General features: G+C 32.3%; 9 protein-coding genes across 9 annotated transcripts in view; 2 read left to right on the top strand and 7 right to left on the bottom strand.

The window, feature by feature from the left end:
* The window catches only part of LOC125065127 (aminopeptidase N-like), a 24,862-nt gene extending 20,728 nt beyond the window's left edge, over positions 1-4,134 (top strand). The window contains exons 11-16 of the mRNA XM_047672575.1: positions 876-1,010; positions 1,573-1,753; positions 2,092-2,266; positions 2,602-2,748; positions 3,129-3,207; positions 3,747-4,134. Of these exons, the coding sequence (XP_047528531.1) occupies positions 876-1,010; positions 1,573-1,753; positions 2,092-2,266; positions 2,602-2,748; positions 3,129-3,207; positions 3,747-3,968 (939 nt within the window). The 3' untranslated portion in view covers positions 3,969-4,134. The remainder of the gene's footprint in view (positions 1-875; positions 1,011-1,572; positions 1,754-2,091; positions 2,267-2,601; positions 2,749-3,128; positions 3,208-3,746) is intronic.
* Positions 4,135-5,245: 1,111 nt separating this feature from the next.
* LOC125065418 (membrane alanyl aminopeptidase-like) lies at positions 5,246-16,647 on the top strand. Its single transcript, XM_047672997.1, has 14 exons — positions 5,246-5,823; positions 6,744-6,896; positions 7,710-7,997; positions 8,475-8,655; positions 9,202-9,473; positions 10,004-10,172; positions 10,395-10,572; positions 11,034-11,137; positions 11,325-11,498; positions 11,850-12,037; positions 12,500-12,676; positions 15,051-15,197; positions 15,723-15,801; positions 16,429-16,647. The coding sequence occupies exons 1-14, from the start codon at positions 5,246-5,248 to the stop codon at positions 16,645-16,647; spliced, it is 2,907 nt and encodes a 968-aa protein (XP_047528953.1).
* Positions 16,648-17,843: 1,196 nt separating this feature from the next.
* On the bottom strand, positions 17,844-34,998 carry LOC125065186 (aminopeptidase N-like). Its single transcript, XM_047672678.1, has 13 exons — positions 34,336-34,998; positions 31,186-31,359; positions 28,331-28,642; positions 25,973-26,162; positions 24,998-25,257; positions 24,615-24,807; positions 24,028-24,214; positions 22,545-22,642; positions 21,485-21,667; positions 21,087-21,265; positions 20,107-20,226; positions 18,874-18,967; positions 17,844-18,561 (listed from the first exon to the last, which is right to left on the bottom strand). Exons 1-13 carry the CDS (start codon positions 34,785-34,787, stop codon positions 18,457-18,459), a joined length of 2,547 nt encoding a protein of 848 aa, XP_047528634.1. The 5' UTR covers positions 34,788-34,998; the 3' UTR covers positions 17,844-18,456.
* A 405-nt stretch (positions 34,999-35,403) lies between these two features.
* On the bottom strand, positions 35,404-51,570 carry LOC125065095 (membrane alanyl aminopeptidase-like). Its single transcript, XM_047672521.1, has 15 exons — positions 51,511-51,570; positions 50,572-51,031; positions 48,824-48,982; positions 48,019-48,333; positions 46,903-47,086; positions 46,364-46,605; positions 45,494-45,683; positions 44,852-45,044; positions 44,630-44,730; positions 44,205-44,381; positions 43,789-43,973; positions 43,264-43,431; positions 42,819-42,962; positions 42,544-42,613; positions 35,404-35,898 (listed from the first exon to the last, which is right to left on the bottom strand). The coding sequence occupies exons 2-15, from the start codon at positions 51,027-51,029 to the stop codon at positions 35,689-35,691; spliced, it is 2,796 nt and encodes a 931-aa protein (XP_047528477.1). The 5' UTR covers positions 51,030-51,031; positions 51,511-51,570; the 3' UTR covers positions 35,404-35,688.
* Positions 51,571-52,681: 1,111 nt separating this feature from the next.
* Positions 52,682-66,429, bottom strand: LOC125065094 (membrane alanyl aminopeptidase-like). Its single transcript, XM_047672519.1, has 15 exons — positions 66,196-66,429; positions 65,299-65,585; positions 65,070-65,225; positions 64,089-64,406; positions 63,676-63,859; positions 62,799-63,037; positions 62,496-62,679; positions 61,911-62,097; positions 60,875-60,972; positions 59,932-60,111; positions 59,076-59,260; positions 57,960-58,127; positions 56,270-56,410; positions 55,607-55,682; positions 52,682-53,189 (listed from the first exon to the last, which is right to left on the bottom strand). The coding sequence occupies exons 1-15, from the start codon at positions 66,427-66,429 to the stop codon at positions 52,986-52,988; spliced, it is 2,841 nt and encodes a 946-aa protein (XP_047528475.1). The 3' UTR covers positions 52,682-52,985.
* Positions 66,430-69,480: 3,051 nt separating this feature from the next.
* On the bottom strand, positions 69,481-87,472 carry LOC125065416. The gene is made up of 32 exons (XM_047672996.1): positions 87,445-87,472; positions 87,107-87,327; positions 85,368-85,639; positions 84,934-85,089; positions 84,398-84,721; positions 84,128-84,311; positions 83,385-83,626; positions 82,915-83,107; positions 82,663-82,843; positions 82,487-82,584; positions 82,233-82,412; positions 81,891-82,078; positions 81,639-81,806; positions 81,413-81,556; positions 81,107-81,185; positions 80,610-80,812; positions 80,052-80,107; positions 77,945-78,198; positions 77,305-77,585; positions 76,580-76,735; positions 75,923-76,243; positions 75,417-75,600; positions 75,056-75,294; positions 74,690-74,879; positions 74,312-74,498; positions 73,702-73,799; positions 73,150-73,329; positions 72,681-72,865; positions 71,587-71,754; positions 70,974-71,114; positions 70,435-70,519; positions 69,481-69,731 (listed from the first exon to the last, which is right to left on the bottom strand). The coding sequence occupies exons 1-32, from the start codon at positions 87,446-87,448 to the stop codon at positions 69,528-69,530; spliced, it is 5,766 nt and encodes a 1,921-aa protein (XP_047528952.1). The 5' UTR covers positions 87,449-87,472; the 3' UTR covers positions 69,481-69,527.
* Positions 87,473-89,437: 1,965 nt separating this feature from the next.
* LOC125065093 (membrane alanyl aminopeptidase-like) lies at positions 89,438-95,337 on the bottom strand. The gene is made up of 14 exons (XM_047672518.1): positions 95,329-95,337; positions 94,292-94,806; positions 93,881-94,036; positions 93,490-93,807; positions 93,183-93,366; positions 92,814-93,055; positions 92,551-92,740; positions 92,155-92,344; positions 91,981-92,081; positions 91,724-91,903; positions 90,823-91,004; positions 90,212-90,526; positions 89,902-89,971; positions 89,438-89,783 (listed from the first exon to the last, which is right to left on the bottom strand). The coding sequence occupies exons 1-14, from the start codon at positions 95,329-95,331 to the stop codon at positions 89,457-89,459; spliced, it is 2,973 nt and encodes a 990-aa protein (XP_047528474.1). The 5' UTR covers positions 95,332-95,337; the 3' UTR covers positions 89,438-89,456.
* Positions 95,338-97,375: 2,038 nt separating this feature from the next.
* LOC125065092 (membrane alanyl aminopeptidase-like) lies at positions 97,376-107,399 on the bottom strand. Its single transcript, XM_047672517.1, has 15 exons — positions 107,355-107,399; positions 102,883-103,436; positions 102,639-102,803; positions 102,184-102,498; positions 101,776-101,959; positions 101,417-101,658; positions 101,148-101,337; positions 100,620-100,809; positions 100,380-100,480; positions 100,121-100,297; positions 99,762-99,946; positions 99,349-99,516; positions 98,427-98,573; positions 98,228-98,294; positions 97,376-97,719 (listed from the first exon to the last, which is right to left on the bottom strand). The coding sequence occupies exons 2-15, from the start codon at positions 103,434-103,436 to the stop codon at positions 97,405-97,407; spliced, it is 3,000 nt and encodes a 999-aa protein (XP_047528473.1). The 5' UTR covers positions 107,355-107,399; the 3' UTR covers positions 97,376-97,404.
* Positions 107,400-111,257: 3,858 nt separating this feature from the next.
* Positions 111,258-143,776, bottom strand: LOC125065090 (aminopeptidase N). Its single transcript, XM_047672516.1, has 14 exons — positions 143,630-143,776; positions 126,108-126,845; positions 124,134-124,289; positions 122,280-122,573; positions 121,100-121,283; positions 120,346-120,502; positions 119,628-119,887; positions 119,052-119,253; positions 118,551-118,831; positions 114,697-114,896; positions 114,413-114,580; positions 114,035-114,178; positions 113,471-113,549; positions 111,258-113,252 (listed from the first exon to the last, which is right to left on the bottom strand). Exons 2-14 carry the CDS (start codon positions 126,824-126,826, stop codon positions 113,091-113,093), a joined length of 3,006 nt encoding a protein of 1,001 aa, XP_047528472.1. The 5' UTR covers positions 126,827-126,845; positions 143,630-143,776; the 3' UTR covers positions 111,258-113,090.
* Between the last annotated feature and the right edge of the window lie 403 nt (positions 143,777-144,179).

Here is a 144,179-nt window from a genome sequence, read left to right as displayed (position 1 = left end):
TGATGTCAATACACTTATTTAAAATTAATTAAATAACTTTTATTAATTTTATTGTATGATAATATAATTAGCCTACAATAGCTAGTCTACAATAAACCGACGTCATTATTTGCAATAAATAGATAAACCTAATTTACCCAGTAACGATATTTACAGTCGAATAGAAGCGGTTCTCGGCACGAGCATTCGTTTGTTTTGGGAGAAGAGCTGAGCATTACATTGAGCAACGTCGCAAATTTTTAAATAAGTCGTGACACTATTATCTTTTCTTTTTGTATGTAACTAATATAATCGAATCAATACTTGGTGGTATATGATCCCTTCTTCGGTCATTAAATCAACTGACTTAACTGTACGCGAACTCAAAATCGAATCTTAAATATTTACGATACACGCACATGCTTATCAGCCGTTGAGGCAGTACGGTAACGTAAAGTGGCATTACAGACGAGTTCTCTGATGGACCATCTCAAGAAATTTCATTTAATTTAGTTTGTATAAATTTAAATAGGCAGATTAATGACTTAGTAAAATACGTAACCAACACTGCGTAGTAAAATAAAAGAAGCAGAGTTCATACGTGCTTATGATTATTTTTAATCTTGATAGGACGCTTGATAGTATCTTCTATATAGCCTTACTAATATTTTTTTAATGCGAAAGTGAGATAGTTTATTTGTTTGTTGTTATGTTATAACACATGAAACTATCGTTATGAAATTTTGCATATATACACTTAGTCTGGGACACAGAAAAGGGTTCCTAAGTATAGGTACCCTTTTAAACGCGAACAAGCCGTGGCGAGAGCTTCAACCTAGTAACGAATATCAATTAAATTTCGTTTATTAAAAATTTAATTAAAATAATTTCCACAGGACTACAGGTACGCATTCGAAGTGTCCCGGTATTTGATTAACGAAACTGATTACATCGCTTGGGGAGCGGCGAACGCGGCCTTCAGTTATCTCGACATTGTGCTGTCCGGGTCGAAGGCCTATCAACTATTCCAGGTATTGCATTATTGATTTCACACAAACTAATACCTCATAAAATATGCTCTTTCAATTAAATATTATATATTAAGGTCTGGTTCCTAAAGGTCAACGCTAGACTTACTTGTTCGACTAAATGGTCCGTAACAACTGATGACGAAATATTCTTATTAAATATTTAGTGGAAGCATCCACTTTAATTATATTGATAGCAATATATATATACTAATAACGCTCTATACCTATAAGCCCTTTTTCTTGGAACATGAAATGAACGAATGAAACTGGGAACATTAATCGAACAAACATAGTTTAAATATTAATAACATCAAAGAAGACATCATCATTTACTAAATATAGTTTTACATTTACGTATTTATTACTCTAAAAATTTTACAATATTTAAATAAAAAGTAGTACTGCCTTTAAACTTAAGCTTACATATGACGTCTCTTTGTCAGCTGACGTTATTTCGGAATACGTTAATAATAATAATTATTATTACACAAATAAAATTAATATTTTTTTAATTATTCAACTAAACTTGTCATATTTTATATTTGGTCAAATTCACAATCAGGAATACGTTCTTCATCTCACCGAACCTTTATACGAACGTCTTGGATTCGACATTGCTACTGGGGAAGAGCACGTGACTGCATTCCATAGAAATATTATCCTCAACTTGAACTGCCGTTATGGTAATGAACACTGCGTCAATAGATCGCAAGAATTGTTGCGGCAACTCAGAGACAATCCCGGTAAGTATTGTATATGTTGTAATTGTATTATAGAATCACTTATTTACGGCTTAAATAGTTTATGTAATAGCCAATGTAACTCACGTGAGATAACTATATATATAAGGTGATTTATATTTTTCAATTTAACCATCAAGTAACTATATGATACAATATTGTTGACACATCAGTTTAAAAGAAAACATGATTGTGGCTAAGGCCCAATTAAAATATTTAAAATATTAGAATTACCATTTAGACATTAGAAGGTTTTATAAGTATTTACTTAAAGTAGGTTTAAATCGTGAGCATGAAAGGGATTTAAAAAAAAAAGTTTAACATTAAATATATTTTCGTAGGCCAAACCTTGAACCCGGATATTCAGACCACAGTTTTCTGCTCCGGTCTGCGTGGAGGCAGTGCTGAAAACTTTAATTTCTTATGGGAGAGGTATCGTGCCAGCCAGGACTCTAGCGAGCAGTCTATCCTCTTAAATGCTCTTGGATGTACTTCGAATGCGACTCTTCGAGACTTGTAAGTATAACCACCTACTTGGTTTATTTGTAAGCTCATATGGAAGAGAATACCGAAGGTTCTTGGTATAAATCTGGGTTCAAAATTAATGAAAGATTCCAACTTTTGGAAGTTGGTTCACAATTTCACTGGACAATGATATTGAAAAAATAGAGAGGGACCTGTGTTTGAACTCTCTTGTGAAGTGCAATATACTCTTGCGCATATGGAATTCAGTGAGAGCGAAATTATTATTATTTAGATAATAAAAAACAGTAATAAGAAAGAAGTATGAAGATATTTTTCATTAATATGTTTTTTGTAGCTGGTAGTCTAAATTACTTTCTTATTTCCAGTTATTTAAATCAAGTTATTGATGAGAACTCCTTCGTGAGGGAGCAAGACAGACATACGATTCTTGTGTCTGTTATTAACTCGAGTCCTGAAGGCATGGAAAGGGCTTTACATTTTGTCCTAGAACACTTTGCCAGGATCCAACCAAAGTAAGTATAATAATTGTGAACATAAAAATAATTTCTTCAACATTTTAAATTTCGTATTGCAAACATCAATTTCGAAAGCATTTAGTGGACACTGGACATAACAGAATATTATATGATAATCATCGTCAAAGTCTTAAAAGTATATAATTGCCAAAAAGGTTTAGTTGTAAAAGGATATCTTAAGCGATTTCAGGATGGTTGATAAATTGCTGGTGGGATAATCTTCAAATATTCCTCTTGATAGGAGTGAGGGTCGTTATCAAACAATTCCCGCATTACTTTACTTTAATTTTATTTAATGAATGTATAAGTTTCGCCTTTATCTATTAGCTTGAATATTTATATCTATTCTTAACATAATTGTATTAAATTTTCAACAGCGTACAAGGTCTTACTGGTACAACAAACATTCTCAACGCTTTTGCACGAAGATTGACGACCAGAGAGCACTTAACAAGAGTAAGTTAACCTGTATAATACAATACAATTGGAATCAAAATATGCTATATCAGATAACTCCAAGTAATTTGAAATGTGAATGTGTGTTTGAAATGTGAATGTGTGTGTGAATATACTTTATATTCACACACACATTATGTGCAAAGTAGAGAGAATCGTTGAGATTAGCGATCTTGCTAAAAATCGATCAGGTCATATGTCAAACCGTTTGTGTTTGGTTTATTTGTGTTTTATTAGGAACGGAATAAAGGCGGATAGGCAAGTGGTCTTGACAATTCACGAGATATCACTTTCCAAAAGCATCGGTGCTGTTAGAAATATTCACCAATGCATCACCAACCTTGGGAACCAATGATGGAGGATGTAATATCCCTTGTGCCTGTAGTTACACTAGCCTGGTTTGGATCTCACTCACCCATCAAACCGCTCAAATATACTAAACATTATGATTTGGCTGTAAAATACGCCTTGCACAAAATCCTACCACCAAATAAGGTCTTATGAAATTGTAGATTGAATTATTGTTTTTTAATCCTCAGATTAACACCTTTGCAACTCGATACCAGCAATACTTCACCGCCGGAGAGAGAGCGTCAGTGGAAGCTATCACAGAGAACATCGCGGCATCGATTACCTGGAGCCAGAGAAATTACAATATGGTCAATGATTGGCTTAACGTCAACTACGGAAGCAACGCGAATATCTTAACGTCTAGCTTCCTCATAATTATTTCTATCTTCATCACCCTCTACAATTATTGAGGATTGTTATATAGTTTTTGTGATATTAAGTTATATTTATAATCCATTTGTAAAATATAAGAGAATAAATGAAATTAATAATATATTGACGTTATAATTTTATATCTCTAGTTGTAAAATTACATAGATTTCGACAGTTGCTTAACACAAAAGGCTGATTTTATTTTGCGAAGCCGTCGCGTCAGCACGGTCGTGCGAAATCGTTCGTAAAAAAGCACATGCAGACGCTTGCGCGTTTTCAGTAATAATGTATCTGTACATATTGTTGAGTATTGCTTTATTTTATTATTAAAATGAATTAGATAAAATAAACCATAATATTTTTTTTATTTATTAATTAGTATTCGTTTTGCTCTGCATTCATTTGTTTAATTTCAAACCTGTAAAAACGCTCTTAAAATGACTTGCTGAATTATTGAATGGCATCGATTTTGATTTTATACGTTATTAGTTAGAAAAGGTAAGTATAATTTGGCGTTCTAATTCATTGAATAAATATTTAATCATAGAATACATGAATATCCTGGCTAATATTTCGACAGTGATTTAACAGTCTGTAATATTAAGCATAAGAAAATAATTATTGCATCATTATATACATTATTTTTAATATGAAAAAGTGACGCAGATGTTTGATCATTTGAGATATTCTTAAATTTTCTCAAATAATAAGTACGTACCTCTGCAGATAAGATTATAAATGATAGTGTCAATCAAGAAGAGTATCTGATAGTATTGGTATGATTAATTTGTAGAAGTTTGCTTATTTTTTAGAATATAAGAATTTATCATTATGGTATTTTTATATCATTAATTTATTCTCAAGTATTCTGTTACCCAAAAAATGAACTATAGTAATTAAAAAATCTGTATCGAAATTCAATGTTCTATTTTTAAATAAATACTGTTTCAATTTTTTTTATCTTTTTCTTTCGGAAATTTCTATCGCCGTTTCTTTTCATCCAGAAATATGTTTTAATCGCATAAATAAAAAAATAACTAAATTACTTAGAAATATACACAGCCAATCAGGCAAAACGACTTACAGATTTAAACTACGTATAATAAATATACGTAATCCTTTAAAAATACTATACATGGGCTGAACAGCTATTCGGCAGTCAAATTCAATTGTTATCTCGTATCGTATCGTAGGTGACATTATCAGCATCGCTCGTCTGTAAATCGGAATCGACCTCTTTGCTATTTGGGATCATTGAGTTGTGAACTTGTGTTCGTATGGGACATTGCAGTGTGTATCAACCGGCCTTACAAAAATGGCCCGGACTAAGTTTAAGTGGCTATTAATTATTTATCTCAGTCTCATTATTTCGAATGATGCAAGGTCAATTCCGATACTACAACCATTGACTTTACAAACAACAGATAGTGTTTATCCCAATGTTATCCAAGAGACGCCCATTGAGACGATCGAAACTCTTACAAAAGACACCCAAAGCGAATTAAAAGAAGTAACAATAAACGGTACACGTGATTTGCAAAATGAATCTTTGATGAGATCTAATGTAAGGCCTGGTCAAGAAGTAAGACGGTATACCGTTGAAATCAAGAGAAATGATAATGTTCTCGAAGGAAGGGCTGTTATAGACGTTCAACTTACTGAAGCAACAAGAAATAATCCAATACTGTTTAACGCGATACAACTGACAGTCACCAATGTTCTGGTCGGTGTATTAACAAGTGCAAATGCAGTGGCAGCAAGGTTCAGACTCGTTAATCAACAATTAGAAATAACGCCAGCTCAATCAGCTACGTCCTATGTTGTGATTGTAGAATACACGATGGCGTTAAGGGATAATGGTTTTGGACTTTATATGGGAAAATATCAAGACACGTAAGATTTATTTTATTTTGAACGCATATAATCATTGTAGTCTTAATTTTAAAGCTTCAAGTATTTTAATGAAATTCAAATGCATAAAATGTATCCATATAAAAAATATATTTTGTGCACACAGAGAATTGGGATGACACGTTCGTAATTCTTGTCCTCCTTGACTCCAGATTTTAATAATTATTACTTTTTTTTACTTATGGTGTAATCTAAATAGTTATCTATACTAGTACTATAAAAGCAAAAGTAACGATCAAGCTAATTAGCTGAATTTGATGGAATTTGATATGAAGCAAGTCTGAACTCTAAGGAAGGACATATGCTACTTTTTTATGCCTCACACCTAGTGACCAATCCCTAAAACGCTAGCGAAGCCACGGGCGTTAACTATTTAGAATCACTTATACATATATATATTTTATTTTACAACCATTCTTATTTATATATTATTTAAATTCTTAGACAAAGAGATCATACCTAATTTCTGGCCACCCAAAATTTACATTTTTTTTTAAATTTATATTCGATATTAATAAGGTATATTGAATGTCATTATTTTACCCATAAGAAGCCAGGATGAGAAAACTAATAAAAAATACAATCAACAATTAAACATGTGACGGATTTCAAGATTATTAGTCGGTCTCACTAAATTTATAAAATTTCAATTATTTTCCAATGATAGAACTTTCGTTGTCATGTGTCTGAATGGAAAAGCATCCAGTGCTTAATATACAGCTAAATAACATCATTTTTAATTTTAAATGAATGCCGGCGCTTTGTTTATTTATCCATTTTCTGGTTCATATTCTTACAGTGACAATGTTACGGTGACCACCATCACAATCTCATTTAAATTAAATAAACACTCAAATACTGTATCATACTTAAAATAATTCAATACGTTTGACACCTTACAGAAATTACATAGCAATGAATCTATATCCAACGCATGCCAGGCGTGTCTTCCCTTGTATGGATGAGCCTAATCTATCTACAATTACTACATTTACGTTTGAAAATATGGGATACGAAAATATAATAACTAATGCAATGACAGCTCCAGAAAGCCAGTAAGTACAATAGTATGCAACTTTAATGTAATCTGATAAGGCAAGCTAGTTTTAATCAAATCACACGGTGTAATTATTGTAACTTTTCGACAATTATAATGGTCTATAACAAAATATAAGCACTAAGAAACTCCTACCATTCGCACTGAATAGAGCCGAGGTGGTGAATATTGTGAATACGAGCAAGCGCTACTGAATTTTCAAGTGCTTAATTTGCAGGGCCGGACCGTAAGTTAAGGGGCCCTGGGCTAACACTACTTAGGGGCCCATCTAAGACATATCTGAACGTAGACTTGAATTAAATTAATTGAATGGGTTCGATTAATTGCAGGACTCGCAGGGCTGCAAACCACACGATTAGTTTAATTTAATAAAGTAATGGATTATTTCGTATTATAGTCTATCTTTGACTTGACTTAGCTGGAGCCCCTTGAATCCACGGGGCCCTGGGCTGAAGCCAAAAAGACATATTGCAGATCCGGCATTGTTAATTTGTGTCTATAACAATTAATTTCGTAATCGGTGGCGAGGGAAAACATTTTGAAGATATCTTCACATATCTTATAAAAATCTTCCACATAAGTATCACTCAACAAGAATTGAAAAAGCGTGTTGGAGTAACCCCGAAAAGGAGGTCTTGGAGTAAAGGCCTTAATATGTCACTTTTGCTAGAGAAATAACTAAACCACACACGGTGGCATGTATTTTACCGAAAAACTGAAACAATATGAGTACTTAAGTTATATTTTTTATCTTGTTTATATAAATATAAAGAAATAAGTAACTATGTTTTAGTGAAATTTTTTTTTTTAGAACTACCTTTAGAGCATTAGAAGGACCACCTTATTTGTGGGGTATGGTAGCACATGACTTCCGAACTGTCGTTTCTCCTGCTACGAATGTTCACTTGTACGTCCGTCAAGGCGTTTCAAATCAAGAAAACCTAGCTGCTACAGCAATTCATAGTTATTATTTAGCTTTGAATGAATGGACGCAAAAACCATACACCGAAATAATAGCAAACCAAGATGGGAGAATGCACGTGCTAGCTCTACCTGACGTTTCACAAGATTGGTATGCGCTGTCGACCGTATGTATTTGGTGAGTTACATATCAGACTTGACAATATAATTAATACAAATTAACATAGAAAAGAATGAAAATATGTAGTTCTAAAATTATATTAGACCATATAAATAGTTTACACGATTATATCAGTCGCGAGAGAACATATCTAATCCTTCTGATGAACCTTTACAAATTACGTTCGTTATTTTCCGTAGATGGTGGTGAAGTTAGTACAGAAATTAATTTAGTTAAATTTTAAAAAGCCAAACGTAACTTAACCGAAAGATTATAAGCTACCGAAATTATATAGGTTTAAGTTTAATCGCCGTTCACAATCTTTCAACAATTCACAATTTGGTGAGATAGATTATAATATAGCGGTATTTACAGTTACATATATATTTTATGATGGTTTAACTATAATTTGATTTAAGATTAATTATTAATATGAATATTAATTTAGTTTCAAGTAAGTTTTCAAGAGCAATAAACATTTTGTTTTTATTTTAGGGAACCTTATGTCCTAACGGAAAATACCGGTTCGGCACTACAAAGGAAACTAGTGGTAGTAAATATCGCTGAAGCAATGTCGAAACAGTGGTTTGGATACGTATTATATCCAGAAAATTGGAGACATCAGTGGATCGTCTCTGGTCTAAGCAGTTACGCCGGTCACAGTATCGCAAAAGCCGTGAGTAAATATATTTCTGTGGTTTGGCGCTAAAAGGGCTAATGTCCATAACCCTTACTTTTAGTAATACAATATAATATACATTGGTTTTTATAAAATATTAGCTTACGTTTTAACGAAAATAAATTTGTTATTTTATAAATGATTTGGAAAATGGCATCGTGGTTAACATTTTCCACAAAAATGTACGTATGTCATTTTACCATCAGGGCACAGAATTATTTCAGAGTAGTTTATTAACCTTTTAACTAGTATTATAATATGTATTTTATTTATCTTTTATGAATAGATAAGAGACATATTTGAAATTTGTTGGTTCCACCAACAATTATTAAATTTGATATTTAATATAGTCTTATATGGCTTAAAAGAGATTTCAAGAGCCGTATTAAATAAAGTAGATATACTAAAATGTTAATTGTTTTACAATTTGGAATCCAACTTTTGTAAAATTATTAAGAACAAACCAAATACGATGCGAAGACGTCTTATTTAAGTCATGTATGCTGTACTGGAAAACGCTTAATTTATTCCAATGGTTTACAGTTCCAGACAAACCCTGAAGATACTTCATTAATCGATATGGACGCGATATTCGTAACAGATATCATCCAAGAGAGTCTCCTCCGTGATTCTTTTGAAAATTCTCAACCTCTGGAGCCAGCAGATAACATATTTGTAGAAAATCGCGTACGACTTAATATTAATGGTGTTTTAAAATACAAAGCTCCGGCGATGTTGAGAATGTTCAGATTGATTCTTGGAGATGACGAAACAGATGTTATACAACGCGCTGCTAGAGCACTTCTAACAAGCAGGTGAGATAAAGATAAGGATAAGCTATCTCATTTGTAAAGAATTACTGGTATGTGAAATAGTTTCTGATCTGTGGAATCAAAATTTATTTTTTCTTATTCGAAATATAAATATTACACTTTAAAAGAAAATACTCATAATTTTGAAACTCAGTTGTATATCAACACGACATTCTTCTTATACTTCACGGTGTGCACGATTTAAAATTTTCTGTAGTACATGATATTTATTATCTGTCATACATACACTCGAGTTGGATTAATTTAATTAATATCAGTAATTATTCTTCGGATATAATTGGGAGGGGCACTGGCAGGCTCAAATTTTACACATTAAATTGTTATCACTAAAGTTGTTTTGAATCAAATAACCGACAATTTTGGTCTTGGTTTTCGATGTCCAATCCTTACTCGCGTGGGCTAATTGATTTTTCCTTTTATTAAATAGTGGTAAAAAAAAACATAAACTATGGATGATAACAAAATAAAATTGGTATAAATTGTTGTATTCATTTAAATAACATCCATTACAGATCCTTACAACCTATAAATTTGCAAAACTTTTATGATTCTATTATAAGCGAATTACCCGGTGAAAACTTGGTTGATTCGAATATAGAATTTATGCAAAACTGGTTAACTAACAACGGATACCCTCTTATCAACGTAAGACTGCATCAAAATGGCGTGGTCTTATCACAGGTAATACTTTGATAATGATATATATATATATATATTTTGTTAAATATTATAACTACAGAAATTCTTGCCAGTTCTTTTCCACGACTACCATGACTTTTATTAACATAATCTACTGTTCATAATTTCATTTTACCTTGTTAATTGACAATACAAAAATACTTAGGAAAACGTCATTGTATGGTGTGACAATAGACAATATTTTGAAATTGACTTTATTTTCAGCAACGATTTGGACTTACCGTCGTATCACAAGTAAACTATTTAATTCCAATATCATACACTACTAGTGTTAACCCAAATTTTGATGATATCAAGCCTGAGTTTATGATGGATACTACACACGAATTAAATTTCGCTCTAGAAGATGATGACTGGGTTATATTCAACTTACAAGGTCAAGGTAGGTATTATTGCAGCCAAGTTTGTGTTTTTCCTGGTAGTAATCTACCGATACATTTCTTACGTACATAATCCAACAGACTACTACTTACATAGTTTTGTATATTCATTGTAAACTGTAATCTTGCATCGTCTTCATCGAACGAATTTCAGAATAGTTATGTAGAAGTTATTATAAAAGTATTTTTTTTTTAATTTATATTTTTAGATGATAATACATTTATTTGATAAGTGGTCACCCCCACTCAAAGACATAGTTCGAAACTTTAGAAATTAATTATTTATGTCCCTGTAATAACACTATGCCAGTAATAACACTTATCACTCACCCAAACTGAAACACCACAGTACTCAGTAATGCTGTTTGGATAGGATAACGATAACTGCATGGTTCCTACACAGACGTGCATGAAGCCCTACAAAACATTAACAATAAATTTTTTATATTTCCTTTTCTTCTAGGTTACTATCGCGTGAATTACGATGATCAATTGTGGGACAGGATTATTGCAGCGTTGGAAGATCCAGAGACCAGAGAAATAATACATCCATTTAACCGAGCTTCTGTAAGAATTAATATAACTTTATCTTAAAACCATAGTTTTTCATAATATGTTCTTAGTAAAACCACTTGATTGTTAGCATCTTGGCAACCAAACAAGCAACAATTTATTACAATATATTAAAAATGCACAGTTATTAAATTCGTTTTTGGTTTAAAAAAATACCTTGAACATTAGAAATATGTTTTAGCTACTTGATGATTCCCTTAATTTGGCTCGAGCTGGAAGACTCGACTATGACATTGCATTCCGGATTGCACTTACAATGGAACATGAATTAGATTATTCCGTCTGGCGTTCGTTCGTAAGAAATATGGACTTTTTGAGGAAAAGACTCTTCGAAATGGATGAAGAAGTATATGTCGTAAGTACCCTAATATTTTCATCATTATCTAAATTTTATAAAAAAAATGTGTAAAGCTATTTTTGCAATTACTATGTGTAAATTAACCGACCAAATTACGTACCAAAGATTTTTAGTGCCACTTTAAATTGAAACAGTTGAAAGTATCTGGTACTTTAAATAATAAATTTTCTAGTTAAAGACACTTTAAAACTAAATAATCTAACCTATCCTTATATAATTGTTTGTCAGTCAACTACTAACTACTGAGTCTAGAAAAATGAAATTTAGAAAAGAGCTTTTATTTTAACGTAACGTATTCTACGATTGTATAGTATGTACTTAGAGTATTTATACCCTTTTTTTTTAAAGAGAATGGTACGCAGAACGATCCCGTTATTTGAAGAAGAACTTGGTTTTGTACCAAGTACTGCAAATGAGCCTGCTATGGATAGACTTACGCGAGGTTTGGTGATGGACCACGCTTGTCGTTCTGGATACGACCCCTGCATTGCAGCTGCAGTGGACTTATTTTATGATCCTAATGATAATGAAGCCGTGTAAGTGTGAACCAAAAGTAAAACTGTATAAAATAAACTTAAGAATATTATTCGTGACGATTTAACTAGGAGCTGAGTCTTCGTAGTAGTTGGGTCATTAATTTAACTGAATACTAGGATTTAAGCAGGTATGCAGCGCTGTATTTTAATTGACTTAATCTGAGTTTATAATTCGACTTCAGGGGCAAAGGAAAATATCGTGAAGTATATGTATGTCGGGTGAAAATCAGGCACAATTGAATCCACTATTTCACGTTTGAACAGCGAATTTGAATAACCTTCGAACCTTTTCAAAGAGAGGAAGTATGTGGTAGAACGTTTACTGGCTGTTTCTTTTAATACTTCACTATAGTTTTAAAAAACGGTGACTACCAATATTTTCAAAGTGAGAAACGATATAGTGGTACAATTACTTTATGTGGCTTCAGTATAAAATTAAATAAATGATTTTATTTATTACAGAAATCCCAGTATACCGAGTGATATAAGGCCAGCAGTATACTGTACTATGGTGAAAGTTGGTGATGAAGGTGTAATTGATGCCTTACGCGATCGATTAGAGATCGAACCTGTATTATACGAACGTGTCGTCATATTAGAATCCCTGGGTTGTTCGGATGATGAGGAATTTATTAAAGAGTAAGTATTATTTTGAAATAACGATTGATATACTCTTCTACATTTTTATTTATATACTAGCTGACCCGGCAGACTTCGTACTGCCACAATCGATAAATAAAAAAGCTAAACTTTCGTATAAAATAAATTTTCAAACAAACAATAGGAATTCGTAATTAATAAAAAAAATGCTTGATATAAATGCGGTTTTATTATTATTATTTTTTTTTCAATTAATTACATGTGTAATTATATATTACACATGTCATTAATATATAATTTATTATTATATTTTATTTTTTTACTGTATTTGTCTTTCATGGATCACAAATTAAAAGATACGCCAAATTGCTTCGTTGCTACTTACATAGCTTACATCTGGTACTGTGATACTTCATAATTTCCATCGGTTATAGCGAAGACGGCCATATCGCTACCTTTCCTAACCTATTTACATATGTACTTTAGACTTCACAGAGTTACAATGTTCTACATTAATGTGAGTTTCAAAAGCTTTGGACAATATTGGCGAGTATGGCACAATCCAACGATTGTCTACATGAACATTTTGTCCTTTTACCCTCACAACTACCAATCGACCATTGTCCGCAACTGATCGCCGACGATACAATGAGTATCCATTTTTTCCCGTGATGGTTTCAGCAATCAGGTCTCTTGGGAATCGCTTCGAACACTTGCCGTCGACCATACAGTTGAAAACTCTGCAAGGTCTATACCTTTAGTTCGAGTTTAGATACAGATAGATACACGGGTATCATGTGTTTGGTAACTACTGCATGCAATTTTGGGTCAACTGTTTCATAGCATTTATAATTAATGTATTTTTCTGATCCAAGCTGTCTTTGGTTCAAACGGATGTAAGTCAATCGTTCAGTCTCAATTTTGACATGCATGTCAACTGCAAACTGATTGAAAAGCACCTCAGAATATGATAGTAATAAGATTTACTTCACCTTCACGGATCATGAGTCTTTATGAATAGAAATTCATAGCAATAACTTTTTGTGGGCACCTGTTTGGCATCAGCGCCTGTTACTTGTGTAACCATTTTTATATTAAAATGGTATCCATCTTCCCCCTGCCAGACGATCAAAGGAGATTGTAACACATCATAAGTCCTGTGTGTTTCAGATACACGTTTCAAATGATTATTACGACGATGAAGCACAATATCTCTAGATTGTAAATTTTCTCCTACAATGACATCATCCACTTCGTCAATGATGAGCGAATTGAACCTCCTTGTGTGTCATCGGCCTCATAGGCATCGACTCATCGGCAGGTGTTTTGTCAGCTCGAATGACTATATTATGACTTTCAGATGGCATTCGATCCAATGCTATTTTGAACATGTTTACTAAATTGTTGTTCCGATGAAGAAAATATTGTAATTCATGGACAATGGTTCTCTTCACTGTTGGATTGTGAGCACAACGCTTACCAACTTCCGCATCTGAATTGCCCATAATCATCCATCATCTTTTTTTTATTACCACTACCATCTGGTAGTGGTAATGATAATAGCGTAATTTTTAAAGATTTGTATATAATTATTTCTAATACATATTGCAATACTATTCCAACTTGAATATTATAAAAAGCGATTATAGTATAATACCTTGAAAGTGGGCATGATGTCATCTGGAAACAGCTGTTATATTGTTGAATGTTGGCCAAGAAGAAAAAGAGTATAATAATATATAGGAGGATAGAAGGATGCGGAATGCACTCTTTTTCATAAGAGGAATCAATCGACAATAGATTCGATCTATTTGTTGGTTGGTTTGTTGGTTACCATGTTGCAAAAACATGATTATAGCGTCGATAATGACATCGATACCGAGCATTGATACTCAATGTTTATTGAGCACTAAACATTGATGTTAATTGATGACATCGGTGTTTTTTTGTAAGCTTTGCGTCGTCCTAAAGGGAAGAAATTATTAAATTTGAGAAATAGATGTAACGATGTTTTAAATAAAGCAAAATCAATTTTAAAACATCTATGTTTTATTGTCTAACATCGATGATCATCAAAAATCAATAATAATCGACCATCCCTATTTCTAAGGAAAAACAAAGTTGTTTTTATTAATTTTCCTAGCATTATTATCATACTTACTTAGTTTTAGCGAGACTAACGAACAGCAATTCATTTTTATATATATAGATTTTTTTTTAATGAAATCGCACATAATAAATAATATTTAACTAAAGAAGGCTTTTACAAGAGTTAAAAATCAATTTTAAATAGTTGTATTAAATATAAAGCTACCACCAGTCCAGAATGTCAATTCTAAAAAAGGTTAAATAAGCCATTGAATATTGTTATTTTTGTTTAACATTCACAAAAATACTATTTTTTTTTTTTTAGTTTACTTCAAGAAACTGTTGCCGCTACTACTGATTACACTCCTGAGGAAAGAATGAAAATCTTTGCCGCTGTCGCCTCTTCGAGTTTTCAAAATTCATGGCTGGCATTGGAATTTTTGACTACACGAGCTGGTGCAATAAGGAATATGTAAGTTTTATCGAATTACAAAATATGTATGCACTTATTGTAGTAAACCCTCTTTGGCCGTACCTACTGTTCCTTTTCGCAACATAGAAGGAAGAATTACGGCTCGATAAGGACGAAAGAGAGAGAGAATAAGTAGAGCGGGATACAAAAATGATAAAAAATCCTAAAGTATTTACACAACTTTATTATACTCGACACTCTCTTCAGTAAACGTGACTATGCGATAGCCTTGGAAATATAGATTCGTAGCTAAATTGGTTAGGTATGGACCTAATCTACCTCCTCGTAAATAGTCGCCAACAAAACACTCCAGTACCTTTTACCTACCTTTGTCAGCCGGCTTTTTGTTTGTTTGGAAGTTATTGACGTGGTCCCAGTCCCGGTTCTGATGACACGCGATAACTATATTATATAGTAACTATATTTAATACTTATTTGTGTGTAATTAGGTTTAAATGTCACTAATCCTTATTTAAGTGGTATTGATATAATTTCTGTTTTATGCAAATGATGTGATTGTTTTAGGTATGGCGGAACAGACAAACTTGACGAGGCCATATTTATTATGGCTGATAATATCTTGAACGAAGAGATGGCAAGTGATGTAAGTAAATTTACCTTTTTTTTATGATTATGATGCCTTTAAATTCAATGTGATCGCGCAGCATTGAATGTGCCAGAAACGAATGATAGTAACTTATACTTTAATTTTACTTCGTAGTAGGGATTTGTACAAGCCCATCTGGGTAGGTAACATCCATCAGATGTTCTAACAACAAGCAGCAATACTTAGTACAATTGTGTTCTAGTTTAGTGAGTAAGCTAGTGTAACTAAAGGTACAAGGGACATAACATCTCGGTTCCCAAGGTAGGGACGTATTGGCAATGCAAGGAATGGTTAATATTTCTAACAGCGCCAATGTGTATGCGCAGTGGTGACCACTTAACATCAGATGGCTCATTTGCCAGTCCGCTTATCGATTTCACAAAAAAGGCTCATTCCACTGTGGTGGGTGAGTGGTAAGGTGACGGAATTTCATTAAACACGGGCTTCTTCACGATGTTTTCTTACATCGCTGAGCAACATATGATTTATTTACACAAATAAAGTACATAACATCCAATAGTGCGTGGACAGTTTTTAAATGCAGACCTTTTGGTTAAATAGTTCCCTAAACATTGGATCATGGAGATTCCCTACATACTTTACATGGTTAATATATATTCGCAGTTTAACGTTTGGGTAAATTCATTGGATTCGATAAGCAACCTTGGCGATTCGTCCGTCGCAGCCACAGAAGCACGGAGAATGATTGCTCAAAATATTATTTGGAATAACAATCTAAAGGAACAAGCTTACGACTGGATCAACACAAACAATGCCCCTACAATATTTATTTCAACATTTTTAGTAACTTTATCTTTATTAATAACTTTAATTAATTATTAAACAATTTATTTATTATTTTTAGTAGTAATATTTTTTGGTCTTTTTGTTTATATAAATAGTAATATTGTTGAATTAACTTGATAAATGCTAACTAAGTTTAAGGACTAATATTTTATTTTATTCAGTATGTTCTAAAAATAATGGATACTCTTTTCTATCTACTGAGATAGTAAATGTAGTTATTTTTGTAACGGTTTTTCATTTAAGATAATTATAGCTTAACATTATTTGAGCGTCACGTCTTGTTATATTTTGATTTTTAACTAGAATGTTCGACGTTTTTATTTTATTACCTAGGTCGTAAGGTTTATAATCGCATACATAACCTTATTTAATGGAACTCGTCATTATTGCACAAAGTGAATTTTAAGTAAATAATTATAAATTTATTTTTATTTTTAGTGTTTATAGTATTAATATTTTTATTGCATTTTCACTCATAAGTGTATAATACAAGGAATAGTTTATATAGAAAACATATTTAATGGCTTAATAAGTAGATAAATAAGTAATTATTTCCAAATCTTTAGCAATCGCGTCCTCTTGCTTTTGATTTGGAATAATAAAATAAAAACATTTTAAACGTAAACAAATTTATTTTTCATATAAAATATTAGGTCTTAGATAAGATTAATTAAAATGTAATGTGTATATTATAAGACAATAAATTATTATAAACATAGTAATAAGAATAATTGTTTTATTTTAATAATAAAAATCAATACAAATCATTACAATTTGACTAGAAAATACAATTAATATATTATTTACAAATAATGTTATGACAAAGATCAATGAATTAAAAAAAAAAATCAATCATTCTAAATTAACAATTTGAATAATTTTAAATTCTATTTGTTTTGTAGATAATTTAATTAGCCTTAAATTGATGAGTTTTGATCGTCGTTTCATTGAATTTGATGACGTCGGCGCCACTTTGTATATGTAAAAGCATGCAAAGCCGTTGGCGCGGTGCCTCAAACCTTTCCGGTCGCGTTAGATTTGCCGTCCCATCGGATAATGAGAGTGCACCTGTGGTTGCACACACATTTGTGCACTAATATTTGTCCTGCGTAGTTGGCCTGTCCTCCCTTGGAATTGACCGAAATCATCACGATATTATCATATGTATAGGTAATATTTCATTATAAAATTTATTATATAATTACATACTTCATTTAATGTAACTATTTTTATCAAACATATTCAAGTACTTTAAAATTTTTGTAATAGGAATGTTATAAAGTTCATGAAAAACCATTATTTAACTCGATATATCATGAATTAATCGAATCGGGACCTCTCCCATAAAGAGGGCAGTGATATCAACACTTAAAAGAAAAAATTGATAGATAATAATACGAAAACAAATATTCCGTACAATTTATGTAGACTACATTTAATTAAATAATCATATATATTCTCGACTAAACCAGACACCGGATTAACACATCTCACTGCCATCCTCTATATGAAATACCCAATAATCTCTACACAGAATAAAACAAACTTTGTACATTTGGATCTTTTATGCTACGCAACGAATTTGAATGCGGTTTTCATCGATAAAAAAGGAAACAAAAGACATATTTTTTTTCTTTTTATGTTTGGTGTTCAATCTAAACATTGTATATAAACCCTTATTGTACCTGTTTGAAGCTGGGTTGGGTAGCAAATCAAACAAAATTGGTATGATTCATAAATCCAGCAGCCAAAATAGTCGAAATCAAACAATCACTAAATAAATAAATAAGGTTAAATGCTGTATGAACCTCCCAAAAAAGATTTACACTAAAATAAGGATACTTTTTATCTAAATGTAAAAGTTATAAGTATTCCTGTAACTAATACCAAGGAGGTTTTAAGCGAAACAGTTCCTTCATTAGTTGATTCTGGTGTTGAAGTTAATGGTATCTGTAAAATAATAAATAAACATTAATTATGCTAAATTTGATACTTTTTATCAGCACATAAACCAATTTAAATTTACATACTTCTAAACCCCTGCTACTACGTCGAATCCTGTCCCCAAAAATGTCTACGGGTGGTGGTGAACCCTTACCATCATATCGATCATTTTTAAATACGCCATTCAACACTGTCAATATGCCAAGTTAAAATATTCGTCTCAATCGAGGATCACAAATAAAAAATTGTAAATGTTTTTTTTTAGTTTAAATGAAAAGAAAAAGAATGATACAAGATACAATTCTGAGAATTTCTCACCTCGGTGGGTCTCACGGTCGTTGTCGACATCATGATCGGGAGAGGTCTTGGGCTACCTATTGGGATTCTGTAGAGAAATCTATTTTCTTCACGCCTTAAAAGTAAGAAACAAAACGTTAGTATTTTTAAAAAAATATTCTTCAGATTGCGAGCGGGTTCACACAGTTCAATTTTGGGTGATGGGTGACTTAATTAATAAAGGGTGATAAAAAATTTAAACTAAACACAAATAGAAAGACAGTAATCTTGTACTGAGAATGTTCTGATCTCAGTCGATTCAGTTTGCAGTCTAAAATTTTAATTCGTGTGAGCGACTTCAATAAAATGAATATTAAATTATGGGTTTAATTAATATTTTTTAACATTATATGCCGTATAACTGTGCCGATTGACTCAGGCAATATTAATTTGTCAACAACACGTAGGATGCAGAATATCCGAAGGAGTTGTCGATCACAGACTTCATTCATTTAGAGAGATGAGAAGAGATTTGAAGTATTGGCATGGCCGAGTAATGAGGTTGGAGGTTTTATATTTTATAATTCGTGACAATTATTAATACAATGATCGTGCTGCGTTTATTTATTAAAATTAAAAATTAAAATATACACAGCACGATCAGAGCCGTGAAGGCAAAGTGATCCAAAGTTGAAATCAGGGTGATAAATTTTAATGTGCTTTATTTGTTGAGATGCACCACTAATCAGCGGTGGGATAAACATCGTTAGAAAACCTAGATAAATAAATAAATAATAAATATTGGACAACATCACATACATTACTCTGATCTCAATGTAAGTAGCTAAAGCACTTGTGTTATGGAAAATCAGAAGTAACGACGGTACCACAAACACCCAGACCCAAGACAACAAGAAACTAACTGAACTTTTTCTACATCGACTCGGCCGGGAATCGAACCCGGGACCACGAAGTGGGGTACCCATAAAAACCGATGTACACACTACTCGACCACGGAGGTCGTCAAGTCTAGATGTCCTAGACATCTTACCTGAAGCACCACACACAATTGTGTGTGGTGTCGACATAGATATATGCAAGATATTCTTACACGCGTTACTTCCATTTATTTATTGTAAAGCAGTGTATGGAATGAATTCCAAAATTTTCCTAAGAAAATGGGACACATTTGATCAGCAGCAGGACATCAATATACCTTTATAAGTGAAACGTAATATGGATATGAATAATTCAAAAAAAATTAATGCATCTTACACTTTGTGTTCTGCGATTATTTTGTCTTCTATTTCAAATCTATTTAATTTAGTTCCTATATTATCTCTACCGTCTTGGACGACTGTGTAATAACAGGCTTCACGAAAATCTGGATTGAATCTGAAATTAATACAAAAATTATATTACTATTTGAAGAATTCATAACGATCCTAATATAAGATTACTTAAAAAATCTTAACTAGTAATCCTTTATGATGTCTGTGCAATCTTTTGTGATATGTTTAAGAATAAACAAGAAATTTTATATAAGATTCAGGAGTTTCTTAATACAGAGGTATTTAATTTCTCACTTCATGAGACCTGAGAGTTCGTAATGCTAAGTATTATTAAATTCTTTAGTTAGTTATATTATAAATCAAGGAATGCTCAATACGTTTTGGGGAGATTATGGGTATTGGGTTTGTAAATGCAATGAAACTTGTCGGACCGAGACGTGATTTCACGCGTCGCTTAAAGCGTAGACTTCCCAAACATTTCGAACATTCCTCGAGTAGTAACGTGAATGGAATCCAAACAATTCTCAATAATAACTAAACGAAGGAATATTTTGGAATTTATACAATTATTAGAATTTATACAGAACATAAAATTATCGCATGTCAATAATCTTAATTTAAAACGCATAAATAGCAAAGCGCTTCTACTGTTATATACACTAAAACATTATCTAAAATGTATGTGTTTATAGTTATAAAAATGACTCCTGATCTTTCTTTTCTTTTTTAAGTATAGTAGCAGTGCTGCTTTTAAGAGATCTACTAATTTTCCTATTTACAACTCCAACTAAAAATAATCAAAAGTATAAAGCTTGTGCCTTTGACTTTTTACATCGCTAGATTCGGCCTTAAATCATTGCGCTATTGACACTATACATAAAGTACAAAATATTTAAAGTAATACTATATTAACCTAACGAAATATTAAAAATTATATATATATATATAGTCCTGTATATTTACCTCATCTTAGCGTCTATATGATCTGCATAATATCTTCTCATTTCGTTAAGGCAAGGTCTATGTTTAATTTCGCAAGCAAATTCAACGATACTGCTTCTAAACAATCTCGTGTTTGGACGTTGTTCGATGTTTGCCATCAATCTTCTGTATATCAAGGATACTTTCTTTTGCATAAATTTCTGCAAGCATTAAACCCAAGTAATGATTTACGAATTGCTAGATATTTTAGTTAACAACTCTTTCTGTGAAAAGTTTTAAGAATTTAAAGTATTGAATTCACATAAAAACTGTTAGTCTCGTAATGAACCTCTTTTATCACAAATTAACATAAATTTCTTTTCATTTTTGTCATAAGCACTAAATTGTTCGTGTTGTATGTAAAAGATTAAGTTTTATACCTGCCATTCTTCATAGGTCATCTTAGTCATCTTAACGCCCTCTATCTTGAATAATTCGAAACCGGATATAGCAGATTCCCAGACTGCTAGACTTAGTTCTTTATTAAGGTAATCTAAAACTTCTATAGCGATATCTTCACGTACGTCTCCAGCGGCGTAGAGTGCAAAAATATCATTGACAATCTGTATAATAAATTATAAATGTTAATAATAATTTTCATATAACTTATGTTGAATAGAGCCGAGATGGCCCAGTGGTTAGGACGCGTGCATCTTAACCGATAATTGCGGGTTCAAACACAGGCAGGCACCACTGAATTTTCATGTGCTTAATTTGTGTTTATAACTCATCTCGTGCTCGGTGGTGAAGGAAAACATCGTGAGGAAATCTGCATGTATCTAATTGCAACGAAATTCTGCCACATCTCTATTCCTGCAACCGGCATTGGAGCAGCGTGGTGGATGCTCCAAACCTTCTCCTCATAGGGAGAGGAGGCCTTTAGCCCAGCAGTGGAAAAATTTACAGGCTGCTAATGCTAATCATTATGTTGAATACTTTAACTAAATAAAATGTATACGTTAACCAATTAAAAGTAAGTAAAATTATAAATAGGTAAATTCTTAAAAGGATCACTTAGTTTTGTTCTAAGCTAACAAGAATAAGATGAGATAAGAAAAAGTACACAGAAAGTATTTAACGGCAATTAAAAGAAAATTTAATTAAAATTTTGGGCAGTTAAATAACGGAGTATTAAAAGAAAAAAAACTTAAACAATATTTTAGTTATTTACTACATATATGTTTAAATTTAAATATTTCGAATGAAAGATTCGATCCTGAGCCTTTGAAAATACATAGTTCCTCGTCAAAATAGTATTCCCTACTAATTTAATTTAAAAAATGAAATTATATTAGTCGAATAAAAGCGGTTAAGGTTAAAACACACTCCTGGGATATAATATGTTATTTTGTCAAACGTAAAATGTTAAATAATATAGGGATACTAGGAAATGATTTATATTAAATAAAAACCTACTTATTAAGTAACATCTCAACGTACCTGTGCTCTATTTAATTCATCGATAGCTGCGTGATTTTCTTTCAGAGTTTTCGCAATCAGTCTCCACGTTTCATCGTCGTAATTTACTCGATAATATCCTTTAAAATATTTAAATCGTTATACTGCAGCATGACACTCAGATTTATTTTATTATTATATACTTAATTCTATTAGTTAACTAATATATTATTGGAATAAAAATAAAAATCGTGATCATCAATGACGTGCTTTTTTTTAACTTTTAATTCAATATTCAAAATATAGGCAATGAAATTGTATTCGGTCTTTCCATACAACTTAAATTAATTAGAACAATATAAACCATAAGGCAGTGTTTACAAAACAGTCGAGGTGTGGAAAGATGTGTTGCAGATCTATCGATATTTTGACTATCGATAGTTGGCCTCGAAAACTATTTAGGACATGGATAGTACTATTGATAGTATTGTTTTGACCAATACTATCGATACTATCGATAGTATCGATAGGTCTCCGTGAGCAATACTATTGAAGTACCAGCGATACTTCTGATACTATCGATAGTATCGATAGTTTTGGACTATCGATAGTTAGTGAATGAATTTTGAGAAAAGGATAATGACGAAGTAAAAGTTTTCGATAATCCATGTTATTATGTAAATTTGTCGTATGTAATTATGTAAATTTTACACTTTTATATTGTCGTTACCTGGCTTACTAAATAATTTATCTTGAGAAAGTAATACTATCGATAAATAAATGGCTATCGATAATACAAAACTATCAATACTATCGATAGCGTCAATAGTATCGGTCATGGGGAGCTATCGATAGTATATACATACATACACGTGACAATACTATCGATACTATCACTAACACCTTAACTGTCGATAGACTATCGATTGTCTATCGACAGTGAACTATCGTTAAGCAACACTAGTGGGAAGTCGTGAGCGGCTCGGCGTGGGCGCGACTAAAATAGCCCGCTTATTGCGGCGCGCGCGGCCGCGGGCAAGGGCGCGCGCGCCGCCGGCTCTCAAGGTCACACACGCGGTGTCGCACAGCCTTAAGCTGAAGTCAGGCTATGACGACAAGCAGATGAAGATGATATCTATATTTGTGTTTCGAATATATTTTTCACTTCGATATTCGAAAATCAACAAAGCAAGATATAGATTAAATTTAAAATTTAAAATGGGTCAGTTGATGTTTGTATGATTTTTGTATTGATATTTGTGTGCATAATAATGATTTCTTAAAAAAAAATGCATAGTCTTCAAAAATTATTATTTACGTTGTTATTACTTGAATACGGGATAAAAATAAATATGTTCTAGAAATAGAAGCCATTCGTTAGATGCATAATGGAAGTATGACTCAACGGGATTGCTGTAACGAATTCAGTCAGTCGTGTGACCTAATTTTAGGTATTCTTCAAATGTGGTCTGTTGACGTGGCAAAGACCTTAATTTGTAAATGATATAAATTGAAAATAGCAAACCTGAAGCGTTTCTATTCAGAATGATCCAACCACCATTGAGATTTTCTCCAAACGTGTAAGTCTGCATACCGATGGTGAACCTCGGTTGGAAGCAGTTGTAACAGTTCTGATTGTTCTGAACGATGTATGAGATAGGGATCAGATAGTTTGAGTCGAATCTGTATTCTTCGGTGAAGCTGAATTTTCTCTAGAAAAAAATATCAAAATCGGTTTAACGGTTGTTGCGTTCGATACTATTATCGATTTGAACAATTTTGTTATTAAGTGCATTTTCGACCATTAAATCTTATAAAAACAGATAAGAATTCTTAATAGCTATTAAAAAAGTGATATGCTTTAATATTATTCCGTACTAAAATCCCAATATTTTTATATATAAATATTTTATATTAAATAGCATTTGGTTTGAAACTGTTGCCCTTGTTAACTTAAAAGTGAAATAACATTCAATTTTATTGTTTTTATAGTAATGAATATTTATAATTTAATTTAATATGATGGCTGCCTGTAAGCTATGCTAGAATTCAGTCCATTATAAGACATATAACTTATTCTTACACCTAAAATGGATGTAGCATTCAGATTACCTGCTTCAGCTGTATAGCATTTGGTGTTCGATCTCTCAATACTTGTACATTTATAACAGGATATCCAGCCTGATGGAACCAGGAATTGAGGACTCTTGAAGCTGTAGACCCGTTAAAGAACTGATGCAGACATTCTACAGTGTTACGGTCGAGATTTATCATGAAATCAGCTAGAGATATGTACTGTCCTCTCCTGAAATATTGACAATTATCAGCAACAATTGATAAGGAAAAATTGTAAGAAATCGTTCTTAACATGGTTTTCCAAACAATTCGTTTGACAATTTAGCTTGCAATTAAAAAAAATGAAAATAAAAATATTTATCTACCGTCAGTAAATGAAGATTTACTTAAAACTAACTGGTTATTTTTATATCTCTTACCTGCTATTTATGTATTTAACTAAAGCCTGGTGATATTTTTCTGAACCCAACCAATTTTCAACCATCCAAAGTAACGAAGCCGTTTTCATAGTCACTAGCTCTTTGTACCTCGATGGTATTTCTATTGCCATTGTCCGATTGAAAGTTGCTAAAGCTGGCGTTGTATGATGCCAATCGACTGCCATTGCTTTGTGTTTCATTTGCAAGCCATAATTTTCAATTGTTCGTCTTCGTCCTATTGACATATCGCCGTGGTTGTACTGTTATATAGATAAAACTGATTTCAACAACCATCGTGCAAATTTGTACAAATTTGGGATTTTAGAAGATGTTCAACATTTATTAATGGAGTGTGCCCAGAGTGAACAAAATAAAAAGGCATTAATGAATAAACTGAAATTAAATTATGAAGGATATGGTTCAAAGCAACACATCCTTTTCTGCATCGGGAGAGACTACTTATAACTTTGTATCAAGCAACTTAAGATAAATAGGCATTTTCATTAGTATAAGACTGGCAAATTGTTTGTAAATTAAAGCCCTTAAATAATTTAAAGAATAAAAAAAAACAACTATCGTGTGTTTACCTATTATATTATGTAAGAAATCGAGTTTTATAATAATATTCCCAGCCGCATTAGCAGTTTTAAAAAAATGATTAAAACAAATAAATCATATAACTTTGCTTAGTACATATTTCTCTAAGTATCTCATAGAAACATTGGAAATTCTAAACTGGCTGAATTTGCACTCAGCCGAATAAGCTGAGCACACAAATTGGGTGACAGTATTAAGTTCAATATCAAGTTTCTTTTTTCATACAATTCGAATGCACCATTTATACAATAATCAAAAGATGTGAATTGATTAGTGTATAATAAAATTTTACAAGGAAACATAAGTCAGACGTATAGACTCTGATATAATTTCGTACCTTGACCTACTTAAAACCAAACAAGCGTATCATTTGAATACCTGCGACAATAAATAATGAGCCATATAAGTTGCGACGCCCTCTTTGAACCATTCTTCTCTCCATCTAGTGCGCTGCGATTCCCCGGGATTGCCGAGCCAAATCCGACTCAGTTGCTGAGCAAGCTCGAACATCATACGCTCTATTTGCTTTATACTCGTGTACTCGTATATATTAGCCAATTTATTGTCACTGCAATTGTGAACTTAATGAATATGAGATATTTTAAAAATTTCGATATAAATTATTTTCTAAAACTAAAATCATATATTATACTCTGAGTTTCTTTCGCCGGTTGTTCTGAAGTGAGGGTATTTTCTTTTCCGAATCGGTGGTAGTGTTTAATTTGACAATCAATAAGTAATAATTTGACGACCTCCGAGGTCGAGTAGTGTGTACACCGGTTTTCATGGGTACGCCACTCCGAGGTCCCGGGTTCGATTCCCGGCCGAGTCGATGTAGAAAAAGTTCATTAGTTTTCTACGTTGTCTTGGGTCTGGGTGTTTGTGGTACCGTCGTTACTTCTGATTTCCATAACACAAGTGCTTTAGCTACTTACATTGGGATCAGAGTAATGTATGTGATGTTGTCCAATATTTATTTATAAAAAAAAAAATAAGTAAGTGTAATACTTCTATATTAAGTATTGATTTGATTTGATTCATAACAATTTTGTGATAAATTTGAATATGTGTCTAGAATGTCGTTCCAACGGTAAGTTTAGTTAAAACAACAGTCTTTTTCGTGATGATCAGACGTGAACGAATTCATACAAGACGATGATAAAAGTGATTATGATTTATCAATTAAATCCGACTTCACTTATATCATACGAAGTGTAGTTCAAAAATATTTTTTTATGATATCATTAGGCGGACGAGCAAATGGGCCACCTGATGGCAAATGGCCACCTCCACCCATAGACATTGGCGATGTAAGAAATATTAACCATTCCTTACATCATCAATGCGCCAATAACCTTGGGAACTAAGATGTTATGTCCCCTGTGTTGCACTGGCTCACTCACCCTTCAAACCGGAACACAATATTACTGAGTACTGCTGTTTGGCGGTAGAATATCTGATGAGTGGGTGGTACCTACCCAGACGAGCTTGCACAAAGGCTTACCACCATGTAGGTAGTAATGTGTAAGATTTAAAAAGCTTACTAAAAATATTTGTATTAATACGCAATGTGTAATGCTAGCATTGTGCACCTGTTTTATATGAATACATTTTTCATTGTAGTTTTTAATAATAAACACTTTTCGTACTCGTAAACGAATTCATGGGCAACAAAGCTTCGTATATATTCATTAATCAGCGTATTAAAAAATATACGAGTTTAAAGAAAGAATATTTAAGCGCTTTAGAATGCAATCCGTTTTCGTAGAAACTGATTTGATTTCAAGAATATGAAATTCATGATTTTTTCACAATCGTCTTAATTTGAAACGAATAAAATTGGGAAGTGAGCTACTTATAAAATAATAATATAAATTTATTTGTTTTTTTTTTAAACACACATTGTTTTTTGCTAGTAGATTTATTATGCAAATTGCTTAAGTAATTCACTTAGACGTGACAGAAAAAAACACTTCTCATATATCGTTCTAGATCATAATCTATTCCAGGACAGGCATTTTAAAGCATCCTCACAATATCTTTCTTCAGCCGAGTACGAAATACTTTTTATATTATTTAATATTAGTAAGCACGCTGGCAAACAGACCACTTTATGATAAGCAGTCACCACTACATACACATTATCAGTATAAAAATTATTCAAACTCGAATTTCTTTATTAAATATAGAAGCATTACACTTACTTATTGATAGTCAAATTAAACACTACCACCGGTTCAGAAAAGAAAATACCCTGACCTGAGAAGAACCGGCGAAAGAAACTCAGTGGGTCCTTTTTTGTCAATTTTATTATTTACATACATTGAATATGAATAGTGATAAATTAACCATCCTTTACATAGTCAATACGCCACCAACCATATATACTAAGATGTTATATCTCTTTAGGCTGTAGTTACACTGGTCACTCACCCTTTAAACCGGAACATACTAATAGAGAGAATAGTTGGTACCAACATTCAAAACCCTACCAAATAAAAATAAATAATAATAAATATTTAAGTACATGATTAAAACCTCATTGGTGCTTTGCCCTAACTTAAAACCGCAATAAGATCCAAGTATTCTATCCTTCGGTACATTTAACACTGAGTATTGATAACATAAAAATTGACGCAATACACTCTATTTGCCTCTGTCTTACACAGTAAGTTTAAAAAGGACAGAACATGAATTTCTAAAGTATGTAGTAATGCTGTTTGATGTTGCACTCACCCAATGGTAAGTAGATTCCAGCTTGCGATTTCATATCCATTAAGTATGGTTGGAACAGCAACTATATTTATTGGTCCGTATACAAGAGGCCGATCAATCAATGCATATTCATGAATCAAATTGATAAGTGTTTCTCCAAAATCCAATATAAATGTATAGTGCTTGAGATGAGACACTGGCGCCCAAACAACTAATGTGTCGTTTTTGACGGATATCTCTCGGCTACCAAAGTTTGAATGGTGAAATCCTATTTGATGGAGGCCGGCTTGCGGCGACGGTATGTACTCAATGATTGAGTAGCTGTCTTTTGAACTGAAAAATAATAACATTTGTTTTATTAAACATTACAAATAAATTGTACTTAAAATATAACAATTTTGTTCTAATAATTTATTTATAAAAAAAAACCACCCACCAACATAAATTACATTAACATTACATTAACCTTTATATATTACACCAGCCTGTAAATTTTCCACTGCTGGGATGAGGCCTCCTCTCTCTTTGAGGAGAAGGCTTGGAGCATATTCCACCACGCTGCTTCAATGCGGGTTGGTGGAATACACATGTGGCAGAATTTCGTTGAAAGTAGACACATGTAGGTTTCCTCACGATGTTTTCCTTCAACGTCGAGCACGAGATGAATTATAAACACAAATTAAGCACATGAAAATTCACAGGTGCTTGCCTGCCGAACACTACAATACTTAATATTGTTATGGTTTGGTGAGTGAGCCAGTGTAACTGCAGGCACAAGAGACGTAACATCTTATCTCCGAAGATTGATGTACATTGGTGTGATGTAAGAAATGGTTAATATTTCTTACACTGCCAAGTCTAGAGACGGTGGTCACCACTTACCATAAGGTAGCCTATTTGCCTGTCCGACTACCTATTACATAACAAAAATATGTTTCGCCGGATTTGAACCCGTAATCATCGCTTAAGATTCACGTGTTTTACCTTTTTATATTTTAATTGGTTAATTGAATTAAAAATACCGACGTTAGCTTACGTTATTTTAATTGAATGCAATATAGTACTATAAAATTTCTCTTCGTATACTAAAATGGTAATGGCTCTTGGAAATAGAAAATATCGCCAGCTTTCTGATATAATTGACTCTGTACATTAACAGTTATGGACGACGTGTTAGCGGCTTTAAATTAATCAAGAGAGTTATTAAATAAAAGACGAGAGGAAATAAATGAATCAATCGTTTGATTTAAGGTTATAAATTTGTTAGTATTTGTCAATGCTCCCTTCAATCATAGCATCTATCAAGGTACCTTGTAGTCTTAGACTTTGGTAATAAGAATTATAGATAGAACTGTTCCTTCCTTTTTTTAATTTAATTTCGATTCAACAATAAAATTAAAATCAATAAATTTATAACGTTAAATAAGACATATATATATACACTATAATTTAGACGATAATCAACCTTAACGATGGCATTCATTCATACAATATGAATAAAAATTGACTTGTCTACGATTTCATCGGGAGAGTCTTCATAAATATTATTAATTAAGTTTAATTTAAATAACGAATATTATAACGTTGAGATAGTTGATATAATGTCTGCATTTCAAAGTTTCTAAGCTATGCTAATTCAACTTGATGTCCTTTTATAAACCAAACGTAAGATATAGGCAGCAATATTTTTTTATATTTCTGAAATTACAATAGAAACTGTACAGAATATATTCAGATTATTTAAATTTGTATATTACACAAATTTTAAATAAAAGCTTTTATTATCAACGAAAGAAACGACTTAAATCAAACGACCGGTAACACAGTCGAAGTGCCTTTTAAAATTTATTATAATATGCAGTTAACTTATCATATGCATGTATTACAATAAATTTATTAATATTATAAATACAAAAAAAACACAGTCTCCAAAATTTTTCCAAATACACATTTCATATGAAACCTAATAATGTAATAATATTTTTATTCGACCACACTGGAGCTAACTAACAATCACCGAAATCTATTTATCAAACTAATACCCGAACATACATGCATACATATATGGTACATTAACTAAGAACCTTCTTCTTTGAAGTCGGTTTATAAACGCTGTCGAACGGGTTGAGCCCTCAATTCTTGCCGTATAGGGCAAACGATCGCAATTGTGGAAACTGTGTCACTCATTGTGGTTTCAACTCGTTATAGACCCACAGATCTATACTCAGCTCCCGAGCTTAATATAGAGGCTATAGAAAAACTGATTACGTCCTTAAGAAAACAACATTTATTCTATTGAGAATTTACACTATAGAAAAGTATTTTTGATGATTGTACAATTTGAACAGCTGACCTAAATATATAGGAAGGCTTGTAATAAATATAATATAACTATTTGATCTCTAACATTAATTGCAAATAATTGCTTTAAAATATATTATATTGTTAAATACAAATTAATGGGCACAGCGACCAGTTAAAGACGACGAAGACGCTATAGAAGCTGATGTGTTGCAACGCCATCTAGCGGCAAGTTATACCATAGTGTATTTGATATAGTAAAATTGTATAATAAATACCAATTAGATAGATGTCCTGAAGATTGCCCCCTACATACAAACAAACAAATTTTACCTCGTCATAATATTAGTACAGAAAATTAATGGTAATCGGTGGAATGATAAAGAAGTTGGTGTGCTGCATGCAGCGACTTACCAGAAAATTACCGTAATGACAACGTACGTTCAAGCAAATATTATAGCAATATCCATTTTATATATAAAATACAATAGATAAGAGGTAATCAATTAAATTATTGTTTATAGGTGGAAAGTGTGCCATAAATCTTATTATAATTGTGTTTTTCTTTTACTTACTTATGTTGCTTGAACTCCTTGGCGATGACCAAACTAGTGTTACAATGCTGTAGTCCTGGATGTGGCGTTGCGACGTACACTTTGAATTTGAAGACTGCTTCGAATTGTGGATTGTCGAAACATGGGAAGAAGTATTTTGCTTTGTTAGGTGATAGACGGGTCGTGTAGAGGTATCTAAAATAGATGAAAATAAGGTTATTTTTAAGGATTACTATACAATTAGAATCTCCTCATTTTTAGGGTATAATCTGGAAGTTACCGCCCCTTTTGATGCAAGTTTTCCTATTTTAGGCGTCAGAATTTTACACAGTGTATTACTGAGCTTTACAAATAAAGATTTATTCAAGAACGGTCCAAGAGTTGTTCAAAGATTGAAAATCAGGTTGAGAAAAAGACAATAATTTGGATTAAATGTACCAAATAAACGACACACACACACAAACGGAACACATGTATATTTACTACAGTGTTATTTAGCCCAATTACTACCCACGCTCTAGGAACATACACTTCATTTGCAATTTTATTGTTTACCATATTTAGATAATACCTATGAGTCTTTGTATTTAACTGCCTCGTTAGTAGAGTGGCTAGCTTATACGATCCGGCAGCCTCTCCAATCCGTGTCGAGGAACGCCATTGCAGTGGTTTAGTGAGTAAGAATCCCACATAACCCGATTTCCCCCTGAGGCTAGGTAACTTTCTGAATATTTTCATTTCGTTAAAAAAAAAACGAGTTATAAGACTACAGATGTTCAGGTTCAAGCCCAGGAACTCATAAATATAAAGCTATATAAAAATTTCATTAGTAGCTCGGAGCCTGGCAGGTGAAATCATGTACACTTTACATGTATCTACAGTCCCGTGGCACAAAAAATATTTAAAGTTATCCTGAGCTTCCCTTCGTATCGAACCTGCTGTCTCATCGGATTAGAAGGAAGGAATAAGAAAATAACTTACCTGTACCTAAGTACAATTATGCTCACGATTGTACTCTATAATACGTCCTGCACAGTTCGCTAATTTCCCTTAAGCACTGCCGTCAGATCCAAAAATGGTCAGGGGGACATCATCATCATCGTTTAGCTTAATTACTGCCCACGCTCTTGGAAATAATCTTACATAAAGATCTTTAGTAATTTTATTGAATATTATATTCAGATAATACTTACTTACGACTTTTTGTATTTAATAATCATTATTATGGTTACGGGTTAGTTAAAGTAAAATAAATTGCCTATTAAAAATCAACCCAGATTTGCGTTCGTTTACTCAGTGGATGGTAATTACTTTGGTACCATTGAATAAACAGTTATTCTGTCGGTAATATTTAGTGTGTGAATTATGATTTCCAGCCACTAAAATAACTACTTAAGGTTTATTATGTGTACTAGTCTATGATTTTACATAAAAAAAATATATTTATATATAGAAAAGTCTAAACGGCAGTCCCGTATTATTTCTTATTCCTTATTCAAAATAGTGTCAAAACTTTTTTTTTTTAATTATAATATCTAGGATACTAACACTTTAGTTCAAACTTATTAACAAATACATGTAGTTTTTAGCTTACTTAACACTGTTCAACTGTTCCACTAGATGTTTAAAAAAACGGTACCGTTTTAAACTATGTTACTGAATAAGCGATAAATCCTTAATATGTACAGATACTTTAATTTAAAAAAAATATATATTGGTTTTTATCGCCATGCTAATTTGACATAAAATAACATAATTAGTATAAAAAAATGTGTGGGTTTGACTTCTATTTGAATATAGTATGAAATTAATACGTCCTAGTTTTTCTACTTACCCTATACATCATTTTAACATATCGACTGAATATTTATTTCTATCTACTGTACTATACATATTTTTATTTGTATATAATGTATATAATACTCTATGTATGTATGCTATTAAGTATATTGATTGTTTCACGTCTATCGCTAATGTATGACCTAATCAGTGTTTATTTATTCCATACTAGTCTCCGCTCGCAGTTTCTTCTACGTGTGCAGGGGCAGGATTTTAAGTACTCATCAAACATATGCTCCGTGGGGGCAAGATTTTAAGTACTCATGTCATTATGTTGTAAGAAAAAATAGTTGAATAAAAAAAAAACTGTTCATAAATAATATTATAAATTTTGGTGTTTAACCTAGTAATTAAATACATATAAACGCAGCCTTCTGTAAATTATAATTTATTCAAACAAAACCTTGATTTATATTGTATAAGGTAAGTCTTCCGCGTGGGAACCATTCCTAGAACAGATATCGTATGAATAAAATCGCAAATTTCCATTAAAAGACGTCAATATTTTTAGTGGGTGCTTTATGATAAACTAATACTGCTGTTGTATAGAAAAAATAGTATTATTATTAAAGTTTAGCAGGCATAGGATTAAATTTTAACTAATATTGTTATTGTGAATTTAAGTTTGTTACTTAGCGGCTTATTATTTATTATTTTCTAGATAAAACTTCAAACTGTTTGTTTAAACTTAAATACATCTTACAACCTAATATTAGTTTAATAAATAATAATAAAAAAACAATATATGGAATTTTAGACATATACTATTTAACAAAAAATAAAGTAGAAGTTATATACTAACTTAAAAAAATAAAAGATAAATAAAAATCTAAATTTACGAACCTTTAAAATATATATTTTTTCCAGATATATAACTCGTGGCCATTAATTACCATTTACGCAGGAGAAGCAAAGCTATCCATGTATGCTTACGACATTTTGGTAATAAAAAATAAACCACTTATATTTATGTAACAAAAAATGTACGCGTACTGAATATTTTTCATTTTTTTCCATATGGAATGGAATGGATGGAATAGCCTGACACCTGAAGTAGGCGATGACGATGGTGGAAACCAGTGAACTATAAATTTCAATCATATAACACAACCAATTCCCTAATCGCTTTTTATCCCATACAATAGAACGAGACAGCAATATTGAGCGAAAAGCAAAAGGTTTGGTAAAAGTCGAATTCGAAAACTCAGTAATATATTTTTTTTAATTCTCTTCACAGAAATTCGATATGAAAGCAATAACGATTCTGAACGCAATTTCTATTAATATTAGGTATGTCTTTCAAAACTTTATATGGCTAATTATTTTACTCACTTTGACTTCCCATCTTCTTCATATTCCACTAGGAAAATTCCTTGGTTATCGAAACTCACTTGTTTGGTAAAGGATATCTTCACAAAATATTGAGTCCGAGCCAAACTATATTGTTTAAGTGGTTCCCTTAAATATATAAACAATTTGCCTCTTCTATTATCAAATTCGTAAGGCCGGTATTGGTTTATTAAATTTACATTTTTATCTAAAACTTGTATGGAATCACCTTTTATTTCCAAATCTCTAGCGTCTAATTCTATAACATTTACGTTTGGGGCATTCGCTATAATTGTAATCACTATATCACAATCGTAATAAGAATTACCATCTTTATATATATGAGGAACTAGAGTCAGTTCATATTGCACTGGATACACTGTGTAATTAAGGCACTCTTCCTCTAAAACATACGCTGACGACGATGCAAATAAAATTAAAAAGTAAATAAACATTTTAATTTTTAAACTGCCTATTTTTAATTTTAAAATTTCGAATGTGTAGTTTATAATCTGTCAAAAACAGCTAATACTTATTTTTTTATTCACATATTATTAGAATTTTTTTTCGATTAGAACGCGTTCGAAATTTGAAATGATATTACCGCCAAAATGTAGGACGTTAGATACGTCCAACTCCGACGCGAACTTGAATGAGTTTTGAGTGCGAACGCGGCGTAGTCTTGGCGCCGGCTGCTAACTCCATTTCGGTTTGAGCCGTAACCTATCTACCACGTGTTCATTACAATAAGGAAAGTAATACGGTTAAGTCTAATGTCACAGGTCATGGTGAACTGGACGTAGGGTTCTATTCCATTGGAAACGATTTATGTTTACACTTTTATGTGTATTACGAATACGGTGTACCACAGTATGTTATTAAAAATAAATACATTATTTATATTTTCAAAAATCTATAAATTTTACTAAAATAAAGAACTAAGAAGACATCTTATTATTTTGATTGTTAAAACAATTTTATTTTTAAATATATTTGTACATTACTACAATGTAAATTCTTACAGTTCATTGTTCAAATTAAAATTAAAAGGAGAAATAAATAAAATAAAAATTATGGAATTACTAACGTATATTTACAAATTACATTTTAGTGGACTGGGATCTCTTCACGTCTTCAAATTAAAATAATGCAACATTTACATTTAACTATAAATTAAATATATATAATTAAAATATAACGCATGTATTTTATCTTAAGCAATATACCTATTTAGTTTCATAAATATTATTTATATATATAATAATAACAAACTACTCAATGAAGAAATATAACGATTAAAGATGAATGAATGAATTGAAATAAAATAAAACAAACTAAATAGAAATCATTCCGCTCTTAAAATATATTGGTCAGAGTAATTACACTCAGAACCAGTACCATGATTGGCGCCGACAACTTCCCGGCATCGCTTCTCAAACTGCTCCATATATAGCTTCTATGATTGTCAGCCCACGTTGTTACTGCCTTGGCTTTGATCAATGCCGCTTTCGCGCTCGCCACGGCTTGTTCACCACATTCTGAACATGACGAGAGCCAGGTGTCGTACTGTTGAAAAAAAATTATAAACAAATTAATTTTGAACTACGCGGGGCATGTTTTGTGCAAGTGTAAGTGTTATAAACACAAATGCAACCTTTATCACGTTACGGTCATAAAACTATGGGAAGCCAAATAGGTCATCCTGAATTTTGCACCAGGAGCTCGTAACAGGCTATAAATGAACTCGTTTAAGAGTCGCTTGTATCTTAATGATCGAATATTGAATTCAAACGCAGAACTTGTGTTTTTTTTTAATTGATTACCCTATTACATGCGATCCATAGTACTGCTGTATTATTCACTAGAAACAATTCATGATTAATATATCCTTATTAATAATACAACACTTTTCCATTTAAATAACTACATCCACTATAATTTTACTTCCAAACTTTTGATAACCACTTCATTGTCAGTCAAAACGCTATTGTTTTTTTTTATGAATAATGTTGGCGGACGAGCAAATGGGCCACCTGGTGATGTAAGTGGTCATCTTCGCCCATTGACAATGGTGGTGTAAGAAATATCAACCATTCCTTTTATCGCCAATGCGCCACCAACCTTGGGAACTAAGATGTTATGTCCCTTGTGCCTGTAGTTACACTGACTCACTCACCCTTCAAACCGGAACACAGCAATACTGAGTACTGTTGTTTGGCGGTAGAATATCTGATGATTGGGTGGTACCTACCCAGAGGGGTTTACACAAAGCCCTACCACCGAGTAAAATGTACGAATACATAATGAATATTATAGCGTATTCAAGATCTCGACCAATGATATCGCGACAATTCGATGATATACTTGTTTATTAGTTTTTGCTCCAATTGTGGTTGGAAAAGACTATACTTAGTGTTGCTGTGCTGTAGTTTAAGCTAAGAATGAGTCGGTATTATTACTCGTGAGATAATATTTTAAATACAATGATTTGCAACAAGCAGACGGTGTAAGGGATGTATTTTTTTTTAATTGATTCTTCCACAGACTTGCGTACATGCCTTTTTGATTTCCCTTTTATATTGTATATTATAATCTTTTATAACTCCGTCTTGATGTTTATTGGTCTTTTAACATTAATTAAATACTTTAAAAAAAAAAGTTTAGTAATCGTAATTACTGACACACGTTTACGATTTTGTAATGTATAATACCAACGATGCTTAGATAAGTAAGGTGAATGTGATAAATCGTGTAGGAATGATTTATGTTTCTTATAATGAATATCTGAATGCACAAATAACCAGATGGCCTATTCACCGTCTTCCTCTCTGATATAAATAAAAAGACAGAAATAGTCGTACCCACAATAAGCGATCAAGATTACGTATCAAATACTATAACTAATAGATTATTATTTTAAACCCAGTATTACCTGCGTAAAAAAATTGCTTAAAATATTTTATTGGCAAAATTTTGTAGTAATCGTTCTACTTATATACCTAAATCGGATATATATAGGATGATAGCACAATTTTTTTTATTTTTCACACAATTTGATTTTCCAAAATTTCAAAGAACTGCCCAAACTTATACCAATATTAAAGAGAAACCACTACTGGTTTCTTCTGTTCTTCTCTATAGAAGCAAAACGGACGACAATGTTGCCACAATTAACGCACAATTTTGCAAAGGTTAGCTTAATAAAGAGTGTTTATATTTACACCAACAACAATGCCTATGTTTATAACGTACGTTAGGTTAATAGCAATTAATATTTTTACGACTCGGTGCAAAATTACATTGACCTTGCTGAATGAACCAATGTCACTTCAGCGGCTTGGCGATAGTTCAAAATTTGCATTATGCATCATGTTTACAATAATCATCACCCGTTTTCCTAATATTTCATCAGGCAACGTAATATTTTTTTGGATGAATCCGAAAGTCGAAACAGAGATGAGATAAGAAACATTATATGTATGTAAGTACCGGTGCTAAGTACATGCTGATTACACTTGGCGGTACTTGGTACTCGGCGGGCTTGCATACACCTTAAAAACAAACCTTTTAAAAAATGTTAAATATAAAATTGCACGTTTCATTATTTGTATTGTACCTAACGTTTTTTTTCCTAATTTATAAATATGATAAGTTTTATTTTCTTATCTTATAGCCCTCTTAATATTCGTCTCGCACTTGACTCTGGTGAGGCTATTAATAACAGTCTAAAAATCTTTAGACTGCCGAAAACACGACGACGAAAATGCAAAACGTTCACCAAAATGTATATTCGATTGATGAAGTAAAAATGAAATGTCAGTTCAATTTAATTTCAAACGTAAAACTTAATACAAAACAACCACTTTGATTCTGTGAACAACACTTTGCTGGCAAAATTCCAATCAGCTCACTAATATTTTTTTCCGCTTATGATTCAACTATTTCGCTAATTATATAGGTCATGATCGCTTACCGCATCTATTTTCGTAGGATATGACGATGATATTCAAAAATAAAAACTTTATTTTTATAGTAAATCAATACACTACAATATACAATACAATACTTGGTGGTACGACTTTGTGCTAGTCTGGATATGTACCACCAACTCATCGGATATTCTACAGTAACGTTGTGTTCTGGTTTGAAGGCTGAGTGAGCCAGTGTAACTACATGCACAAGGGACATGACATCTTAGTTCCCAAGTTTGGTAGAACATTGGCTATGTAAGGAATGGTTAATATTTCTCACAGCGCTATTGTCTATGGACGGTGGTGACCACTTACCATCAGGTGGCCCATTTAATCCGCCGCCCATTTGGTCCGCCTAATTATGTCATAAAAAAATTACACAGAGCCAACGTGTATAACGTGTGTGTACGTCAATTTTGTTTTTGAAAGATAATCGTGTTAAATATTCCGCAGTTGGGAAAAATTGCCCTCTCCTATTGAAGGGAAGGCTTGGAAGTGTTCCACCACACTGATATCTGGTTTGAATCTGCGAATACACAGACGATAGATCATAGGAAACGTTTCTTTTAACTTGAGATGAATTATAAACACAAATTAAACACGTGAAATTTAGTTTATTGCGTGCCCGCCAGATTGTTTCCGTGATCTTCTTTTAAAATTAGTATAAACATTTTTTTGCAATCGGTTCCTACAATAGACAATACAATACATACAAAAACTAATAATATACTTTATTAAATTTAAGTCCTAAGTTCTTAGAATAATTTTCCATTACGACTATAAAATAATCTTTAGTAGTTTCTTCATTTTCTAACCTATATGTATTAAGAATATAAGTCCATTTTGTTCATAAATATATAAATGTTCAATAACTTAACTACAGCGCCATCTATTGCCAGTACTATGAACTTTAACCATACCTGATCCGCCAGCGTCTACAGAGCTGTACAGCGCTGTGCACCATGCGTTGCAAATGGAAGATAAATTTGGTTTTACATTATTATATGAGAATTATTTTATTTGAGATAGAACAACAACAAGACAATAATTTGTTTTTTGTGTTTGATGCCAAAGGTGTTTCGAATTTCCTTAATCAACGATCCCGTGGAAACGGACCTTCTGCACTTAGATGCATAACAATAAACAATTGTTTCTTAATAATGCTTGTACTAACTAATAGTAACAATCGGAATATATAATCTAATTCGTAAAGTATAATACTAACCTTTTTAAAAGGTGTACTTGACCTTCATCATATAGGCAAAAGATAAGAATTCAACTCATCATTAATTCTAATTTAACGATCGTTAATTGAGTGACTTCATATATAACCATTCGTTGCAAGAAAATTGATCATATCATGACAAATTTATTTTAGCTACAAACATTCTTTGCATTAAGATACTAAATTAAAAAGTTTAATTATCTTTTCAATTATTAAAATATATATGAAATTAATTCATGCGATAGAGATTCCGATTCAACTACAAAAATTACTTACTAACTATTATTATTTATTTTCGTGTTTGTGTTGACATTATAAACAAACTAATGTTCAATTTAGAAAGAGAAATATTGTAAACTTTAAATGCATATATTGATAGGAAGTATCGGGTTCAAATGTTTATTTATCTAGTTCAGACACAGATATTTTTTTTAATAACCAATATTGGCAAATGCTACACGTAAAGGCTAGTATAGTACCCATATACACTGGCGACACCGTAAGAAATTTTAACCATTCCATATTCGCCAATGCACCGCCAACCTTGGGAACTAAGATGTTATATCTTTGCCTGTTGTTACACTGGCTCATGCTTCAAACCGGAATACTAATGATTGCTGTCTATTAGTCGAATATATGATGAATTTGTGGTACCTTTTGTTTTAACTGTAATTATTATTAGTCTCGTAACTAATTATACTTAGTTATAAAATAAATAGCCATTGTTATAATATTCGTTTCTTATTCAAATACTTGGGAAATACTGCTAGCATTTTTGCCACGTGGTCGTTACTTGTACAGTTATTTTTAATCTGTATATAATGAAGGCATAATGTAAAGAATTATCGTCAAATATTAGTAAGTTATACCTTCAAGCATTCATATAATTAAAAAAAAGAAGATATTTTTCAACGAAAATAGGGTCTGATATTAGGTGTGTGGTAGGAGATTAGGTGTGGCATAAGGTACCGTTCCCTGCAATAACCTTCAACACACTGGCATACCGCCCTAGCATCTATTATACCCTGTTAAAAAATTGGATTCCTGATTATCACATGCTCTATATAATACCTAACTTACCCTACATTAACCTTCTCTAATTGCTCGCCATTTCGACCTAAATGACTGTCCGTCAAACAACTCAAGTCTGAGCATACATTCATTAACGTACTTGTTTGGAAAACCGTTTCAATGGGATCGCTAATGGTAGGAAACATTCGTTAGCCTTTATTTAATACAAGATTAATTGTTCTCACCTACATATTAGTGGTTATATTTTTTTAGTTGTACCTACCACTTAAGCTAGTCCTTGGAACCTCTGGATTTATCTTTAATATTAATTCTCATCATATTAAATCTTTAATAAACATTATATTCTTTTCAAATTTAAAGTCAGAGTTAAAAAAAAATAGTCAGAAGCGTAAACTAATTAGTTATTGTTAATCAAAAATCAAACATCGGTTCGTAAATAAACACCTCGGACCTGAGAAGAACGGGCGAAGGATACTTAGCGGGATTTTTTTTTAACTATCATATTTTACAACTATTGTTTTCATGTAATAACAAAATATATATATATTCGTTATTAAAAACAGCCTGGAGGCGATCATCTCATTTAACAACTAAGAACTCATTAGATTTGCAATAAACCTTTCGCACACAAACGCTCTTTAACGATTCTTTTAAATTTTACTTATTTATTTATTTTTTAGTTTTTTTTTAATATGACGATACTTTATTCTTTGTAAGAGACCACTTAAACTAACTAAGTAAATTATTTATTCTGTAGCCTGATTTAATACATTTTTACTTTCTTTGTGCATAGAAAACTACAACGTGACCAGCCAGTTTTACTGGCATTGATCTGATTGTGGCTTGTTTAGTTGAATTAATAAATCGATATCACCTATTATTAAGATACCACTTAGTTCTTAACTGGATATGTGTCAGTACTACAATGTATTAGTATATATACATATAGTATATATAGTATGTGTTAATGAGTATTTCGTTGGTGATCTAATAAATAGATAAAAATATTTTGATGTGAACCATCTATTTCATTTTATTAACGGAACTCTATGTTTATGATTTCACTCCATATTTATTTATTGGATTTCTTTACTTAAATTTTCTTTTCAACAGTCGTTAATTTTTGAAATGAGAATATTAAAAAAAAAAATAGACACGACATTTAGCTGATTTAAGAATCATCCATTGTTCCTAATAAATAAAATAGGAATGTCAGACTTTTGTGTTGGTGATTATGTTATTAGGTGTAAATAAAACTTCTATATTGAATTGACACGAGATTTAAACACGGCCAAGTTCCAAAGAGAGGTAGGTATAGAGAGAATAGTTGAATTCCTATATTGCTATCGATTCAGACGGATACTACTGACTACTACAGCTTTGAGTTTATAAAAACACAGAAATAAATTATGCTGTCATTGAACCACTGCTGGGTTCAGACTTGTTTGAGGAGAAGGTTTGAAGGTACCATCACACTTCTCCAATAGTGGATATATGTATATGGAGATTTGTTGACTGTCTATTCGGTTTATGGCTAGATATAAGGCCGACGAACCCTGGGTTCAAACCACAAGTCAGGCTGATAGAAAGTTATCTAGAATATATAATGTTATTCTCAATAACAGCCCGGAGTCTGGAAATTAGAAGTACCCCATGCCTCAAAAAGAACCTAATGCTGTTGGTTCTGCGTCTGAACCTTTTCTCTCCGGTTAAATTTACTGTTTTAATTAACCGACGTGGCAGAAATCGGTTAGAATGACACTATATATGGAAATTATCATCCAACATGCATTTCACCTTACAATGATTTTCTTCACCGCTAAACTCAAGATATTTTTTTATAAACGCAACTTTTAAATACATGAAAATTCAGTTGTACTTGCTGGGGTTTGTACCTATATCTGCGATCAACATTCGTATGATTTAAATAATATAGCTATATATTAATCTTAATAATAAAAAAAAATATTATAATAATCTTACTTTGTTGAAATCTTCTTGAGTGTGTAGAGCAGAGGCAACAGTAGAAAGAACTGAATCCAGTGAAGGATAACTTTAAAAAAAGAACATAAAAAGATCACTGTAGTCATTGGGTCAAATGAAAATAATAAAAAGTATTTAAAAAATACATTTAAGTTTCGCAATAAATCCATTAGTAATAAAAAATAATAAAAATGTTAATTTTTTAGAATTTGAACTTCTTCAGGTGAATACATATATTTCAAATGGAAGAAAAATCTAATTAAATTTATACATACATTGATTTCCATAGAGAAATATTTGATTGTAGTCCTTCCAAAACGACATGGACGTGACTGTAGTTAGAGAGAACACTTGACAGTGGAACTGTAAGATCTTGAGTCTTTATTGGGCTGTTTTCAACAAGCATTGAAACCAGGTAACTGAAAATTTAATGCTTTTATGAACAAAATATATTTTGTGGAGATATTAGATTAAATTATATATTATAAAGCGACCTTAACTGACAAAAAACCAGGCAAGTGCGAGATGGACTCGCGCTCTGAGTGTTCCGTACCACAAGACATATAGAAAAACTGACACTGATGTTATCAAAAATAAACGGCTTTCGGTCTTTCCGTTTGTGATTAACAAAGTGATCTTATAGGATTTCTGTTTTCTATGTTTATCTAGACTATTATAATTAACGTACATTATCATAGAAACACGAATATTAGCATTTACCTGTTAAGTTTAGTTTCGTCTGAAGTACAACCCAAAACATCACCGATAATCCAAATCTCATTTGCTACATTGGTTTTAGTCATTCTGTTCCATAGGAAGTCGTAATCATCACCGTTACCTAAACGGAGGCCTGTACAGTATGCAACTGGTCTTAGACTAGGGTCAATCCTGCAAAGAAAATATTAGCAAACGTTTAAATGATTTCGTTAATATTTTTAAGAATATTTTTATTTTCAATTATAAAATATTTTACTCGAGTCAATTTCAATTTACTACTAAAGTCATGTATTTAAGGAGCTTGAGGGGACGATAAAATCGTTTATGTTACTAGGATAGACTTTAATTAAGATTTTGCAATGTTGTCTGTAAGTAAGAAGCAGGCACGTCAAAAAAGTAAAGTAAATCAAAGGCAAGTAGCACTCGTCTCTATAAATATGAAATAAAAAAAAGAAAATCAAAGTAATACGGTACAAATCCTTTTTTATATTTAACGCTGATGAAAATGAAGAAATTTCTTAGACATACCGTTTACCGTTATTTTTGAAATCTTGGAACATCGCTCGTGCGTTATCTATGCATCCCTTATGTCCTAATTGGCAAGCAAATTCTAACACCTGCATCCTGTTCCTAGTAGTGACGAAATCGTCTGTAGTTCTCACTTCGTAGCCCAGATGATTTATAATATTTTCCATCAAATTCAAAGCAAACTCCTAAAAGTTGATCAAAAAATATTAAAATTATTACAATACTGCCACACTAACACTCTTTTAATACTTTAACTGATGAAGATTCACTACTAGTTCAACTGAGCTGGTTGAGTATGGTATACATATACATAATAAAGATATATAAGAATAAAATTAATCTTAGTGAGAAGATTCATTTTATGAAGTTAACGTTCTTAGATTATTAATGGAAGAATTGAACAAAATTATACTAACGTCAACAAGAGCCAAAGTATCCGAACCGATATAATGATTCCTCAATTTTTTCAAACCACGGATCGCTGCATTCCACACCGCATATTCAGTTTCATTTTTCAAGAAATGTAGCACATTATTGAGAAGCTCGAATTGTACTTCATCAGCAAACAAGAACGCAAAAAGATCGTTAACAATCTGCAATGAAGGTATTAGAACTTCATAAATAAACGTAGAACAACAATGAGGATAAATGTACAGTTTACTGTGACATATTAAAGTTTAGTAATAACATAATGATTATTATAATGATCGTGACGCAAAATACACGGCTTCGACTTGCACCAACTTATTTGGTATGATCGCTTATCAACGTATGAAGTAATTTAAAAAAAAAAAAAAAATATAATTTAATAAATTGAATTTACGAGTATATCTAAGATTACCTTAGCGCGGTTAATGTAATGGATTTCTTCCCGTTTACTTCCTTTCAAATGTTCAGATATATGGGACCAAGTGTGACTGTCATAGTTGACTCTGTACAAACCTTGAAAAACAATAAAGCAATTATTTATTCAATTAAATTGCCATTATATAACAATTTTGCCAAGAATTTTAGATAGTTAATTATATACTTATAGTTTAGTCTGTATTGATATTATTATTACCAGTTTCTTGAATATTGAAGATCGGCCAACTGTGATTCTCTTTTATTTCTTTAATTTGTAATACATAAGTTTTGCTATCCATGATAAATGCTGGTTTCGTATTTCCGAAATTGAAGTCAGTGTCGAGCGTGTAAGTGATCGGTATTTTGTAAATTTCATCAGACGAATGCGATGGATCGATGTAAAAACGTTTCTAGAAATTAGAAATTATTAAGATACAAAAAATTATAAATATAATATTTGTTCCTTTTGTAGAACACACAAATAAATCCTTTGAATGAATTTTCTACACAATGGGGAAACGTACTATGAAAACAAAATAAAAACGACAAATTTTACACTTTTTATTACACCTTGTAACCTTGATCTGTGTGAGTCTAAATAAAGGAATATTTCAAAGTGATTTTCAACATCTTCAAAATATCTGTTGAAGTTAAAAAAGGGCTGATATACTAATGTAATGACCTTTGGCAATACAATAATACAACCGAGCTGTTCCGATTATAACATACTCTATTACCGGTAAAAAAAAAAATGCCTCGATTAATATATTTATTGATGAGCTGTATTGATAAAACCTTCTTATAGTCTTTTTAACTGTTAGTTTACAAAGCTAGAAACAATATAGTCCATTAATTTTACCTGGGTTAAGGTAATCGATGAATCATCATGGTTGACTTCGACATTTAAAATCGGGTGTCCGGCTTGTGTGATCCAAGAACTCATAACACTTGTAATATCAAATCCGGAGTAGTTGGACATCGAATTGAAATTATTGACACCCTGATTAAGAGACGAGTAAAGCTTGTCCGGGTAACCGGATTGAAATTTACTGTAAATAAAACAATAATTGGATGTTATACGAATGTAAGGTTTTGATAACCAATCAGAAGCGTTGGCCAGTCACAGCGACTATTTTGTAATTGTTGAACCCAGATAGATAACGGCAGACACTCTGGCTTGAGCATTCAACGAGGATACAACCATAAAGTGTAATAATATATTACAATCAACGAAAGTTATTACTGTGTTAAATTCGACTGACCTAAGATCCCTACACGATAATGGTGATAATTAATTTTCCGATTCTAGTCACGGTGGCTAATCTTAAGGGATTTCATTGAGTAAAATAAGGTGTTCAGGCATGTGGATACAACACTGGTTAACTTTTTATTCTCTCATTCTCTCAATGCGATGCGATGACACAGATTTTTTATTGGTTCGACGAAAATACGTGCTTTCCAAGTTCAAATCATTTCAATATATTCATCACTGCACCGACATGCACTTATAATCGAAGGTCATCATTATGATTTATTTGTTAATATTTATAGAGAGGAAGAAAGGGATTTGCTACCTGATTATAAATAGTAACCTTGTAATGTCATTTCAAGTATTATAAATACCGTGCTAATCAAATGAACCCCAATAATTAATATAATCTAGACACTTAATTATTTATGAAATTTTTGTACCAATAAATAGTTGCATGAAATATGACAGAGAACTCACTTTGCTGATAAATATGCATTAAGACCAAACTTAAATGCCTCGTCTCCTATTAAATGATGCATCATTCTAATCACTGAACCCGCCTTTTGATATGTGATAGTGCCAAAGTGGCCGCTAATTTCCGCTGGTGAATTGACATTGTTGTTAGTAATTGCTGGAGAATCAGGTGTACTGTCTGCATCATAAGCGGAATACACTGAACCAATAACGAGCATATCTCCTGATCCAACGTCTGGTTCTATCTGTAAAATAAAAGCTAGATATATTTTCAGGCATGCAGACATAGCTGAATATTAATTTGCTTAATTTTTATTTAAAATCGAATTAATTATGAAAAACATTGTGACGTAATTGAAAACATTTTGGGACATGCTTCCTTTGCATCTGTGGTGTAATCAACATCCAATTGTTCTTCTCAAAAGGATACCATTGCACAGCAATAGGCTATTTACAGGCATTTTTGCGCTCTTTCATGTAATTGATTTTTGCGAAAAAAAAAACCACAATTTTGTATTTGCAAAAACTAAATAGACAATTACCATAGAGGTTATGTAGTCTTGGAAGTAATTAGCGAAACCTTCGTTCAACCAGGTGTTACTCCACCAGTGGCATGTTACCAAATCACCAAACCACATGTGTGTCGTTTCATGAGCTATTATCTGTGCCACTCTGTATTTAAAATATGGTGTCGATTCTTCAGGTAAATATAATAACAATGCTTCCCTGAAAATATTATCAATATTATATCAAACTTTCACAACATTTATATTCGACGATTTATCATACAAATTAAAATATAATAAAGTTCATTGATAAAAAAAATTAAGTTAAAGTAAAACAAATAAAATATGCATGATTAATGTATAAATATAAAAGCGTGAATTGATTTTAAGCATGTATCTCCGAATTTTTGGTCTGGGTGCAAAATAAACGATCTCACCTGTTAACATAGGTGGTAACAAGACGGACAATAAATCATATTTACAATGATTTTAACTAAAACAAGTATTATATTGTACCTAGTATCTTATTCGGCTGACCTAAAAAACCAAAATAAATATGCTACTCTTAAAAATATACTTTAAATAATATCATATTTAACTCAATACATTAGGCTATCGTCATTAAATTTGATATGGATAAAGATGAGACAAGTCTTTGACTTGTAAGTACTTGTAAGTTATATAAATTACGAGAAATTAAATTTGCTGCAGAGTAACACTTACAGCTAGTCTAACAGTAATTGATAGATTCTGATAATAGTCATAGGTGTTTTAAGATAAGCTATCTGTCAGGTTAGGATTGAAGAAAACCAAGTAGTTAAAAAGCTATTATCGAACAGGAAAATGATAATTTTATAAAAAAAATATATATGCACTAAAACATTAAGAAGCCAGTCGAGTAAGATCTTAGTAATACAACCCTACAATCTGATCGACCACCATCCAGTCCATCATATGAATACAGAGACCCAGATCTAGAAGACTAAGATCAATTGACAAGAACAAAATAAGACACACAATTTGTAATCCTAAAATAAAGATTATGGCAGGAATTAAATCATGCAGGCATTAAACAACCAAACTCAAAATAATAGAGAGATACATAAAAGGCACAACGCTTAAATGAAAAAACTAATAGTTGTCAAAAAATACCTGTATTTGATAAGACCCCAGTTTTCCATAGCACCAGCTCTAAAATCAGGTAATGCAATGTGATCGAGTTTCAAATCGCTGCTCGTAGAATAATAATCAATTCCATAAAAGTCACCAAGCGCCTTTACTACTCTTTGACCGAAATCAAATGCATATTCACTCTGATTCTTAGCGTCTGGTCTACTGTATACTCCAAATTCGTTGCTTCCAACTGTGATTGAAGCACCGGCTTCAAATTCTGATACTAGAAAAGCCACTAGATACGTAGACATTTTTGGCGTTGGATAAAATGTTTCACGGACATAACCGTTTGACCTAAAAATATACAATTTAATTATTAATCACTTTGATGTCAACTTTTGTTATTTATGTTAATTTCCTTCTCCAACGACATATGCATCCATATCTTTCTGATTTTTCGTATTGAATTTTTTATTAGTCTTCCACGGCTCCACTACATTTTAATGTGCGAGACTCAGTCCGATTTGAATTAATCCTTTTTCCCATTTATTGAGGCTATAATTTTTCTCGGAGCCGTACAATTTGCCTCATCATAAATTTACCTTATCATTTTTTCTTTAAATATCTACATATATCCTGACTAACAAATATAAATATATACTTCAATAATTTGGTCTGAATATAATTTACGTATACGCAAACACAAACACACGGAAGTCAACATCGAATAATGAATCGAAAACTGGAAACCGCAAAACGTAGAGCATGTATCAAAAATTTGGTTTAATCAGAACTGTCACAATTACTTTCAAATATTAAATTAATATAAACTAATATTACATACAGTGTTACTGTGCTTTGCAGCTTCGTATTAGCTAAAGTTGGTTTGTAATTTTGTGGTCTGTCAATGATGAGGGTAAACTCTGCCTTCAGTTCTGGCTCGTCGAAGCATGGAAACACTTTTCTGGCATGAGTAGGTTGCATTTGAGTAGCGCCAAGCCATCTGTGAACGGTAGTTAAAAAACAATTATTAATAGAGAATTCAGAATATTTTGGTGCATGACATATTTTTAGATAATGAAGTTATATATGTATAGGCGAAAGGATAAATGATGGTAAGTAAACCCCACCGCCCATAGACATTTGTGCTGTAAGAAATGTTAATCATTCCCGACATCGCCTAAGCGCCACCAACCTTGGGAACTAAATGTTATGTCCCTTGTGCCTATAGTTACATTGGCACAGTCACATTTCAAACCGAAACACAATAATACTAAGTATTGTTGTTGGTAGAATATCTGATGAGTGGGTAGTACCTACCCAGACGGGCTTGCACGCCAACAAGTAATATATTTCTTGTTTGGAATGTCAAAAATCCTTTGGAATAAAGTAGGTAAATTATGGATGCTCACGAAAAAAACGATTACAAAAACTAACTCTCAGTATAATCTTACTTGTACCTAGATCGCTAACTATCAATACATATTAATATTAAGGTACCAGATTTTATGGTACATATTTCGTATTTATATTTTCATACAGATAAAAAACGATCTCTACTCGAATCATTGATTATTATCGTTAATTTAAACAGAGCAGCAACCTAGAAGTATATTTTAAATGTGTTGATTAGGCCTTTCTATTTTTTGAATACAGGACTTTACGACATCTAGAGTTCACACTACTAAATCTAGTGCACATTACACTTCTTCCTCATTTATCAGATTATAAAAGGTACTTTAGGATATATGCTCGAACAGATGAACATACATTCATAACCTGTTGAAATCAACTTTTTTTTTGGCTTCATAATAGTCAGGTAAGAATATATTTAAAAAAAAATCGAATTAAATTTATCACAAATTAACCTTGGAATTGATTGCATTTTGTATTTCTAAGTCAATAAATATTGAGGATAAATTTATCCAATCTTCAATTTACCTAATCCTCTGTTTTTCCTTAAGTCATCGAGTACTTTATATTTTATCTTAAACTTGATGTGTCAATATCGATAACGAGATCCTAAGACAGACTTTGATGGAAGATTTCATAACAATTTATCTCTAAGAGTTTAGTTAAAATGACTATCATTTTATCGGAACATTTATCGTTATATGACTTCTAGTGCAAATTATCTATAGCGAAATATATTATGCAATATACCATCTCTAATATGATATTATAAGAAACACGAATTTCTAATTTTAATAAATCGGGCATAGTGATAGTTTAAATTTGTCGGTAAATTTGACCTTAATCTTTCGTCATATTACATTACTTTTTCTACAACCGATTTAATTTCTGTATTCATATTTTCTTTAACTGCTTTACCAGAATAATGTCTAAATATAATAATTTCAGCTCTTAGAAACTCAACGGTGCCTAACATTTGAACTAATGCACTTAAAACTCTATGCACAAACTAGGTAATATTTTAAAACAGTCACATAATAAAAAAGTTGTTGCTCCCTGGAAAAGGCTAGGTACTTCAAAAATACTAGAAGCCTACACCAAAAGTCAGAAGGACACATCGGATAAATGTGTGCGTATTTGATAGTTTAAAAATAGTATTATAAAAAAACAATAACTTACTTTTTAACGCCATTCTCGATGTAATAATTTTTATAAAAGCCATTCAAGTCCGATCTGATTGTACCTTGGTATGTTATTTTCAAGACATATTCAACTCCAGATGAAATTTCGTTTTGTAAATTAATGTGTGCAAATGTGTAATTAGTCTCAAATTGAAGAGGATTGTCTGCATGAAGGCTGACAGTATTAGAACCATTTGTTAAAGATATATTTGAAGCGCTAAATGTTAGATCTTCCGAATGGAGTTTTATTTTATTTATATTCGATCCAGGTATAAATGTTATGGTGACTTCTCCATCAAACGTGAATGCTGACTTATCACCAGTGTCAAAATATGGTGTTATGGATATAGTGTACGCTGAAGGCACAATGGTTGTATTCAACCTGTAGTTCGTATCCGAATAAACGGATTTTATGCCAGCGCACATAAATGCCAATAGTATTAATTGCCGCAACATATCTAAAAAAAAAAATTAAAAGATAAAAACCAGAATCTTCTTTATTTCATATGTTCTTAAATGTATGTACGTTATACTTTTACTATAAAATCAAACGATGAGGAACAGAATTTCGATTCCATTAAAAGAAAAAAATTATGACGACCGAAGGACTAGTTATACGAATTTTACTAAAATAATCCATAAATAGGCCAATATTTATTAGTAATAATATAATTGTTTTTAAACACACAAATTGAGCACTTAAGTAACAAGGTTATTATTCAATGTTCAATTCATAAATTTAAGTTATCAAAAGACGAATGCAATTTAACTAAAATTACAAAATTTATAATTTAATTGATTGAAAATTACATTACACGCAATGCATTGCTCAAATGCAATATAATATACAATGCTAATGACTTTAATGGCTTCGGTGCCATTGTTAGTGTCATTTTAAAAATATATATATTTAAAATGCAAGAAAATAATTACTAACCTGTTGTCTTCACTACGGCAATTTATTTAACAAACTGTACACTCTTTAGTCTTGCTGTACGATAAGAATCATCTCGAGATTTACCTTATCATTACTATACTTTGATAATATATTTTAGAACGAGTATCTCTTAAGCAAATACAGTAAGCGAGGAAAATATTATTGCTATTTTAACTATTTATGTGTATTAACTTTCTAGGTACGAATTGTGTTCTCCCTCATCCAGAATTACAGGAGAGGAAAGTCTGTAGCAATAATTACTCATCCTTAAATGGGAGGATGCGTGGTCCCTTGCTGCAGCCCTGGCAATAGTGGAAGGAAGTCTCCACCTTAGTCGCTGGGTTAACAAACAAGCACAATACGCGCTTAGGCTTACCTGCCATGGTTATGTTGGTAAGTTGCTGCACCAAATATAAAATTTGATGATGGTTCCTGCCACGGTTGTGGCGTGCCAGTGGACGCCATGGAGAGCATATTAAAGTGGCAGATCCTAACGGTAGCATCCAAGAGCGACATGTCGCACCATGATAAAGCAGATACACTCGTTTTTAGTATGTAGTTTGCAAATAATCCAGGAGTCCTGCATACGCAGCCAGACAAAATATTTTACACCCAAAAAAAACATAAACGTCCCTACGTTGGTTCAGGACTTGAACTTGGATGGAACCAAGTTTCGGTTGTTCGCGTATATCCATTAAAACCGTTATAACGTTTCACCCGCGTTTGGATTATATATGATAAGTATTTACTCAATGGTTTTGTAACCGATATAACCAATGAATTCATATCATTAACCAAATACAAGTCGATTTCGCCAAATTTGTTAACGAGTATAATTGCTCCAGTGCTGTAGCGTGGAGTTATTTAGTCTGCGACCTTTAACAAATAATGGGATATCTAACGCAAAAAGAATATTACAAATCGTTTTGGTAGTTTCTGAAATTAGAGCGCGTAACCATACAAATTCTCCTGTAATACAAACAAGCTTTGCCCCGTAGTTTCTGCGCGTTAAATTTAGATATTATTATCAAGCCTGTTTTATATTTTCTTTTATTGAGGAGGCTTAAATGCTTTGCGGAATTGTGTTAAGATAGGTAATTATAATCAAACAAAATAATGTTTTATAGTTTGTCTTTATTTGTCGTTATTGATATATTATTTACAGTCTTAGTCTTTACTAAAAAAATAGTTCTCCAAAAATTTTTAATCTGTATGTATTTGATTTGACATGCATTCATATTAAATAAATATTTTAAGGTAGATATCACCAAAAAATAATTTAAATTCTTCATATAATGTGAAGTCGAGGAGGCAGCTAGTATAGAGTAAAACCTTCTTCAATAATTATTTTTTTATCGGACTAGTAATGGGGGTATAAATATTTCTGAGTGAATTAAAATAAGCGAGTCCTTATAAATGTAGCCGATGAGTTTTTAGTGATAATGAATGACAGTTGTACTAGTTTAGAAACAATTTCATCTTAACATAAGAGCAATAGACGTAGTTAACAATAAGATGGTTGCTGGTACGGCTACTGTCGCGGAACCTCTTGCTGCTCTTAAAACAGTTTGAGCTCGGTCTGATCCCCATCTCATATTGGCACGTGCGGATACAATAGCGCTCAGCCCAGTTTGAGCACTAGGTACTGATGCCTGATTGGCACGAAGCCACTGCTCCATCTGAAAAACATGTTTCTTGTGAAATTTGAGCAGATTCCTTAATGATAATAAATACCTTACTTTTTTTTAGAATAAAAAAGATTAGTTTAGAACAATTATAAAAAAAATATTTATTTAAATATTTGATCATCTCTCTATCAAATCAAATGAAATTACATCCTAATTAAGATAATATATTTAACTTATATTTCAGAGTCGAGATGGTCCAGTGGTTAGAACGCGTGCATCTTAACCGATGAATTCGGGTTCAAACCCAGGCAGGCACCACTGAATTTTCATGTGCTTAATTTGTGTTTATAATTCATCTCGTGCTCGGCGGTGAAGGAAAACATCGTGAGGAAACCTGCATGTGTCTAATTTCAACGAAATTCTGCCACATGTGTATTCCGCCAACCCGCATTGGAGCAGCGTGGTGAAATATGCTCCAAACCTTCTCCTCAAAGGAGAGGAGGCCTTTATCCCAGCAGTGGGACATTAACGGGCTGCTAATGCTAATATTTCATGTATATGTATTAGTTTATGTCCTGTATACTCATATGTATGTGTATATTATGAACAAACTGTTCTTCTGTAGACTTTGATATAACCAAAATTTTTAAGATACAGTATTTAACAAAACAAACACATAATTCATAGGACAATATTTCTTGTTTGAAAGAATTATTTTTTTTATTTTATTCAATATCTTAATTGTGTTTGTTTTTTATAACTGTTTTGTCTTATAATAATAAATAAATACTTTTTTGTGATTCATCCATCTTTAAAATAATTACATTTTAGAATGACTTGTTACTAGGGTTTTGTGCAAGCCTGTTTGGTTAAGCATCACCCACTCATCAGATATTCTGTCGCCAAAGAGCAATACTTAGTATTATCGTGTTCCGGTTTGAAGGGTTTGTCAGTCAGTGTAACTACAGGCACAAGGGACATAACATCTTAGTTCCCAAGGTTAGTAGCGCTTTAGCAGTGTAGTGTTTTATATTTCTTAACTCACCGTCTATCGGGGCACTTACCATCGTGTATATTAATAATAATAAATATATAACATTAGAATTTCGTAATAATTTTAGTAATATGCAATCGAAACGTAACACGGTATAAATACATATTAAAGATAATACATTAGTATCGATAATAATAACACGAGTATGATCCTTATTACAACAATGTTGTAAATTTATTGTTGATTATACAAAGTATATATTAATTTATATATAGGATTGATTATAAGAACAGCTTAATCGAATCATAACAAAATAATAATAATTTTATCGACTATCGAAGTAGTTCACATTAAGTTTGTTCGCATTGATTACAATCATTGCCTTTTTATTTCCTACCTCCGACATTTACGTCACTAGTTGAATATCCGTATACCTTTGAGCTATTGTTTAACGTTACATGGTGAGGTATATGAGTTCTATGAAGAACATGAATTCTATATGTTCATGGATAATAAGTTTCCACGATCTCACGTCAAGAAAACATTACATCACAAGACATATTACTCAATACAAAAGCATGGACTTAGGATTAATATTTAATTGTACTTACAGACATACTTTGAACTAAAAATGGTGGAAAAGAGTAACTACTGTATATCTTGTCGGTTCTTCTCGATAACTTTATGAATCATTTAATTCAATACCGTAACATTATTCAAATATTCCTACTTGAAATGTATTTTTTTGATTTTTTATACACATAAGTTGCATAATCACGGATAACTTACAGTACTATTCCCGAGCGTACAGTCATTTAGACAATTCCATTTTTTATTTAATAGAAAGAATAAAATCATTAAGAAAAGATTTATTACATGATACTCTTATAAAATACTTTTTGTTTATCATACATATCGTATATCATAGTGATATATTCATCATGTGTACTTGTATTATATATGCGAAAGTAACACTGTATGTCTGTTTGTACTCTTTTGCGGCCAAGAAACTAAACCGAATTAGATGAAATTGTAATAACAATTTGAAACAAGCTTGAACATCAAGGACAAGGCCTTTTGACTTTTTATACCTAAAATCTGACGACGAATCCCTAAAACGCGAACAAAGCTATAGTCGACAACTAGTTTTATATAAAATAACGGCATGTAAATGCACCAAAATTGCGTAAAAACTTCTCGTAAAAAGTAGACGTAGATTGAAGATTGAGATTATTCCACCACACTTTTCAATACGTACACATTAAAGCTACCTCAAGATGAGTTGAGCACAAATCAAACACTTATTTGATTCTAAAAAGATCAGTTATTCTTAAAGGTCAGGTCTAAAGCATCAATAGAGCAATGATTTACGGGTCACCTAACACAAGTGATAAGCTTAAAAGGAGGGGTAAATAGGAATATTAGTAATTTCTTAATTAATTTTATAAGCTATAAGAGAAAAAATATAACTTACATCGTTAAGACCTTCTTCATCCATATAGGCCGCAAGATTACTTAAGACATTAGCAAACCATGTTGGTAGGACGACTCTGAAAATTGAAATAACTTTTTATAATTTTAGCCTTTTTGACGTTTATTCTGAACTTAAGTTGATGACGTGATTAAAATAATAAAAATAAAAATAGTAACAATACCGAAATTACAATAGATTCAAATGTTTGAATCGATGACGACACTGGACGAACAAATGTTAATAACCAAACGCCAGTAGACGTCATGAAATTCAAAAAACAAAAAAATATATATCATAGTATTCCATAGTTAACATGAGAGTGGTAGAGTGGTGTGGTACACCCGGTTGGAATGAAGCTGCTTACGTCGTATAATATGTATTAAATGACAGTTAAAATTAATTAAACTAACAACAAATGAGAATAATTCGAAGACAAGAAATAAAATTATTATTTAAAAAAAAAATAGTTTATGATGAATATATAAAACTGTATATAATAGAAAGAGACATAGAGAAAGAGACAGAAAAGTTGCCTGGAGGCGCAAGCAACGCCACGACGCTTACCTACTTGACGATTACGACTGTAAGCAGCATAAAAGAACTTCGTTCCAAAAAAAACTCAACTAGCAACAATATATTCCTACTAATTATTAATAAACTTACTTCTTGACGATACTTTCGACATTGTCTTTAACGAATTGTAATACTATTTTAGCGTTTCCTCTGTTACCCATTAAGAGGAATGTGAAGGCATTAACACTGTCTTGAGCTTTCAGATCATCACTGAGGATCATTTGTAAATATCTGGAAAATCAAATACAAAATTAATATACAACTCAACATAATCATAGAATTAAACAGTCTCATTCAAAATTATATATTTTTGATATAATTTTGACACACTTAAATCACTTAAACCTACAGCCGAAGTCAATAGCAGCTCGAAGTAAATTTATCAGTTTCCAATGTTAAAGCTGATCTTGTACCTGTTTTCATCAGCAGCCTGTAAATTTCCCACTACTGGGGTAAGGCGTCCTCTCCCTTTGAGGAGAAGATTTTGGAGCATATTCCACCACGCTGCTCCAATGCTGGTTGGTGGAATACACATGTGGTAGAATTTCGTGGAAATTAGACACATGCAGGTTTCCTCACGATGTTTTCCTTCAACGCCGAGCATGAGATGCATTATAAACACAAATTAAGCACATGAAAATTCAGTGATGCCTGCCTGGGTTTAAACCCGAAATCGTCAGTTAAGATGCACGCGTTCTAACTACTGGGCCATCTCGGCTCTATTTTCATTAGACTATTATCAGAGTAGGAAAATTGAGAGTGTACTTATGTATATGACATCATTAATATACAGAATTATATTATCTAATAAAATCTAGTTCAGTGAAAATATATGTTAAGGTTGCTGATATTATATCAATTGATTGAACTCGATAATATTATAAGCTATATACATTTTAATAATCATTTTAACACTCGTAATTTAATATATGAACACTCCAGTATAACTTTAATTTAAACCGATTAAAACGACTCAAATTTTAAAGTAACATAATACACGAATGCATGATCCAGTACATTATGTAATAATAATAATGTATTACTGGTAAAATGTTATTGTTCGTTGCCAAATTCGACTATCTATGTGTGCAGGTTTTATTTTTATAATACACACATAATAGTGCTTCGAACACACATGTGTGCTAATATGTTTAACTGTTGTAAAATGAACCGGTAATCCTACATGCATTAGCATTAGCATTAGCAGACTGTAATTTTTACCACTGCTGGGCTAAAGGCCTCCTCTCCCTTTGAGGAAAAGGTTTGGAGCATATTCCTCCACGCTGCTCAAATGCGGGTTGGCGGAATACACATGTGGCAGAATCTCGTTGAAATTAGACACATGCAGGTTTCCTCACGAGGTTTTCCTTCACCGCCGAGCGCGAGATGAATTATAAACACAAATTAAGCACATGAAAAGTCAGTGGTGCCTGCCTGAATTTGAACCCGAAATCATCGGTTAAGATGCACGCGTTCTAACCACTGGGCCATCTCGGCTCAATCCGACATGACTAGAGATAAATTTCACGTAGGACAAATGCTTTGCGTGTTTGCATTCCAAGACAGGAGACAAAAACAATAGATAAATATCTACTAATTATATTTAAAGATTATTTTTTTCAATAAAGCAATCGGACTCTTCGTAGTTAAGGTTTGGACGTTAATGATCACCTAATAAGATAAGTGTGATCAACTATTTAGAGAAATTATATGTCATATTCGTCAATTATATATCAACAAACTAAATATCTGTTTTTAAATAAATAAAAAAACTACTTACTCTTGAATAGCCTGTTCGTTGGTGGTACAACCGAGGGACCGAAGCATTGCAGCTTCATCAGCTTGATTGTTTGAGTTAAGTCTACGCTGGTAAAGGAAACGCCAAGCCTCGAGTCCACCATTTAATAGACCCTGACAGAAGACGTGCCTCCTTAGATTAGGATTAACACTGGAAAAATAAAACGAATCAAAATTAGATTCACTAGCCGTCACTCGCGGCTTTGCTCGCGTTTTAAGTGTAGGTCGGCAGTTTTAAAAAGTACATGTGCTTGGAATTCAATCTTGTTTAATAGCAAATTTCATCAAGTTCATGATTTACCCATGAAAGTTACTTTCGCATTTATAATATTAATATAGATTTCTAATATTAATAACACCAAGCGGCTGCCATGATTTTATAATGAATTGCCACCGAGACCGACCAAATAGAAGTTTTTTTTTTATTATTAATTGAATATAAAACTTAACTAGACAATATTACGTCGCGTGTCAAAGGTCTATTTACAAAAGAAGATACGTTGATGTCTAATCAAATGGAGTAATAGTGTATTACCGATATGGAAGGAAATTGACCAAGCCTATAAAAATTGTTCATATGAAATACCTAAAATCCCATATTACGAACCTCCACCTCTACGTATAAATTCGTATCAGTCTTCTCTTCTTTTCGATTGAATTTTTTGTACGATATTGTGGTTGAATAATTTGTAATTTTTTTTTTTTATATTGTATTACTTGAATAATATTCAGTTCTTGTTTTGTAACTCTTATGTATAATTTTACTTTAAGGTGGACATTAAATCTCAGCCTCATTACAGTACATTTTATCTGTTATTTTATGATCGATTGTTAATTGATTTTATTTTATATCCGAGATAAAGTGAGCGGCTTAAAACCAGAGCTGTGTTTCGACTCAGCCATACTGAGCTATCTCATTTTGCCACAGACATTATACGTGATTTTCTTATTATTTTTTTAGTATATAACAGTAAACTTTACAAGATCAATTTAATGGAGAAGAAATGACTGTTTAAATCGTTTTTTAACATGATAGTGTAATTACACTATTAATAGTCAATTTTCGTATTCAATTACAAATACAATTAATTTCAAATACCTGATTCCGTCTGCGACTAATGCGTTGAACTTCGTGATAGCATTGTTGACGCATCCTTCATGACCGATATCACAAGCAAATGAAAGTACAGTGAAACGGTTCAATGTCCTAGTTAGGGGTTCCCCAACTTCGACATCGTAGCCCAAGTCTTTGATAACGGCGTCCAAGAAGTCGTAAAGAATTTCCTGGTAAATTGTAATGTCAAAGATAAAAAATAATTTATCTAAAGTGTATTAAAATAATTAATTAAAAATAATTTTACAAAAGTATCATATTTTTCTTTAGTATTTAGCTTACACTAGCGTGCTATAAGCATGCTACTTACAAACATCATTTTTTACTAAAATAAAAACTACTTTTAAAAATGATTATTCATAATAGGCATAATGTTCCTTTTGAGCTATACGTTTTCAGAACTTTACAAATATTATCATAAATGTGACACAGAAAGACTAGAGCATGCTGTTCTTCAAATAACTTGTAAAGATAATTAGGAGCGTCTGGAACGTTCACAAACTAGCAGGCGCATTTGTTATCTATGTATTCTTCCCCTAACTACCTATACGGACGCTTTCAAGTCCGACGTCTTTTCATAGATATTTTAATATAGTATTCATTATTAAAATATATCTTTAGAAATGTATAAAAAAAGAGAAATATGGTATATTCTTTCAACTTCGATGTAATAATTTTTTTAAAGTTACACTTTTTAATTTTTAATGTATTTTTATGGATAAATTTTTATATTTATATTAAAAAATAAATCATTTATTTGATAAAATATGACTTGTCTTAAGCTGTAATTTTAAATTCAAGCGCTAAGTCAGCCATTACGTCAAAATTACTCCATACTCACGTCAAACTGCCTTAAGGTGTCAGGCAAGTGTAGGAACCTGTTCCTTAGCCAGTTGAAACCAGAAATCGCTGGGAACCATGCGTAATAATTCGTTTCCTCTTTAAGGAAATCCAAAACCTTGAAGCCTAAATCGTATGACATACGTTCAGACCTCATAAGAGCAAATACATCGTCGACAATCTAGAATAAATTTTATAATTAGATTTACATGGTTATTATGTAGAGTTAACTTTTTTTTATTTTAAATCTGTATATCGTAGAAATTATTAGACTATGTTTGTGAAAAGAGTTTTCATTTCATATGTAAGAGTAATAAAAATATGTCATCGTAAATTGAAATATAACAAACGGTAATCACCGCTTCGTGAAATGAATTTTTAAACATGCATTGAAGAAGTTTATTATTTCAGTTTCTAACTTCTAACCGAAACCTGTAATGTTGATTATATGTTGGTATAATATAATTATTGTCTAATCTACGTAATACCAAGACAATCATGACCACTATTAAATCCAATAATTTCACTATAATACTCTCAGAGACAAAAAGAACGAGATATAAACTATTGTGCCCAATCTCGCCGTCGGCTCGGCTTTTTTTCCCTTTTCCGTCACTGTGACACAATTTTAATATTGAATAAATTGTCTAGTAGTATACATATAAAACAATCATTATAAACAACTTTAAAGTTACATGTCGTAATTTGATATGTTAATTATTAAAATGTAGACTAATAATATAGAAATAAAATACGTTATTTTTTCTTTATTTTCCTTAATAAAAAAATATCTGTGGTACCTTAAATTACACTAGCTTTCTCATATTTCAAACTAGTAGGCATAAGAAGTAAAAGTAAAGTGGAATTACTGACGATAGTGCTTGTCGATGCTGCCTTTAACAAAGTCCTACCGCCAGCTTACTTCTAAAATATATACAACTTACTTGTGCTTTATTCAAGTGATGAATATTTGAATCTTTGTTTTTAAGAGCATCAGCAATCATTTCCCAGGTGTGAGTATCGTAATTGACTCGATAAATACCTAAGAAAAATATAAAAATAAATTTTACTTTGAACACACAATATAACTTTTCTTAAGTTATATTGTGTATTCAAAGTAAATCTAAATTGAAACTTTTAATAATCTTAAACATCCCTAAAAGTGATATTTATATTGAATATTGTATTACGTAAAATGTAAAGAAGAAAGATTTGCGTTCACCTTCACTTTATACCTACTACCTATACTTTATATTATTTTGTTTGTTTTTAAAAGCAGATGTATCACGGAGTTTATTACGTAAGCATCACAGCAAACATTCCATAACTTTACAATAATTACTATTGTATGCTTGTTAAAGTATATTTTTTATTTATATTTTACTATTTGAATTTAAAAAAATATGTTCTTAAAGTAAAACACCTTTGACTTCACCGTCAATAATCAATCCATAACATTCAATTGTTATTATCATTCTATACTAATATTATTCTGTAAAAATAACGCAATTATCTACTTGTTAGGTGTAAGGCTGCAGAACCTAAAGCCAGACACCAGCTTCAACTTAGGTCAGGCCAATGTAATTTTATCTGCAAACAAACTCTCAGTAGCTACAGCTCGGACAATAGACAGGATCAGTAGTTCGTGCCATGTGTTTCTATAGCTTCATGTCGTATCTGCTTGTCATCTCATCATAGCGAAGGTAAGAAATCTTACTTAGGACTTTGAGCAAGCCCTAACGCCAGATAATATATTATCATACTACTATCATATATATTATAGGGAGATGATCTTAGTTCCCAAGAATTGTGGTGCATTGAAGATGCTAGGAATGGTTTAAATTTCTTAGGGCGCCTTATATCTATGGGCACTTGTTATGAGGTACCATTAGGTAGTTCTTGAAATAAATCGCGTGCAAAGATTCAGTCACACAGACCTTATTTCAAATAACGTATAAGTTATAAGGATACGTTACTAACCTTTTTGCTGCACATTAAATATGACCCATTCATGTCCTGGATCTTTTTGGATTTCCATTGTTCTACCGAGCATAACATGTGATGGGGTGAGATTATTCCAATCAGGGTTATTGCCCGTTGTGAACGTAAGAGGTAATGGCCACACTTGCTGGGTCTGCGTCGCCGACGGACTGATAAAGAATCGCTCCTAAAAGAGTGTATTTTCATATTAATATTCAGATATAATTAATAGATTTAATTCGATGACCTCCGTGGTCGAGTTGTGTGTACACCGGTTCTCATGGGTACGCCACTCCGAGGTCCCGAGTTCGATTCCCGGCCGAGTCGATGTAGAAAAAGTTCATTAGTTTTCTATGTTGTCTTGTGTCTGGGTGTATGTGGTACCGTCGTTACTTCTGATTTTCCATAACACAAGTGCTTTAGCTACTTACATTGGGATCAGAGTAATGTACGTGATGTTGTCCAATATTTATATTTATTGAATTCGAATAACTTCAAATTATTACCTAAATGTATGATTTTAATTTTTTTTAGACCAAACATTACAGTATTGCATCAGTTATTGCTATTGCAATTACTTATTACCTGTGTCAGCGTTATACTCCCATTTGCCATGTTAACATTAACATTGAGCACGGGGTATCCAGGTTCTTCTACCCAATACCGCATTATCTGAGCAATGTCCAAATTTCCATTGAAAACATTGTCCACTGCGACAGCCTTTTCGAAGCTACTGAATAGGTCTGAAGGAAAAGCGTGCTGATATGCCCTTAAAAAAATTATTCTCCGTTTTTTACAATGAATTTTCAATCATTTGAACTTTGATATTTTTGTTAAGCGGATGTAAATTAAGATAACATCATTTTATAAAAAATAAAATAAAAGTACCTTTCAACTAGGAAATAGTTCAAGGCTCTCCTAAACGTCTGCTCGCCGAGGAAATGTTTTAACATTAGTAAGAATGAAGCTCCTTTTGTATAACTGATGCCACTAAAATGTCCCGTGACTTGAGCTGGTGAATTCACTGTATGCTTTAGAGCTCTTGTCGAAGCTGACGCGTCAGACGATAAAGCACTTTGCAAGTATCTAATGTTGAATTGATCTTCTAGTTCCATTGAAGGATCCACCTGATTTAAAATAAATTGATGTTTAATAAATCGTGTTATTTTGAAGCGATTAAAATATTTTTATTTAAGTGAACTCAAAGAATGTTTTTAAATCTTCATTTCAAAACATAGATAAAATTTAAAATTAATATATTGAAAAGAACCGGCAAATAATCATATACAATGCCGTATTAAAATAAGAGAATATAACGCCACATTTTTTTATTATTGATACATAAATTTGTACTGAATGTACTTGATAAACGTAAAAATATTATATTTACATGTTGTTTACTATAACATTTAAACTACAATAATGTAATTTGAGCCGAGATGGCCCAGTGGTTAGAACGCGTGCAACTTAAACGATGGTTTCAGATTCAAACCCAGACAAGCACCTCTGAATTTTCATGTGCTTAATTTGTGTTTATAATTCATCTCGTTCTCGGCAGTGAAGGAAACATCGTGAGGAAACCTGCATTTGTCTAATTTCAACGAAATTCTGCCACACGTGTATTCCACCAACCCGCATTGGATCTGCGTGGTGGAATATGCTCCAAACCTTCACCTCAGAGGGAGAGGAGACCTTAGCGCAGCAGTGGGAAATTTACAGGCTGCTAATGTAAAAAATGTAATTTGATAATGGTATAGTTACTTACACCATCCATAGCAAAATATTCAAAGTAGCTAGCAAAGCCTTCATTGATCCAAACATTATCCCACCATCTGCAAGTGATAAGATTTCCAAACCACTTATGAGCAAGCTCGTGAGCGGTGATAGTTCCAATTGTCATCTTGTCTAAAGCGTTAGTCTCGCCTTCTTCGTAAAGCAGACGTAGTTCCCTAATAAAGTAAATAAAATTATAATCGTATAATTGTTTCATAATAAATCAAGCCATTTCTCAATAACATTGAGTATCGTTGAAGATAATATTTGTACAATTAATTGCCTTAAGTCAATCATTGCCTTATTAAGTTAATCATTAAATAATTGCATAACTGGTGAAGATTAGCCGATGAAAATCCAAAATAATAATTTAACAGATAAAATTATTACAAATCATAAATTAACCTGTATGAAACTAATCCCCAATTTTCAGTAGCACCAGATGCCCAATCTGGAGATGCTATCTGATCGTTTTTCATATTTTCAGCCATCGTATAATATGGAATATCGAAATATTCCTCAAGCCACCTAGTTATCGGTGGTCCTACTTCCAGTGCGTATTCACCTTGACCTTGAGCATTGGGTCTTGCGAGAATACGGTAAGAAGCTGCAGCATTGTTATTATCTGCGATTACAGTAAATTCTTCGCTGATATGAACCGTTACTAAATACGCTGACATTCTCGGTGTTGTATGGAATATTTCTTTACGACGATTTCCTATGCTGAAATCATAGAAATTTTTTGCAAAGTTACTATGAAACGATAATTAATGTCATTTAAATTATATCTTCTCTTAGTAACCCTCATTTTAGACAGGTAACGTAATCAAACAGTGATAAAGTTATTAGGTTAAACATTTAAAACGCACAGCGCAGTTACATCAATAACAAAACTTGGAATTTATTACGTATCAAATATTAATAGTACGAATTATATGATCGTTTATCATTAAATTATCGCACAATTTAAAGCCATTATCATAGCGTCGGTTCTTACAGTATTATCATTTAGCTCTTATTATCATTTAATCTGTATACTCTTATTAATATAATATTGACGTCAATAAAAACATTATAAGTATATGTTTTAAGCCAATAATTCAATAGATCATCATATTAACTAGATGCAAGTATTTTTTGATAACGCTCTAAGCAAAGGTACAGAAGATATATACGATAAAAACTAAAGGATCGTTTGAATAAACAGGCCAAGATCTAAACAACTTCCATGCAAACATTGAATTCTTTCACTAGACTTTTCTATTACATACTTGTTCTATCGTACTATGGTTTCTTCTCCTCAAAGGAGGAGAGGAGGCATTTAGCCCCGCAGTGGGAAATTTACAGGCTGTTAATGCTTATGCTAATGGTTTCAATGGTATTCACCTTATCTCTTCTTTAATCGCCATGTTTGAGTAAGTCTGTGTAAAATTTTCGGGGCGATTTACTATAATATCGAAAGTTGATTTGAAACCGGGCTCGTCGAAACAGGGAAAGAATTGTCTCGAATTAGTCGGCTGTAAGTGTGACGCAGCATACCAACTAGAAAGGAAATATATCTTTTAACAAATCTGTACTTTCATTTACAATTATTTAAATTAAACTCATTACTTACTGAATTTTTCCATCACTGCCTTTATAACTACCTCTGAAGACACCTCTACTCAGGGGAGTCTCATTAATATTACCAATATATTGAATACTCAATTTGTAAATTACCGAGTTGACCAATGTTATTCCCTCTCTCAGGTTTATTTTTAAGAAATGGTGTTCACGAATTCTCTCAAACGGCCTCAATAGGTCCAAAGCTAATGGAATACCAGCTTCATTTGTTACTGTTAATGCCAGTATTTCTCTGACATTCTCATGAATGACCAGTGATGAAACATTATCTTTAACTGCCTAAAACAACGTTATTAGTTTTACGAAAATGGAATTCTTATCAATTAACTTTTTTTAAATAGATAGGTGGAGGAGCAATTGCGCCACCTGGTGATAAATTGCCACCATCGCCTATAGACATTAATGCTAAGCTAGCTAGCTAAGAAACATTAACTGTACCTGACATTAGTTACTGGCTCACTCACCCTTCAAACCGGAACACATAAATATCGAGTATTGTTTTTTCGCGGTGACAATTGGTGAAGAATATTAGTAGGTACTAAGACGGACTTGCACAAAGCCCTACCAGAAATTAGAAATGGTTAAAAATTAAATGACTTTTTTTCATTTTACAAAAATATGAACAATAATTTAATCTAACAAGAATAAATGAGTTCTATAAATCAAAAAAAAAAATCGACACATTTCCAAAATAATTTGAGTATTTGTCAAAAATCTTAAAATGATATTTTTTCAGATTAAGATATCTTACCAAAATTTGTGAATTTTTTTGTATAAAATGATTCTTAATTTGTCATCCCTTTTTTGGCAAACAGTAGGGAACCATGTACATGTTTATACTAAGGATGATTGTAACTAATATTTTAATTCATAAGTTATTAACACTCACTCGAACAGTTAATTCAACAAGACCATCGAACGTAAAGGCTTCCTTGTTGTCTTCAGCTTCAAAGTACGGAGTCATTTCAACTTTAATATGAATAGGATCAAGATCTTCCGGAAGTCTATAGATTTCATCTCCGGCATTATTTCTTAGTATTGGTTCCTCTATATCAAGTGGGAAGTCTGATTTAACCAATGTTAGTAAAACTGGCAGTAACGCCAGCTTACGAAAGAACGTCATCATACTGAAATATTAAAAAAAGATGTGTAAAGTTTAAGTATCACTCTTTAAAATTTATTTATCATTTGCACTTATACACTTTTTATCAATTCTACTTTTATTTCTATGGTCATCTGTAATAGTTAAATTAACTCCAAAAATTCTTATAAGTACCTACTCTTATGCCTCTTCAGCCCCAAATACGTATCTCAACAATAAAAAATTCTCATATCTATTAGTAATTTATTACTTTATCAGTATTATTATTGATATAACATTCAAATTTATTTCCATATAATTAGAATTAAAAATGTATAAATTTCGACAAGCGATTGCCTACAATGTTTACCACGATCTTCTAGTTTTATATATTGATGCATAGAAATATATTCTATACATTGAATTTAATTATGATTCGATTTCTTAATAAGATTCAGTAAAATATAATTCTCAATTTCTTAGAAATTAACGTATGATACACTTTACAAAATCAAACATAGAATGACATGAGAATTTTGAATTGAAAATTCCTGAAACAGATTCTGGAACCGACAATTCGCGCACCCATTGTGGAACCAACAGTTAGTTTAGTTAACAGTTTTTCCGACTCAATAGGACTTGAGAACCTTCAAAAACTCTGGAGTTGTAAATTGGACGTTCTCTCATTGCATCTAGGCCGTGGTATTTACTTTCCATCAGGTAAGCCTACTGCTCGTTAGCACCATACATACATACATACATCAGCAGCCTGTAAATTTCCCACTGCTGGTCTAAGGCCTCCTCTCCCTTTGAGGAGAAGGTTTGGAGCATATTCCACCACGCTGCTCCAATGCTAGTTAGTGGAATACACATGTGGCAGGATTTCGTTGAAATTAGACACATGCAGGTTTCCTCACTATGTTTTCATTCCCCGCCGAGCACGAGATGAATTATAAAAACAAATTAAGCACATGAAAATTCAGTGATGCCTGCCTGGGTTTGAACCCGAAATCATCGGTTAAGATGCACGCGATCTAACAACTTGACCATCTCGGCTTTTTTCGGCGTTGGCACCAATGGCATTAAAAAACCTCAATAATATACAGACATACAGTAATTATAATTGCATTATGAATATAGATAATTTTATGAAGACTAATTATATTTTGATAAGTTTATCTATACGATACGATATGATACGATAAATATTTCACATTCATTTTATACTGGAATTGGATAAATTCTTCAAATAATTTCAGAATATTAATCATTTAAGTCTTTGTTGACCTAAGTAATCAAATTAATTAAATCTTATATTAAAATATAATTGATTTTATTTTACTGATAGGGGTATGATGATTGGCAGAAATTAAATAAATAAAATAAAATAATTAAATTAAATAAATAAGCGATTCATATGTGTTCTTACGTGAATTTCACGTCTTCTACTTTACATAATTGGCACTATACTCTTTTTCAATGTTAACTTTTAAAATATATAAGTTAATTTTTTATGAATGTATATTAAAAATGAAAAAAAATAATGTTAAATACATGGATTACAGCAATAACCAATCATAATATATTTAATTTAAAACTTGATCATGTAAATGAAAATAATACTTTTGTTTTATATATTTGTCTTAACTAATATCAGTGAGTGTATGTGATAGATTAATATCAGCACAGGTGGTACGTATTCAGGTCTGTCTCGGTGGATACCACATTTCTGTAACTATTCTGTTTCGAAACGAATATACTTAACATCACACTGTTCAAGTTTAAAGGGTTAGTGAACCGCTGTAGTTACAGGAACGAAACGCCATGGAAATCAAGATTTATGCCGTATAAATCGAGGAGGAAAACGTTATGCTTTTTGCAATCCTAGTATTACTGACCAAATTTAACCACTTTATAAAGATTTACTAGGCCCAGTTAATCACCTAAATTATATAAAAAAGACATAATAAAAAAATAAACGTCATTAAAGTTTTTATTTAACTTCGTCGGCAACTACAAGCTTATGATTGCTTCGATCGAAAAAGATATTATAATTCTCATTAACTTAATAAAAACCCAAATAAATATTGATATTATCTTATCTTTACATTGACCTTGGAGTTTTAGTGCAAAAATATCGAAAAGATTATAGGACTGTGCCGTATTACCGCCATTGGTGACATGCTGACTGGTTCATTTCTCATTGAGATAATCGGAACGATGATAGAATTTACATCACTGTTGAAGTTTTTACCGCAACAATTTTCAATTTTGATCTTTTTTTTATGTAACGTTAAAGAAACTTTGTTATTCTACATACATATTTAATATTATAATGAATTCGTCGTGTGATAATGCGTAATGCGTTTTTCCAGCGAGAAACATCTCGATTCCTCTCACTCTCATAAACCGTTGGGACGGCAACTCCAACACGGCTGGAAAGAGTTCAGGCGCAAAACCAACGGTTTTACGTGCTTTTTGAGATATGGATGTGTACACATATCTAACTTCCAGCCTCCGAGCGAATACTGAGTATTTTTCGACAAAAAAAATCCAATAATTATTTTTGTATATGCTCTCAAACAACAACCTCGGGATCTGTTGTCGTTTGTCGGGCATGTCGATTTTTTTCTATTATTGTCGTTTATTTAAACGTGTATTGTTTTAGAGATTTTTTTTTAAATAAGGGCGTAATATACTCGGCCTGGCAAATATGTCATCTGATTGTAAGTGGCTACCACTGATTATAGACATTATTATTTGACTTACATCGCCAATGCGCCTCTAACTTAGGGAGCTAAGATGTTATGTCCCTTGGGCCTGAAGTGTACTGGGTCATTAACCTTATAAACCACCACTCTGCAATACCAAGTACTTGGCCACTTAGCCGTTGAATATATGGTGAGTGGTGTAGATACAAAGCCCTAATAATTTCTACATAAATTTTATATTTTTATTTCAATACATTTAATAATAACGATTTTACGTTTAAACTTACGTTAAAACTTTTACTTAGGACACAAATTAATATCTTATCTATAAAAATCAATATCAACTCTAATAAAACTGAATCAAGGACATGGAAAAGTTTTAAATTTAACACAAAACTTTAAAGATGACAAATTAAATTGATTCATTTATTAAAGAAACACAGCAATTACAGCCATTATTGAAATTAAAAGTGTTGACATAATAACGTTAGTTGCGCTATCTCTAGCTGCGTTTAAAATCATGTCGACGTTAGCTGTACCCCAAGCCATATTGTTGCGCGCAGATGAAATAGCAGATATAGCACTGTTGAACTGGGCCGTGTTAGTCTGTGTACTGCGTAGCCATTCTTCGTACTGAAAAAAGATAAATATAATAAGAAAAAAAAACATTCACCACTTATCAACTAACCATGGAAACCAAGGTATTATGTCCCTTGTGCCTTTACCAACACTGCCTCATTAAAGATTCAAACCAGAACACAAAAATACTAAATATTGCTGCTTGGCCGCAGAATATGAGAGGGTGGTGCTTACTCAGTAAGGCCTACAACTGAAGCTAATATAAAAAGTGTAAAATCATTTAAAACTACTAAAAATATTAAGAATCTTCTTGAGTAAAGAATATTTTGTGTTTGAATAATTATGTGTCAGGAAGACTGGTTCGTTTTTTGACCAGAGGATCGGAATTGCGATTCAACGGGGAAATGCTGCTAACATTCTTGCCAACATTCCACGCGGTCATGATTTACAGTAACTATTTTTAATTAATATTTGTTTATATTTAACGACTTAATGTTTATAATTATTATAAAATAGCATTGATAATTACACATGTGCTAGAAATTACCCGACACGTGCTGGTTTTCTTACAATGTTTTCATTTACCATCAGATTTCAGTTTATCAACTGAACGATCTGATAACCACAGTCAACATTGTGTCAATAAGTGTTAATATTCGTAGTGGTATTCTACTATCTCAAATACAATATTTTCAGAATTTCTTCAATTATTCTATGCAGGTTTATCAACCATAAGGACGAGATGGGGAGTACTAACCTCAACAAGACCAGCTTCATCCAAGTAGGCTGCAAGATTGGAAAGAGCAGTATGTACCGGATTCGGAGGAGCGTCTTCAACATAACTATAACAATTTTAATGACATCTTAGCTAATAGTAAAATAATCTCAGAAATACTTAAGGTCACCGTTACAAATTGAATTGAAGTAATGTCACTTTGTAATGATAAATCACTCTCTATCAACAGTGATTTATCATTACAAAGCAATTTTAACTATTATGAGTTTTGATGTTTGAGAGTTTATTAACTGCAGAAGAATTATTCTGTAAACACACTTTCGTATCTTTCTCATGAAACTTTAAAACCAACTTATATGGTGATATGATATTTTGAAGCGTGTACATTTAAAAATTTATAATTAAAATATAATTTACTTTCAGATATATTGCGATCGTTTTCTGCGATGAGTTTCGGGTTTTTATCCTTACGGTATCAGTCTGATACAACTCAAGTTAATACTTTATAAGTTACATATCGTTTTCGTATTATTTTTGTTATGAATGAGATCGAAACTTACGCTACTCTGATAGCATTGATGTTGTTTTTCACGAACTGCAACACAGTATGTGCATTTTCAGGGTTACCAAGCAAGGCGTAGTTGAAAGATGTAGCTTTATCATGCGATCGCACAGCTTTGTCTAATGTAAATTCCAAGTATCTGAAATAATTTAATCAGAATATAATTTAAAACACAATAAAAATTAAAATAAATACCTGTCATACAAGGCACAGCTTAAACCGGCGGGTCTAACTGGATGGAATTTCGCACAGGATTTTTTTATGGTAGGTGTGCATGAGCATTAAGAAAGTCTTTTTATCCAAAATTAATCTCCGGCTAGAGTTAAATGGGGGTTAAAATTCAACATATCTGATGTTATAAATATGGAAATCGGTATTTATGCTAACGTAAATGAGTTAAACACAGATGCTAAAGATTTTTTGAAAATTTATCACCTAAAAGTGTAAAAACTAAGCTAGAAGTTCGTCAATTTTTAAGTTAGATTCATGGGCATTGCGATCTCCATATCTTCAGATCGAGGTCAGACTTCTGCTTATAAATAAAAGATGGAATCCCACTTTATATACCTACAAATTGAATCAACAGTTATTTTTCTATTTACAATAACTACCTCGTCAAAAGCTGAGGATCTCTGGTAGCACCAAGAGCCCTCAATATTTCCAACTGATCATTAGCAAAGTTAGAATTCCTGTATCTGTTTAATAGGAACTCAAAATCTTGCTCTCCTCCTTGTCTAACTCCTGCAATATAGACATGGCGCCGGATTCTAGGATCGACCCTAAAAGGCACAAAATGATCGATTTTCAAAAATGCTAATAAACTTATTATTTTAAATTGTAACAATTTATCAGCCATACATCTCTTATTCTTCACTAATTTATTTTACAAATAAATTAATTGTATTCGTATAATAATAAACTATTTAACGTCGATAATAGTTGTGGAATTATAACGTCGATATATTTAAATAAAACACGATTTTCTTAAAGTCAAGTACAGAAATTCAGAGACTTTCATGGCAAATCACGAACGTTAAAATGCCAAAAGATGAATTTTATACGATCGGATACGGGACTAACAAATAGATAAATTAAATATATATACCAAAAGGCTAAGTATCTTCCAAGATGTATTATTTGAAAATTATTATAATTCTAATAAATCAAGGATTTTTCCAGGAAATATTTATAAAATCGGACGAGCAAGCACTCAATACTGCACATAGACATTGGCGCCGTGAAAAAATTAACCATCCCTTACAATGCCAATGAGTCTTGGGAGCTGAAATGTTATATCCCTTGAGCCTGTAGTTTTGATGGAACTATTATATGATTTCTTATGAAATTTCCAGATGTTGTTGTTTCTGTGACTATTTATTTCAACAGATATACAAACAAAACCAAAAGCATTTCTTGATCTTAATAAATGATATAGAAAGACATTTATATTATTTTATGATATAAGGACACCACTAAATATTATATAGCAAAGTGTCTGAAAATGATCAATAACTACTAATCGGATGTCATAGTGACACTACTACACAGAGTGAATCATGAGGAAGGTTGAGATAGATAATAATTCGATAAGTTTTTTAATTGGCTGATATATTGTTGATGTCAGAAAAAATCATTCCGACTGAGTGGTACATGGTACATACTTGCATGGTTAGTCAATAGTGTATGTATCTGGATATATTCTTACCAAGTGCCTTGATCTCTCATGGAAATGAATTTATCCCTCGAATTTTGAATGCATACTTCGTGACCAAGAGTGCATGCAAAGTGCAGGACCTCTTGTCGAGTAAGGGTTATAGTCACCGACTCATTGGAAGCTGGTTCATATCCAAGAGTATTGATAACGTGATCCATGTAGCTAAGGAGGTATGACTGAAAATATTTCGGTTTTCATACAATCGTCACGTAAAAAAGCACTAGAAATGGCTGCCCTAATTATAACACAAATGTTTAGGAATCACCTTTGTAGCCAAATATTTAAGAATCACCAACTAGCCAATGGCATCTTTCTTATCCGCCTGCATCAAATCATGACTTATTTCTACTTTTGATATGGCTCAAAATATAAATGTCAAATTTATTTACTGTTTTGATAAATCTAGTTTTTTTTTTATATCTTTAGATATAACTAAACTATAAATTAAAGAGATACTTACATCAAAGGTCGCCTGACTCTCGGGAAGATGGCGCAGTCTATTCCTCAACCAAGAATATCCACTAATTGCTGGATTCCAAACGTGATAATTAATTTCATTGCGTAGGAATTTAATAATATGAAAGCCGAAGCGATATGTTAGTTTATTTGCTCTCATTAAAGCGAATACATCATTAACAATCTGTAAAAAAAATATACATGTATGTTTGTAAGTAAAAGGCTTACCCAGTTTTGGTCACCGCAGTTATTTTAAAGACAACTCCGCAATTACGGGTGCATTTTCATTGTACCGTTTATTCAATACAATCCGAGAACACGAAAAGGATCAAAATCAAACGACTTGCCTAGCTTCTATTTCCACGGTGAGGCAGGGTATAACACTAACAATTTTGTATATTTATTTTACTGCTGAAAAATTCTCGACTCAAAAAAACCACCTTTCCTTTCAGTCAGGATATTTTTTATCAACAATATATATATTTTTAATTTATACTGTTAAATCTATTAAATTTATATTATGTGTCCACCTTTTAAGGTTTAAGTATATACTTACTTGCGCTCGGTTTAAGTAATGAATAGATTCCGGATCGTTCAACAAAGCCTCTGATATTAAATTCCAAGTTTTGACATCGTAGTTAACTCGGTAATGTCCTGAATATAAGAACTTTAATGTTAAAAGAATTAACGTATATCGATATCTTTTAAACAATATTTTATTTAAAAATACTTATCATTTGTTTTTTACTATTTAGAATAATATATTAATAAATACGCCAATTTTGCCTTGCTTGAGTTTTGACCAAAAATTGTGAGTTCAACCCCGGGCTAGAATTACTGACTATTCATACACTTTCATTATATTATTCATAACATTTGTCTTTCCAATTCATATCATTCTCAGCGGCGCATAAAAACAACTTGAGAAAATCTGCATACGTCGTACGAAATCACATAGTAGTAAAGATGAGGCTTTACTTTACTTGGCTCTATACATTTTTTTAATAAGCTGCTTGAAAATAATTAAACGCCTTACAAAATTGCAATAGCAAATGTGATAGTTATAACAATTGCTTTTTTGTTCCATAGTATTTGCTTTAAAATACTCCACCAATTTAATAAAATATACAAAAGTATAATTCAAAATATTATTTAAGTTCATGTACCATGTTGTTGATTATTGAATATAACCCATTCATCGGCCGCTTCTTTTTGAATTACTGCATGTTTTGAAGTCAGCATGTAATTGGCTTTTAAATTTGTAAAATCTGGTTTCGCTTTACTAGCATATGTTATAGGTATAGGATATATTTGATCCGTGGTTCCCGCTGATGCACTGAGGAAAAACCTTTCCTGGTAAAAAATATCATTCATTAAATTAATTATCGATCTCAGGGCGTCGGGCTTTCACCATTAAAAGCGAGGCATTAGACCAACGAAACAAATTATAGGCGAGCAATTTATAGCAAAGGAATATATACAAAGCAGAAATATTAAACTAAACATACATTTTTAGATAAAATTTCAGCATCATTTTAACTTACTTGAGTCAATGTCATTTCACCAGTTACGTAGTTAACTTCTACTGTTAAAAGAGGATAGCCTGCCTCATTAACCCAAATGCGATAAAAATCAGTAAAATTAAAGTTCGAGTACTCATTCAAAGTACGATCTTCATCTATTGCTTTTGCAAATGCGTCATATAAATCATACTGATCTGTTGCTTCATAAGGACTAAAAAAACAAAAGAGTGATGTATAAAACTGAGTTGAAAATCAAGGCAACGTTATTTGTCGAGTTAAGGGACAATAATAAAAAATATAATTATTTAGAGATAGTTGCAAATATTACATTATAATCAATTTAATTAATAAACTATTTTAATAAACAACTATACTTAATAAACTTACTTATTCAACAAAAAATATTGGCAAGCTTTCTGGAATGTTCCAGGAGTTATCATATCACCGAGCATCCTCAGAAATGCAGCTCCCTTAGAATAACTAATAGTTCCAAAATGTCCAGTCACTTGAGCTGGACTATTGACATCATGGTTTAGTGGAACAGTTGTAACTCCGGAGTCAAAGTTTAAGCTGGTTTGAAGGTAACGAGAATTAAAATGCTCATGCAGGTCATACTGGGGAAACATCTGAAAAGATCAAGTATCAAATTTATTCTTGTGGTATTATGTCTAAAATAGTCAACTAACAATATACATTATAAGAGGAGCTTATTGTTTTAGTTTTGTCCTAATAAAATTAAACTGATTACCTGATGTGCAGCAATGTATCCGAAATAGCTGGCGAAACCCTCATTAATCCAAGTGTTACTCCACCAAAAACAAGTTATCAAATTGCCGAACCATTTATGAGCTAATTCATGAGAAACAAGAGTAGTAGCATAATGTTCGACTGACATAATAGTTTCCCTCGGGTCGATAATTAGGTATAATTCTCTAAAAAAAGGTTTTAGAAAGTAAAATTTGGTATTTGAAATAATTATTGAACAAAGTCAAACTTTGCACCGTAAATAATTAACGTCGTAAGAGTAGATTAGTAAGACTCAAGTGAAGACACTATATGGCTTTCAAATCAAATAAACGGCATGTAATTCGTTAGTTATATATTTCACGAATCATAAGCAATTTTAATTGACTTGCAACATGACACTGCTGATTATTTAGCGTACTTTACTGATTAAAATCATAGCACCATCGGTCGAAATCTTTAATTCTATAATGGATACTAGATTCACGTAACTTGAGATTTTGGACTTACCTGTAGCTGACCATGCCCCAATTTTCGGTACCTGCTGATGCCCAGTCCGGTGAAGAAATATGATCGTTTAAAAGATTTGGATGTAACGACGAATACGGTATTTTAAAATAATCGTCAAAGTATTCAGTCATTTTAACAGTCAGATCTAAAGCATGATCACCTAATCCTGCTGTATTCGATCTACCGATGATTCTTATTGCTGGAGAAAACGATGTGTTACTTGCGATCACTTTAAATGATTCGCTTACTAAGAACGTGACTAGATACGAGGACATTTTTGGACTCTCAAGGAAATTGTCACGGGTCCTATTATTCTCTAGACTGAAAGTTACAATAGAGTTAGAACTTAAAATTAAACACATTCATTTTAAATACATAATTCATTTTAATAGATTCATTTACAATTACTATCTACAATTACTTTTTTTAATAATAAAATTGACTTTTTAGGTGAAAGTCCGTTTTATGCGACTCAATTCATAATAAATATCAAAATAATCTTTTTTACTACTAAATAAATAATTTTTAATAGAATTCCGAAAAATATATAATTTTAAAGTAAATGTTCGCTTCCAACTAATCCAACAAGGACTTTTTGCTGTTATTAAATAATTCGAATAAATCATTAGATGTAAAAATAGCAAAGAGGTTACTTACGTATCTGTGTTTTCAATACCAGTGTTCGAGTAGGTCCCAATATAACTCGATGGTTTCGATAAATGAAGCTTGAATACTGCTTTGAATAATGGCTCGTCCCAGCATGGGAATGCTTGTCTTGCATTGTACGGCTGGAAATGCGTGGCTGCATATATCCTAAAATATTTTATTAGTCAAGCTATTTTTAAGTCAAGGTCAAAACTCTTATAGAATATTGTGTGAAGCATTATATTTATTTATTTATTTATTATGTAGCCAACTGCTTTCATTTCGAAAGAAAATACTGTTGTAAATATTTTTCTTATATTAAAATGGCCTGGTGACATTTTTTCATTCTTTCATTGCGTTAGTAATTAGTTTGAGGAGTAAGAGTATACATATATACATGATTCTTCAAAATAAAAATGAACACTATATAGTCGGGGACAAAGATAACAAGTTTATACTTGTTATTTATATTAGGAGACTAGCTGAACCTGCGGCTTTACCCGCGCGAAATTTATAAAACACAATTTTTTAACCCCCGTTTACCCTCCTAGGGGTGAAGATTCGTAAAATGCGAATGTCTACACCATATCACCATATAAAGAACCTACCCGCAAAATATCAAGTTGTAGGTGTTATAGTTTCTGAGATTTCGTGATTAACCAGCGAGTGCTATTTCGCTTATTAATATATTGATTTACGTATTTTTTGTCTATAAAGGTCCATCATTTTTTATTTACCTTTCAACGCCTTCGTCATCAGTGTACCACCCTTTCCAAATACCTCTTTTCATTGGTCCATCATTCATTGAATTGCTATAATCAATATAGAGTGTGTAATTTCTTCCAAGATCCATCGCTTGTTGTAAATTGATACGTAGAAAATGAAACTGCGGCTCCAAAGTGTACGGTTCAATTAAATTAAGGTTTACTGTTTCTCCATTATCAGAAAACAGATTAATAAAGTTTATACTATCGACATTGGAGTGCAGGACAATATTAGTGACGTTTTCTTCTGTTGCCTAAAAATGTCATTAATTAAACAAAAAAAAAAGCTTAACCTACAACGACAGACACTGACAGTTGACCGAAGTTCTTCAGTTCATCTAATGCTCGATATAGGCAACTATAGTGAAGATATCTATCTGTACGTATTTGATATACAACTAGCTCATTTTAATAGGATAATTTAAAAAAACTTAAATAAATTGTAGATGTAGTTGCTCTTCAATAAATTACAAACCTCTAATAGTAATAATAATATACTAAAGAACATCGATTTCATTTAAAATGTTTATTATGTTTCTTTTGTCATTGTTTTTTGTAATTATATAAGATAGTTTGTATGGGGTATTTACGTATCGTTAGATAAAATTTGTACCTGAATAACAATGAATTCTCTTCCATCGAAGCTAAATGGTCGATCTGTTCTCTCAGCGAAATAAAGATCAATATAAATGTCATATTCTAAAGGCACAACATTCTCTGGTAGGCGATAAACTTTGTCGGCACTTCTAGAAACCAACTGAGCCGAAAATTCGGGAAGCTCTTCTATTTCTTCTATCCATAAAGGATTATCAGCATTGGTCGTGGTTAAGACCAAGAAGGCCAATGAAAGGAAAAACCAGGACATTTCTGAAACAATTTCATAAATCTAGGCATCAACAAACTAATAATGATCAACTTTTATATCAACGAGCTATGATAATATTTTCTCCTATCATTTTATACTGTCATACAACCAAATTTGATATATATTTATTTTAAACAAAACATCTAGTGTGCACTGTTTAGGATTTAGTAGATAATATAGAAACATTCTTATACAATACGTTAAATATAGTTTAGATAAGTAACGAAATAAATCAGAACAAACTATGATACGTAAATCAAGACGATATTGTTGTTGTATTTTCGTATTTAATTGTAAATATTTTAAACAAAATTTATAAACTAACCTTTTTATGGAAATATCCTTAGCCTCGGATGGAAGAAGGTACAGTGAATTCATATCATTGTTCTAAATACCAATTCAAAAACAATATTCTAGGGATAAGCAATACAATTAGATAAAATATAATCATTTGATATTATTTTGATACCATTCGATCTAAATCATTGATATCATGATAAAAATGTAATTATTTATTGAACGCTCATTTATGTAATACCAAAATATATTGACACTTAATCTATGTGTAAGCTTAGCTACGTTTTATTTTTTTATATGGAAATCGAAAATTTACAAAATTAACATCTTCCATACGAACTTGTATGCCTGATTTTTTCGCCTTAAAAGACGAGTTTTTAGTAAACGCTTTAACGACTGACCTTTTCTTATAAACGCAAGCCAAAATACCGTATTCCATATTTCAAACAATGAAAAAGGCTACATTCGATAAATACTTTCATCGTCAATTTCGCCTTTTTATGAACAGACCAAGCCTCAATAATAGTTTCTATGTTTCTAACTTCCAAAAATGACGAGCTCCCATACAAACTTCCGTCCAAAGTTGTACCCTCTTAAGTGAATATTCATAAGGTCTTTATTATCTTTCTTTAACTCGTTAACATAAACTAAAATTTAGGTTTCCGCTTTTCTAAGAACAGATATAACGAATTTCCATACAAACTTTCATTCTTGTTGAAACCGTAATGAATTTTGATAAATCCTCTTTTTCCTACCTACCTCGTATGTCAGTCAAGTAATTTTAAAATTTATTAAGTAAATTAAGCAAATGTCAATTTAATAAAAAATATATACCTCATAACATGAGTTCCCTTTACATAATTAACAAGTTTCTGTCCGCAACTTTGAGCGCACGTTGTTGCACGATCAGATGTTAGTTCTGATGTACGTTTGTCCTTCACGATGATCGATTGATAAGAAAAATGTTAACAGACAAACACACTCACTTTCACATTTGCAATATTGTTACTTCTGTTACATATCAAACGAATATAGCCTTCCTTGGTGTTCAAGCTTGCTTCATGTTGAATTTCATAAAATTCGGTTCAGTAAATTGGGTGTGATATATGCTGACTGACTGACGAACTGAGTTACTTTCGCATTTATAATATTAGTATAGAAAGTTTGGATTATTAAAAATAACACAAACGCTATATCATTAACATCTCATGAAAGATACTAGACATAGCCCTCACTTAGTCAAAATATAATGCTTGATTATTCCAAAAGCATAATTGACCTTCAAATTAATTTATCCTTTTACTAAATAATATAATTTCGAATGATAACAATAATTTACATATACATAATATAACATAATTAATATATATTTTACTTGTTTATTTAAAATGAAATCAAAATCGCTATAATATAACAAAATGTAATTATTTATTATGATTAAAAATAGAAAATAATAGTTGTCCCAGAACAAGACCCTTAGAGACTCTAAAATTTTTTCGATATTTATTATATATGTAATTATTATTATTTTTAAATTAACTTGCTCCGTTTTATTTACTTGGTAGGGCTTCGTGGAAGCTCGTCTGATTAGGTACCACCCTCTCATCAGATATTCTATCGCCAAACAGCAGTAATTAATACTATTGTGTACCGATTTGAACTAGTGGCTAGAGATGCGTAAGGACGTAACACCTTAATTCTAAAGGCTGTTGGCGCATTGACGATGTAAAGAATGGTTAATATTTCTTACAGTGTTATCTTCTCATTGACTTTTTTACTTAATTCAAGATGGTATTTATTGTATTCTAAATATCACAGTCGAAATACAACTTGAACTTATTTAGAATATCATGCGTGTAAAACATTAATTTGTGATCTATCATGAGTTATATTTTATCTAGTACGAATCTCCTTGAATTCTTTTGAGCCACTCATTGGCAATATATTATTTTTGATTCTACATTCGGTGTACGACGCCTTTGTTTAGATATAATAACAAAAAAATACTTCGTTATGTACAAAAATTTATTAAAATATAATTACATTTTAAATAATGATGCTCAAAATGAACAAACTTTGTTACTACAATACTTATAATATTACAGTTTATTGGAACAGGTGAGCAACTAATGCCACTGCTAGTAAAACTATAGATACGGATATTGTCGCTGAAGCGTTCCTATTTCTAATAGTTGTGAATAGGTCTGGTGCGACATTGTTTCCCCATCTGATGTTGTTCAAAGCAGAATTAATAACGTTGACACCAGAATTGAAAGATGTACTCAAAGCCACTTGTTCTCTGTACAGCCATGCTTGGAACTGTGAAATTAAGATAGAAACAAATAAAGATAAACATTTAAGTGTAGGTTTTGAATTAAATGATTTTACAGAGAAACTAATTATAAATGCTCGGAATATATTAATAAAATTTAATAATCAAAACAAATCCATGTCTAATACCTTCTAAAAAATATTATAAAGAAACTTTGAAAAGGTTTTTCAGAAAAACTAGCTTAAGAGTTTTTATTTCTGTTTGATTAAAATAAAATTGAGAGTAATAAAATGATGTAAGATGTAAAAAATTAATCGCCAAAGTGATAAAAATCAACTTACAGCTACAATATGTTCGAAATTCGTCAAGTGAGTCGCCAAAGCGCTTACGCAAACATCAAGTCTTGCTTGACCGCCATATCTGGAAAAAACGTAAATGGGGATAAATATCTCTTAATTTTATAAATAAATAAACACCAATTGCATTAATGTAACACTTAAAAATTTCGTAAAGCAAATGTGATCGAATTATTTATAACATTTTAACGAAAAATATAAACGAAATCAACCAAGAATATATTATGTATACTAAAAAAGTAAAGTACTTAGTAGTAAATACTACTAAGTAAGTAGTAAAAAAATACTTACGACTGTCTCATTTCTGCGTAGTTTCTGTATAAGAAATCGAGAACGATTGGCACATTCTGCCGATTGCCTTGAAGCGCGAAACTGAAGGCATTGGTCTTGTCATGGACCCTGATTTTGTCATTTTGCATCGACTCAACTAGGTAACTGTAAATATTAATTTAACTTAAGGAAGTCTAGTAAGTTAAACACAATATTAAATACAATTATTATAAATATTTAGACTTACTGTGACAACGAAGCATTATCTCTGGTGCAAGCGAGAGTGCGCAACATGACAACCATATCAGCGGTGTTTTCTGAAGTATTATATTTCTGGAATAAGAACTGATAGTCGGAAGCATTACCATAACGAAGACCAGTGCAATAAACGTAACGGCGTGCATTCTTTGGTACTCTGTAAAAACAGTGTTGAAATTATGTTTTACGATTTCAAAATGTAGATCGATGTAGAGTTGTGATGTTAGAAAAGTCAACTTACAAGTAATTGTTACTACTTCTGAATCGTCTCCATTTTTCAAGACTATCGTTGATACAGCCCTCGTGACCAAGTTGACAAGCGTAGTTCATGATCTGCATCCTACTTTGTGTAGTGGAAATTGCCTCATTTGCTCTTTCTTCGAATCCTAATTCCTGAATGGCCCCTTCTAATAACGCCAAAAGGTAAGTCTAGAGTAAAGAAAGAAATAAAAATTAATAAGCGTTTCTCATTTTAAAACTTGATAGAAAAATTTAGATAGTAATAATAATAATTCAGATTCGAAACTAGAGGGAAAAATATTACTTAATTCTTAATTATATACATGCTTATATACATGCTTACATTGAATTCCTCATGAGCTCTAGGCAAATGTTCTAGCCTTCGTCGAACCCAGTCTAGTTGTGACAAAACTCCATTCCACACATAATAGTCACTTTCATCTTTAAGGAAAGAGAGCACATCAAACGCACGCCTTACGCTAATTTTGCCTGCTCTGAGGAAAAATAGGACATCGTTTGTCATCTGAAAAAAAAATCATGCGCTTTACGATAATTTAAGTTAATATTAAAAAAATATATACGAACTTGTTAGCTTACCTGAGCTCTGTTTAATTTATGGATAACAGTTCTGTTACGACGTAATTGAGATGCAAGCATTTCCCAACTGTGGTCATCATAGTTAACTCGATAGAGTCCTTAGAAACAAATAAAATAATTTTGAAGGTCTATTATTTTTAATATATTTATTTTATAATAATTATTATCATACTTACCAGAATGTTGAAGGTTAAACACAACCCAATGGTGTCCAGCTTCCTTTTGAATAGTCATAGTCTTGTTGGTAAATACGAACTTAGGTTTAAGATCGTTAAAATTTGGACTTCCACCATGTGTCCATGTGATCGGTATATGCCAGATTGTATCTGGTACTGTACCAGAAAGTTGGAAGCGTTCCTATATAAATTAAACATTGTTAGTTCCGTTTACTTATAATCCATATAAAATTAAAAAATAATATAACGTACCTGAGTAATAGTAATGAGACCTGTGGACATGTTGACATCCACATTTAATACTGGAGAACCTGGGTTCTGTACCCAGTTGTCAAACACCACACCAATGTCGATATTAGGGTAAGTTGTTTGGAAGGTAGGATCCTCGGAACATGCCCTTCTGAATGCGTTGTACATGTCTATGGGATATCCAATACCGTAAGCACTAAAAATTAAATATATATCTTTAAAAGGAGTTAGGTAACAGCCTATAAGAATCACACTGGGGCCAAGATCTCTTGTTTTATTAATCCAACCCCAAGATTAATTATAAACACAAATTAAGCACATGAAAAATTTGTGGTGCTTGTTCGAGTCACACAATTCTAGTTACGTTTTGACTGCTGTAACTAATGGGCTATTTCGGTTCCCAATTCAATCATTATCACAATATTATCAAAATATATCTGAATATTCTTACGAGTTGACATTAATTTACTTACTTATCTTTTAAATAATATCTCAGGGCTTTCTGGAATGTTTCATAACCAACGAAATGTTCCAATGTTCTTAAGACCGAAGCACCCTTAGCATAACTTGTTGTACTGAAATGCGCTGAGACGGATGGATTACTCGCTACTTCTGTCCAGTTCATAGGAGTAGCACCTGCACTAGCATCAGCACTTAAAGCACTCTGTACTCGATTAAGAATAAAACGATCATCTAATTCTAAAGACGTATCAGCCTGAAATGATAAGTTAATATTGTTTTAATACACATTCATAATATTTAAATAAAGCATTTTCTTGTTTTCAATTATTTAAAATAAAAACTAAAGTACCAATACGTTTTATATGCAATTGAAAAATCATGATACAATTCAAGAAGACTCTTAGAAGCATTTTTGAATCGTCATTTTACAGGATTGAGTTAGTTTTGAAGAAATGCTTAGTAGTTGATAGTATGTTTCACACGATATTTAAAAAAATCTTAAAGGACGGCCCCGTTCTGAGATTTGCATGCATTGCAACAGTTCAGATTTGAGCATTACATTACGTAACATGCATTTGTTAACATTACATCTACGAAGAGTCAAACGTTACAGTGTAAAACAACTAACTCAAGAACAGGTGACTGTAACGTATTGTAACGTAATGCTCAAAATTGAATCTTACTTTGTTACACTACAGACGTGTGCTGCAGATGAAGAATGCCCTAAGATAATAATTAAAGAAATAATATTTACATAGTGTGCACCAAAATATTCAAAGTAGCTGGCAAATGACTCGTTCAGCCAAAGGTTACTCCACCAGAAACATGTCACCAAGTTACCAAACCATTTGTGAGCAAGTTCGTGAGCAATGATGGTTGCAATGAAAATCTTATCCAAAACATTAGTATGGTTTTGATGATAGAGTAAGTACGCCTCTCTGAAAAAAGGCAATAATGAATCTTATATGACTTTAATTCAACTATTAATAATATTCGAAATTTAATTTATTTTAAATAATCATACCTGTAGTTGACCATTCCCCAATTTTCCATAGCACCAGATGGGAAATCAGGCAACGCGATGTGATCGTTTTTCATGGGTTGGCCTTGTCCCATATCATAGTAGTTAATATCGAAATATTCGTCCATCACTTCAGTAATTTTCATACCAATGTCGGCAGCGTAAGAATGTTGATCGAGAGGACCTTGACGAGAGATAATTTGGAAAGGTCTGTTAGGTTTGGAAGATTCGTTGGTAGCAACGAAATCACTGACGTGGAAAGCAATGAGGTAGGAGGACACAGCGGGAGTTGGCAAGAATGTCTCACGAACACGGCCTGTTGATACCCTGTTAAAAATTAATAAAAGATTACAACATCAATACGCATTATATACTAATAATCGATTTAATTCAAACTGTATTATTAAAAATGATTTCTCAATTAAATGTTGCTATTTACAATTTTGTCATTTTTAAGCCGATATTAATGCTAAGACTCTATCGTAAAATCGTGTATATTGTACGTATCATATATATCGGTCGGTTGATTATGTACTTACTGTTGGGTAGCGTTGATGGCCATATTAGAGTAAGAAGGTGACAGATTGGCATCACGAGTTATTGAAATAACGAAAGGACATTTAAATTGTGGTTCGTCAAAACATGGGAAAGCTTTTCTTGCGTGATAAGGTTGGAACTGTGTCGTTGCATATTCGCTAAAAGATAAAATACAAAATTAATATATGTTTTTTTAACTCGTAAAAGAACAATAATAGGCTAATGAGATAGTCGCTTCGAACGAAGTTTCTTTCAGGCAAGATGGAATTAATTATCAAAGTTTGGATAAATTAAGGATTGGTGACAAAAGTGAAGTCCATAAATTGGCACAGTTGTCGTTACGAACTTAATCTTACACCTAATGTGTAGCCATAATTTGACAAGAGCCTGGAGTGAAACGGGATTAGAAACTTCGTTCCAATGAGCCATTATTTACCGTTTTTCATTGCCAACGTAATAATATCCTTTGTAAAAACCACGATCATGAGGATTTTCATTTATGCGACCAAGATAGCTGATAGTGATCGTATATTGACCGGGCATGATGGTGGACGCAAAATTAATTTTCAACACCTCATAGTAACTGTCAGTTTCGAAACTATTCGGGAATTGGAGATTGACTGGTCGATTGTTAGCGTCTACGACATTCACACCGGTAATGGCAACTACATTTTGGTGCATTACAATTTGTGTGAGGTTTCGACGAATCTGAAATGAAAGCAGTAAGTTTAAAACAATATACAAACTTTCTAAATAAGGAGATTAATTTATCTTCTGTTAGTGAACGTATAGCAGGAAATACGATTCAGAAAAGTTTTTGGTGTATAATACTTGGCAAACAAAGTCTGCCGACTGTTTTGCTCAGGATTAATAATAATTGGTATCTATTTTAGTGACTTATCTGATGTAATAGTAACATATTTCTATATTATAAAAGATAAAATCCGTTTACGTCGATCTTAATCGAAAATAGATCGGGTTCAAAGTCGAGCACTAAGTTTTCATGTGGTTAATTAATTAATCTCGTACTCATTTATGCATCGCGATTCTTGGTGGTATAGTTTTGAGCTAGCTCGTCTCTGTAGATTCCACCCACTCATCATATACATATTCCGGTTTTATATATGTTCCGGTTAGAAAGATGAGTAAGTCTGTTACACTGGCTGCCTGTGCACAAGGGACATAAAATCTAAGTTGCCAAGTTTGGGGGCGGGTTGGCGATATAAAGAATGGTTAATATTTCTGACTGTACCAATGTATATGGGCGGTGGACGTTATAATATGTCATATTTATTAATATTATTCTTTTTTTACATCACTGTTATATAATTTTACATAAAGACTATATTTGCATAGAAAACCATAACAAATTAATAGATTCACGTCACGGTTAGCCGACTTTTAGCAATTTTATCAATTAGATAAAAAAAAATAATCATGAATGTATGATTAAGTATGTCGGCGATTAATTTATTGGAAATACTATCTAAATCTGTGTCATATTTTTTGATAACAGCACACTTTTTGATACACTAAAAATACTTGCGATATAGATTCGATCTACAACAATTAACGTGACACCAAAATCACGTTTTAGTCCTATTGATCGCATTTATGCATTTCAGTATCGCAAAAATTTAATGTTCTACATTTTAGAGAAGTAAAGTTTGTAATGTTGGATGTAGGAAGTAAACAGAAGCTAGTCTAGCTAGCTAATCCAACAAAAAAAAACCCTATCATTTGATGTCTTTAAGCAAAGTATAAATTAAAATAAAAAATATTTACTTATACTTATAATATACATTCCTTAGAATTTTCCTTTCAGTAAAGTATTGCCGTAATAGGAAATTTTACTTAAAATGAAGAACTTTGTAGGATATGTCACAATTTAATAATTAGATTATTAATTTAACATATTCATACAACATTTATGTATTACCATGGAAGATGAAAGAGTTTAATAGAAGAGTTTTTTTTTTTACTAAAGACATTAAAAAGCGAAGAAAAGTATATATAAAGCCAGAACTTAAAGACAATTAGAATTGGAGCATGAAACTACGTAAAGTTTTAATGATAACAAAACTCAAAAATCGAAGCTGCTGTTTATTTACAGCTATTGTATCTATTATTTTAAAAAATTGTATATTTATGTATGCCTAGAAAATAATTACTAACCTGAACATCAACTTGAACAATACCATTGAATCTAGATTCAGCCAGATATACGTCAAGGTCGACATGGAAATAAATAGGTTGCACAATGTCCAAGAGCCTGTATTTTGGGTCATCAATATTTGTATTGTATCCGATCATTTCAAAGTCTGGCGTAACCTCCCCGGGATCCGCGTAGGCCAGACCCACGAGAAGAAATAAAAACGTGACCATCATTTTGAGACCTAAAACAATTTAGTCTGTTCTCAAACTGTTGTATTTTTTTGATCAGCATTTTTTTTAATTATTATAAGGTTATATTATAGTAGACAAAAAATTATTTAAATTTTATTCAATCTTACCCATGGTGGTCACGACGGAACCTAACGGTCAACTAAAGTCGTTAAAATTAATTTTCATAATATACATTTTTTATCACCAATCAGCCTTATTATCTTAGTACAATGTATAGATTATTTTTTTTTTTTTAATAAAGTTATCAAATTCGATCGACGATAATAGTTTTTATGATGCACTCATATTTTTTTGTAAAATTTGAATATAATTAATCATCAACATTCTTAAGCGTGACTAAGTGTTTTAACAATAGCTTCTTATTATTCTTATTCATATTAATAATAATATGACAAAGTTTCCAGAACAATAATTTACTTATTGAATATCTACAAAATAACATCACAATCTTTTAAAAACTAATTTTTTTTTTTTTTAAATAAATTTATAAATCGGAGTGAAAATAAAATTAAAAAGCCCGTGTTTTCTCATCTTATACAAATCTAGAGAATAGTTTTATTTCCTATCGCCTTAAGATGTGTTGACTATATTTTATTGCACTGATTAACCCTGGAGTTCAATTTTGGTGGGTATTATAAGCACTCGCCCTAAATGACTAAACGTAAAGGAATATCGCTATGCACCGTTAAGTCGAGGGTTCATGCACAACAGTGATAGACGCGTCCTTTCTTTTATATTTTACAGTTAAATATACATATATTTATGTCTGATAGTCTGACATATGACCGGGAATTTCAGTATTCGTATTTAAAAAAGATGTTTTATAAAGTACTAGCGACTCGCCCCGGCTTCATACTACAGAATGTCTTATAACGTTCACAGTTTTTCAATCATTAGACAATACAAACCGCTATGTCACTGCGTTTTAAATCTTCAATATCTTCGAAAATATTCATTTAAATTACATATTGTAAAGGGCCATATTAATCTATATTATATTCACAGTGTATTTAAGGTACTTAAGTGGATAATGATTATTGCTGTATTGCTTAAAATCGCTTCGAATATAAGCTATTATTTATTGTAAAAAGTAAAGGATAAAAAATTTTTGTTGTGGGCTTTCCCTAAAGGATGGACATACTTATACAATTACGGACTTTTTTAAAGACCTTTTTAAGGTGTACAATACAGTAGTACATTATTTTGATCTATCTCGTAGAGTTCATCCAGCGTTTGCAATGTAAGCGCAAAAATGTGTTTATTTACGACAACACTTCAGAAACCTCTGAAGTTATAAGTATTCTCTACTATATTGTGCATGTATTATAGATGTTAACCTTCCTCTTGAATCAATATAATTACATAGTATTAAAGAAAGTAAGACGCTTACCGCTATCGCTACTGCTATTTATGCTTAGATCTTTAAAATTAACACAACGGATTTTGATGCTGTTTTTATATATATATATAGACGCATTTATAATATTAGTATAGATTTGTAAATATTTTGTACAATTTGTCAGAGCTATGACGGTTTATTAAAAATATATTTATTTTGATAATTCATAGATTCTCTGAACTTCAAAAACGTGTATTCTTCATAGCAGGATGACAGGAGTGGCTGTTTTATGAAAGTATAAGAAATGTCTAAACTTTTAAAATGTGTGTTCTATTGTAGATTACTACACGAGTATTTGTATGTGAATTATCCTTTTCGAGGATAATATTTCTCACCTTAATTTGTGCTTCTTTGTCTGTGGTAGATATATGTGACAGTTTTTTTCCGCCACATGCAGGTTTCCTCACAATGGTTTCGTTCACCGTCTAGCATGAGATCATTTATAAACATAAATTACATACAACCAGTGAGATTTGGAAAAGTTTTATATTTTAGTCCAACAGACAAGAAAAGTAAGGATATCAATATAGTGAGTGTTATTTCTTTTTTCATAATAAATTAATAGTAAGCTCATAGAAATTCTACTAAAGGATTACTTTACACAAAATGTATATAAACACAATTAAAATATTTTTGGATTTATGGAAATAATTTAAAATCAATTTTATTGTAAATGTATAAATTTATTGAATATTTGATTTACATTATTATATTTCAACATTATGCCATTAAACTTATAGCAACTGTTGTCACTAAAGTTACAAAGCTTAGCGTAACTATATTAGCCGAGTCTGGTTCGCCATCACCACTGTCTTCACCACCGTCTTCATTTCCACCGTCTTCAGTTCCACCATCTTCAGTTCCACCGTCTTCATCTGTTATATCGTCAAGTTCATCTTCAACGAAACCAGTGTCAAAGTAGTTTAGGAATTCGGACACACGACGAACTGACCATGCAAGGTTGTTTCTAGTAGCCGTGACTCCATTGATTCCAGTGTTATAATCGTTACCGAGAATCTCACGATTTTGTTCCAACCAAGCTAAGAACTGAAATTTAACATTATGTTTAATTACTTTAGGGTATAAATATAGGCTATATTATATCAATATTGTAGTTATATGTGTATATAAAAAATAAGTAACCAATTGTGAAACAAATATTTACTTCATTGATCTGTTCTTCGTTTCTTAAGCGACTAGCAATGTTGCTTATAGGAGTAGCAGCGCTGCCAAGGCTATAAAATAAAAGAAAATCAATAGATTATTCAAAATTAATTTGCAAAGTTATTAAATAAAATTGTCTATACCCAAACAAAAATAAATAATCGAAATAATCTAAGCCAATATCAATCATCATCCTACTTACGCATCTAATTATATTTGTCCCTTCGCCTTCAAATGCGCCTTTTAATTCCATTTATAAATTAGTTCATCTTTAAACTTACATAAAATTTTATTTAAATAATCATACATACTTAGCTATGACTTGATTTACATTTCTTCTGAGCCAGTTAAATAATCTTGCTGTATTTTCTTCATTGCCAGTCACTGCTGAGTTCCAAGCAGTACTAAAATCTTGTGGCCTGATAATGTCGTTGTTTGATATTATAGCGTCTAAGAATTTATCTAAGCTTAGTTGATCAGTTGTACATCCAGCAGCTTGTATCATAACAACAATCTCGCTAGCGAGATCTTCATTGAGGAAACGATTCCAGAAATAATCGAAATCTTCAGCAGTTCCTTGTCTAAGACCACTGCAGTAAACCCATGGACGCATATTCGCTGGTAAGCTGAAAAATAACATTTATGTGTACAACATATTATTATATTTAATTTAATTAGAAAAATAACACAAAAAAAAGAGAAATCGATTATCTTCAAAAGAGTCACTACTGAGTTTCTTGCCGGTTCTTCTCGGTAGAATCTTCATTCCAAACCGGTGATAGCTTTACTTTAAATAGTTTGTTAAATGACTTGTGTAAAAGCCTACTTGAATGAAGTATATTTTGATTTTTTGCTTGATACAAAGGCGCATTTTAAATGTTTAAAGCTACTGCTTACAAATAAATACTTAAATATAACTTACAATGTATTACTTCTCCAGCTTGCAAAGTTTTGTCTTGCTGCTGCTGTGCATTCAGGGTGACCCATATTGCACAGGAATGTCATAACGTACATACGAAGTAAACCGTCCATATATGTATCACTATTTACTTCGGTGTAACCAAGACGTGCGGTGACAGCAGTGCTCAGATTTATTATTTCATTCTGCAATAAGAATAATCATTTAGTTTTCTGGCGTATTGAAGTTTAGTACTACCGCGTTTTTATAGAAAAAAAATGGAAGAGTTCTGGTGATTGCTCATTGTTCAAATATATATAAAATATTTATGTTTATACATCTCAGCGTCACAGTTCCCAAGATTGACCCCGCATTGACGATGCATTGGATCTTTGATTTCTTATAGACAGTGGTATGGTGGCACCACCAACATCAAGTGGCGCATTTGCCAGTCGACCTTTGTTTATTTAATTTTTTTATTTAAGCAGTATTTTTGAATTTTTTAAATAGTATTGCGTTGGTTAAACTCATTATATATTATGGCTCATTTTTATCTTTATGAAATGTACATAATGTAAACAAACAATGTGTTTGTTGTCACACTTTCTCTAAGATTTTGATCCCATGTACTAGTGATAAGGTCAAAATACAATATCGATGCAAGATATAACCGATAACTAATATTTTTAATTATATTATAATCGTGCTGTCTTTAGATAGAGAAATCGATTATCTTCAATAAACAAAAGAAAAATATTAAATATGTTTTTGAGCAAGACAAACATTATTTTCAAAATATTTTATAGGCAGTGGTCTTATACGTTCTAAAATAAAGATCTCTTAGTAGACTTAAAAAAATTGAAGATCATCTTTGAAAATAGAACCCAGCGCCTAACTTGTACCTTATATTAAAAATCATTCTTACCCGTAATCTTTGCAAATGGGTACTGTTGTATGATAATCGACTTGCTGCGAAGTTAAAACCTGTAATAGCAGCGATCCATGGTGCATAACCATCTTCCATTTTTAAAAACGACAAAACATTAAAAACTCTATTGTAAGGCAGAACTCCAGCTCTACCGAAAGCAAATAGATCATCAACGATCTGAAAAATAAAAATATATTCCCAAATATTCAAAAATAGAAGACAAATAGAAAAATTTATAAATAATATTTCTTCACCTGAGCACGATTCAATTCATGAATCAATGTTCTGTTATTGCTACGAAGAGCTCTAGTCAAAAGAGCCCAGTTAGTGTTATCATAGTTCACCCTATAGAACCCTAAAACAAATTAAAATTTTGAAAAAATTGTATTGAATTTCCAATAAATTAAAAAAACAGTAACGTATATTACCAGTTTGCTGTTTATTGAAAATAACCCACTCGTGACCCTCTGTCCCTCTTTGAACAGTAGACACTTGAGCTGTCAAGACTTGCGATGGTTTTAGGTTATTGAATTCTGGAGCTCCTCCTCTCGTCCACGTGATAGGAACGTCCCAAAGACTGGGGAATTGTGAGACTCCATTATCGCGGTTCCAACGTGACTAAGAAAAGATAAATAAAATATATAAAAGTAACTTATTCTAATTATAAGTATTATACAGATATAAATTGAAAAAGTAAATTTTGGATATTATGTAATTAAAACAAATTATATCCGTTGATATCTAATGCTTTTGTAAATTAAACATTTGATTGAAAACAAATATATTCGTTCTAGTACATAAGCAAAACAAAGATATATACTCACTTGAGTTACAATCATTTGACCTGTTCGTTGGTTAATGCTGACAGTCAGCACAGGATGACCGGCCTTTTCAGACCAGGATTTGAAATATCTATCAATAGTGATACCGTTGTACTGGGCGAGTGCATTGTCTTCAGCTGCTGCTGCATCCAAAGCTTCAAACAAATGACCCGGTTCTGCTACATCGAATTTCCTGTAGACGATAAAAATATTAAACTAAGAATTGTATGTGTCAATGTCCTTTGAAGAATTAAATCAAATCTTACCTGGCGTCTAGATATCTGCGTAGTCCTTTAACAAAGGTGTCTTCTCCGAGTAAATGTTGAGTCATTCTAAGGACGGAAGCACCTCTTGCATAGGTGATAACAGAGAAGTGCGCACTAACAGTAGCGGGATCATTAACATCTGGGTTTGTAAGCGCGTGTGCAGAATCAATGGAATCAGATAACATGGCAGAATGAACTTGTTCTACAATAAATCTAGTGTCGTATCCTAAATCGGGCGCAACCTTAAATAAAATAAGTAAGTATAAAAAATAATCGTTATAAAATACCAACTAGAGATTTAAACGTGATTTTTCAAATAAAGAACATTCTTAATTTGAAAAATATTCAAATACATGACTTTTAACAAACCGAATGTGTGAGATAGTACTGATAAAATCTGGCGAATCCTTCGTTTAACCATAAGTTGTCCCACCAAGCACAAGTGACAAGGTTACCAAACCACATATGAGCGACCTCGTGCGATACTATATTGGCTACCCGTTGTTTGTAGAAATGGTTGGAATTTTGTGGGTCGTACAGAATTAAGGCTTCCCTGAAAAAAAAGAGTATAACCGTCAGCAACGTATTTACAAATATTGTATTTATTTATTGATTTAATTTTGGATTATAATCTCTAAAATAAATGCTCAAATAAAATGATGTAACACGTATGTACCTGTACGTTAAGAGACCCCAATTTTCCATAGCACCAGCAGAAAAGTCTGGGATGGCAGCTTGTTTCATGTTTATGTTTTGAGCCATAGTATAATATGGAATTTGAGTATAATTTTCCATAGCTTCAAGAAGTTTCTCACCAATTTCAAGAGACCAATCACCAGTTCTTCCAGCATTATCTCTAGCGTATATATCGAATGGGCGTTGTAAATTATTATTGGTCGATACTTTCTGGTAATGCGACACTATAAACGCAACTAAATACGTCGAAGTTAGTGGAGTTGTGTAAAATGTTTCAGCCGTTCTTCCGTTGGGTAAGCTAAAATTAATATAATCTAATAAAATAACTGAGTTCTTAATGGAACTAAAGATAAAATATGAAAAATATTTACATTGCTGCATTTCTTATCGGCATGTTGGATATGCTGGAACTGAAATTGCTTTCTCTATTGATGGTGATATCAAACAGTGCTTTAAACGAGGGCTCGTCGTAACAAGGGAATGCTTGGCGAGCATGACCGGGCTGGAATTGGGTTGTACCCATCCACCTATAAAAAATCGTATAGGATTTTTATCTGATTATTATTAACATATAATCTGACTTCTGACTTACAATATCCAGAATAGATTCCAATTTCATAATTTTAATTAAAATAAATAACATAAAATAACATGTTTAGTAAAGACACTAAAAAAAAAGCTAGAAAATTATGGTTTCTTTTTGCATTAAGTGTTGTATTGCGAAATTCTGTTGATATATCTGTATAGTTCCGTTCTTTTAAAATATAATTATGGGCATTTACCTTATCCCAGTTGAGTCTCTGTACCAACTCCTATAGAAACCTCGCATATTCGTTTGGAGATTACCCGTGTACGTTACTCGAACAACATATTGCTGTCCCAATTGCAATGCTTCATTCGTACCTATTCTTAAAAAGCTCCTTGGCATCTCACACTCGAACGTATCGCTAGTTAGACCTATCTGAGCATTGTTTAAAGTGACAGACACACTTTGGATCGTCAGATCATTACAGTGCATTACTATTTCTCTGACATTAGCCTCAGTGGCTGTGATGTATATAAATGCAATACCATCAAAAGAAAATGGTCTAATATTAGGAGCAGTAGTGATATCGAAATACGGAGTCAAGTTAATTTCATATCGTGATGGCCGCGTGGTGGTAGGAAGGCGGTAGGATGGGTCACGCAACATTCTCCAAAATTCCGTCCACTCATCTTCGGGTACAGGAATGGGGCTTAACGCGGATAAGCTCTGTAAGAGAGCTGCCCCCAATATAAAAGCAATCCAGCGAACGACCTTAAAGAAAAAATAGCATTAACCCAACGCGCATTAATTTAGCAGAAGCTATTAGATGGCCTGTGCATTATTATTTTTATTTATATGTGGCAAACTGTGCAAATGGAGCTTGATGATGATAAGTCACCACAATATCGCAGTAAGATATATAATATTAACTATCCCTCATATTATCAACGCACCACAGGCCTTTGGGAACTAAGATGATATGTACTTTATGCTTGTAATTACAATGGGATATTTTTTCGGGGTAGAATTTATACCTAATTGCAGATTTTATCAAACTAAACGAAAAAGGTGTTTATTTTATAAATTATTATTTTTACATCTACCTACATAGAACCCATATCTGTAAACATCCGAATGACATAAATTACTTAAAAAATGAAATATTTAAAATTTATAATTATTGTATAACACATATTTATAAATCGTCAGCATATATTTGAAATAAAGTCACACTGAATTTTGATCTCAGGCAGCAAATTGAAATTATTAAAAAAAAATAGCAGATGAACTCACCATCTCGCTGGTTTGTTACAAAAACTGATAGAAATTTGAATATTTTTCTAATCGACTATGGTACGCCTTATCACAAACATTCACTAATCTCAATATCTTATCGATAACGTATTGATATTTAACAATATTGTAGGAGCACTTTAAGGTCATTATTTATAATCCTTGATAAAAACGGTATATTTTACTTTTCAAAGTATAATTTCAATCATAAAAATATAAGCATAAATTATATCTTCATATTATTTCTTGATAATAAAACGAAGCCTAGATGTACAATTTTATCGACTCATAATTACTTATAAAACCTGTAATCAATCTATTTTTTTTTTTTTCCGTGCAATCGAATTACGTCAATTGTTTACTAGGCTTAAGTACTCTAAATTTGAGAGGCTCGTTTGTCTAGAGGACAGCATTTAAAGACGATCCTCAGGTCCTAAAATAAATCCCCGAGATAGGTGATTAAAAAAATATATGTCTGTCTGTATGGATGTTGGCAGTGTTTACGTAGGTCTCAAAAAGCCTGTAAAGTGTAAAATAAGTGCTGCACCTAAACTTATTTCGGTCGTATCTGATTTGCAGTCTCATCGGATTATTACAGCGCCAGTTTGCATAAATAATCGCATGCAGTTGTCTATGTTGTTTGAGTTAAACACGACAGTGGGACATTATTATAAATCTATTATAAAAACTTAAACTGGTATTCCTTGAGAATGGTCCAATTCTTGAGGATCTTCGTATAATTTGATTTCACTTTTTTATTTATTTCTTTAATCTGCTTTTAGATCTCTTTCCTTATATTTTTACGAGTACTGGTGATTATTAATATTAAATACGATTATAAAGATTTTTTTTTATATTATTCACAATGAACGTTAACAATCAGTCCAATTATATACAGCGATGTTGTTGTTGCCCGCAGCTTTGCTCGCGTGGAATTTGAATATTTTACAGAATCGTTTAAAATATTACATTCATTTAAGACCTTTGTATACCACATTTGTCGTTCGAATTTCGTGGGCTAGAACCACCAGACTGCTGCTGACTATGTGCCCTATTAATTGTCATGCCGAAGCAGACTTTAAACGCGAACTCTCTTGAACTCAAAGGGGTATTCTGATGGTATCAAAGATATTCGTGGAATATACACTGTTTTTCCTTTAGCATATAAAGCGATAAGCTGTAGCCTTATAACATTACGATGGAGTGTAGTTAGTACTAGTCTGGTGAATAAAGTGTAATGCTCCTATCTTCTAAATTGACGGATTACTATACAATCTATCAACCAGTATTTCACCCCTTCGGTGTAGTATATCAGAAAACGCTTTTTTTATGGCGTAGGTTGGCGGACGAGCAATTAACCATCTAATGGAAATAATAACCATTCCTAACGTCGCCAATGCGCCACCAACTTTGGAAACTAAAGTGTTATGTCCCTTGTGCCTGTAGCTACACTGGCTTACTCACTCTTCAAACCGGAACACAACAATAGTGAGTACTGATGTTTGGCGGTATATTATCTGATGAGTGGGTTGTACCTACCCAGGTGGACTTGCACAAGGCCCTATCATCAGATTATAAATACGTATGATCGCTTATTACCGCTCATTGGAAAACATGAAATATCAGTATATTTACGAGTATGAGTTCTACCGTAACACTAGTGCTGCAGAAGCAGCTCGAAGGATTAATGATGTGTACGACGCTGGTGTCGCAAAAGAAAGCACGATATGTTTTTGGTTTCAACGTTTTAGTTCTGGAACTTTCGACCTTCAGAACAAACCCCGTGGACGGCCGGACACCAAAGTGGATAATAAAGAATTAAGGGCTATTGTCGAAGTGGAATAGCCGAAGAGCCGAAATGGCCCAGTAGTTAGAACGCCTGCATCTTAACCGATGATTGCGGGTTCAAACCCAGGCAAGCACCACTAAAAATTAATGTTCTTAATTTGTGTTCGGTACAAGTAGACCCTTTTTTTAATAAAATAACATATTATAAAAAATATATTTAATAATTTACAAATACAAAATTGTATATTTACACATTTAATACGCACTTAGGCTTTATTTATTTAATAGCTATACAAAAACATTAACCACAAATGCTAATAAAAGTGCTGTAACTGATAGTACGGATGTTATTGCTGAATCAGGTAGGTTGGGTGATTCAGGTTCGACCAACTGCGGTGGTGCCACAGTGACGGGTGTAGTCACTGGTGGTGACGTGACAGTGCTAGGGGTAACGACCGCGTCACCATTGACGAAGTAATCGTCTAAGTCATCCTGGACCGTACCGACCCAAAGAAGACTCTGACGTACAGAGTTCGTGCTCTCAGTGATGCCTTGATAATACTCTCCCAGTGCGACTTGATTTTGGTTAGCCCAGGTTTGGAACTAAAAATAATAAAATATAAATAAATCTGTATCATTTTTTTAATCAACTTAATGTAATTTGTCTATCAGTATTATTATTAAACTGATTCGTTGTTGTGGTGGCTACCTTGTGACTTTTGTTTACATCTCGAAGTCTAGGATTTAAATCCAAAGTCGGGGTTAGACATATTATTATTTTTTGTCATATATACAGTTGCAAAGAAAACAGAGTTATAAGCCACGTCTGATATATCTTAAGTCGTGTTAAATTGCTGTCCCATCGTATTATGTGGATTAAAACATACAGGTGAGTGTTTGCCTTCTATCGCTTCCAATAGAGCTAGAAATTATTTGAGGCTAATCACCTTGACCGTATGGCTATTTATTTTGTATCTCTTTGATGAGAACAACAGTTTAAGTAACTGTGAACGATTAAAATATTCTCGAATATAAGTAATTACCCTACAACTTTCAAATTAACGTTATGATATGATATTTATATATTTAACGTTAATTTCGAATAATTTACCTGATTGATTTCAGCAACAGTACGCAATCTTGAAATTACTGATGTTAAAGGAGATGCAGATCCGAAACTGGAAAAAAAATACATAACCGTTAGACTGCCAATCATTTCAGAGACCCTCTTATATAATACAGATTATTTTATTTTTATCACTGAACTTAATTCACCCATAGAAATCACCCAATCGGTAAATCACACTTACGCGTTAAGGACGGCTTGTAAGTTATTTTGAATGTATTCCAAGACAATACGAGTATTTCCTTCGTTGCCATTAAGAGCGCTGTTAAAAGCAACACTGTAATCTTGAGGACGGATAACAAAATTTTCCGTAACGATTTCATTCAGGAACCTGGAAACATATAACTAATTAAAAAAATACATATTTAACGCCGTAAATTTTATAAATGTACTTTAATATGACTATGGTATGCCTCGTATTTAATTGATTTCTAGTTTTTTTCGTCTTTAGCACGCTTGCTATTCGTGAATAACATCATTTTTTATGTAATTAAATCACATTTTTTGAATTGAATATTCAATTCCATGTATTAAAATTTTTTGGAATCAAAATTGTTTTTTTGAATTCAATTAAGAAAATGCGATGCGAACAAATATGAATATCAATATCGAGTTACAACCTCTAAAATCCCATTCGTTTTAACGAAAAGATTATTGTAAGACACATCAAAGCGGTTATGAAAAGTAAGCGTACGTAATCATCTCAACTTCGTTGCCATAACACACGTAAAGCGACATATGGCAGAAAAACATCCTCATAATGTTTTTATTGACAGCAGATCACAAAATAAAGATATGCAAAGGATATGCACATTAGACCTCAGAGGGGTTCCCCAGATCTAATTCCCCCTTCTTCCCTAAAGATCTGCGTAGGAGCGTAATTGCATATAGTAGGAAAGCATATTGCGTCTATGGAAAGGAAGAGTTAAAACGTGGAAATGGTAGTACTGGGACATTAAATTTTTGTTTAATTCTCGTTTTCCGAAACAATACTGAAAAGACTACGTGATATTTTTTGGTAATGTGATTACTATGGTTTAGTAACCTTACTTAATCATAAACTACTATTATAATATGCATTTATTGTGTACCAATTGTTTTCTTACCTGTTAAGTGATACGGCATGAGGTGTACATCCAAGAGTCTGAAGAAGTAAGATTTTTTCAGTGTAAGTATTATGTTCATTATAGCGCTGCCAGAGGAAATCAAAGTCAGCGACTGTTCCATCTCGAAGACCATTGCAGTATACCCAATTACGACTATTCACAGGAACTCTGTAGAAGAACCATAAAGCTATTTAAATTAAAGATTCTTAAACAGCTCGTAAAATTTTTATCTGGTATATTTTTATTTGGTTTTTGCTTATTGAATTATCTAGTAGTCGTAAAACCTCAGAGCTTCATCTGTTATATATATCTGTATCTGACGTTATATTGCACGTTTCATGTAGATTTTGACGTCATGGACCAAGATCTATTTACCTACGTACGTAGTACTTTAAAAAAGAAAAAATACTAACGGAGTTCCGATGGTGACGAGTGCACGGAATTGAGTTGTTGCTGCATTACGACATGCGGCCACGTTCAGGTTACACATTAAAGGTGCCAATTGGTACCTTAGGTATGACCTCATGAAGGTCTCACCAGTAACTGGCGTATAACCTAATTGGGTCATCACATTAGTTGCCCAGCGACTTATTTGGGCCTGTAAAAAGCAAACATATAAATGTTACGCGCCACACACAATACGCTAAATTATTATATTTAATTTATCTTCAATAATTTATATTAAATTCAATAAAAGTCATACATACTTCTTTAGCAACTACTTCAAATGAAAAAAAGTTCTATAAAATTATCTAATTCATGTATACTATACCTCCAATCGAGTAAGATAAGTAGTTCCAGCAAGCCTGTTCCTAAGCCAATTAAAGCCGGTCAGCGCAGCGACCCATGGGGCGTATTCGGTCTCATTTTCAAGGAAAGAGAGAATATTAAAAGCTCTGCTGTATGACATAAGACCAGCTCGTGCGAATTGGAAGACATCATCAACGATCTAAAAATTAATTAATCATGTTTCAAATTCTAATCTTAGCAAATTATTTACGTGAAATTTGAAAAAGAGTCATTCCACCGACCTGTGCCCTATTATATTCGTGAATCAATGTTCTATTTGCACCACGTAATGCTACGACGATTAGATCCCAAGTGTATGGGTCATAATTAACTCTATAGAAACCTGCAAGGAACAAGATTCATGTGTTAAAAACACAGACATTATAATTAAAAGAATTCGTTACAGTTAAAATATTTGGCATACGGTAAATGTTTAACATAACAATAATATCGATAGTCGTCGAAGTAAATACTATTATTACCGGTCTGTTGTTTATTAAAGATGACCCATTGGTCTCCTATTGAGCCGCGGTTCACAACAGTTACTGCTCTGCTAAGGATGTGACTAGGCTTGAGGTCATTGAAGTTAGGATTTGCAGCAGTCGCAAATGTGATAGGAATGATGTAGTTTAAGTTCGACGCGGCATATCCGGTGTTAATGCTGAAACGACGCTGAAAAATAATTTATGCATTAAAAAATAGCTTACTTATTTTTTTCCGCTTACGATTTACCTAATATATCCAATAACTAAGTAAAACATTGATTAGAACATGTGTATCTGAACTGATGAATTCCAGTTCAAATTCAGATAAGCACCGATGAATTTTCATGTGTTTGTTATTAAAACGTTTCGTGTTCGGCGGTGAAGGAAAATTTCACTGCCTGTCACACATTTTACCAACTCGCATCGGGGTCGCATGGTGAAATAGGATCCAAACCATCTTGTCACAAATCAGAGGAGACTGTGGTGTATAATTTACCTGCTGTATTAATTTTTCTTTTTTTTTACCTGAGTAATGATCATATCTCCAGTCTGGTGATTGACTTGAACATTTAAGATAGGATGACCGCTTTGCTCAGTCCAGCTTCTATAATATTCAACCAATGAGAAGTTGCCATACTGTGAAAGAGCGCCAGCCGCAATACCGGCCGTTTCGAGGGCTCGGAAGAGGTGAATTGGTGCTGCAATATCGAAGCGACTGAAATTTGATATACACAATATATGATAAAGTATTTAAAACGTCAATACTTATAAAAAAATACAAGAAAAGTTTATACCGTTCATTTAAGTATCTACGAAGTCCATCAGTATGTACCACGGTACCAAGGAGATGTTCCGTCATCCGAATAATAGCAGCACCTTTATTGTAAGATATAGTAGAGAACATAGTACGGACTGACGCAGGGCTACCAATATTGGGATTAGTCAATGGGTGGGCTGATTCAGAAGAATCAAACAATAAGGCCGTATGCATTTGTTCATTAATAAAACGTGTGTCTAATCCCATGTAATCTTCGACCTGAAAATTGTATTCTCCATAAAAAAGTTACCATCAAATAGACTGAATTTTGAATTGCTCAAATTAAATTTTGAATTTCGTATACTTTTTAATTTGAAAATCATTATAATCACTTACCCAGTGAGTGAGGAAGTATTGATAGTATCGGGCAAAGCCTTCGTTAAGCCATAAACTGTCCCAGAATTCGCAGGTAACTAAGTTACCGAACCACATGTGGGCGATTTCGTGAGACAAAATGTAAGCAATCAGCTGTTTGAAGTAATCATTCGTATTATTTTGGTCGTACATCAAATAAGCTTCCCTGTTGAAATTAATAATCAGATATATAACGATATCCATAAAAGAACAGATACAGACCAGATATTGTGATATAATATTTTATATTATTATAATATTCGGTATGCCTTTTTTACTTTTATTTGGAAATCAATACAGCCATTGTAAATGTACAAATAATTTGAAATTTCATTCAAACTATTATAAATCTATCTTCTGTCTATTAACTGAAATAAAATGTTTCTTTACCTGTATGTGATCAGACCCCAGTTCTCCATAGCTCCGGCTGAGAAATCAGGAATGGCAGCGTGAGTCATTTTTAGGTTAGGGTGTATACTGAAATATTCAATTCCAGTGTGTACATTCATGCTCTCCGTAAGAAGCTGGCCGACCTCCAAGGCATAATCTCCTTGCCTTTCACGGATAGCTGATTCTCTTGCAATCAATTCGTAGGTGAGAAGATTGTTTTGTGTAACAGACATTGATTCATATTGAGCGACAACGAGGGCGAGTAGATATGTTGACATTACAGGTGTAGTATGGTAGACATCTTCTTGGTAGTTACTAAAACATATTAATAAGTTGTGTTCTATAAGATTATCGCTTTATAAATGATGAAGCTCTTTGTATCAACTTTTTTTTTTTTTAAGTAATACAGTACAAAAACATTGAATCAATATAATATCGATTTGTTCAATACTCACGGTATAACACTATTGCGTGTTTCTCTAATTCTCGTACATGACCAACTTCTATAAGAAGTTGGACGTCTGATGACAATATCGAAGGTAGCCTTAAAACTCGGTTCGTCATAACAAGGGAAAGCAAACCGCGCTGAAGTTGCTTGGAATTGTGTTGATGCCATCCAGCTACAAGAAAATTATATAAAGAAATAAACCATTATGCAGTCGTTTTGCTTTGAAATACACATCAAACTTGATAACTTACCTTACTGTGGCTTGGGAAGGCGTATTTCTAAACCAACTCCTATATATTCCATACATGTCATTTCTTAATTCAGAACTGAATTCTATAATAAGTCTGTATATAATGGGTGTTTGTGCATTATATTGCAAAGATCCAGTCGCCAGTCTCACTCTCAAAAAGTGCAATTCAGAATCAACAACATAAGTCTGGGGAATAAGCGTAGTCCCCAGTTGCAATTGAACTGAAGTAAGGTTCTGATCATGGGAGTGAATGACGATTTCAGCCACATTAGCTTGAGTAGCAACCAGCTGAATTTCAACTCTACCAGTAAGCATAAACCTGTCTATGTCAACCGCCCATAGAATATCGTAGTGGACTGGACGAGTAGTCGTCGGTAGACGGTAGTTCAGTTGAACAGCATTTTTAGCGATATTTTCGTAATCGTCGATATTTTCGAATATTTGACCTTCTAATTTTTCATCTAGAAAAATTGTGTTTCTTGTTACTGGTGGATTTGACAATGCATTTGCGCAAATAAATGCCGCCGATAGGAGGAAGAATCTGAAAGTCGCCATCTGCAAATAAATCAATCATTTTGATTCCATAGGCATAAATTTTTATTTTTAAGTATAATTAGGCGGATGAGTAAATGGATCACCTGACTGTAAGAGGTTACCACTGCCTATAGACCTTAGTACTGTAAGAAATATTAAATATTCCTTACATCAGCAATGCGCCACCAACCTTGGAGGCTAAGCTGTTATGTCCTTTGTGTTTTTAGTTACACTGGCTCACTAACCCTTCAAACTGGACAACAATACTGAGTATTGATTTTTGGTGATTGAATATACATATGATGAGTAGGTGGTACTTAGATGGGCTTGCACAAGGACAAGACTTGGTTACCGCTAAGTAAAATTAAATTGTCAAAATTATACACCTTATTGCTTTCACTAGAGACAGGAGATCTGGTTCATTGTTTCTAAAGAGGATCGAAATTCAATGGGGAAATGCTGCTAGCATTCAAAGCCATAATTTTACGCGGTCGTGATTTGTACATTAACTATTTTCAACTCCTATTTTTATATAATTCCGGCTTTAGTGTAACAAATTCTCATGTAAATAAAGTTGCCAGAAACATTAATGAATGCACAAAAAAAACACTTGATGTGTTCGAAATATCTTAAAATTAATTGATGTTATAAATATCGACAGTACATAGATACGTACGTAAGTTGATAAGAGTAATGAATGCCGACTGATTATTTCATTTTTATCATTTAGATTTGCTAAAGTTCTGATAATAATTAAGTTAACCTTGATACTATATAACACATTTCTAAAAAGTTATAGATAATTTTATACGAAACGTGACTGACATCGATAGGTGCACCGTTGCACGTAAACAAATTCATTTTTAGCATTAGCAGCCCGTAAATATCCCACTGCTGGGATAAAGGCCTCCTCTCCCTTTGAGGAGAAGGTTTAGCATATACCACCACACTGCTCCAATGCGGGTTGGCGGAATACACATGTGGCAGAATTTCGTTGAAATTAGACACATGCAGGTTTCCTCACGATGTTTTCCTTCACCGCCGAGCACGAGATGAATTATAAACACAAATTAAGCACATGAAATTTCAGTGGTGCCTGCCTGGGTTTGAACCCGAAATCATCGGTTAAGATGCACGCGTTCTAACCACTGGGCCATCTCGGCTCCACCGAGAACAAATTCATTACAGAATTTTAATTGTATGTATTTTCTGTATATATATAAAAATAGACAGACAATATTACACATGCTTTTTACATTTTCTTGTTGGAATCTCTTTTTTTGTTGTTGAAGGAATTTGAACAAATTAATTAGGATTAAAATTTAATATGCAGACTTGATGCTGCAGATAATGCTGCAAAATCAACAGGATACCCGACTCCTCACAAACCTACAGCAGAAGTTTCTTGTTTGAGCTCATTACAATGATTTCAAGGAATAATTCATATAAATATATACCTTTTAGTGTTTTATTATTTGAGTCGACCGTTACTCCAATTTTAATTTCAATATTTATACCCTCGTACCGGAAAATAAATATTTAAACTAAAGTGTAACAAATATATTTTGTTCCGTTTATATTATTTGCTGTTTTGTGTTTATTAATAGTTTGTCATAAATACATATTTCTTTATATATATAACAAATCATGAAGTCGTGTTGTTTACACCATTAAAGATGTATCACACCAGTTATTAATTTATAGTACTTAGTGATAAGTTGACGGTGTAACTTTTTCAATAAATAAATAAATAAAATAAATGAATAATGAGATATATTGAAAGATGGTGAAAGGTTGAAAATTACGCATTAGCTCTTTCTGAACGGGAAACACCCGAAAAAAATATTTTTCTGAAAATCGGCAAATCTTCACCTACGTGGCCTACCGGGTCCAGCTTAACCTAAGAATCATGCAGATAACCTCCAAGCGAACATTTTTTTTTATTACGATCCCAAGCACGTTCTAATTTTATAAATAAAGAGATTAAACCTATACGACAGTTAGATATGTGTTATCGAGTTTACTATGTATGTCATAAGCTCATTAATCTTTTAAAAATATATATATCTTTTTTTATTGTTTAACTACTTGGCTTCGCACGGGTGCAATGCTGATATACTACAGAATGTCTAACAACGTTCACAGTTTGTCAGTCATTAAACAATACAAACCGCTATGTCCCTGTAAATCTGTAATATCTTCGAAAATATTCATTTAAATAACATACTGCAAATGGCCATATTGATCCATATTAAATTTACTTAATTGGACAAGGATTAATGCTGTATTCCTTAAAATTGCTTCGAAAATAAGCCATTATTTCTCGTAAAAAGTAAAGGATAAAAAATAGTTGTCGTGGGCTATCACTAAGAGATAGAAATATACCATCGCGGACTTTTTTGAAGACCTTTTTAAGGTATACAATACTGTAGTACGTTATTTTCATCTAACACGTAGGGTTCAGCCAACGTTTGCAATGTAAGCGCAAAAAATGAGTTTATTTACGACATCACTTCAGAAACCTGTAAAATTATCAGTGTTTCTCAACTATAATGGACAGAGAGAGAGAGAACACATGCAGTATTATGTGTATAAACCTTCCTCTTGAAACAATCTATGTAGTAAAGAAAACCGCATCAAAATCCGTTGTGTAATGTTAAAGATGTAAGCATACACAGGGACAGACAGCGGTGAGCGAATTTGTTTTATACTATGTAATGATGAGACACTCGATTTAACCGCCTAATATGACATAGACATTATCCTTTACCATTGTTTCGCAACGGGCTTTTATACTTCGTGGTTGGTCAAGTGATTAGTTTTTACAACGCAGGACTAATTGTATCATTAATATTACGCAATGTAGTGCTCGGTTCTTCTCACTCACGTATGTAATGCTCGATACTGAACTGCTACAATAGAAGCAAATATGAGGAACCTATGAAATGCGAGATAAATGCATTACCGGTCGAAACTAAATAATCCGCTTATTAATGAACCTCTCACTGTTGCATTGTTCGTCCTATTCCATATTATTTTTTAAATTGTATGTAATTTTTGAGATCTGGAAGTATTGGTTTTTGTCATTTAAAGCTTAAGTAAGTCCACTGCAAGCTTGGTGGTCGGGTGTAAATACGTCGAGTAGTGAGTGACTCATCATATTATAGCGCCAAAGAGCAATACTTGGGTACAGTTATGATCCAGTTTGAAGGGAGAATGACAGTAACTTAACGTAACTTTAGGCACAAGGGACATAACATCATTGGCAGTCATTATTGAATTGTTGGCACGTTAGTGATATTTCTAACAGCACTTATGTCTACGGACGATCGTGATCTTTGAAACTAGTATATAACTGTATATATCCCTATACTTATAGTAGTTTGGCACACTTTACTATTTGTAATGTTCATTTTTAATAGGTAAATAATAAGCCCAAATAAAAACAGTTAATTACAGACAGACAGTCTTTTGTGTCTTCGCATCGTATATATATTTGTTGTGTGTCACGTAATAAGCTATGTTATAATAAATATAAAAACACTATTTTTTATAACTAATACAGATCTATTCACTCGAAAAGGTGCGCCCTTCTAAGTTATTTTTTAATCAACATGTATTAGTACGAGTGACCCTCGTGTTTACAAGATGTCTTAGTGTGCGTGAGACGACTAAGAGTAGAGACAGCAAAATAATTAATACAACGTTGAGTTTTTTTTATTCAAGCGCAGATTATTTAATATGTACCCCTACATACGTGCCTACGTAAGTGAATATATGCTTATCAGGTATTAAATTATCAAAACCAAGTTTATGCTAAAAAGCTATTTATAATATAAGAAGAATAAAACGTGAGATTTAAACATAATATACATTTGTAATATAGAATTATTTCAATTTAATATAAGTATAAAAAAATCCTATTTTAAAAGATCATACCTTTGACTTTGAAGGCGACGACGACACGAGCCGATTGACCGGCAACTGGATTATTTTATTTTCCGAATTTTCAATGTATTATCATTGATATCCGACATTTATCGCTTTATCAAATATAATCGAGGAATTGTAATCATTATTTTAAGGATTAATTATGACTCGCCGCTGATTCTGATACTCGTTTGACTATCTATTACTGTCAACTCAATATATGTACATATTGTACTAAAACGTATTAGGTATTATTATTAATACACTTTATAAAGTGACCTTACATAGAGGGTTTTATTCGACCTCACATTCAGCGGTGTACCGCTTATATAATTGATGGTATTCTGAAGAATTGATTAAAAGTACTTTAAAAAAATCGCATTTTTTAGGAATTACTAACCTTAAAGCTTTTGCTAGCGACTTTTAACCTTTAACCTACGACGTTTTACATCACTAGTTGCGATATCGACGCATTAAAAATCTTCTTTTTTTTATTTTGAATGTTGACATTTCATTATATTCCGGTTTTTTGGTTTTGGCAGTGATTCTGAACAGGGATTGGCAGACTACGCAGTAAATAATATAGTGCTCAAATGCGTGTGTCAACTCTAGTGCATTCTTTGTTCCCACGGTTTAATAATCCATCGGAACACCATTCCAACGAGACTGGAAAGAGTTTATTCATCATGCGTATAATATAATCATTACGTGTTAATGTAAATTAAGTTTCTTGACGGTTATTCTAAATAGTTCTCTCATTTCATTCAATTCAATATTGTAACAAGTGCTCAATACAAGTGCTTTTATGAACAACCAATCAAATTAATTCTAATCTTCTGGCTGCTACTGAAAAATTATTGACAGAAAAACGTAATAAGTTTTATTGGCCTGATTTGGGATTTTAAGCCTTATAATACGGTACCTTACTAATACGGTCTATGTAATCTTAGCATTAATAAGTAAATAAATGTAAGTAAAAATACTCTAGTCACGAAGATAAATTAGTCGTATAAAGATGACCTTTATATGACCTTCGTGATCAAGTAGTGTGTACACCGGTTTTCATGGATACACCACTCGAGGCCACTCGAGGCGAGTTCTATTCCCGGCCAAGTCGATGTAGAAAAAGTTCATTAGTTTTCTATGTTGTCTTGGATCTGGGTGTTTTTGGTACCGTCGTTACTTCCCGATTTTCCATAACACAAGTGCTTTAGCTACTTACATTGGGATCAGAGTAATATATGTGATGTCGTCCAATATTTATTGTTATAAAGGAATAAGAAGTAATAGTCTTATTTATGTTAAGTACCTCTCTTATTCCACTCTTTTTTGTGGCTATTATTTGTGCCAGAAGCGCAAAGATTATTTCGCCAATGTCACATGCAATTGAGAAGACACAATGAAGATTGAACGGTACGCTCAAGATAACAGGGCTAATCTAATTTTGAAGGCATAATAGGAGTAGATTTTTTGTAAACCCATAACATAAAACGTGTTGTTTTAGGATATGGGCGTTATATAGTTAGATAAATATATAAACAAGCACAAAACCATTTCCAGCTCAATTATATTAAACTCAATGTGTTCAAAGTAAAAAATCAAAATATACTTTTTTCAAGTAGCTCCAAAATAGCGCTATGGAATCGTTATATTACAGTATTGAATTAAATTTAAAGCTATCACCGGTTCGGAAAATCTACCGTGAAGAACTTGAAGTAGAACTTTCTTTTCAGTTGGAAGAAACCGCCATTATATTTACATACAGATTTACTAAGTGGACTAATCACAAAAATGAACAAACATTCAACATTCAACATACTTTAGAAGGAAGAACGTCTTAAATGGAATGGAGAAGTTTTGGGGTAAAAGAACAGAAACGGTGATAGGGATCACCTTCGTCTAAGCCTCATTCACACTGACCTCTAACCCTAATTTAGTAAAATTATTACATTATTATTCATGTGGCGATTGCTATCGATCTTTGCTTTTGTTTAAACAATAACTCATTAAATATTTTCCTTACATACAAAAAATTGTAATCAAATATGTGTGATAGAATTAAAGCAGAATCATGTATTTCACGAATTATTGCTGAGTTCATATCAAACCGTATTAGAAAACACACGTTCGTTGATAAATATGCTAAACGTGATAAAGCAAAAATATTGATACCGATCGTATATTATTTAATCAAAAATGACCTAAATAATTTTAATGAAGAAACTGAAATACAATAAAACATTATTTGATAGTAACACGTGTTTCCCAGTTCAACTAACATATACTTTTACTTGAAAAAATCACCGGTAATGTCTATTTGCGAGGAATTACTAATACAGGGGGTATGTTCTATATTCCACTCGGGCTTATAAACACTTTGGTAGATTTTAATTTTGATTCACAAGCAACTTAAATTCTCACTACTGTATGGAACTAATATCACCACGCTGCCACTGGTTGTTGTTCGATACATATGTACCTTTATGGCAGATTCTCATCCGAAACATACAGCTTTTCTCACAATTTTTTCTTTCACCGCCGAGCATAAGATTAAATATAAACACAAGGTTATATGGGTTTGAACCTGATTATTGGCTCTGATTACATCAATCTACCACCATCACGTTGTAATAAGGATGACAAATCAGCCCCATAGGATCAGAATCGAACCTGCGCACTTCCATACTATTTGTAACAACAACAGATTCAATTCTTGCAAACATCGTGAGGGAACCTGAACGTGCTGGATGAGACTCTACCACGTGTATCCACAAGTCCGCACTGGAGTGGTGGAGTAAGGTACAAAACTTCTTCTCGAAAGAGAAGAGAGGCGGCCTTTGCCCAGTATTGGAACAACAATTAACAATTTGTTACTTATTATTATATTATATTTGTCAGTATATCTATTGATTTTAATTAACAAAAATAAATATTAAATGAAATAGATTTAAACTATTTCAGTCAAGTTTAGCCGTGCCGCCTCTCGTTGTTCAAACTGTAAAATAATTGAAACAATCGAGTTTACTGAAAACATTTATTTCTAAACAATTCAAAGTTACATTCGTATTCATTTACATACAATAAATTACATTTAATAAAAAATAAATTAAATTTTAAATTTTACGTTACACCCCTCGTGCTTTATCTATAAATGTTGTTTAAGAGGTGAGGCAGGACCGGATTAAGCATCTTGGGCCCCTAGTAAATGCACATCTCGGAACCTCTTCTCACGAATGTTCATTGGGTTTAAGCTTGGGGATCCAAGTTTAATTTCGTATCTCAATCGAAAAAAAAACCTTTCATTTATTTCACATATTGAGTCTGATGTCTCTGTCTGATTACATTAAACAGCTACAAGTTACAATTTATAATTGTTTAATTTCTAATTTTTTTCCGTGACATCAGGTATACCAAACCTAAAAAATAACTTGCCCCAACAATAGTTGATTTGATTTATAGGTTGAACAGGATTCGGGGATTTAAATTTCGCACATAGCAACATCGCATCACTGAAATTTCAGTAGCTTCATTTGTGTTTATAATTCATCTCGTGTTCAGCGATGAACTTTTATTTGTTTTCCTAGGATTTCATGTAACTTACATGTGTCGGATAATTTCTCCCTCGTGTATTAGATTTCCTACCGCCAAACAGCAATACTTAACTAACTAAGTAACTTCAGGCACAAGGGACATATTTTAGCTCCCTGGTTTGGATTTGTGTGATATAAGGAATGGGTATTATTTCTTACAGCGACGGTCTATATCGGTATATATCTAGGGTCGTGAGCATTTACCATCAGGTGATCCATTTGCCCGTCCTTCAACTAATAATAATAATAAATTAGTACTGTTTGAAGGGTGTCATAACATCTTAGCTCCCAAAGTTGGTGGCGCATTGGCGATGTATGATTTGTTAAATATTTTTTATACCGCCAACGTCTATGGGTGGTGGTGATCTATTTGCCTTACCTATATTATAAAAAAAGAAAATATTTAAATGGGTAAATAAATAAGTTTTCTTGCTTGTCTATGAATATTTCACAAAACTATCTTCTCTTCGGCCGCTTACGTTTTTAGGGCATTATTTGTTTAAAATTATGTATTAAGCGATACCGGATTAAACGTTGTATTTATCTGATCTACAATATCTGATTAGATGCGAACATAGTCCAGGAGATAACGGCAGAAAATTCCAATTGATTTAAACAAGTATGGAGACTAGTATTCGAATTACATATTAACGTAGAAAAAATTATGGTCATAGCATCGAACTTGTTGGATATATTACCATTGCCAAGTAAATTATATGTCAGCAAAATGCCATACTTATCTCTTCATGATTACTGATAGGGCTTCCAATTACAATATGTCTTATTTGATTGCGTTTGTTTCTTAGTAATTTCATCATTTCGTTAATGGGTATACTTACATACGTTTCTTCTTTCTTACCAATTTTGAAATAGTTTAAAGCATTTTCTACGATGCAGGCTAGGTGTCTAGTCTTGGTAGAATGGATTCCAAAACATGCAGTTCTTCTATGTTAACTTACATCGGTGAATCTTATCCACATTAACTCAGAGATATTTTGAGACACGTGATTTTCGGGTATCTCAATCCCTTATTTTTTCAATTTAATGCATTCATTATCAATTTAAGACAGACATCAAACTTATCACAAAAATAAATCCCTAGATTACTATTTAATGTTTATTTTTAAAAGGATTTATATATCATATAAAATACGAGCAGTTTTGAACAATTCAATCCAAGCGTTAAATGTCACTCTGGAGCTCAAGGGGACTCCCGTGATATTCTATGGAATATCATGGGAATGGCCTTATATATTACAAGTATTTTTCAGATCAAAACCGGTATCTATCAAAATATTATCACGTTCTAACGAAAATACCAATTACATTATAATTATAAGATAAATGTTACCGTGACTTATAATTAAGCTAGATTAAATAATATAGATTTAACTCTAACGAAATTTTTCGCAAATTTTAATATTTACAAAATCAAAACACGAACACAAACGATAAGTGTATTTGCAGTTACGACTATAAAATATGACAATCTAGACTCAATAATATTGAAGAACCTCCTTTTTGGTCACATTGATAATTTACAAACAAATCCTTATAAATGAACAAAGAAATATTACCATCTTACATTACTCTTACAATAAATTATTATGGTAATGTCCAGCTGATCATGCCGGAGAGATGGATGACTACGAGTAAAATTCTTTGACTTCATTTGATTTGTTTACGACAAGTTTTATTATACACTCTGATATGATTTTATTACATATAACATTTATTTATAATGAGTAATGGTGAACCGTGATGCTGATTGACTCTACGAAGACTAAAAACTTATTATTGCATATATATTCGCAAACACAGGTGCATTCTATATTAGCTTTCCAACCACTGTAACCAATGTCAGCATCCAAACGCCGAACTGCAACTAGAAAATCCTCGAAAAAAAGAACCTTTTATTTCGCAGACAAAAAATTATAACGGATAAAAATGAGGTTATTACAAAAAATCATACAGATTTCTTAGACTAGTTCGACAGTATTCTCATCGATCTTGTATTACAAACTACGATTATTCTATTACATCGATCTGTATCAGACTAAAGTTAACAATTAAATACGTATAAATTATGAACATACTTAGTTAGTATTCGGGAATTATGCTAAATTAATCACAAGTAGGAAATCGGTGCAATCGATCACGCATCTGTATGGAGTAGAGATTTGTCTGCATTTAAGAGCCAGTTGACGATCGTTTGGTAATTCTTTTCCATCCACTGGACGTTTGCTGCAGTTCGTTCCAGTACTTGCTGCACAGGTCGTCCAAGGTCACTGCAAGATGTTGCGACGAACCTCTTTAACTGGGAAAAGAAAACATTAAAATTAGAAATAGCAAATTAGTGCAATTGTGTTTTGTCATCCTCGTGTTTGCGGTGAATATGTGTTGTGGATTCCGATAACGAATTCTACCGAGAAAACAGATAAGAATCTTATCTTTATATAATTAAGTTTTGTTAGTGTTTATTTTCATTTACTAATTTTAATCATTATCTTTTATTTTATATAAAAAAAACTTTACCTCATCGTATTCATGAACTTGATTCAGTCTCCTGGTGACAACTTTGAGTATAGAGTTGAGGGTAGAGACAGATCCGACACTGAAAAAAATCCAAGCTAAAGTATGTAATGGATTCAATATTAATTTCAAAACGCTCACTTACTAAGTAAAATAATAACCTTGAAGCTCAGATTCTGATTGAGTCTCACTAAGAGACTCAATCATAATAATTCAAACCAGTAAATAGCCTTTGTTCTTCGATCTAGCTAATTTATAAGGCAGCAAATCTCGAGGTAAAGGACTCAATTCCCGCGACATATAAAAAAAAACCGAACTCTATTTGCACGTTAAAAGTTTTTTGTCAACGATTACTCAGTAGCAGCCCGAAGTTTAAGAACTCCCATTAGTTACCCTCCGCTAACTCCGAAATCACGTAAATCTGTTGATTCTACACCTGAACTATTTCAGGTCGTGTCCCCTTGGATTACGAGAGAGAAAGAACAAAGAGTGCACCTTTGGTTGTAAGCACACTGGTACAACTATAACACTTGTCAAGTGATTATTTCCATATAAAAAGTAACTCACTATTCTTTAAGTCTTTGCCAATTAGCTCTAACGAAGTTGAAAGCAATCGGCTCTCCGATAGAAGAACTAGCGACTGCTGAAAATACCCTCACTGTGTCTTGTTTACGTATTCCACTGTCGTTTCGAAGCGATAAGTCAAGATATCTGGAAAAAAGAACATAAAATCAACAGAATTGTAAGGATTATTATTAATATGGAATGAAGCTTAAGGTATCTAAATTAGTTTAGGAATTTCTGAGTAATATCTATTTTTAAATAATTCAAATAATATTTTTTAAAAAAAGCACAGTAAATTAACCACGAATAAATGCATAGTCCTTCGCTTTTTGAATAATTAAAACTCATTCAAGTAATCTCTTATATCGTAATAAACGAGACCTGTATAACAGATATGGTGCCCTGGTACATCCTAACACTGAGAGTAGTAGTTCTCTCTCAGAAGGAGCACTCGCCACCATAAAACGATCCCATGCAAAACGCCATTCCCTCGCACCTCCCGCTTGAACCCCGACGCAATACACAGTACTTCTAATATCTGCGTGTATCCTGAAAATACAATTTGTGTTTTACGTTTTAAGCTCATATATTCACGTAAAGGCATTTCAGAGATAACGGTTACTACTAAAAGTGCCCGCTTGTCCAATAACCTTATAAAAACTTACTCGTTATATGCATCGGGATTAGGGGTTAACATCCAATTCGTGTACATCCTGACAGCGTGTTCCAAACAATCCACATGCTGGAGATGGCAAGCTGTAGAAAGCATGTCCGCTCTGTGCTGAGCTCGAACTACGCTCTCATTCGCAGATACTTCCCACCCAAGATCCTGAACTGCGCCGCTTAAGAGACGTAATACGTAACTCTGAAAATAAGTTTCATTTTACAAAAAAATCCTTAAGAAAGGCACTTTTTAGTTTAATTGGAAATACCTATTCAGATAATAAATACATTTCAAATTCGAGAGCTAATATGTTACGTCACTTGTCTCTGAAGTTATATGTGCCCACTCATCCTTCAAACAGGAACACAACAATTCTAAGAATTGCTCTTTGGTGGTAGAATATTGGATGAGTTTCTTTCGCCGGGTCTTCTCAGGTCAGGGTGTTATTTTTTCCGAACCGTTGGTAGTGTTTAATTTGACCATCAAAAAGGAAGTGTAATGCTTCTATATTGAATAAAGGAATTTGAGTTTGAGTTAAGTTTGAGTTTGATGAGTGGGTGGTACTTAGGTTGTACAATACCCTACACTGGGTAAATTTTATATTGTTTTCAATTTTGCATCAAACTAAGCATACGAATCAAATTTTAAGCTTGTGGGATCGGTACTTAATAACAATAATATTGTCATTTAGACTTATATTTTAAAGTAAATATAATTGGTTTTCCTATCAAAATACTATTTACAGCGGGTTTTAATCGATCATAAACGTTATCATTAAGAACTGTGTTATAGATAACTTGATACGCTATTAAGAAACTAAAACATTATAAAAATACCTTAAATTTATTATATTTGTAATGCAATGTTATATAAAAATATCGAGCAATAAATTCCAGAAATTAAATTTAATTAGGTATATACATTTCGTAATAAAAATAAAATACGGTGATATTTTCTGTGACTTGAGTTTCTTATATTTAAACGATTACTACTACAAACAATAAAATACCAGTAGATAATTAAAATTTCGTATTCATATAAATAATTTTATAATTAAGATATATACGCCACATTAATAACTAAGTCACCACAAACAGATACGTATCATCTGTAAATATCAATAGATATAAAAAATATATTTTAAGTGATAACTTCTTATGGGAGGGTAAACCTCTTCTTTACGTAACACCAGTATGTCTGGCTTCCCTTTCTCTTACGGCAGCGGTAGGCAGGCTTTCCTCTCACACTCTAATTAGAGCTAGCCTTATTTCGGACAGTCTAAGTTATCACTTCTGTCAGGCGTCTCGAAAGCAACACGTATTTTTTTCATGAAAATAGGTTGGGAGATCAGCTAATGCGCGTCTTGATGGTAAATGATCACCACCGTCACTACCGTCACCGTCACCACCATCACTATTGGCATTTTAAATATATTAACAGTCCCTTGGTTATGTTATGTCCCTTGTGCCTCTCCACTGACTTACTCGCTCTTCGAACCGGAATACAACAATAATAAGTATTTCTGTTTATTTATTAATGAAATTGCAAAACAAAAGAAATCTAAATTTTTTTAGAGCCTTAAATGACTGGTCAGTCATGTGGAGATTCCTAGCCACATTGGTGGTCTTTTGGCTATGTTATACGGCTGCAATTTCCGAAGAACCCCTCATTAGACTATTAAACAAGCATTGTATTTTTTTTATTAGCTTATTTTTTTATGATATAGGTGGCAAACGAGCAGTAGTCTCACCTGGAAAGTATCTATCACCGCCCATGGACATCTGCAAACCGAGAGGCTTGCAATTGAGTTGCCGGCCTTTAAGAATGTGTTCGCTCTTTTCTAGAAGGTTCCTAGGTCGTACCATCGACAGATGGTTCCAGCGTGTTGTTATGAGGCAAAAAATGGCCTAAAAATCGCGCAGTTGTGCTGCATGTTTGTTTGATCGTTCCGGTCATCAGAGTGAGTGAAGGGTCTGATATTGTCTGTGCTTGCGTACATTTATCTTATGCTCGTGCACCATGAGGGACCAGATGAGGAGCCGAAATCAAAATTTTGAGAACATGAGAGATTGCTTTACGATCGAAAAACAATTTTACTTAATTTCGGCAACTATTATTATTATTACTCTGAAGACAGTTTGTTTGATAAAGATCATTTTATGGGGATCAATTCGGTGTGTTTTTTTTTTAAATTGACTTAATATGATAAAAACTTAAATAATAACATAATATATTAGAATGAAAGACTTTCCGTCAATATATATTTATATATATAAATAAAAACGAAAGTAACTCTGTCTGGCTTTCCCGTCTAAGCTACTGAACTAATTTGATGAAACTTAATACATGAAACAAGTTGAAACCCGGGACGAATACTTGTTTATAATTCACCTTTCCAGGGGTTAAAATGAAGGATGTTGTTTATATTTTATACAGACATGCGTCTTTAATTTTGAAGATTTAAATGTACAAATTAATTAAGTTATTGAAAAAGTTACAAAATGTTATCAAATGTTATGTAATGATATATATAAGGCGTCATAATAACTAGTAGAATGATTCAACCATAAATTATAGTTATTTTATCAGCGTCGACGTCACCATTTTTATCAAGTTTAATTAACCGTGTAAAAGCCATTAAATATAATGATGTACCAAAATACTATCGAAAAAATTATCTATGGTATAAATATTTCATGAAGATAAAATTAACTCGATTACTTCCCGCAAAAATTAACCATAGCTTAAACGTAGCTGAAGATTAATTCTACTTATTTATATCGGTTACGATAAAATCTCGATTTTATTCCGATCCAACTTTGACCGAGCCGCAATTGGTTCCTTGGATTTGTAGAATAGATCCACGTATCAACGGCAACGTTTCGATTAAAACTATCAATTTTTTGCTTGAATTGGGGACTAATCCTTCTCACTAATTTATTTAATGGTCGAATATGAGATGTTACAATATAAGCGAATGATCCCAGAAAGGGACCATCCTCAAGTAATATTCAAAATATTAAATAATATTTTCATCTTGCAATCTAACAAAATTTACCAACAATTTCTTTACTGAGCCTTGTTATCCTCACAAATATACTGTAAAATAGTATAACGCAGTCATGGTTGTATTAATTTATTATCGCTGCTTATTCTTATTTTAGTACTACCAACGCCATCTATTATCATTTTAAAGAAATAATATTTATTATTTATGAAGATAAGATACAAAACCGTAAATCTTTACACGTACGTCAGTATCGCTGTTTAATAATTGCTTGCAATATCAGTCAGTACGTATTTTTCTTCGAGGCGAGGAATTTTTACATTGAACCAGCAATACTAGTATAAGACTACACCGTTCGTCTAATGGCTATAAGGCTACAAATCCAAAGGTTCAAAATTTTATTTCCGAGTCAATCAAAATATACGGAGTCTTAGCGATTGATCATAGTCCAGTATCAGTCCTTAATTTATAGGCGATGAGTTATAATCAATATAAAAAAAAATTAGGGAAGCGGTTTTTATTTGAAAAATACTAAAACAAAATATATAAAACTTATACTAGAATATACACCGCGTTTCAAAGGTCTTAAGGTTTAGAATATACTACACGACGTAACGTCTGCCAAGAATTGTGTTTGTAAATAAATAAACCTTTAAAAATAAATGAAAATACTATTTTTGTTTTGACTTACTAAAAAGCGACTTAACCCACATACGTAGAACTAATAGCAGAAGATACAGCTGTTTTCGTAAAAGATTTCAGTATATAATATGTTATTTGTTGACATATGTGTCAGACAACGACTATCGAGGGTTTTGTAATAAATATATAAAGAAGATTAACCTTACCTTATACTCGAGATAATACGCTCCCTTCGATAGCATCGTATCAATGTACCCCAAAGCTACAAGCCCCGCCTTCCAGGGCACATAGCTTCTCTCATGGAACAAGTAACTAGATATATCCAAAGCTGTTTTGTAATCGAGACGTCCAGAAAGAGCAAGGTTCATAGCGTCGTCGATTATTTGAGCTCTATTGATTGGGTGTATTTCTTCAAAGCGAGATGGATTGTTTAGAACTTTTATCAACAATTTCCAGTTGTTCTGGTCGTAGTTAATTCGGTAGAAGCCTGCCGGTAAAATAACACATTTAATAAAAATAAACCATTAAATAAAATCAACGACATTATATACCTAATTCAAAAATATTAACAAAACGATACTTTCAACAGTCGCACTTCTTATACGGCATTAAGCCTTATCTAAAATCACAATTCCATTTCTATTGACATCAATATAATTGGAGAAATTACAATATATTTAAGAGAACGCTTAAGTAATACAACTCACCTGTTTGCTGAATGTTAGCTATGAGCCAATCGTTTTCGTTCACGGATATATTGTCGACTACAATAGATCTTTCACCCCTGAGCCACAACTTGGGTCGGGTTGATTCGAAGTCTTTTTCAGAAGCTGTAGTATATGATATAGGGATCCACCACACTGATGAATTGTGTTCATACGAAGTGTCATTTATTAAGACAAATCTTTCCTGGAATCAATAATCTGTTATATCATTCACAGAATGAGAAATATAAAAAGTATTCCCTTATTTATTGATACAATTTCCGAAAAATGTAATAATAAAAGATAAGTGAAAAAATCAGTATAACCAGCGGTGTAGTACTTTTCCGCAACACATAATGAGTATAAAACTTTTTGAGCATAGAATGCATACTTTGTGTTTAATTTATTTATTGTCTTTACGTTTATTGACTTCTCTATCCACCTATCCAAGACCAAGCAACTTCGCAATATTTGGCTTTTTAACACTAGTTATTGTTATACGAGTTTTAATTTTTCTCAAAATAATGCCTAATCAAACCTAACCAACCCAATATGTCTATTAAATTTGATGGTCTTTACCTGTCTAAATGTAATTGATCCACTTTTATAGTCTCTAATAATAGTAAGTACAGGAAAACCAGTCTGCAAAGTCCAAGAATCCATTACAACGCCAACGTCAGCATCAAAAGCGTCCTTCTCTCTAGCGGCATTGGTAAGAGCACTCCATAAATCACGCTGTTCTGCATCTCCGAACTTTTTCGCATTCAAATAATCAGTTATGCCAGCATTGAATACGTCATCGGTTAAGAAATGATTCATCATTCGAAGTATTGCCGAACCTATATACACAAAAAGAAAAAAACAAATTTAAAGATAACGATACCAATAAACGCTTTTACCTATTACGTATTCGTAAAATCTATGACTGCCTCATTAGTCATTTGGCTAGCCTAAGGCCACCCTGAGATCTTAGGTTCAAACCACTGATCGCACAAATAAAAATGTGCATATACTCCCATGCCTCGGAAAACTCGTAAAATCGTCGATCGTGAGTTTTAGACTCACGATCTTTCTGTCAAATTTCCCATCAGATTATAAGAGAGAAGGAATAGAGAGTGTACTTGTTTTTGTCAACACACCTATGTACAATAATAATATCTCTATTTATTTATATATTAGTGTAAGGTTAGTCTCCCTTAAGAACAGCCGCTGTGACCCAAATCGGTTTGGAGGTCCTCATAATCCACAATATGTCTAACAATACAAATAAATTTATGTTGAATTTAATGCTCCATACCTTTGCCGTAAGAAATTTTATCGAATATAGCCCCGATTTCTTCTGGATTTCCAACTTCAACTGATATTTGATGCGAGGATGTCAAAGCGTCTAACTTAAAAACGCTTTGAACTTCGTTAAGTATGAAAATTTCCATTAGCTTCCAACTTTTTTCAACCTAAAATTCATATTATTCAGTATGGATGATTAATTTTTTGCTAAGTAATGACATTGTTATGATAATGCAAATCAATAAATCGCAAATGCAAAAACAATTTTATCAGTGATTACATTGATGACATTTTTACATTCTTATTGAATGAGTCATAATTATAAATATACTTGTTTTTTATTATTAAGTAGTAAGAGTTCGAAACTATCCCAATGCCGGGCTATTGCTTTCTTCCCTCCTAAAGAGAAACTTTTTCAAACTACTTCATGATTCATATGATAATGTTTCGTAATGTTTTAGAATAAATAAATCTCAAAAAAAAAAATACAAATGCCGAGGTGCCTCAGTGGTTAATTTGTGTTCATAATTTATTCGGCGTTCAGTGGTTAAAGAAAGTTTTTTGTGGAAGCCCGCAAGTCAATTCTGTGCAAACTATTTTTATTTAAAATTGATTTTGATCCATATATTAATCTATTTGAATTGAATTGTATTGCATAATAATAAATTCCGAACCGGTGGTAGATTTTTGACAATCAATAAGCAAGTGCAAACACTTCTATATTGAATAAAGATTTTTTGACTTTGACATAAATGGCTTCTTACGGCATCAACGGCGACATATTCAACGTAACTCGCGAACCCTTCGTTAAGCCATATGTCCGACCACCATGCAGGTGTGACAAGGTTTCCGAACCACTGGTGGGCGATTTCATGGGCCACCACTGCCGCTACACGTGCCTTTGCTGTAGTTGGAGAAACTCCATTATCGTACAGCATTGCTATTTCCCTGAAAACGAAATATCCTTATTTATAATCTTACTTAAAATTAAGGAGATTTCTGTAAGGCCGTCAGAATCTTAAATGATCTGCCAGACCACCCATTCATTGATCTACCGGCAAACTTTAAATACATGTTCCGGTTTGAGACTAGATTAGTGTTTTATAATTATTTTCATAATCTTATAATTATTAATAGTTATTTGAAAGTAACGATTGCTATGCTTTAACCGTAATAGCCCCACAGAACAAATGGAATAAGAAGGTGCTGTCGAAGTCAGTAAATTAAAAAAGAACCTCGTGTACTGATTACAATCCAAACATATAAAGCGTTTGTTTACAACATATGCCAATTTTTAAAGTTTTGACAACCCTTAAATATACTAATAAAAGAAAATGTTTTCTATAAAATCTTAGTTTTATATATTTTACATGTATTAATTCTAACTTATATTAAACTTAATTTAAAATTATTGTTATTCTATTAAGTAATATATTAACAAAGAGGTTAATATTACACTTTCAGGAGCACTTTCGGTCTCACGGACCGTGCGCGGGTTACATTATTTGAAGCAGGTATCGGAAGGTTAAAACTATTAAAATTACAAGTTATATGGTAGAAGTATAAAATTGGGGATGATGACGTTAATTCCTACAAATATTGTACATTTTCTATATAGATATACTTAGAATAAAAGCATTCAAACTTTTATCCTCAGAAATATCAATGACACGTAATCAATAAGAATCCGAATACCAAAATATAACCATCCAAAATTCGCACGTTAAAATTATCCAAGTCACTGAGTTTCAAGCGCTTTAAGTGAGTTGAATTATTTAAGCGCCAGCACTCTAAGTGATGAAACGGTAATGGAGCGTTTCGAGATGCTTTCATGAAGTTTTGATGCATAAATATTTCATACGTAAACAATGCCGATATATTATTAACAGTTTTTTTTTTAATGAATTCGATTTAATTTTGTTCTAAATTTAAAAATTAACATACCTAAACGTGAGTAAACCCCAATTTTCCATCGCTCCAGCTTTGAAATCCGGTAACGCAATCATGTCAATCTTCGGCAACGGGAACTTTATCTTGTAGTATTCTTCTAAAAATGATAGTATCTTCGGGCCAATAGCTAGTGCGTACGCAGCTGAGGGTAGCGCCTCCTTTCTTGCCCAAACCGAAAAGTTATTGTCACTCATGTTAGCAAAATCGGTGACGGCGAAAGCGACGAGATACGTCGACATAGGCAGAGACTCCGCGTAGTGATCCCAGACGTAATCTTTTAATATGGCACTATAAATAAAGAAAAATATATTTAATACTACTACAACAAAACGAAGAGCCGAGATGGCCCAGTGGTTAGAACGTGTGTATCTTAACCGATGATTTCGGGTTCAAACCCAGGCAGGCACCACTGAATTTTCATGTGCTTAATTTGTGTTTATAATTCATCTCGTGCTCGGCGGTGAAGGAAAAAATCGTGAGGAAACCTGCATGTGTCTAATTTCCACGAAATTCTGCCACATGTGTATTCCGCCAACCCGCATTGGAGCAGCGTGGTGGAATATGCTCCAAACCTTCTCCTCAAAGGGAGAGGAGGCCTTTAGCCCAGCAGTGGGAAAATTTACAGGCTGCTAATGCTAAAAAAAAGCAACAAAACGAACTTAGGAGTCTATTTATGTTTAAGAACAAGTTCAACAAAAACCTACCTTCAGATATAAAGGTAAGATAAAGGAAACATACATATATAATTAAAAGCTAAATAAAGCTATTATTCAAGGGGATATTGGATGCAGACAAGTTTTTAAAATACCAGATATATTTTTTATCGATTTTTTTTTATTGCGTCGAGAACTAAACGATTTTAAACAAATTTATGACATAATAATAATTGACCAAATAATATAAAAAAAAATTAAATATTTTAAATTAATAGACGTAGGATATTTTAATAAGAATATCTGTTATTATCAACGCTTATAGAACACAGAGATTTGAACTTGTTGACAGATATTACGATGCGGGTTGTTGACTCAATAAATGATGTGTTTCAAACGACAATTTGTTGTTTGTACAAAGGGATATGTTTGTTTGTATAAAGGGTGTGATATAAGAAAAGGGTGATCATTAACACTTTTAATACGATAATCGGTTAAAATCAAAAATGCTTATATTTTAGTTACTTCGATATAATGTCAATTGCGCATTCTATATTATATAAGCCGATATCAACGTGGTCCTATAGGAAAATCCAATTCAAAGTTAATTAAAGGACATAAAATTATTTTCCAAGTGTTATAGTAGTCACTAAGTTATTGTGTGCACCCAGGACCATCTTACTCCACTGGACGCCACGTGTTAGGGTGCGTCTCGGTGATGATGGTCACGTCTTCGAATATCAATTAGGCACCACAGAAGATCTCTTTTTGGAGACGAGGGTGAGATAGTAAACACTGTAATCTAATTTAACACCATCCACTACGTCCAGAGCTGAGGTGCAATCTTATGGGAGACACTCTAAAGGCCAGTAGAGCCAACAGCATTTAAACAATAAAGAGTCAATAAACCTTGTTCCGCTTAAGATAGGACTTAAGATTCTAGAATAGAATAGAAGACACGCGTTCTAACCACAGGGCCATCTAAATGTATATCTTTAATTGTATCCCATAAATTATACACCTGTTTTATTTATTTTTGGTCAATTAACAACAACAGAGAATTAAAAACATACACATAATTTATCAACATTTCTATGTCAACCAACTTAAAATATATTTATATACTTTAAACAAAAAAAAATCCACCATAAACTTTACGATATATATAGTTTAAAAAAATGAAAACAAAACTTACTGTGGTTCTTTGCCAACAATATTCATATTTGAAACCGAAGTCATGTTGCTGGGCCGGGCGATGCTGATTGTGAATTTAGCCTTCAATGCGGGCTCGTCCCAGCAGGGAAAAGCGCGGCGGGCGTCCGTTGCTTGGAACTGGGTTACGGCTATCCATCTGCCACAGAAATATAACGTCATATGCACTCGCTCTGTCAAAATATATAACTGTTTATATATAAATTAAAGTATTCATATTCAACAGTAAGCGTTAACATTTGAGAAAATGCGTAATTACATTCCAAGTCACAGCTTTACATGACAATTCAATTATGATAAAAGATTACTCGAATAGAGAAAATGTTGATTTTAATTCAACATCCGGCAAATATTTTCTTTTCTTTTTATACTCGTACCGTGTACCCGACTGGATATCCCATAGGAAACATCATATAGAAACATACCGAATTAGACATTGAAATAAAACTAGTTTTTAACGGATTTAATCGCGTATATTAATTATTTTAACATCCAATATACGCGATTAAATCCGTTAAAAACTAGTTTTATTTCAATGTGTAATAATCGCGAAAATCTAAGACAACATTATACCGAATTAGAGTTTTTGGGTAATCGCATTACCTATGCCTAACCAAATTAAAATTCCAAAAATTACCAACTTCTTTATATAAATTTAACCCCAAAATAATCGGCTTAGTTTTGAAAATCACTGTAACAATTTTTTTTATTCATAAATAAACGCATAATGAATATTTTTAATTTTATTTCTAGAATCTATTACTCAATTCAGCCTATTCAATTACACTCTCTTGGGTGATGAATAGAAGAACAAACTCTGATTCCCATTTTTCCCAGCTGTCACAAATAAAGGGTTTCTATACTTTCATCCTAATTTTCACCACCTTAAGTGTAGCAATTTCGAAAAAGCTTCAACCGATTGTCATGTTTCTGTCATCCACATGTCAAATTCCAAATAAAGTTTCCAAAATGTATTTTGTAAGGCGGTAAATATAGGCATTACCCCTATAGGAGATGATATTTGTAAAATCTATGTGCGATAAGGAATTCTGTGCAAAATTTCATCCCATTCGACCCAACGATTTTGCTGTGCGTTGTGTCGGTCAGTCGTTTCAAAATTTTATTATGTAGATATACCAATGATCATATGACATAGACATACATATATTTTGTATAGTATAAGATTATTTAAATTGTATTTTATTATAAAAGAAAAAAAAAACTTAAGTTATAAAATTTAAAATTAATTCCACATTAAGATGCCGAGCGTCGGCTCATTGATAGAGCATAATACGGACACGTACATACACACATAGTAAACGATTATGCTGACCTCCTACTGAGAATACTAAAAGGTGCCATTAACAGTTCAAGCTGAATATCCGTATCGCTCTGGTGACATGCGATACTGTCATCACATTTGCGATTTTTTATACGAATTAATTAGACGTATCACATAACTAAGACATTTAAAGTGTTTTTTCTTATTAAAAAGAACTATTTTATTAAGAAAATTCCAACATTTTATAAGAAAAAAATATAGATACGAGTATATTCCAATGGTAAAGTAAACATATATATACTTTAGATTTACATATTCTGTCCAATAACACTACAAACAATGATTAATTGACATTTCTTTATTAACACAGCATTATTCCACTTAATAATTTACTATATCTACTTTATGTTGTTTACTTTAACAACTTTCATTGATATTAAAAACGGTATAGAAATATTTTATAGATCCGCTAAGGATGTCCTGTCAGATCAAGGTCAAAACTATTTATCTTCACTCCACCCATTTATTTATATATTGGTTGTTTTTAAAACAATAACATATTTTTGGTAAGAACTGTTTACTAAATCTGTATTTTCTAGACCATTTCCAATCATTTTAGAACCATTCAATTAAAGCTATTAGTACAAAAATTTAATTTAAATAAAATATAGTTACCTTTTGACTTTCTTTTCTTCGTAGGAACTTCTATAGAATCCATGAAGATTATCATTTAATATACCGCTGTAAGTTATATTCAGGACATATTGTTGTCCCGCTATCAAAGGTTCCGCAGTACTTATGATGTGAAACTGTCTCGGAACGTCCACCGCGCGTCTCGTAATCAAGATTTCCTTTCCGTCTTCTTTCTTGTACAGTTCTATTCTATGAAAACTCAATTCAACACCATGAAACGTGACTGTATTCGTTTTATTTTTAACTGTTATAACGACACTAATCTCGCCATCGAATGTGAAATTACCTTCAAAGATATAAGGTGTTAATTTAAGATAATAGCGATCGGGTTTGATGTTAGTGGGTAATCTGACGTCAGTAACAGCGTTCTCATCACCCTTGGTAGTTGATTCGATATGTTTTGTTGTACTCTCTACTGGTAAAACACTTTTACTATTTTCTGTACTTAACGGTATCACTAGTAACTTTGATTGTTCACAATGTGATAATTCGAATTTCGTTACATTTGCTAATTGATCAGTCCTAGGACACGCTGCGAAATTATACACTATGAAAGCTGTAGCGATAAGTGCTAGAGCGAATATGATGAGGATGACAAATGTGAGGCTCTTAGAGAGGTAGACACCTCGCTTGGTCTTCGTAGAGAAGTCAGTCTGAAGATTGCCGTCCATTATGGTCAATGGCTCTCGTCCTTGGGTCATCACAGGAGCATCGCCTCGACTGAAAAATACAAATAAAAAACATTTAATGAGAAGAAGAAAAGAGCCAGCATCTTAAGTCGTAGATATCGTGAGAGCCAAAATATTTTCCCGTGAAGGAAGATCCGTTAAAATCATCAGAGCTTATTTTGAGTTTTAACAACCAATATGGCGACAGATTCACCCATCATTCGTCAGCAAAAGCATTCCCAAGATATTCTGCTTTATTATCAGATAGCAGTCAAACGTAAAAAACTGCCAAGTCAATTTTATTGACTTAAAGGATACGTATAATAATTATGCGCATTTCCGGAAGTTCTCGTACATGTCTGAAAATGTCTTCCGGCAAGAAGTTTTCCTCACGATATTTTCCTTAATCGCTCAACTCGAAATGGATGCAACGATGATGTGAAAAAAATATGATTCTTAGATCAAGATTTATACTCAGAATTAAAACCGCAACCTTCAAACATGGTTACACTTAATAATCTAGTGGTTTCTAAAATTTAGATATTGATGGTGTCTGGTGCAGCATTTGCATTAAAATATCGTAGATCCGAATAACAGAAAACACAGAACAAAGTACACGGACACCACGTGTATGGAGATACGAATATCTGAAGAAAAAGACCTGCGTACTTCTTAGATCATGACATGATGACTAATACTTTTAGTTTATTGGGTAATAAATTAACTCTTGTTATTGTACGTCGTGTCAACGTTAATGTCTCTCATCGTATGTAGCTCACGTACAACGTTCAATCTTCAAACATCTTTATATTTTTTAAATGGAGCTTCTACACTTATAGTTATTTGAAATTACTTTTCAATTAATTTCTTTTAATTTGCCGTCTTAGCTGACATTGACAACCATTGAGGTTATGCTCATTCTGCACATTAAGCATTAATGTTGAAGGTTTTTTTTCTCGTTTCATTCAATACTTTATTTCGTAGAAAAAATCTATTACAGCAATAACTTCTTAATCTTAACTAATATTTTAAAATGGGAAACTGAGTTTGTTTGTTATGTTTTAACTACGCAACCGATTATCACAAAATATTACACACACGTTTTCACTTAACCAACCCACAAGCGGCCGAAGTCACGAGCTGAAACAACTACGTAGATTTTAATTTCAAACAATTAACGCTCCTGTTTAACATAAAATAGTCTTAAAAATTTTCTGTAAGTTTGTTTTAAAATATTAATTGTGTATAATAATAAATAGTAAAGTCATACGAAGGACCTCTTTGGGAAACTCAAGCTGAACAATAACTTTAAGAAAGATTTTATTTAAGTTGTGGAGAAGAAAGGAAAGAGTTACTTGAATTTTATGTTCAGAACTTTGGAGTTGAGCCAAGAAACAGTTTCTAGAATAAATTTAACTTATCATATAACTTTTTATATTATCAAACTTTCTTAAATTAAATAGTAATGTTATATGAATGTATTAAAAATAGAAAATAAAATATGAAATTACACTTCGTTAGGCAAAAAAAAAACTTTAATTTAATTACTATATTTTTTCGACAAAACAAAATACTTTTTTTTTATATATTGCTAAGTTTCTAAGTATATTAGAAAGATGCATCAAATATCTTCTATGTATTTGTTCTTAACACAGATAAAATCCTCAGAACAGGATTTTAGCCAATATTTTTGAGAGTAACATGCCAGATTCTGCATGTTGCCGGTGTTAGAGTTATGAAGACTCAAGTGAAGCCGTAGGGTAGCTGATAGCTAAGGGAATATAGAATACGCCTGTTATTGCAAACAATCGTATTCTATAATATATCTTATTTCTTTGATAATAGGTACCATAGCTGATTGTAACTTACTTGATTTAAAAAATTCAAATTTATATTTCCAAGCCGCTATGATGCTTTTAACCTATTTCTTAATCACTACTAACTGTATATGTGTCGTAATCTTTGTTACATCCATTATAATATGTCGTAAAATTAAAATACGACTACTAAAACATATAACCCATAATAACATATGTTCAATATCTGTCCCAATTACCAAGTCTGGAGAATAGGCGAAAAATATTGTCAATGAAATTTTTATTTAATCTATTTAATAATAATATTGACTGTTCGGAACTTTTATCAAAATTCTATTTAAACGTCCCTCACAATAATTCCCGTCATATGAGCCATTTATTTTATACTAGATTATATAAAACGCAACTAGGTAGGAATTCCATCATATCGAGATTATCATTGTTATACGTCACCATCAATATTAAAGTAAAAGATTTAGACATATGTCACGATAGTCGACCTTTATTCAATCGAAAAATAAAGAATTTCATTTGTGCTCAATTCTAATCATATGGTTTATCTTATTAATTATTATTTATTATATAATAGTTTAAAAAATGTATTATATTTCTTATTTTTAATTATTATGCTTGTGTTTAATTCATATTTTCAATTATTACATTGTGTAATATGATAATGCATGGTGAGACTGTAAGTAGTAGAACTTTTGCGTTGATAATTTTTGAAATGTAATTTTTTATTTTTTATTTTGGATGTGATATTGTATCTACTGCTGGGATAAAGGCCTCCTCTCCCTTTGAGGAGAAGGTTTGGAGCATATTCCGCCACGCTGCTCCAATGCCGGTTGGTGGAATACACATGTGGCTGATTGTGGCAGAATAGTGGCAGAATATTAAATAAAATTATCGATTAAGAAATCCTAAGCTCTTTATTCTTAGTATATACAAGAATAACACGTACTTTTATAATTGTGTCGCTTGTATGCGCTGTTTTTATAATTATCTTATTCTGATATTTCGTAAACAGCTTCAAAAAATGTATTTCTTAACCGTCATAAAACATTTTGTAACATTTTTGTTTTTTTTATTTTTATTTATATATATTTATATTTTGTCCTCGGTTTTAACTGTAAATAATATTTAACAAATTTATTATCTTCTAGACCATAACTATTTCTACCTACATTATGTTCTTATTGTTTTTATTTGATATTACTTAAGTTATTCAATTGTTTTTTTTTTGAAAATTATATGAGAACACGTGCTCAGGATTGTTACACTTGACTATTATATATATACCTTATCTGTTAACTGTCTCCACATGTCTTGGGTACCATATTAAAAAAAAAACGATCAAAAAACTAACGAACGGAAGTGACAGTTAGTATTCATCTTTTTCCATACAAATGTTCAGAAATTATAAAACACTTAACGAAATAATAACCATTCCTTGCACTGTCAATATTCAGCGAACTATATCATCTAAGATGTGACATCCTTTACGATTTAACTTTAATGGCTTATTAATTTCCCAGCACGAACAAGAAAAACCTTGTATGGAAAATTAAAATTTGAATTGCATACGAATTGTATGAGAATATGAACTTTAAATACTTGTTGACTTTAGGCAGGATACGTTTTAGGCAGGATACAGGATGTATAAAACTGGCATAACTTTGTATTTAAAAGATGGAAATGAGTACTTAGGCGGACTTGCACAAAGTTCTACCACCAAGTAAACAAAAATGATTGAATAACCATTTACCGAAATAATTTTGGGCATTTGACTTTCTAACAACAAATACAATAAAAAAATATGTTTTTATTCAATTGCTTTGTATTATGGATCCGTAATACTCTTTATATTAAAGCTTTTTAACAATAAAAACAACTCCAATAGTATATAGAAATAATATAGCAACTATCGCGCTTGATATGATAGCATTCATTGAAGAGTTACGTTTTCCGAAACTCATCTTCAGATTTTTACAACTTAAATGGGACCATTTCGAAATATACCTCTATCGAACAAAAAATAATTTTGCAAATCTATGTACGACGGAGTTACAACCGAACGTACATAAAAATACATAAACATCCAAAACGAAATTCTCCTCCTTTATTTAGGCAGTTAAAATATATATGAGTTACAGGTCGTATAGTAAATTTTAAACGGGAAATGTTTTCATTTCCATTATTATTTTATAATTTTAATAATAATGTTGTGTTACTAATGGAAGTTTGAAAGTAGCATAGGTAACCGAGAAACTACGTTTCCACGTACCCGTTGCCATGGTATGGGCATGTTATGCGGAAGAATGAAGACCATGCTGTGAGGAATTCTTGAGCATTGACGTGGATAGATATATAGGTAGGGGACGACAAAGAAACTGTGGCTGGAAAGAGTGTTACTTTTGAGATTAATTCAGACAGAGAAGTATGAAAGAAGAAGACATGCTGCGCCGACCCCAAATAAAATTAGGATAAGGGCAGGATAATGATGATGATGAGGATGATAATGGTGATGTTATGTTACTAATGCAAACAACATTAGGTATTTAAATAAAGCACGTACTATATACATGGTGCGCAATCCACTCCGCTCTCGATTGAAATCTGTGAAACTAATCAAATGCTATTTCTTTTTCTAAGTTATAAGCTGAAGCGATTACCAGACGTACATATATACAAACTATGTTTTTTTTTATCATGTTACATTCGTCAAGGAAAACAATTACAGCTTACATAAAAAACAAACAAACCCGACTTTGTAGGTACCACCCACTCATCAGTGTTCCAATTTCAAGGGTGATTGAACCATTGTAATTACAAGTGATGTTAAGAATGGTTAATATTTCTTACAGCGCCATTGTCTATGAACGGTGGTGATAACTTACCATCATGTGGACCATTTGCTCGTCCGCCTACCGATATTAAAATATATATATATAATAATAGAGTTATTAATTAACAGTACAACATTGGTGTCTTTAAATCTAGAATTAACAGGTATCTAGGCAAGGATGCTACATCGGAGACCGTGTCGATATTTTGCATCAGGCAAGACAACGGTTAGACGCTAGCCTATTATGGGTAAAAAAACAACAATTACGTACATATTATCAGTTATGCGAGTGGAAAACCACACTTTATATTTGAAAATCTAAAACTGATAATATCATCCTACGTTTTATTAGGATTTGGACAACAATTACCAAAAACATTTTTAAACAAAACGTGATGTTTATTAGGTAATAGAGGATTACATGCGCAACCCGCCTGCCGCTTTTCCGATGAGAAAAAAACATTCACTAGTCAATTAGGTCAGAAAATAGTTACTTCAGGCTGACATTTATTTTCTAGGCTATGTTTATCTTTTCATTTCTCATACGTTTTATTTTATATCAAAGAATTACGATTACAGTTCGTGGTTGAATTGGTTGTAGATCATTGTTCAAATCCGTCTGGTTAGGTAGTGATACCTAACCAGCTATTTTGATTAAAGTATGTTCTTTATGTACTGTAGTTAGATGTGAAGGCTTAGTGAGCCAATGAGTGACTTCAGACACAAGGGACATAACATTTGGTTCCCTATTGGCAGCGAATTGACTGTGTCCGGAATTTCTAAGGACTCTTAGAAGTGACCAGACGGGTTGTGGTGAAACTGCACGAACCCCAAATAAATAGCAGTAGCGCGCTGATGATAATATTTGTCTTCTCTTTCTAACAGCTTGCTTCCTTTATCTGTCACTCTGTTAAATCCATATTAATAAAAATATGCAATTTTGGTTTAAATAATAATTTTATAGAGATATATCAAAGACTTATATCACAGACTAAGGTGGTCTCTTTAAAAACAATGGGTCGTCACACGGCGCAATTATTCGGAAGTAATAATGCCGTGAAGGAAGTCCCATATATATAAAGAATGAAGAGTTCTCATTTCCTGATACGAGAAGTGTTTATATACTTGGAAGGAATATTTTTATATGTGCATTAAACGCACGTATAATGGAATATATTTAATTGCTATTATGCCCAACATCACGTCATTAAAAACAATAATTTAAATTATTAATTACACTTAATACACTTTAACATAAAAAATAACAAATTATATGTACGATAACATAAAAGTTTTACTTGGTGGTAGGGCTTTGTACCTCATTTTACCGCAAAACAACAGTACTTAGTATTATTGTGTTTCGGTTTGAAGGGTGAGTTAGCGAGTATAACAACAAGACAGACATATTAGTTGCAATGTCTGTAACGCATCGGAATATTGAGGATGGTTAATATCGGAGTATTGGACTATTGGAGTTGTTGACCACATCATGGCATATTTGCCCGTCCGACTAAATACTCTTTAATATTTATTTTTAAAATAATTCTCCTTTTATTTTATTCACGTACTAAAACGAATAAAAATACGTAGAGTTTTTTGGCACCATCAAAAATGTGCCCAACTTCACGTAAAACGCTTGCATTGAACTGATTTAAAGTTCCACCCATAAAGTTGACCCATATATACAAACAAATGCAATCAAATAAAAGCTTTTAAAAGGTGAATAGACTATAACGAAATATAAATGAATAAAAAATAGTTTTAAACGTATAGAGTCAACAGGAAAACTTTAAATGAGTATTCCCAAGAATATAAAATATATCTTTGACATATGAATCATTCTATTTTAAATTTATTTTACAAACATGTGTTAAATCAATATCAAATATGACTTTTATTAGATTTAAAATTTATACCAAAATATTTGTATAAACTATAAAATAATTCCAATAGTTTAACACAGCAATCTAGCCGGTTCAGATCTTAACCGACGTATGTATATAAAACCGTGTAAGCGACACTGAATTTTGATGTACTTAATACGTTTTTATACTATATGCTGTGTTTGACGATCTATGAAAAAAACCTAAAGAAATTATATTTTATTGTACACCACAAATATAAAATACAGAAATCTTAGGACTAAACACAAAAAAAAAAACAAAAACAGAAATTAATATTTATTTATTTGCCAGAACATAAAATTCCCGCTTGTGACGTCAATAGTCTTAATTTAAAACGGAGCGCTTCTTATAAAATAATATATAACCTTTTTCGAAACTTGCTGCATCTGGTATAAGTTTCTATATATATGGGTTCAGCAGTTCCCCGTTTAAAGGTTTTATTATTTGATCACCAACAAAATACTCTAGCAAAATATTATAGTGACGCACTTTTATAGTTTAGAACTAAGCGGATGCTGATAATAATATGAATCGATATTCATATGAAACAACGACTTATATCCTCAAATACGGATACCTTGATACGCCTACTTCAGAAAGATTTACCGATTTCATTCGTATTTTTTTTTTTTTTTTCTAATACTTTGTAATGGCTCTTTCGGAATTCAATATCGGTAATTTGAGGAAACTTTAGCGTTTATACGGTTTTAGCAGTTACAGGATATAATTGTTTTTATTATGTTTTTCCAGTTCGAATTGAATATTTTAAGACAGGATTGGATGTCGGGTCAGCAAGTCACAAATATAAATAAATAATCAAAAAAAAAAAACAAATGCATCTACATTTATCCAAAACAAAGACCGCGTGTTACAATATAAATTTAAAACAAAAATCAAGAAAAAAGTGATGTACCTACTATATAGGATTTAATCGACCTGATATTGGCCGTAAAATTTAAATAGGTTCCCTGGCAATGTTATCGCTCTTAGAAATAATAATTTTAAAAACATCACCGTAATATTACGTTGATAAACAATAAATAAAGTCCGACTGTATATCCCGTTCGTTATATAACAATACTGTCACGTATGTAAATAAAACTTTTCATATTGTATACGAATTCAAGGACCGGTCGTAACGAGATATTTTCCTTCGGGACACGAAAGTGATATAACTCGCTCCGCGCTGTCCCTTGTATATGAATACCTAAGTATCTAATTTAATATATTTTGATTGAATTTTCGTATGAATATTTCATATTTAGATACGAGTACGACTCTTTGTATTTCGACCAAGTTAAAAAAATGATTTAATAGTATTCTAAATTTAAAATGATTTAGTATTTTTCTGTTTGCCAAGCCGAGATGCTCGAACTACTATGAAATTGTAAATTTTACTCTACCTACCTATCATCACATATTCTGCCGCGAAACAGCAATATTTTTGTGTTCTGGTTTGAACCAATTTCATAACGAAGACAAGAGACATGACATCGTAGTCTTCAAGATTGGTGACACACTGATGATATAAGAATGGTTAATGTTTCTTACAGCGCCAATGTCTATGGGCGATGTTGACCACTTACCATCAGGTGACGCATTTGACCGTCCGCTTAGTTATTAACCAAATCCTTGCCGAAGAGTCCTAATCTTGAGCTAAAATCGCTAAGTTTTTAAGTGCTTAAATTCTATTTAAAAATAAGAACTTTTACAAATGTCGCCTTACATAACCTTACACATAGATACGCGTCAGAATTGCTTAATATGTACACACCTGCATTATCTTAAAGGATATATTTAGTATAGTATATCGATAGGATGTAGGATGAAATTGAAGTTTGAATGCAAAATTATTACTTTCCGTCTATACCTTAGGAAACCTAGATTATCAAATCTCACGTCTCGCGTTAACCGTCAATCAAGTCAAAAATCAGTCGTCAGAGAATATTGCTCACAAACGCGGTAGTTAGAATCACTAGGTTTAATATGTATTATGAAGATTGATTGAATCAGGATAATTAAACGTGTGAGAAACATAAGATTAATGTCAGTCGTCGGTGGGTTTTGTGATGATATACTTGTCACTGATTTCGGTCACGGAGATGAGCATAACATAACTTTTTTTTGTTATTGTATAGGTTGGCGGACGAGCAAATGGGCCACCTGATAGTAAGTAGTCACACCGCCGATACACAATGGCGCAGTAAGAAATATTAACCATTCCCTACATCGCCAATGCGCCACCAACCTTGGGAACTAAAATGTTATGTCCTTTGCGCCTGTACTTACACTGGCTCGCTCACCCTTAAACCAGAACACAACAATACTGAGTACTGTTGTTTGGCGGTAGAATATCTGATGAGTGGGTGCTTCCTTCCAAGATGGGCTTGCACAAAGTCTCTAATAATTCGATGAGACAACAAATCTAAGATAACGGCGTTGCTTTCCTTCGCCCTTTATCTTAGGCGTCCTGGCCACCGGTGAGTCGCCCCCCTCCCTATACCATGTAGGGAAACGCGTTAAGTATTTTGCCAGAGAAATGAGAAAAAGAAGACTATCCAAGGCTCAGGTGCACACAAACATTTCCAGCTTCCAAACTCCAGTTACTAAGAATATCTTAACAGGAAAACCCTAGTAACTTTTAATTTGTCTGATTTGGCATTTGGACCAATGACCTCGGGTTCTACAACATTAAAACCTAATCACCTGCTATTGAGGCAGTCACTTGGTTGAAGGATGTAGGGTTTACTTTATATGACTAGTTTATTATACTTGTCTATGGACATATATTGCGTCTTAAAATTACTTAATTTATTAGCTGGTCTTGGTTCCACCTGTCAGAAAAAATACTTTTAAGTATATGTATTTGAATAAATTTATGTAAGCAAAAGTCGTATAAAAACGGTTTGCCGATGTTGCAGAACTAAGATAACTATTGTAAGATACAATACGTAATATAACCACTTTTATTTTTGCACACAAACTAAAGCAGGTAATATTTTTCACGTGTATTATATTGACTAAAAGATACACACACACACACATATTTGGCGACGAATAATACAAACTATCTATAGATTCAATAACGATTCCAATTACTAATGTGGCCATGACCGGCCCTTTTATGAAAAATACATTTGTTCAATATTTACAACACTACGAGACGGGTACGAGACGGGTACGAGACGTGATAACACGATATAAAAATAAATATATATTTATTTTAAAATAATTTAGTAAATATATATATTTTTTATTAAATAAGTAGAATTCATTTGAAAAAGAAACGTAAACTTCTTGGTGGTATGTGCAACGGGCTGGCTAGGTAGTTAGGTACCGCCTACCCATCTTATATTCTACCACCAAGCAGTACCACCAATAATACTTAGTATTTTTGTGTTCCAATTTGAAGGGTGAGTGAGCCAGTGTAATTACAGCCACAAGGAGGCACTAGATGTAAGGATGGTTCAAATTTAAGTTTAATTCTTACAACGCTAATGTCTGGTGATCCGCCTACCTATATCATAAAAAATAAGCTTATTACATTTGACTCACTATTTAGTCCGGACACTGTACAAATATCGTGCTTATTTAATATCAACATATAAACAAAATGATTCAACGACCATAATACAGATAAAGACGTTTTATTTTTTTTATTTAACAATATTAAAATTTTTGATGAAATAATACTTTTCTCAAATAATAAAATTTAATAAAATATATCTTTTATCTAACATAAGATCTCAATTACTGTCAATAAAATACGTCACTGTTTAAAAGAGTAGATTATGTTGTATTTACAACTGGTATAAATGGATATCTCAACTAAACCGGATTACCTTAACCAAGAAACGTCCAGCCAGCCAGTAATTAAAAACGCACGTATATGCTTAAATATTAATATTAAATTATATTGATTTGGAAAATTATTATAATAAGAATATTTAAGCCATTTTTAAGATACCCATAGGGTAAAACGGACCTTATAGATATTGAAAAAGAGTAACTACTGAGTTTCTTGCCGGTTCTTCTCGGTAGTATCTACATTCCGAACCGGTGGTAGCTTTACTTTAAATAGTTTGTTAAATGACGATTCAAAAGTGCTTGTAAAAGCCTACTTGAATAAAGTATATCTTGATTACTAAGACTCAACTGTCCGTCCGTCCGCCCGTCTGTCCGTCTGTCACCAGGCTGTATCTCAAGAACCGTGATAGTTAGACACTTGAAATTTTGATATATGATGTTGCTATAATAACAAATCAAATAAATATTTAAGAGGGCCCCCATACAGCAGACATGATTTTTAAGTAATATAAACATTTCTTTCGAATTTATATTTAATACAATCCTGCAACATGACAGTAAAAAAATTATACGAATCTTCTTATCAGAGTCTACTTGAATAAACAAAGTTTGGTAAGATTTTACGAATGAAAACGATTAAAGAGTGACTTTAATAATTCCGTGTGAAATTCTTAAGAGTTCGATGTTATTTAAAATACATAATAATAATATAATGCGCATATAAAAACATCTCAACATGACCAACACAATAGATTGTTCAATACACAGACGCCGTAACAGAGTCGATTGCTCATTGAATCGCAAATTTTGCTCACTATGGCTACGTCGCGCCCCGCTGCCTTATTAACTCGTGGCCTTCTTTTATTTAAGATCTGTTCACACCACGAAATCCTCTTTTCCATTTATCGTTTCTTTTTCTTGGACTTTCATCGAAGTTAAAAGAAAATCCAGTAGTACATACTCTTATCACGAGTCAGAATTGAGAAAATTCATAGAAGAATTACTTAACAAATAGCTAGTCAGACAAGTCCGATTTTTCATTGACCATAATATTTGATTCAGTTTATCTATAACTAACTTCATTCATTATTTTCCAACGTGCAAATAGGCCACATTCGGATGAATAAAGTTGGCGACCTTTGCTTTTTATGTCGCTGGACGTTACGCGTTTACTCGCTAACAAACCAGCGGTCTCGATCTCTTCGGATGTCACCATGGGATTGCTTTCGCATGCTCCCTTGACGCCCCGACGGTAGGGCGATAGGTTTGCAAAAATACTTTGTAATCGTCTTTACGTTAAGTTTGAAGATCAGTGTAGAGGTGGCTTAAGGCAATCATGATTCTATTAGAAAGCTTGTTACATCGCACGGTAGTAAAATAAAATAATGGGTTAGTGAAACGTCCACTACATCTATTGATGCAGTTTAAAATCGACTCGTATGCCGTGACGGCAAGCGGATCGCTCACTTATATTGTCAAACCGCCTCTCGCTGTTACCAAAGTCAAAGTCAAAAATCTTTATTCAATATAGAAGTGTTTACACTTACTTATTGATAATCAAAAATCTACCACCGGCTCGGAATTTAACACCTCGGACCTGAGAAGAACCGGCGAAAGAAACTCAAAGGATATATATATATTTTTATTTTCATGTTACTTGTACAATAATTATCCCTTCTTTAAGCGCGGCGTGTATGCTACTACGTTATTAAGTATTACCAAGCTAATATGAAACATTTATTAATCTATGCTTTTGTTTATTTAAATTCATATTTATTACTTTGTTTCCATTTATTACGATACATTTTATTATAATCCAGCTGGTGGCGGCCATATTTTTGTCGTAGTGAAGATTTATATACGATTTATTTTGTTATAGCACGGTGTTAGATAGCTTTGCAATACATCAACTTCTTTACCGTTCAAGCGATCGCCGTGGCAATTGGATATAACATTATGGACAGGACAACATCTAGTGACTTTTATTATATGATATGTTTATGAAACGAATATTTACTAACAAATAAATTTCGTTTGAAAAATAAGCAATAGCAGTACACTACGTACTGATATAAAAATATGAACCGGTTTATCAAAATATAAAGTCAGTTTTTAACGCGGTCACTACGTTAAGCGAAAAGTTCCACAAAAATCAAATCACAATATATTTTATTCCAATAGGCTCTGACGAGCAATTTTGAATCGAAATTATACAGAATTGTATCAAGTGTACAGCAACCATCAGTCAGTGAATTGTAGCGAGAAGAACCGCCCTGAAACTCAGTAGATACTCTTTGTCACAAAGAATACTTAACTTTTACTTTTATTCAAACGCGTTTCGACTACCACAGTGGACTTGTGACAAATTTATATTTTTTGCGTTTTTATACTCAAATAGAATATATTCTTCTAAAATCTTCGTCAGTATATCCAGATGTTCCATCTATAGCAAAACCAGATCCCGTATGGACCTCAATTACATATACCAATCTGTACTTTAAAATTGCTTTTTACACTAAGTTGCTTTTAACAAAATTTGATACGAAGCAAGCTTGAACCCAGAGAACGGATATAAAGTAGTTGTTCCAACCTTTGAGGGTAAGGGGATAAAGTGTTGTATATGAAAAAATCCACGGATTCAGCTAGTTCTTAATAAATACACGACCTTCAATTTGATTTCATCACAAATGTCAAAGTAAAGCGACCTCTCGAGTAGCGATAACTTTTTTGATCAATCCGTTTGTAAAGGAATTAATCAAAAGATGAAATTACTTCCAATGACTTTTCTCTTCTGTTCGTGTTTTCCTCATATCAAAAAGGAATGCCTCGCAATGTTTTAATGTTTTTCTACATTATTTACATAAGAATTATGAACTTTAAGACTAACAGAACATTAATTTCGTTAGAAGGAATAAAATTAATTAAATAGAAAGTTGAGTAGATAATAATTAATATTATATAAAAAAAAAAACAACTACAAAGAGGTTGTAATAGAGACCGATAAAAAATATACTTTAAAAATGACGTCATACGTCATGAATTACATGTTCTTTATTTTTGAAATCTAAAAATTTAAAACCTTAATACGTTGCTTATTTTGCATAATTTTTGGTAACGTGCCATGAGAATTTGCTAATGTGACAAATTACACGACTACATACATATATAACAATATATTAGTAATAAAAAAATTAACTACTAATACACTGTACAATTATTTTGCAGGTCATCTGTCAAGTCTAGCGACCATCTCATCCAATTTTAAATATATTTCATATTTGAAATTGGAACGATAAACACAAATCATTTCTTATATTTCGTTTTTTTTTCTTTAATAAATTATTATTTAAGCCTTACTTCTTATTTAAGCTTCGAAAAAACGTTTACGAAGTTTTTACATATTTATTAACGTTGAATGCGAACCGCGCTTGTAGAACAGTACGGAATTAGATCCATACAATAAACAAACACTAGTGGAGATAAAACAGATTAGTAATAAAAACAAAATCGTTTTCAAAAACACATCTAAGGCTTAAAGAAAAAAAAGAAACAATAAGTTTTTTTACAGTGTTACTATTATCATTTAAACTACGAGTACCAATGTGTGACTGCCTCGTTGGTCTTGTGACTATATATAGGACCTAAGATAGGAGGTTCAGTTTTAAAACCCCTGATCGGGCCGATAAAATGTTGTTGGATTTTTCCATCGATAAGTTCTCAGTAACAGCCCGGAGTCTGGATGTTGGTATACACCCGTGACTAGGAAAGCCGTTGCTTCTGCGCCTGAACTCTTTTCGAACTTATCGGATCTGCAGTCTCATCGGATTATAAGAGTAGGTAATAATGACGCAGCCGTGTGTGCACCTTGAAATTTACCCCCCAACCCCTCCCCCTGCCGAAATTAGTCAGGACAACATAACCCTATGTCTATTTCTAGTAGTGCTAAAGGATTTATATGTCTAACTAATGATCATTATTTTAATTCAACTAAGTACTTAGAATCGTGTCTAAATTAAGCATTAATGAGAATTAAAACTATCCTTAAGTTCATATCAAATATTTTAACTCATTTTTACATAGATTACTAGCGACTCGCCTCGGCTTCGTACGAGTGTAACTTATTAATTATGAATACGATAAGTTAACAAGAAAATATTAGAAGATATATTTATTTTATAACGTTTATTGATTTATTAGTTTATATATAACTGGCAAGGTCACAATTTTATTGTTACAGTCAGTAAGTTTTCCACCCGTTTCGCAGCGTACGATTTTTTTGTTTGGAATTAGTTATATCTCCTAAATTATTTATTCGAATTATATAGTTTAAAAGACAACTTTAACCAATATTAAATGTACCAGATTTTACTCATGTACCCCAAATATAAAGACTTTTCTTGAAGTCGTTTTAAGAGTTACAATTTTCCAGTACATTGTTTGGATGTACAGCCTAAGGTTTAGTCACCGTTAACCATTTATTATCAAATAAACGATTGAAATATTTAAAAAAATGAATGCACATTTTCAAAGACTTTTAAAGCTAGTTGAAATACTGAATTGTGATCTTACATAACTGTTTCTTCAATTACACTTGAAATAATATTTGATATAATATAATATTTAGAAATACAGATTAAAAAAAAATAAACCTATAAAATGTCTGTTCATTGAACCAATAAATCATACATAAATGACAATAAATTGTATAAATATAATTGTGTACTACTGATGTAATTGTAATCATATATTTTATTTTAATTAATTTCAGGAAAGCTTTCTTTGAGCCACTAATGCACTGTTTGTAAGATACGCCACAAAAAATATTATACAAGATGTTATATCTCATGTCCCTACAATTATATTGGTTCATTGACACTGCAAACCGAAACCCAACATTACTAGAAACTTCTGCTTAACAGTAGAATAATTGGAGACTAGGTGGAACACGCCCAGATGAACCAACATAAAGGTCTGCTATGAATTGTTCACTGGTAAAATAAACATATCCGTGTTCCATAAACAACTTTTAATTGCTATTAATAAATTTGAATCTACGACAAAGTTTCTTTAACAGAGTAATATATAAATAAAAGAGCCACAGATATACTTAGTAAAAAATAAGTATAAATCCTGATTTTATCTATAAGATACGCAGAATGGCTAATAAATAACAACGGTATCGCTCATTTAAAATAAGGGGCCTAGTGCATCCCCTCACGTGACCCCTTTGTAGAATATTTCACGGAGCTATCCTATTGTTACACTAAAGGGCTCTTCTCCCCTACGAAACGTGAGGCGTACAAAGGGCTCAGTGTAACCAAAGTTTAGTATTATTATATTGAGGCAATAGAAAACCAACCAGTGCTCACATTGTCGAACGCTTCGCTTTGAATTAATACGTTACGCAAGGGTGACAGCTTAGATGAGCTGGTAATGCCGTTTATTCAGTGAAATGATTTATTTTCAAATGTTCTGTTAAAATAGTCGTATAGTTTACTAAGTAGTTTTGAACGTTGTTGTTTAAATAATTATTTGATACCAACGATCTTTCAAAAAAGGCGGGTGATTGTACACATTATATTAATATTTAAAAAAAACTATGTTGGTAATCTTATTTACGTGATTTTTGCCACTTTTATTTAAATAATCAGTATTAATGAGTAATCTCGGAAAGTATAGATCCAATCCTAAAAAAAGATCACTAGTAAAAAGGTTCATTATATTTGAGGGATAGGATACAATATACATTTATATCATATAATACAATTCTTTATTAATAAATTGCTCCCGTGCGAAGCCAGGGCGGGTCGCTAGTGTTTAAACAAAATAAACAACAATAATAGCCTTCTTCGTATAGAATACATTTAAGGCATTCAAAATTAAGTGCATAAAAATTCATTGCCATAAGGTAAACAATCAAAGTAAAACGTTCGTTTATGTAAACAAATTGGAAGTTACAACCGCAATAACAACTTCACGGTCAAAGAACAAGTTCACATTTCGATCAGACATCACATCTCGTAAAAAGTGTTTTTTTTTAATTGTTTTATTTTTTTATTTATAGCAACACCCTATATAATAAGATTTTTGAAGCTTTTATTATACATACTTAATAGTATTTTAATTGCCCTTTTGTTTATTGACATCTTTAGTATGCTTCTTGAATATTTTATTTTTACGATAAAATGTATTTTCTAAATTCAACTTTCAATAAATTAATATGTTTTCGACGCAACAGTTAACGAATTTAAATATTTAAAAAAAGAACTTAATTATATTTATATTTGTTTACATCTAGTCAATAACGGATCGAAAAATCATAAGAAATATTCTTTAAAAGAAAGCTTATCAAGTTAAAGTGGTCAAACGCTTATCTTCATTCGCGTTCGAGATGTGAAAACGCTTCGTTATTTTCCCACGAACAATTAAACGACAATTTATTTAAAAACAAAAAAAAAATTACCTGTAATTCTCACGGTATCCATTGTGTCCCTTGATTGATGTGTAAATCGTTTTAGTACGAAAGGCGGGAATTGTGTGTAACGAGACAGACGTCCGAATCGCGCCGCGGTCGAATCGCGACTGCCTTGTGCCACCCAAGTTCCAACCTCGGTGGAATGGGAAGATGAGGGATACTTGACATGGGATATAAGAGTTTTGATAGATACGCAATCGACGTTCGACCTCCAATATTCAATTCGGAGATGACATTTTTATTGGCGATGAAACTATGATGTGACTGATGTTTTAGTTAAAAACTAATACATATTCTTAAGTCCGTACAGTTTGATGTTGATTTTGTCATATAATTAAATAAATCAACTTTACTACTTTTATTAAACTTCTTCTAAAACGTTTTTTATTTCTAGGCTAAGACCTCTCGTGTTTTTGAAGAGCCTTGGAACCCACTGCACCAAGCTTCTCTAATGCGGGTTGTTCGATGCACATGAACGATTCTTATCCGTCAAAGGTTTGCTGTCGATGGTTTCATCCACCGCTGAAAGCTAGATGAA

The sequence above is a fragment of the Vanessa atalanta genome, chromosome 7 (genome assembly GCF_905147765.1).
Source record: "Vanessa atalanta chromosome 7, ilVanAtal1.2, whole genome shotgun sequence".
In the NCBI taxonomy this organism is placed as follows: Eukaryota; Metazoa; Arthropoda; class Insecta; order Lepidoptera; family Nymphalidae; genus Vanessa; species Vanessa atalanta.
This window is presented reverse-complemented; position numbering and strand designations above follow the sequence as displayed.

Coding starts and splice junctions, on each gene's coding strand:
- LOC125065418 (XM_047672997.1), top strand. CDS start 5,246: ATGGCCCGGACTAAGTTTAAGTGGCTATTAATTATTTATCTCAGTCTC. Junction 6,897..7,709: donor ATGACAGCTCCAGAAAGCCA/GTAAGTACAATA, acceptor TTTTTTTTTTAG/AACTACCTTTAGAGCATTAG. Junction 12,038..12,499: donor CCTAATGATAATGAAGCCGT/GTAAGTGTGAAC, acceptor TATTTATTACAG/AAATCCCAGTATACCGAGTG.
- LOC125065186 (XM_047672678.1), bottom strand. CDS start 34,787: ATGTTTATTTACTTTTTAATTTTATTTGCATCGTCGTCAGCGTATGTT. Junction 21,266..21,484: donor TGACCTATGAAGAATGGCAG/GTATAAAACTTA, acceptor TAATGCTTGCAG/AAATTTATGCAAAAGAAAGT. Junction 18,562..18,873: donor CGACCGTGAGACCCACCGAG/GTGAGAAATTCT, acceptor ATTATTTTACAG/ATACCATTAACTTCAACACC.
- LOC125065095 (XM_047672521.1), bottom strand. CDS start 51,029: ATGTTGCGGCAATTAATACTATTGGCATTTATGTGCGCTGGCATAAAA. Junction 48,983..50,571: donor ATCGAGAATGGCGTTAAAAA/GTAAGTTATTGT, acceptor TACCGTTCACAG/ATGGCTTGGCGCTACTCAAA. Junction 47,087..48,018: donor TGGGGTCTTATCAAATACAG/GTATTTTTTGAC, acceptor TAATATTTTCAG/GGAAGCATTGTTATTATATT.
- LOC125065094 (XM_047672519.1), bottom strand. CDS start 66,429: ATGACGTTCTTTCGTAAGCTGGCGTTACTGCCAGTTTTACTAACATTG. Junction 62,680..62,798: donor AACTATTTCCTAGTTGAAAG/GTACTTTTATTT, acceptor AATTTTTTTAAG/GGCATATCAGCACGCTTTTC. Junction 55,683..56,269: donor GTCGAAAGTATCGTCAAGAA/GTAAGTTTATTA, acceptor TTCAATTTTCAG/AGTCGTCCTACCAACATGGT.
- LOC125065416 (XM_047672996.1), bottom strand. Junction 85,090..85,367: donor TACGTTGGCAATGAAAAACG/GTAAATAATGGC, acceptor TTTATCTTTTAG/CGAATATGCAACGACACAGT. Junction 82,413..82,486: donor ATAAATTAAACAGAGCTCAG/GTAAGCTAACAA, acceptor TTTTTTTTTCAG/ATGACAAACGATGTCCTATT.
- LOC125065093 (XM_047672518.1), bottom strand. Junction 94,037..94,291: donor AGAGACTCAACTGGGATAAG/GTAAATGCCCAT, acceptor GATTTTTTATAG/GTGGATGGGTACAACCCAAT. Junction 92,741..92,813: donor CGCAGATATCTAGACGCCAG/GTAAGATTTGAT, acceptor TATCGTCTACAG/GAAATTCGATGTAGCAGAAC.
- LOC125065092 (XM_047672517.1), bottom strand. CDS start 103,436: ATGGCGACTTTCAGATTCTTCCTCCTATCGGCGGCATTTATTTGCGCA. Junction 101,960..102,183: donor TGGGGTCTGATCACATACAG/GTAAAGAAACAT, acceptor TAATTTCAACAG/GGAAGCTTATTTGATGTACG. Junction 98,295..98,426: donor TTACAAGCCGTCCTTAACGC/GTAAGTGTGATT, acceptor TTTTTTTTCCAG/TTTCGGATCTGCATCTCCTT.
- LOC125065090 (XM_047672516.1), bottom strand. CDS start 126,826: ATGACCCAAGGACGAGAGCCATTGACCATAATGGACGGCAATCTTCAG. Junction 122,574..124,133: donor ATTGTTGGCAAAGAACCACA/GTAAGTTTTGTT, acceptor CTTTATTTATAG/TGCCATATTAAAAGATTACG. Junction 120,503..121,099: donor AATATGTCGCCGTTGATGCC/GTAAGAAGCCAT, acceptor TATGAATTTTAG/GTTGAAAAAAGTTGGAAGCT.